This window comes from Tachypleus tridentatus, chromosome 9, assembly GCF_004210375.1.
Source record: "Tachypleus tridentatus isolate NWPU-2018 chromosome 9, ASM421037v1, whole genome shotgun sequence".
Lineage (NCBI taxonomy): Eukaryota > Metazoa > Arthropoda > Merostomata > Xiphosura > Limulidae > Tachypleus > Tachypleus tridentatus.
This window is the reverse complement of record NC_134833.1, coordinates 40,658,740-40,787,626: the sequence shown is the minus strand read 5'-3', so window position 1 is coordinate 40,787,626 and position 128,887 is coordinate 40,658,740. Positions and strand designations below refer to the sequence as shown.

Genomic DNA, 128,887 nt, shown 5'->3' with positions numbered 1-128,887 from the left:
CTCTCAAAGTCTACGCACAATCTCACTTATTCGTTTGACTCTGGCGTATTGCGATGCTATTTTTTCTTAATATATGTGGTTATTCTAATCACATTGAAGCAGGCTATTATTTTAGCGCAAGGCTACACTACACAATGGAGTGTCTGTGCTATGTCTGCCACAGGAAATCGAACCCTGGACTTTAGTGTTGTAATCCCGTAAAGTTACCGCTAACATACGTAGGAACCTGCTGGGATAAAAAGAGGAGCCTGTATATTGAAAGAAATTTTCCCATAATTATTGCATAATGTGCTAGAAGGGTATTGTAAATGTGAGTGTGAAGGGATCTCAATAGACCTGTATGACCAAAATTTTAGATTTAGGTAAAAGCCCCGTAATTCTCAGAACATAGCCATTCGGTATTCCAATATTTTTTTCTGGTTACCTTCTCCCAATTTTTAGAATGAAGTCACCAAAACAAGAGCTATACGATGGCCATATTGAAAAATGGTGCTTTAAGGTGGCAGCTTTGGTTTGAACTGAACGGCCCGGCATGGCCAAGCGCGTAAGGCGTGCGACTCGTAATCCGAGGGTCGCGGGGTCGCGCTAAACATGCTCGCCCTCCCAGCCGCGGGGGCGTTATAATGTGACGGTCAATCCCACTATTCGTTGGTAAAAGAGTAGCCCAAGAGTTGGCGGTGGGTGGTGATGACTAGCTGCCTTCCCTCTAGTCTTACACTGCTAAATTAGGGACGGCTAGCACAGATAGCCCTCGAGTAGCTTTATGCGAAATTCCAAAACAAACAAACAAACTTGAACTGAACTTTTCCAACAGTTTTGAATGTCTGTATTTACGTGGAATGAATTAGAAAGAGCTTTTCTATAAACATCATCTTTAGAAGTTATTATAATTAAAATTAAGGTATATAATTAAAACCACTTAAACGGATCTTTTTTTTATTGGTTGACTGGAGCGTCTGAAATAAATTTATACCGGTTAGGGATGAAATTTTGGATTAGTTAAAAAATGATGGCATGATTACATTAGAAGTTGTTTGTATATATTATCGTACGAACAATTGTACGTTGTTATTGCAGCGAAGTTACCAGGTAAATAATTATCTAGTTGATTAAAAGATAACCCTTGAATCTGTATATATTAAAACTTATATTTCATAGTGGCCACAGCTGTGGCTAATGAAAACAATGTTGGCCACACTATTCAAAAAAAGAAAGATGCTAGTTTAATCAAAATAATTGCATTTCAACTAACCTGGGCCTTCAATGTGAAAACTGAGGGATTTTTTATCAACATGTTTTGTGAAATTTGGCTTAATATTTATGCTCAATGAGCATCTTAGCTCTCCCCTAATTTACGTCATTAAGCCGAGATCTGTATCTATACTTGAGAAAATCTGGTGTAGAAAATGTTGACTCACACACCCATGTGGATCCAAACATGAAAAAATAATTTTGAAATTGCTGTCTATAAATTTGGAATACTCTCATTTATAGAATAGTGAGCCACATCTCTCTGCTACAACACTTTTGTTTACCTTTTACGTGTTCTACACTTTGCAGGATAAGCATCTCGTCTTCAGATCCACACTTATCCAAAGACAAAAAAGATGTAATTTCCTTACTGAAATTTATTAAGTCAAATTGAAATGGATTATACAAAAATTCAAATATTAATCTCAAATTTTTAAATTCGGAGAAACGTGATTCAAATTTTCGAGATAGATTTTTGATCCAGTTTACCTAAAGATCATCTTTAGCATCAGAGAAATCATAGCTTAGTATTTTCTAGAAAACTATTCAACGTTGCAAAATATGTTAAATCATTCTTTTGTAATTGTTCCGCAAGGAGGTTTAGTTTTAATTGAAATTCGTGAATAGACTGTGATTGCTCGCTTATTATTTTAACTCTTCTTGAATCTTCGTATTCAAATTATTCAAGTGAGTCATCATGTCGCACAAAAATTGCAAATCACATTGCCATGACAAAGTTTCAATTTCAGGGAAATTTTCAATCTTACCTTTTTCAACAAGATACTATTTTATTTAAAGAAATAAGGAAGTAAATCGTTCCAAGTCTTTTTCCTCTACTTAACCATATTACATTTGCAAAATCAGTAAGATCATCAAAAGTGCAGTCACTGCTTTTCTTCAAATACTACACAAACTGTCGATGGATGAGAGTGTGCGTTTTCTTATAGCAAAGCCACATCGTGCTATCTGCTGAACTCACCGAGGGGAATCGAACCCCCGATTTTAACGTCGTAAATCCGTAGACTTACCGCTGTACTAGCTGGGGGCTAGATGGATGAGAGAGCTTCCACTTCTAATATATAATTCATAATGTTTACAACAATGTCTATTAAATTTTTCAATTCATCACTTTTAGACATCTGAGCACAAATTTTCCTGATGCAAAATGCAATGGAAAGATGGCAACGTGGACTTCACATTATTTTCAATTAAATGTTGCTTTAAAAAAAAAAAAAAAGAGACAATAATTTTGCCTCAGTCCTGGTGGGAGCACCGTCTGCTGTAACAGAAACCAGTTTTTTTAAAATCCAGATTGAATTTTTTGACATTTCAAGAACTTTTTCAGAGATTGTTTTCCACATGTTCGACCTCGTAATCCACAAAGACCAAACATTTCTTCCCTCACTTGAAGATCTGAAGTTACATATTGAATCCAAAATATCAACTGTGTAGTGTGACTAATATCTGTTGATTAATCTAGTGTTAAATAAAATATAAACAGTCTTTTAGTTGCTCAAGGAACTGATTTTCTATGTATTTCGCTAACTCTCCCATTCTGCGAACAATTGTTCCTCGACTTAATTGCAAAATATTTACTTTTTGAAGAATGTCATTTTTTAGTTTTGAATCATAATTATCCAATAGTTTAAATGACCACAATTAGTATTTCTTTTACTAGTTCAGCATCAGAAAATAGTTTATTTTTTGAGCTAAAATCCAAGCTACTTTATAGCTAGCTAACCTAACTAGTTCTATCGATGATAAAAATCTTTTTAGGCCTCCCTTTTGTTCATGAAGTTGTGCTTTCAGACAGCTAATTTCATTCATATGATTTTGCTATTAACTGGAAATTTTACATCAAATTCGTTGTGAAAATTGTTAAAGTATTGTTTAAGGTTGTATACTTTAATAATTCTAAAAACCTTTTTACACAAAAGACACACTGAGTTAATATTTGGTTCAATCACTACAAATTTCAACTCCCAACTTTCAATAAATTCTTGTTTCACGTTTTTACAGTTATGCGCCATTCTCTTTTCGGCAGTAATACCAGAATCATTTAAATTGTCTTTATTTTCTGAGTGTTCACCATTAGCTGAATTCTTTCATTTTCGAATTATCCATTTATCTATATTATGGGATTAAAAACAAAATATATTTAAACGCTTAAAAGTCGCACAATAAAACACGTTTGCAAGCGCATACAAAACAACGCACACTCCATAACAAACATTTAAACTAGATTGCAGACTGACGTTACAAAATGGGCGGAGTCTGTCTGTGGCAGTAATGAAGAGAGCAACACTAGCGATGACGTGAGGCAGTGCAGTTGCTAATTGCCAAATTTGCGATAAAAAGTAAATGTTGGAAAAAGTTGATTCCTAAACTCGAGCTAATCACAATTGTGCTAACCACTTGTCACATGTGGCCAGTGGCTATGGAGTTGCCCACCCATGTATTAGAAGATTAAACTAAATCCATCCATCCTTTATGTAGAGGTTTCTTTTTTTTTTTTTTTTCTCATCAGAGTCAGCCATTATTGCTACCCATAGAGGAAGATGTGATATTTAGGTTAACCAGATATAGTGTTACAGTGGTCAAGATTTAAAGAACAACTAATAATAGTAACTCACTGGAAGCAGTCTTTGAATACGTTTGTGCCCATTGGGAAATCAGCCGTAATTCAAAACAGGTGCTTTGAAGACAGGAATTACTCTCATTCATAACCTATTCAAAACCGACCTAGTCTTGTAGTTATGCTAGTGACTTGTGTAGTCTGTTTGGAAGCGCGAATTAAACTGAACCGCATTTATTTACCAGTTTTTGTTACTTTAATTCAGATCTTAATTACACCATTCACGCGTTTATTACATAATTTATGCAAAGATTAATAGCGTAACATTTTTCATTCAAGCCTTTTTTATATACTCTTATAGGTATGTGTGTTCAACCATCAATGTATCTTACACATTAACCTTTTACTGTCTTTTATTCTTTTCCATACTATTTCGCTTTCATGTTACTATTTGGAATTTTAAACTCCATTGAAAGTTCATAAATGGTTTATATCTACTTGTTGCAATGGTTTTTGTAAATTTTACATGATTGCAATAAGAAAATATGAGTAAAGTGTAATATATTTTCGTTAAGCTTAAAGCACAGTTCTGGATTCTGCGTGCAGTTTTCAAGTGTAGTATAATGTTTAGTTGTTTGGTATACAGCCTCAGTGTAGGAAGTTTGAGATGTTATTTTCTCACTGTAGTAACGATCCGGGAAAGGTGGTCTAGTTGGCTACAGGGAGACTATTGGGCTGATATAAATAAGATATGTGTATTAAGGTCTCACACTTGGAGTCAGAAGTTCTACAGACTGAGCAAAGATGATTTTATATCAAAAGGTTTATTTCTGCTGGCAATTATTTATAAGCCTTTTTCGTGTATGTTTGTTATTGCTTTGTTTATTAAAGCTCTACGATTCTTGTGTTAAAACTATGCTTGAACTCGTTTCGCTTACTCGGGTAATCTGCTAGGTCCACCGAGTGAAATCGATCCTCTGATTTTAGCGAAGTAAATCCGAAGACTTACCACTGTCCCATCAGGAGACAAAGCCAAATTTTGAATTTTAATAGCGGGATTTAAAGTTGCGACCCTTCCATGTTTACTTTATAGTTATTTTAGTATTGTAGTTGCGTCATTATCTATTCAACTGGTAATTTGTAGTACCTCATATCCATTCTGTTAGTAATATCCATCTTTAATGGAAACAGCTGGAAATTACGTTTTAATATATAACGTTAAATTCAAGGATCATAATTGTTTCACAGTCCGTAACCATTAATTTGTTTACTTGCTCAAGCTGGATCATCACGCTTAGTCATTGTAAAATCAAAATACAAAGTTTCCGAGAGTCGCAGGTTTTCTTGGGCTACTCTTTATCAACGAATAGTGGGTGGGTGGTGATTAATTGTATATGTTAATTTACTTTTCTAATTAATTGTATATGTTAATTACTCTTAACCAAAAGAGATCCACTTATTCATCTTCTTCCTGTTTTGGTTGAATTTCTGGCGTACAGATAAAGATCATATTTTAAACATACACTACGCAAAACAATTTTAAAATTCCTGAACAAAGGATGTTTTAACTTTTTGTAGGACGGCGCTCTATTCAAGTTCACATAGACAGAATCTGTTTCTTAGCGGTTGGTATTAGAAGGATAAATTATGAAAAACTAATGTTACAGTTCGGCGGGAAAATAGGCAAGTAATGTAAATTTTACAACGGTTAGTAAAAAACTAAGCTACAATAATGTACATTTTTATGTTATCAAATTATAAGTACGAATGGCAGGACTATAATAAGTCAAGTATGATGTATGTATTTTCAAGCAATATGTATCACACTGATTTGCATACAGTATTTATAATTTTATTCTGTGAAAATTATAACAAGACTAAAAAAAATGGACGTACAATTGACTGATGCATTTCCAGTACCGTACAGTTATTTCGAAAAATGATCCTTCGGTGTCTCAGCGGGAAGCTCGAGGGCCTATAGTGCTAAATTCAAAGTTCGATGTCTGTTATTAGCACAAAGCAGGTCACCCGCTGAGCAGCTCTACGATGAAATGAAACTGAAAAGATCTGTCATGACCAATACCACTACAGCCATACGACATTGATGTGGTAGAAGCAATTTAAGAACATACGTTTTACTGTTGTGGTTCACAATCATCAAATATATATATTTTTTGTTTAACACGAATTAATTCAAACACAAATGTTGCTGTTAAAACATCATTTTTAGTCGGTATAACTGAAAAAATAATTATGATTATGGTTTAAGATATCTAAACTCTTTTTAAAACGTTTTGTGATCTAACAGTAACATCTCTTCTAGTAAAGTTCAGTTAGAAAACGATTAATAACTGGCTATTAGTAACAAAGCGAAGCACCAACATACAGCCGAGTTACTTGAAATAAGGGCGGATTTATCCACGTAGATAACATCTAACAAAAAAGTTAAATTCAGGTTTTTTCATAAAATGAAAAAGGTAAAAAAAGCCGACAAGACTTTTGATGTACGTGATTAAACGTAAATTCCAGAAGCCTCCCAACAATAACACATCTCCAAATCAGACCGTTGCATCACGAAACTTTACGAACCATAACACTCTATACGCAAATCTAGGTGGATTGAGCAATTTCCTGCAATTCGTATCAAAATGAACCATTTAAAAGCAGCGCCTCGCTTTGATCGTGAAATTCATTATTTTTATGAACGTAAAAAATGATAAATACAAACTAACACGTTTAAAATTAGTAAAAGGCTTAAGTAATTGTTTGTAACTATTTAATAACCGCAGAAAGATATTTTCGTAATAGGCTTTCAAAACTATTGTTTCTTCCATCTGTGATTCCATGGCGAAGAAACTTCAGGAAACCAGTAAAAACGTTTAAACTCGTGTAAATAATTTTATTGTTACACGTATTATGAACACACAAATAAAAACCTGTAATGAAACGTTTTGTGAATACTGTTGTTTGATAATAATTTAATGTATGCTGACAATTTGATGTAATAATTGAGGGCCTTCTGTGTCCATATAAAGTTACATAGGTGTAAATACAACCATTTTTGGGAGAAAAATCTGTAATAAATGTTTGCACCTGGTGTTTCAGATTTTTGTGCATGTAAGTATGCAAACTATTTGTACACGTGAAATCTATCTTATGTTATATTTAGGTGGTAGTAGATTATTCTTTTCGGAATTATATTGGAGAACGTTTATACTTTTATGATGCTATATGTCCCTTGCATTAACGAAAAGGCATAATTTAAGTTAAAGAATATTCTTGAATGTGTATTGCGCAGACCTGTCTGTTCTCGAAATTTGTAGAGAATTCTTGAAAGTGAGAATCAACAACATTCATTTACGAAAACGCGCAAGAACATTGTTGAAATTTCTACAAAGTCGCGTGATTCTCATAAAAAGCGGCTAGCCAAGAGACGGAATAGGAAGAGAATATTATTCGTCAGCTACAGTCAATGTGCTATAGATATAGAAAGCTATAGAATTGTGATTAACGCCTATGACTCGGAAAACTATTGAATTAGACCAGGATCGTTTATAAATTTCGAACATTACAAACCGTTCAAGTTCAGTGAATTAACTTCGGACTTCAGGAATTTTACGAGGTCATTAGAAATTGTCACCAGTTAAAACTTACGGGCGTTTCAAGCTTAGCCAGCCGTTAAAAGAAGTTTACAGGTGTGTCAACAAAGAATTAATTTGCTCTCCGTGAACGTCGATAAAAGATTCAGTTCCAGATCAGATACAAGACTTAGACAGTGATATTTTAAACAATGTTTTGTTTTGAATCGTTTCTTTACCACATTCATTACCAAAACTTGAAAAAGTTGTTAATATAAGCTATCAACATGGGGATGACCAAAATTTTTGCCCCCCCCCCCCTTTAGTATGATGAATAGCAATATGAAATCAATCATAATAACTTAAAATTAAACAGCACAAAAAGCACATCAAGATCGAACTCCAGGTGACGTTGGTGTATAATAGATGTTCGACACACACGAGTTAAAGCAAAAAACAAAACAATACAATGAACAATACACACAAGAACTGCAGAAAAGTACTTGTCGATATGCCTACGGTGATGTCACAGATCGTGACTTAGAGACAGAGGAAAGATGAATCATCAGCCAAAAGTGTTTTCCAAGCTATCGTAAGTGTTAACAGCAAGATTAACAATTACCTATTTTTAATCATTTTTTAATGGAAAATGTTGGTAAGAAAAGGTAAATACCAGTGTGAGAAAAATGCTTTGAGAGTAAAATGATAATTCTGCTAGGTTTTTATCGTCTCCAATTCTTCTGCTTCTTCCGTTGTTATTAGCAAAGTTATTAAGTACATATTAAAAACTTTGAATTAAGTTCCTTTAAATTGAAAATATGTACACTTATCAGCCATTAATAAAAATAACTCGTATTCTTCTGAAAGTCACTGACAAATCACTGGACAGTACTACATCAATTCATTCTTGAATAGCCCATCATCTCTTGCTGATTAAACACTAACATATGGAACCTATTGGTTAATATTCAATTCAACCAAGATATATATATATATACATATACAATGGCTGTTAAAAATGTAAAAGGAACATTAACATTTGCCCTAACACAAATAACAGAATGCCAGTAAGTTATTCCATTGCATCAAAATACATCTGTATTTTGAACTACAACTGTATTTCAAGCCATTTCATCTGTTGTGTGGTGTAACTTCTTTGGCCACAGTTAAACAAAATTCCTACAATGCATCTCTATTATAAATCATGACAAATCTCTAATTCCTCATTTCAACAAATCTAATCATTACAAAGATTTTAAAATAGCTTATCCTACAGACATAAATAATATGAAACATTATTTCAAAATAAGGTAGTCCTTAAATTGGGACACTTAAATCCTAATAAATACTTTAAACATAACTGATTCAATACATGAAAAAAAACATATATACAATAGTATGTTCAAGAAACTAAGTTTATTTTAAACATTTTTAAATTAATATCTTGTTACAATTTATCGGTTTTACAGTAAGGTTAGTTCCATTATTGATATTATCATGTTGTGTTTTTGCAGTAAAGTACCGTAAATACTAAAACATTCTTTACGTAAAAACTTGAGTACCTAATAGTGATTGCACCAGTGATAAAATGTTGACCTGTTCTGAAAACTAATCTTACTTAAGTGTAAAAACTGTAACTTGTAATAAAATACACCTCAACAGTAAGTAAAGTAAAAACAAAAACTATTTTTGTGTTTTACCATTTGTAAAAATAATTTATTTATTAATCAACTGAAGAATATTTCTCTTATTATGTTTGATAGTTGAATTGTCATGTCTGTACATTATTGTTACTAAATGTGTTGGTTCTAAAGTTTACCCATTTACTGTAACAGTATTACATTTAAATTGGTCTTTTATCTTGTATGTGTACGAACAGCATGTTTTCTACAATTACTATTTTCTTATCTGTTACTATAAACAATATCGATAACACTGTACTGTCTATGTATGTTTTTCTCCTGATAGTCTTCCATTATTCTGCATAGATGTTTCTAAATTTATTCTGGGCATTATATCTTATTCAAAACACTTTAATATATATTTGATATTTATAATTAATAAGCTTAATGTTTCTTCATCAAAAGTGTTTGTCAAAATGTTGTTGTCACATACTTAGAAGTATTAGCACTTTTACTAAGCATTAGTATATCACATTTTCTTACCTTAGATTACAAGGAATCAACTGCATTATTCATTTCCCAAGATTAACTCCTGTTAATCAGTTTTCATCCTGATACTATTTTCCAACTGTTACTTTAATAAGAATTTAAAGTACTGACATCAGACTAGTTCAATTATCTCTGCATATTAAAGTAGGTCACATGATTTGCAGTATAGCCAATACTGAATGTTTACAGATTTAAAATTTACAGTAGAATAAAACAGTAAATTAAAGAAAAGTCATATTAGAATTAAAAACCATGATGAAATGTTTGAAAGTTATAACTAACACCTTTTTTATTTTAAAAAAGATAAGCAAAGTTAAGCTAAAGTTATTCCTCTAAAACCTTTAGCCAAAAAATATAATTCGGATGAATCTGTACGACTTGATGCTGGTTTAACATGCTTAACTAATTTAAAAAACTTTCTTAAGTCTGAAGCTAATCTTTCAGTATTTCTTCCTTCCCAAATCTTACATAAAAATATTCCTGACTCAGTTTTTAGTAAATTAAGTGAAAATGTTAGAGCACTGTAGGCCAGTGAAGTGATTTGTTCATGATCCATTTCCTTTATTCCAGTGGCATTTGGTGCCATGTCACTAAGCACAATATCAACTTTCTGGCTTCCTAACATTTTCAGAACATTATCTTGGGCAGAATGTTCAGTACAATCTACACCAGAGATGGTTTCAGCTCCTATAACAGGCTCCATGGACTTAATGTCCAGAGCTATAACTCTTCCTTTTAAATGTTTATCTGTAAGAAAAAAAATAAAAACTTATGGAAGTCTACACATGCCTCTGCAACTGAGATAATATGGAAATTTATACTGCATAAGCCATAACACAACAAGAAATACATACACTGTAGAGCTGGGAGTGAAATTTGGTAACTGAGTAATCACAGGGCTCATTAATCATTTACATTCAATTAACTGATTATTCTCATGAAACCTGGATGGTTGGAATAATGAAAAATAATAATAGCAATAGTAAGTTTTAATTAGTTGATTACTTTCATGACAGTAATTATTGAACCATAATTTTGATTTGATGTTACATAAAATAACCAATTATAAATGTATTAATGCTTATAGGTTCACTAATAAAATATGTTGTTTTTGTTGTTGTTTTCCTTTTACAATGTTCAATATTGTGCTTATCTAATTTTGGATTAGTTTTGTTCACTTAACTCTGTTTAGTTTTAATTATTTTGTATTAATAGGACTTTACAGCCATTTTTAACACCACACTGTATCTAATAGTACAAGTACTCTTTCTTTATACCTAGTACTCAAATGTTGGAATATTTTATTAAATAAACTGAGGAATTGTTTCTATTTTTTAACTCACTGAATAATAATTAAACTTTACAATGGGAGTTATCACAGCAGAATAGTTAAGATCAGCTTCCAACAGAAAACAATTTGCACTTTACTCAACTATACATATAAACTTCTTTACTATCTTCACTTAATTTTCCCATTCCAAACACCAACCAAGTTATCACTTTTTAGAACATTCCCACATAAAGTAAAATTGTCTTCAAACTTCCTACTTCTTAAAATTATCATGAAGAAAAGCAATGTTTCACAAATACTTCAAGAGCTCAAAAATCAACATTCTGTATAATTTCTTTAGTTTAAGAGAACTGGCAGAAATAGTAGCATGAAATATGGGAAGATAGAACTTAAACATGATTACATATTTTTAGATTAGCCTAAATACAGGTAAACAAGATGTAAAGTTCTTGGTTGGAAACATAGTTCACAGTAACAAAAGTAGGGTAGTGGTAAAAACAAAACACACAACTAATAAGTAGTGAAAGAATTAAATACATTAAAGAGTAAATAATCTAAAAGGAAGGAAGCAATGGTGAAACAATGGTAAGAAATAGGAACGTTTCTGATGATAGTAGCTTTTAACTCCACATGTAGTTGTATAAAATAGGCATACTATTCTGACTGATAAAAATAAATGTATGAGATACTCAATGTTAAATTTATAAAGTACGAGATTTGCTAGTTTGCTACAAAGAAATTTTTTTGAATTCTAGAACAAATGTGCTTTTTGTTGTATTCCTGAATGTGATGAATAAAATTTACAGTTAAGAGCACTGAACTTGGAAACTTGTGACTTTCAAATGAGCAAGTCTGAGAATCTAGTAAAATAAACATTTGTTAAAGTACAAGTGGAAGCAGAAGTAAAGGTATATAGAAATGTATCTGGAATGTCTACTAAAAAGCAAGATAATTAATTTAAGCTTTAGTACAAGAATAAATAGGAATTATTTGCACAAGATGGGTTGCATTAGAACAAAAGGATGAATGAACTTTAAATGTGGCTGTAAACATCCTAATTACGCAATTTCAAAAGTAAACACATTTTTAAATTTTTAAATGACCTTATAGAAGTTATCAAGAGTAAGATTAGTAGTGTAGGAATAATACATATAAAGAGCAACTTATTTAATTAGAAGTTTCAGAATAAACTTTTGGAGTTACAAGCTTTCATAAATGTTACTAGATTTTTTGTCAAAATAATCAGTGAAAGACAGTTTAAAATGCAGAGTAATATTTAGTCTTGTTCACAGAGTTAATTGAAGGCCCAGCAGTAAAATTAGATGTCTTGAAAGTACAAATTTTCAGTAAAGTGAACAACTTATATTTAACAAAAAAAAAATATATAGAGAAGATGAAAGAAATTTTTATGCAGCTAGAAAAATAATATTTGAAATTATAAAATTTACTATAACATGTTGTTTTATCCTAAAGAGGTTAAAACATTTAACAGAGGTAATGAAGCTTTATTAAAAATATGAAACACCTACTAGTAAATAAATTATCTTCACTAGTCTATGCTCCACCAGTCACAGTGATACAGTTTGACTTTTGCTTTCTCTCATCCAACCACCCTAAAATACAGTTAATCAGTTTTTTTTGTTGTTTTTTTCTATCCCTAACAATGTGATTTTCTTAGGCAATATGTTGTGGTGCCTGATGAAAAGCTTTCTGAAAACCTGAGTAAACCACATCCTCACACCCTTTCCCTCATCTAGATAATATGTAACATCTTTAATATTCATCAGTATACCTTGGAAAGTGATGTTATCGAACAATTGGGATCCAATTGGACCCTAGCACAAAATTATCATTATAGTAAGCTCTGAATTGAAATTCTCAAAACCAATTACATTATAACTTTTATTAAGGTTAGCATGCAATGTGAACAACATAAAAATATACATATTCTAGAAGAAATATGTTCATAATTCAAAAATTACACTGTTCCTAGTACACAAATAAGTAATATTAAACCATTCCTTATACAAATAGTATATAAAAAAATACCAGTTTTATTACACTCCTACTTTCAAGTCATTATCCACCAATATATGATATTACCAAGATACTGAAAAATTCAACTTAAAGAAAACTGAAAGTGTACATTGTAGGACACCTTGGGTCCAACTAGACCTAAACACAAATGCATTTTTATAGTCAGCTATGGATTAAAAATCCAATAAGCAGATTAATTACAAGAATTATCAAGCAAGTTCTCTGTAAAATAGAGTATTATAAGCAGTCATCACAAAGAACACTCGCTGAGAAATGATATGCATGTACATCCTTATCACAATGACGTTATAAACAAACCGACCAGATGATACTGTACAACTTTGATGAATTAACCTCTACAAAAGTCTGTATAGTGAAATAAATGTTTATAAATTTATTTAATATGCTATAGGGTGAACTGTATTTAAAGGGAAGGTTTGGGGTCCACATTAGATATAGCTACATACTCCACCCATTTTGAAAACAACAGTATCATGTTGCAATAATTATGTAAAATAGTATAAAACCAACAAAGTCATTGGAGTCCACATAGATCCAGACCTCAGGTGTACATATGAGGGTTAAATAAACAGAATAATAAGACAAGATTTACCTCTGGTAAATCCATGTTAATTAATTTTCATTTATATTTTATTAGTTGATTTTGTAAAGCTTCTTTTATCAGGCTTTCTTAGAATTTTCCCACTAAAGAAGTAAATTAAATTGGCCTTTAATTTACAGAACAATTCTTATCACCATCCTTTAAAGATACAAGTAACACAAGAAACTCTTCCATCCTTAAGTACCTGTCCATTCTATTGACCTATGAATATTAAAAGAGAGAAGCTCATATATCTGATCTTTCAACTCTTAAAACCATGGAGGGGGGGACTTGTTTTGCCCAAGTAATTTAATAACTTTTAATCTTTAAAATTAACATTTTTCTTACCTGATAATATAATGCACCACAAAAATAAACCACTCTCTGTGGGAAGAATTCAAGAATAAGCAAGATAGTCAGTCAATCTGTCCCCATGCCCAGACCTTTCAAGCCATGATAGATCAACAACTGAGTCTGATGGTGGTTGATTCAAAAGAGAAAGTCCAGACCCAGAAAAGCAGAGGTTTTTTTGTTGTTTTTTTTTTTGGGGGGGGGTGAGTGCCTCCAAGTTGGAAGAAGAAAGAGATAGAGGAGGTGTCTGAATGGATCATGATGAAAACATCATTCAGATCAAACAGAAGATGATGGCAATCCTATGGAGTAACCACCAGCTCAAGGACCTGGGTAAAGAGAAATAAAAATGGTTCAAATACCCAGAAATGTATCCCATTAGAACAGTGGAAACATGTGATTATCAGATTAAAGAACTAACAGACAAACTCTTAAGCCCTTAAGTGCTCCAAACAGATAAAAGTGTGGGTAAGGGAGGAGGAGAGAGACATTCAAGGTTGTGTAGGATTGAGTGAGCCATCATGACTGAGAAGAAGGCAGTGTATATTTGGCCCCAAAACACTGAATGAAGCACATTGTAGGAGGCTACTTTAGAAGGGGCATGTAGAGGCTAAATGTCACAAAGGAGTGCAACAACAGGCCTAAATAATTAACCTGCTAGTAAAAACCTACTGAATGGATTGAAAAAATGTGAGGCTGCAGCAAAATTGAAAGGAAGAACTGACAACTACTTGTTCAACCATTGTGGATAAACCAGAAAGAACTGAAAAGTCGGTACACAAATTGAGATGTGAAGAAAGGGTTTGAGACTCAATCATTTACTCCCCAACATAGGAAAATATCTACCAGAGAGTGAGAAAACTGCCTATCAGAAACCAAGGAAAGACCAAAGTTGAATGAAGTGTAACAGAAATAAATTTGTCAAACAACCTCCCAGAAATACTAGATAAACCATGAGAAAGCACCTGTTGAACTCAATAGATTGTAGCAAAGGAAGTCTGCCAGTGAACACAGTGGAACAACAGAGTTCCCATAGGTCTTGAACCTAGGGGTGACTGCAAAAACAAATTGTTTTCAAAATCCATGATGGCCAACCCTGAAAGAAAGGGAACTAAAATAAAGGAACACCTTTATACCTACACTAATTAATAACCTAATATTCAACTGCAATGCCCCATACAATTCCATACCTGTTTATACTCTCATCCCTAAGACAAGTGTACAGCAACAGTCACCTACAAACTCTCTTTGTTAACCTGAAGATAACCTAGGACAGTTGAAACATTGTTCTCTGCTTATCAATAAAAGTGTTAATACCCATACCAGCCGTTCTGAGATACAAACTGAATGAGAGATGAAAATGAGTAGGTTAAAAGAGAGGAGGTCCTTAAATTGAAATAAAAATATTTTGATCAAAGTGGTTCATAAAACAAGATGTCTGAGATTCCCCAATAATTGCTGAAAAAAGAAAAAAAACAATACATATCTGTGAACTCCAAGTATTGAAGGGTGAAACTGGGACTATCTGATCTATGTCAGGAAAAGGGAATTAGAAGCTAAGGCAGGTGTGGAAACAACAGTGGTGAAACACAAGATGGTGCAGGCTCAGCTGAAGTAACAAAAGCAGTAGGTTGGAAATCCTGGATCTAAGATCAAAATGTAACCAACCATACAGTGCACAATGGCAGAAATATCATTGACCATTAGTGTCTCCAGTTGCCATTACAGTATTAGATGACTACTGTGAAGGAGTATTAAAACCTAAGATGATGTTACAAATATGGGAACATCAATGCACAATCTAATTAACCCACAAAACTGATGTTTTAGTGGGCCATTTTTATTAAATATACAAAAATAGAGTTTATTTTTATTATTTTTTAAGAAAGATTAGCCAAGTATGACAATGGTGTATAGACCTTAAGCTGTGCTGAACATAGTTAGTGAAATGTTTTTTTATAATTTTTTTGGATTTCCTAATTTATTTTTTAACCAAACCCTCAATTTTCCTATAGTTCTGTATGTCTTACATTCTATCATTGAATTAAAATTAATATAATTTCAAACAGCTTATATATCTGCCCTACACCATCTTTGAACTAATTGTCCTCACTCAATAATAATAAATTGTTTCATTGCCTCAGAAGTGTTTTTCTTAAAACAAGAATCTAAAATTTAATTGCTTTTTATTTTAACATAAAGAAAAACATCAAGTATAATTATAAATTTATCACTCATTCCAAATACTCCCTTACTTCATAACTCTTATCATTTGTAATTAACAACAAATCTAAAAATGGTTTGATCTCTAACCATTTGTCGCATAAAGCCATCTTCTTGCTATGCTATTTGACTCCATGCAATCTTAGTGGCCTATAAGAGTTGCCAAATAAAGATTTATATCTTTGAAACCCCTGACTGTAATCCATATATAACAATGTTTTTTGTCTTCAATACTGAAGGGCTACAACTCATCCCTTACATGCATACAGGGTAACAACTGAATGTGTGTGTATCTATGTATATACACACATATATAGATACACTTTTAAAAACTATACAAGTATTTAAACTAAAACAAATATGTTCCTAACACATTAAATGAAGTATATCAATTTTAGAATTTGTCAACCAAAAAAATTCCTGTTATTCAGAAGTTTAGAAAAACCAATACACTTTAAATCCTAATAACAATTACCTTGAGATGTTAGTTTAAGTTTTTCAACCAAAACCTGTGTCCATGCTCCTGGTGCTGCTCCACACTCGACCACCATCATGCCTGGTTTCAATAACTGGAATCTTTCATTTATTTCTAGCAGCTTGAAAGCACTTCTAGCTCTGTAGTTGTGATACCGAGCTTTCTTTACATATGGGTCATTTAGCTGCCTTGTCAACCATTCCTGGGAACTTTTACTTTTGTTTTTCAAGTTTTGTGGTTGAATTTTATTGAGAAAGGATGTGACATGATAGCTCCTAGTTTTTACCACTAAACACATTGGTAGCTTTGAAACATTTTCCATAGGAATCATTTGCAAATGCTTCCTAACAAAATCAAATGCAGACCACACCTCCTACTGTTATTAACAATAAAAAGAAAGAAATTTCTTTACAGTGATCTGTTATATATAATCATTCCTTAATTTCATACAAATATTTGTTCATCAAAAGTAGGCACTATTTTCCTGAAAAATTTAATAATTAAGTATAGTAAATTAACAAGTATGAAAATAATATAATAATAGTTATTAGCTTCATAACTAAAAGTTAAGATTAAAATAGGTACCACATAATGTACAAGGAGTCAATACTTGAGCACACTGTCAAAGCTCTTCTACTCAGCACGTCATTATAAAATGATGTGACACATCTTAATTTATTCTTAGTTTTGTTCCCAAATTCCCAAACTAAAAGCAAGGAAACTTGAACTACTAATAGATATTTACATATTTAAACATATCCAGATATGATGTGAAAAGAGATTAATGTTTCCCCAGTGATAACTATAAGTATTGTATTTGGATCTTAAAAATATAAATTTAAAAAAAAACAACAACACTAGATGCATATTGGTAAGGAAAAGTTAAAAGAATAACAGTATGGAACAATATGACACAAGGCATTACTAAGCTAAACAAAAATAAAGACAAATAGAAGACCCTATCAATGTTATTTAATTAGTTAATACACCAGTGGAATGGTGAACAAGATATTTTGTTGGAAGTTTCAATTTGTACAAGCCATTAAAATGTCTGTCTGGAGACACACCATGCAAGATATCAGTCTACCCCTGTCAAATAACAATTCCAGTTGAATCCAGTCACATGGTTTAAGAATCTTATTGGGTCAGGGCAGTCCTCAACAACTACCTAAATACACAAAATTACTGCTAAGAATACTGTTATTTATAATAAAAAACAATTGTCACACAACCAAGAATGAAATATACAGTGATCACTGTTTCCTGTTAATAGTGAACTTCAAAATCTAGTAACTGATGTTCTGTAAATTAGCTTTCAGATAAGCATGGGTCTAAATCAAACATAATTATATTAAGTCCATCATGTTGTTAGAATTTGATAATGCAAGTGCATCTGACCAACTCTCAGGAATACAAGTGTTGGATTAGTTAAAACTCAACACATGATGCACACCTTGGGATGGTAAAACTTCCTAATACATAGCCAATCTCTGCAAAATATTAACTGTGGAATTTGAACATTGACATAAGACATTTTGTACTATAATGGAACAATAAAAATATTTTCAAGAGTTTTGTATGTTTTTATGCATAAATAATCAAACTCTTATGATTGCTTATAAACTGCAATTTTGGCTACATTTTCTGGAAAAGTACATCCTTTCTCAAGCTGTTTATTTATTTTCTTGTTCTTCTTTCTTTCAAGAAAATAAATGATAATAAATGCACATAAATGACAATTCTTTCACAATTTCATTGTTTTTTGTCATAAATACTTAGGTTGACCTTCAAACAAGTTCAGAATTCATAATAAAACATATCCTTAGGTTTTTCCTTCAGTTGCTTGCCTTTTATTTTTCTGTCTGATTTGGCTGATCTTGGTTTCATTTTCCTCTCATCAGGGAACTCTTGGGTGGGTTTTGCCTTCTTTATCATCTCATATTTTTTTTTATAAAATATTAATAGAACATAATAGAATTTCAGTAGGATCAGGAAGTCCCCAGATTTAGCCCCATTACATTATGAGAGAATCAATCCAAAAAATGTAGCCAATTATTTTTTTCCCAGCTTAAACAGCCCATGGGATTGATAACAAATTACTGTGGAGGTATACATTACATGTTAACACTGAAATTGTCATGTAATAGATACAAACATCTTCTCTACAACTTACAAGGTTTACATGAACGAAAAGCAAATACTTTTGAATTTGTCTGGAAGTTTGTAAGATAATTTGAAAGAAAATGTTCTTGTGTTTTTACTTTTAATGATTTCTTTCAACTAAACTAAAATCATATTTTGAGTTCCTGTTAATAACTAGCCTGATGCAGTAGAGATTTAGGAATACCTTCTTTCAGTATCTGATAAAATAGTACTTTATCATTTTATGTTTGGTCATCAGTATCTTATTTTCAAAATACTAAGGTGTTCAGGTGCTATTTGTCCTTTAAACACCTTGATCAGTATGGCAGATTTAAGAGTTCCAGTTATGATTTAAGTAAATAGAAAGTGAGGGTAGAACTGTCACTATTTGGCATGAAAACCTGGGATGATATGAGATGACTTCTTTCAAGAAGTTGAAGTCAAAGCTTTATAAGAAATAACAAAAACACTGAAATTGAAAAACAAAATCTCTGATTACTGACATTTAAATTTTTTTTCTTATTCCATGATCAGCTTGAAAAACTTAAACATTATTAATTTCTCAAGTGTAATAAAAATATCAAGTTTTTAAGCAAGAAGTTTATATAGACATGGGTTTAAAAATACACATTAAAATGATTAATGCATATGCATTTTACAGTACAGGGTGGAAAAAACTGTAAAAACACATGTACTGCAAAATCTATAAATCAAACAGCTTACTATATTATGCCATGCTAGGCAAAACCTGACAACAGCCAAATGTTTGTTTTCACCTTTACCAAGCTTGTCACAATTAAACAAAGATCCTGTTTCTGCAAACAGGTTAAATATTTAATGTTATTAGACTGTTATTATTTCATATCTAGTAAATTCTGATAAATTTGATTAAATCAGTTAGCTACTAAGCAATGAACATTTCATTTGAGCAAATAAAGAATAATGAATAACTTGCTATAACTTTGTTTTCATTAAAGCAATCTTACCATAAGTCATGTGTACAAGCAAGTTTTTTTTTTAAAAATGCTCAATTTCAATATATAAGAAAAAATGTCTACAATTAGTTCACAAAAAATATATCTATAAAACAACTACTTACAGTTTTAGAAATTATTACATAATACAATATGAGATCACTATTATTTTTGCTTTATTTGTAAATAATTTATCAATTTACTTTAAATTATTATATAAACAAACTGTATAATACACTGATGCATAGCATGTGTCATGTGGAAGATATTAAGCATAATAATGTAATATACACATATAAGAGTCTAGTGTTCTAAACTAATACCAAGGTTTGTTGAATTTTATGAAAAACTACTCAAGGGTTATCTTTACTGCCTGTCCTTAATTTTGAGCTGGCAGACTAGAAAGAAGGCAACTAGTTAACACTATCCAACACCAGCTCTTGGACTACTCTTTACCATCAAATAGAGATTGATTATAACATCCCCCACAGCTCAGAGGGTAGGCAAGTTTGTTGATGGGACTATAAATCTGCAATCCTCAGACTGCAAGTTGAGCACACTGTCCACTAGGTCATGCCAGGCTTCAATAATAAAGATACCAAAATATCTTTATAATAATTACTCCTAAAGAGTGATACAAAGTCTAATGATAAAGATTTTCATGAAAATGGTTGATATAACAAAACAGTTTTATATCCAAGTGATTTCAATATTTTGGGATACACTTATTACATCTTCAGCAAAATCTGGAAGTAAGATTATATTTATTAGCTAATGGTATACTAATATCCCTAACTAATTTACTTACAACACTTAGTTGAGTGCTAAAAGGAAGTATAAATTACAGAATACATTAGCAAAATTGCAGGGTGCATGAGACATCATGTTATAACTATTCTTAACAAATGGCCAAGTATCAAGTGTAGCTATTTATAAGAGTATTTGGTCTAAAGATGCTTGTACATTCTTAATGGGTACATTCTTAAATCTGAATTTTGATATGGAAAGATTTCTTTTTTTAATCAAGGAAAAAAGTTATTTTTTAATTTGTAAAATGTGTAGTCCCATAAAAAGGAAGGCAGATAATGAGTGGAATTTGTTATTTAGATATTTGCAAGTAAAGTTCATTAGGAAATCAACGAGCACCTACTATTCAACAAGTATTTGTGCAGAATTGTAAATTCTCTGTGTAAAATACAGTAATTTGAGCAGAGGCTAAAAATTCTGTTTCAAAGGGACATGAAAAGGTAATTTAAAGAGGATGAAAATAAAGCTATTAAAAAGAAATTAAAATTAGTGTAAAGGCCTGTAAAATTATTTTACAAAAGTTTATTTTTAATATTTCAAATGTCAAAAAAGTTAAGGATCCAATGTTTTTCAAACTGGATTGGGGAAAATAATTTTAAAATGTGACTAGATGTTTAAAACAGCAAGAAAATGTCATCAATATAACACTTGTACAAGAAAGGTATGACTTCACATCTAACTTCAATAAGTATCAGCCCTACAAATACTGTGACTGGACAGTGGTAATAGTATTACTAAGCTCTTAGCATGTTGATAAATTAACTACACGTAGCTCTTTGTTGTTATGTTTATATCCTTGGCCTGCTGGAAAGGGTTCAAACAAGTTATTGTACTAACAGTAATATATTTCTATTTCATAGTTTGCCCCTGAAGAAGAAAGGTTCACCTTTTAAAAGTGCTCGGGTTATGGAGGTTTTATTTCATTGTTATATTACTATTAATTTTACCTGTAGCCCTCCTCTGAACCTTTACTAAAGCATAATGGAAACATAATAACGAAGAGATAAAACAAGTGCAGTTAAATTTTCATCATACATGTTTACATCACTGTAACTTAGCGACGTTATAAGAAAACGTGCCATACATTTTATAAGAAACTTACAAAGTCAAGAAAATGGCTAAAAGAAAATTTTACTGGTTCGTCAGGCTGCTAGCAATACAGACTAATTTAAGTTTAACATTAACTTCAATAACTCTTAGTTCTTACCTAAGTTTACTAAGACATTGTACCTCAATGACCAACTTAGAACTCCGAATATACATTAGTTAGACATGAGACGATAGTATCATACTCTGCAGACGTAAATGTGAAACTATATTGTAAAATGAGTGTTTTTATTTTATTTAAAATATTTTAACGCTGAAAACCGGGTTTCGATACCAATGGTGGGCTGAGCAAAGCTAGTCAATTGTATAGCTTTGAGATTAATTATAAACAAATTAAGCTTTTATACATTAGTTGCAAATTATTTTTTCTACATCAAATTATTTAAATATTGTGATTTGTTATTGGTATTATTACATTTTAAGTGTTTTTAAACAATATATAGAATCAAACTATTTGTTGCACTAAAAGAACATTTCAAAGCTGGTCTAATTAACAAACCATTAATTTTATGGTTGGAGAATAAAAATTTTAAAACACCATGTAGTTCTTCAATTTAGTTAATTTTTAACTTATAAATAAAGTCAATGTTTCTGAAATAAATCGAACGTTATAATTACTCTTATATAGCATACATGTTTACAATAAATTCCACCATATCCATGTGGTACCTTCAAGTAGAAACTGATAAATATGAGATAGTTAGACATGTTAATAATAACAGTTTCACTCAAAACGTGGGCCCGGCATGGCCAGTGGTTAAGGCGCTTGACTTGTAACCCGCGGGTTCGAATCCCCGTCACACCAAACATGCTCGTCCCCCTTTCAGTCGTGGGAGCGTTATGATGTCACGGTCAATCCCACTCTTTATTGGTAAAAAATAGTACAAGTATTGGCGGTGAACGGTGATGACTAGCTGCCTTCCCTCTAGTCTTACACTGCTAAATTAGGGACGGCTAGCACAGATAGCCCTCGAGTAGCTTTGTGCGAAATTCCAAAACAAACAAACAAACAAAGCCTTCTCCCTAGTCTTGCACTGCTAAATTAGGGACAGCTAGCGCAGATTGTCTTTGTGTAGCTTTGCGCGAAAGTAAAAACAAAACAAGCATTTAAAACGTAACAAGAGTAATCTAAATGGGATAACGTGACCGAATTTTTCTAGTGGATGGGTAAAAACATGAGATTAGACAACTTTGACAAAATGGGTACAATTTTTATCATTTGAGCAGAAAAAAAGAAAATGCAACTTTCTACCTGAAGATACCACATGGATATGGTGGAATTTATTGTGTACATGAAAAGACGGTAACTTTTATTGGCTTGTAATTAACTTCACAGCTTTTTTTCTTTTAGAGCAGACCTTAACTGAACTGAGAAAGACTATCATAGTGTCGGTCTTAAGTGAGATAAATACAGGTAAAATAATTTTTAAATAACATGTGGTCAAGGTCAACAAGTTACTATATCTCGAGCTACGTCATTTCTGGAGGACAGTAGATGGTCTGGCCGTGAAACAAATGTCTGTAAACCACCCCTTTTGTATGAATGAAAGCAGCAGTTTCATCCACATGATGTCCCGAGGTTACAGCGTACTTTTTCCTTGAATAGAAATTACTAGTCCCTCTGGAGAAATTTGATGCTACCATTTAACTAAGTAATGCAAGGTTTAGTCGATCTGAAATAGAATCTAAATGAACACAGTTCTGATCCGGTAAAAGTAATAAATTTTATATATTTTACATATGATATATATGCATTTCCAGATGAACTGACTGCCCTACAAATATCAGATAGATCCACTTCCAACAGCATATTCGACCAGGAAATTTGTGAAAGTTTGTATTTGAAAAGTTTAATGAAATGAACACAACTTCTTTATTATCAATAAACAAAAGAAAACAGTATATTTACTTGAACAAATGAAAAGACAGTCACTTTTATTGGACTATGATTAGGTCGGCAGTTCTCTCTCTCATGATAGGTACCCACAAACAAAAAACGATTATTTTAAAGAATAGCTTTTTACTTGAAGAACTAGTAAAACTAAACTGAGATAGCACACCCAAGTTCAACTCTGTTCTCTCACAGCAGTCAAATAATGTCAACTTGGCCAACATTTACTATCCTTTCAGTCTAGATGCTACTGCAAATTATTGCAATATCTTTTTGGGCAGAGTAGACATAATCTGCCACAAAGAAACAATAAAACAACAAAAGATACAAAGGAACTAATCATTCCACTGTTGTGCATGTGAGTGAGTAGTGATGTATTACATGTAAACTATATATACACAACCTTGTTAACAAAACAAATACATTTCATATGCCTACATATATAAAAAAAACTTTAAACCTTGCTCTTTTACACATACTGACATGCATGAGAGAGTGATTGTGCTTTTATTACAAGACTAAAATATGATTACATCCGTACACACTCCTGATTTTGGAAGACATGGGTTCTATAAATTAAAATATAAAAAGAAAACCTATACTACAAACTAATTTTAAACAATCGCAAAAAGTATCTAAAATGTTAATCCCCTATCAGCCACATAATTCCATGAATGTGGAAGACAGAGGGCATTCTCAAACAAGATTAACAGACAAAATAAATTAGGATAATTCATATTTACAAAACATACATTCACTAAAGGAAGTGATTGAGGCTTCACTGAACCATTGAAGCTTCCAGTGTTGTTGTTGTCGTCTTTAAATGGTGGCCATGGATGCAATGATGTTTACAAAGGCTCTCACTAGGTTTTAAAGTTTATTAAGCATTTCAGCAAAGTTTGTTTCGAATTTCGCGCAAAGCTACACGAGGGCTATCTGTGCTAGCCGTCCCTAATTTAGCAATGTAAGACTAGAGGGAAGGCAGCTAGTCATTACCACCCACCGCCAACTCTTTTATTAACGAATAGTGGTATTTACCTTCACATTATAAAGCCCCCACGGCTGAAAGGGCCAGCATGTTTGGCGACCCTCGGATTACAAGTCGAGTGCCTTAACCACCTAGCCATACTGGGCCTTTCAGCAAAGTATGGTCTACTTAGATGTTGTAGTTATTACCCTACTAGTATTGGCAGTCTTTTTTTTATTAACTAAGACCACCACTGCCAGCGCCTATTTCTTCACATGGTAATATAACATATGCAGATTATTAAACGTTCTACTCCATCATGTAACTGTGTAAACACTGTTCCAACTACACTGCCACTGAAACAGTTTTGGTACGAATAAATCCGCATTGAAGCATTTCACCAAAGAAAAGTTTAGGAACCTGAATCCCAAATCACATTACTTACTCCATTCAAAGAGGGCTTCCAATATCGTAAGAGCTGACGATGTTGATGCTGTTTTTGAGAAGCTAGCCACAAATACACAGCGGTAGGATGAAAACCAAGGAAAGTGTGAATTAATCAATTTGTTATGGGACGATGCCAATATTTTATCACAGCTCTATAAGCCAGATTTGTCAAGACTATCGTTTCTCACAAAATTTACTAAGAAACTCCTTTTGCATTTTCATGATCAAACTCTTTCCCAGTTTTAGTTTCAAGTCCACCTTTCATATGCATATATTATAGAGGTCTTAGATTCAGACTTGAAAGCATATTCAAACAATGAAACATTATCAATGTTGATCAGGCACATCTCCCATTGTAATCCTATAAGAATAAGCTCTATAAGCCAATCGAAGTAGCTGATGCAAAACACAGCCCGAATAACAGATGTGGAATTCATAAAAGCCAACTCTTATACTGAAAAAAGTCTTAACTCTGCTTTTATTTCCATCTCAACTTGTCAGTATCTGGATGTCAAATTAAGGAGCATTGAACTAATAGGAACCTTTAACATGTTCAAATATTCATTTGTTAGTGGTAAAGGAAAGGCAACATTAGGAATCACAATGTATACCTGTTTAAAATCAACAGAACTTCAAAATTACTACCGCATACGACCAAGCACCAAGTGAATATTATTCGAGTATTCTGCAACATATACTATATTTCAGTACTTGCAGTTTCCCTAACGCTGCAAGAAAGGCAGTAGATTCGTTGCTTTATCAGATGTGTACTACCAAAGTCTATACAGTACTATCTCATCACTCTTTTAACGAATATTAAATCTGCTTCCATAAAAACATTGGCAATATTTTCGTCTAATAAGGAAACAAGTTGCTTTTGCTACATTGGGTCTAGGTTTCTACCACAATTATAAATAATCATCTTAAGAGTATTGGTAGCATCCTATTTGCTTTTGGTTATGACAGAACATACAAAACCATAACATTACTTACTTCCACTTAGCTTACTATACTTACAATCATTTTAGCATACAGCCAGATTACCAATCACCCATAGTAATAATTAATTTCTAAATGCCAGTCCTCTTCTGAACTTTGAACTCAATCTGATAAATTGTCCGATTCCTCAATGTATAGGACTAAATATCTAAGGTCAGGTTCAGATGTTACACTTCCTGTTCCCGAGTCACTACTAGAGATAACGCAGTTAGCTCTCTGGACAGAAAGCAGACTATTTCATATGTAGCTTCCACCATCATGTTATATTGCACCAATGCATTAGTCTTACTTTGAATTAAGTCATTGAACACCACTTGTATACGTAGAGTAATATTGTTCTCTTTGCTACACATACCGTACAACCCACTGTTCCTGGGTTTTATCAGGATGTAATTGAATAACTTTGCCATCTCCCAAATCACTGCACTAGCAAAACTGATGGGAAAACAGCACAAGTCTATCCCAAAGATGCCAGTCCCAGATCAGAGATTGCACACAATTATTTTTATTTTGTGGAAGCTAACTAGATTGAACTAAAAATTCACTCCTTTAATAACTAATCTATTGTTATTTACCAGAGTAAAGTCTGTATTTACTGACCATAGTGGTGGCCTCACATGGAAGGCTTTAAATATCACAAGATCCATGAAATTCCTTAATGCTCTTGTGTCTACCAGGAACAACTCACACCTTATCCTTCTACCCTTTTTGGCATATATTAAGATCCACTTAGCTGAACACTCAACACTTTGGTGCAAGCTGTCCACCATGATCTCCCCTCAAGCTAGTGGCCAAGTCTGAATTAGCTCCATCAGTTTTCACAGCATTAACTGCTTTTTACAAGTTATTTATGAGCTGATGGTCTGACAGCCAGTATCAACATTCTTGCCTACTGTACTACTCAACAAAGTATGAACACTTCCTTGTAAATGGTCTAATCCATATATGAAGGAGATGTTTCTCCCTTTCTACCTTAATCAATGTGTAGGTGAAGGCAACAGCTGTGGTTGCATTATACATCCCATAAGCAAATCTTGCAATGACACATTTCTCTTGGATGGACCAGAAGAACCATGTCTACTCAATGTAAACTAGTACTGTTACATCACTTTTATATCCCATGAAGGTAGTTGGTATTAATCCATTGATGGGTCACATAATCAGTGTAGGCTTATTTCTTCCCAATGAATGATTTGAAATGACTACTTCAAAGTGTGTCATGAGAGTGAGGATATTTCTTACCTCAAATTGCTATTACAGAAACTCATTGACGAGTTTCTCAATGAACGTATTAACCATACCTTCCTGAGCTGGCAGTTAGTTCTTCACTGTCAATCCTATTCTGAACATTAAACTCAGTCTGATAAATTTTCCAATTGGCAATATAGCTTATGCATGACTGTTAACAAGTCGTCTTGTTGCTCCTCTTCAAAATGTTTCACCAGTGTCCAGGGCTGGATCCCTAAGCTAAGGTCTAGATGTTACACTTCCTGTTTCCGAGTCCATCTACTTCAGGCAGTAACCTACTTGTAACATTTTCAAGGTGGAAGTTTCCTGCTTTTCTCACAAGAACCAGAGTGCCAAGCCAAAACCCATCTTTATCTCAATAGTTGCCAGGAGGTACCACCAATGCCCTCAGTTTTGAATAGAAATCACTGATAGGGACTCCAGGACAGTAAGCAACTTGATATAGCTCATCATACAGCTTTATAAGACTATGTATAGTGAACTGCCATCTGTACTGCATGGAAGCTTTTGGTCCTGAATACTACATTATCCCACGGGTAACAATCCTCAGCTGTGGATGCCTGTTGTCTCACTTACCAGGAAGATTACCCTGACTGGCAGAAACCTTCCACCATGGTGCATGGTTTGGACTAGAGCTAAAGCTACTGTACTCTCACTGATAACAGCGTTGGAATTCTATAGAGACTTTCATACAGTCTTGAACTTGCAAGAAGCACTTCCACTTCAATGAACCTCAGTCATTCACACTTTCTTTTCATCAAGATTGATCCTTAGAAGTGTCATTTGCTTGAGGGATCTGAATGCTCCAGGTGTGAGCAAATTCCCCAAAGGCATTGGTTGCAGGCTCAGCAATTTCATAGACCTTTACAACTGAGGTAAAAACCCCACATCCAGTCTAGGACTTCTCCAAGACTCAACTGTCACTCACTGCTAGTAAAGTCCCATCCAGTTATGAGTACTAGAAGATGTCATTCTTACCATAAGAGGTATTCCTTTACATTTTTCCAACCCAATACATCAAGCAAGGGGTAGTAATACTGCTATTAATGTAGAAACTCGGGAATAAATCCTAATGCCACATAGCACCAAAATTTCTCCTGCCTGTATACTTGTGGAATTTTCACATATATACTGGTTTCCTGATAAATTAAACCAGCTAATAACAGATTTATTCAGTACATAATGAGAGTAACCTCAACCTAATAATTTGGCTGTTTCCCTATTCTGTGTGAAGTAATGAGACTGGGCACATATGACTAAAATGAATATAATCTTTATTACAGGACAGACATAAAAAAAGAAAATGAAGCAAACCCACTTGCACACACAAAAGTTGTTTCTATTGGATAGCATTTATTTAGACAGCTTTCTTTCTCAGAACATATTTCTGTCTTCATTCTTACTTTAAATATTTACTTGAAAAACGTCAAGTACAAACAATCAAAAAATCGTGTCAGAATTCAATGGCAACTCAGTTTATTCATCCATTTAACAGTATCATCTGATGATCTTTGTTCTCTTAAATCACTGATCAGTTTTAACGTTCATACAACTCCAACTTGGCCAGCAAAGGATATTAGTCACTAATCCTTTCAACATGTCTTATGTTACTGAAATATTTTCTTGGACAGAACACATTAGTTACAATATAGAACAATGAAAGCAAGTAGAACAAAACAATTTTAACTTCTTTCTAGACCACACATTTATGCTAACACTGTATACAAACTTTTTTTAAAGAAATGTCTATATAACTAAAGGATGTAATGCTTGCCTTTCATAGTTATTCTGCCTGACACAAAATTTATTTTGGCTGAGGTACATTGAGAAGTCCCCAATTATCCAGGAATACACCACTAAATTACTGTGCAAATTTAGTTTATAAACAATTTTTGTTGAAGCCTTTAATGTAGTTAAAAATCTCTTTCAGGTTCTTTATTATTATATCAAGTATTTATATTTCTTGAGTTAAAAATATATGCATTGCACATTGTATACATTTTACTTAGTAATTTAAAACCAAGATCAATAGCACCACTTTGTGTACATGTCGATACTTAGCTATTTGAACAGCATTATTGTCAAACTTATTATTAATCTAGTGTTGCTTATTAGTTTCAAAAATTTAGAAGTGTTCTTTGTCAGAACTGCATGAAATACGGTGAAAAGAAATTAAATTTGAAATTTGTTTCATCAACTAAAACCACTGTTATTAGATTATCATTGTATGTACAACATACAATATAAAATAAAATCTCTCTAGTCCAATGCAGTAATTTGTATTTACAAGTTTATCTTTGTATCACACCTTCATATCTGATGTGAAGACCATTTCAGTAAACAATGGGAAACAGATATGTTATCTGCTTTTAAAACCAAAATATAACCTGTACTAACAAACCTGTGAGCCTATGGCCTGCATTTACAGGGCCAGTATAAGGCAAATTTAATTTCTTTAACAAAGTTATGAAAGAATTAGCAGGCCTTCTTATTTGTATGCTCTAATGTAAATAAATACCAACTTTGGGGGCTGCTTCTGGGGAATCCCCACAAAATTGTTGTTGTGGAATACCCTGGATCCCTAAGAGGTTGGGTAAAAAGTTTTACCTTCTTACAAACCTTGGGGATGACATAATTCATTTGGAATCACTTAGAAGTTGCTGATTTTATTCATTTACGACTCTTTTAAACAAAATTCGTGTTCTGATCATGCTGTAAGTATGGCACTTATTAAAATTAGTACTAACTTTAATGCAGACCTGAAATATGACTTTCAATAAGTGTTAATAAAATAGCCAACAATTAGTAGTTTTACAGTAATAGTAAGACTCCCTTTAAAACTATAATTTCAAAATCTCGGTCTAATGTAAAGATTATCTATTGCTGTGTGTTGACAAACACTTCTCATAAAGATTCAATCATCAGAATGGCACACAAATGGGAAGCTTGATATTAAGTTTATTCCTTTTTATAAGTACAACACTTATATCTAAATACAAAGAATAACATGCTATTTAAGTTCTAAAGAAACTGTTAGAATTAGTTTACAGTTAATAATAATACTTTATAAAGGAAAAGACAAAATCCTACATACCTATTACTGCAAGCTTTTGTTTAAAAAAGTTGCCAAACCCCCATATGAAACAACACACTTATTCAGTACTATTAATTCAAGAGTTCAGAAATAATTTTTTTAAATATAACAATATAAGTATTTGTGTAAACATACACTTAAAACTTCTAGTAACAATGTTTATAGTTTATTAAAAACACCAAACTCTACAGTGGGTTATTTTTTAACATTCTGTATATAAAAAAAATACCCACTCTGGAATGAGTTTTAAGATTGTAATGTTTTGAAGTAATATTTGTCATAAAAGATAACATATTTTGTTGCACTGCAAAAGTATATCATGCACATTACTTTATGCCTAATTTAAAAAATATTTATAAATAACCACTTTAAAATGAGTTCTAAAATTGTGGTAGTTTAAAAATGAAAGTGTCATCAAAAATATTTTTTTATTTATGTAATATAACATATAAACACACAAGTCAATTTTGAGCTTATGTTTTGTCTGATTTTAAAATATTTATAGACATTCACTCTTAAATAATTTTTAAAATTGCAATATTTTAAAAATTAATATTTGTTATGAAAAATAATCTTTTAATTTACTTTAGGGTAATAGCAATACACACAAGTCTATTCTGAAACTTATCTTTTGTGTAGTTTATCAATACATCTATGTGAACAAACACACTGAGCTTGGAAGATGTTACTGAGAAAGTAATAATTAATTAGAAAGCAAAAAATGTACTTGTATATGATTTACACTTTGCACATCAACCATTATTTACTACTTTCATAATAAGTACAAAAAATCAATTTCACCATTATAAACATGTAGATGTTGAAAATGTACATCCTCTATGCTTAAACTACATATTCAGAGATGCCAACTATTTCAAATGACTGAGCGTAATGATTGTAGTCAGAGCCCTTTATCATTTGCGGCTAGTAGGCCTGACCAATGTCTCTAAGCTGTTTATTACTATATTATTATTATAACTATTATTATTTATTACTGCTATAGATTGCTCATTTATGACTGTGTTTTGTGTATTTAATAAATAAATTTAAAAAAATTCTTTTGAAATTATGTCTTTTATGATAAATGTTGTTATCTGCATCATTTTTGTCTTCACCTCAGCCTTTTGTTGGTGAGATGCTGATTTTGTATGTCTGGAACAATCGTTTATCCCACCATGCGCCACAGAAAAATCGATGTGACAAACTGTACAAAATGCATGACTTTCACTGACTTTTGAGGCAATGACCAGATATTTTGCACTATACTCTTTCCTAAGTTTTTGATTCACAGTTTTAGTCCTTTAGATTTGCCAAAAACAAGACAATCTGATGAACTAGGCCTCTTTTTTTTTCCATCTTGTGAACGATTGCATTGGTGTTTCTATGCCGCTTAGAAAACAAGAAATACCCATCTACGTGAGCGCTGATTGGCTGACAAGCACTGATGACGTTACTATGGATTCCCTCACGTACCCAGTATGGAGAAGCACCGCACTCAAACTATTGATAGATGTCAGAGATACAAATATTTTTTATTATTTCAAGCACAAACATGATTATTGCAAGTAGCCATTTAGACTATGTCTTTTATTTATTATCAAAATTTATTTGTATCTCACAAGAAATTTTCTTTTCACCCCTTTCAAGCCCTGGGGGAACAATTTATCACTTTATTGTATAGGCCTATACAATATATAATAATTTGGGAGTTGCAACAAGTCGTAATATTTGTCTGTATGAGCGTATAGTCATAATGCATACACCAAAATCGTAATAGTTGGCATCTCTGCATATTCAACAAAACCAATTACATGAGTATGTATACACTTAATATTGGCACAAGTAGAAAACCTAGAAACATATCTTGGAATGTTTTGATTCTCAGTTGTGATGTACATCACAATGGATTATAAAATTCTAGAATCATATATATTTTTGTACACACAAAATTTCTTTCCAAAATTTAACAGTTTCATTGCATTACATATATTTAAAATGGAGGAAAAACCTTGTGTGTTAAGTTGTAATGTAGAACAGTTTAATTTGTACCCATCAACATTTCTGTCAGAATACAAAATAAACAGAGTTAATGAATATGTCATATATTGTTTCACCAGCATTTTCTAATTGAATGGTTTTTGAGGTTGGCAGTTAATCAGTATAGGATACACTGACCAAAAAATTGTTTGTTTTCCAAATTTCACACATTATTTTAAAATTGCATTTTCAAACAACCACTGTACATTCTTCACTAAGATATGAAATATTTTTGTGAATGAAAAAACATAAATTTAGTTATTTTGATATTAAATATTACTAAGTAAGGTTTATCTAGTTGTAGTTTACCTGTTTATCAAGTTTATTTTTGGAATATTTTGAATGGTCAAAACATACAACTTTTTAGGAAAAAATGTAATGCTCTTACTAAATTTACTTCTCCAAATTAAATTCTTAAAAAAGAAAAAAAAGTAAATCAGAATTAGCTAAATATGTGACTCCAAAATGTCATTAATCTTACATGCATGGGTGGAGGTCAAACTGCATCTGATATTGCTGATATCACAACAGTTTGTGTTAGATTACAGAAATTACAAAATATATTACATAATAATATTAAAACAAAAATATGCATTTCAGGTGTTGAAGAACTTCGTCTAGATATAATATATAAACTATATGACATAAAAAAATATTTATATTCTTCACATGAGCCTTACCTTAATTCACAGACATATCATTAGTGAAAATAATTTATTACATATCTGAATGTTTGCATACAATAAACTTTTAATTTTTGCTAACAGCTTGCTATATTTTGTAAAGTTAACAAAATCATTTACATGATTAAAGATAGAACAATGTAAATAAACAAGTTTAACTTACTAGATGTATGACATTACAGAGAATTTGTACATTTGTAATATTCTCTGAAACATAGTAACTGCATTTTCTGTCACTAGGTAAAAATACACTCAATTTTTAAAGGAAATAAAAACTTGGGTGTGACTGCAGAATCTATTTAATGAATTTTTCAAACAAATATCCTGACCTTGGAATTTGACTCCCTAAAGTTCATAATTTGAGTACTGAAAGTCCATGGTAATCTATATACAATACAAAATTATGTAACCAAAAAAATTTCTTTTACACACATTTTCATACAGAAAACAAACATTTTTACAGGTGAATTTAATATCATCACCTAATTGCAAAAAAGTTAAAAGCAATGGCACATGGCAAAATATGTACATTTATACTGTATTTGGGTCATTCTTTAATAACAACTAATCAAAACTTACACAGGCACTGGGTGAACATAAAATTAATGTTATTGATTTATTCTTCTGAATTCTACACTGTACAAATTATACATTTTTTTTTATCTTGATAAAAAGTTTCTTATATGAAGTCAAATTCCTGGAACGTGGTCTAACTAAACCTCAATTTAAGAGACCAGCAAATTCTTGTTAAAGTTATTAATTATTAAGGTTTTTGAAGTGTTGAGTACATAGATTTTTTTTTTCCTCTCAATGCCAGAATTGTGACAGGATTTTTAGATATTTCCATCCCATAAGCTATAGTAAAAAAGGCGATATCCCAATACCTTATTGTTTATATATTACACTCAAATCTCAATGTTTCTGCAATAAATATTCCTTGAAGTGTTTCTGAGTAAGTTTCAATACGGAAGAAACATTTTAAGTAATATAAGTTCCAAACTTTTTCAGTAATTATTGTATATTTGGCAAGTTTTAGTACCTGTTTTTCTATGATATAACCTGATATGATACAAAAAATATTTAACTTTTCCAACACAAAATATTTACCCTTTCATCTTCAGATCTTAATCAGTACCTGTAAATATTATAATTTGTAAACCAAAGCACAACACTGATGAAAATATACTCAGGTTATTGCTGCTCACTCATGAATCAGTTCTGACACCAAGTGCCTTGTAACTTTAACAAAAACACTCTTCATTTAATCTTTTTCTCAATTAAAACTGTTCTAGTCAAGTCAAGGTACACCTAACATCCACGTTATATATATATACACATACACACATATAAACCTAGAGAATGTTAATTTGCTGCAACAAATAAAAAATAATTTACTGCCACAATATAAATGTAAATTTCATTCAAAAGTCATCAAATACTTGTGAAAAAACTGCATTCTATAGTACACAAAGCAATACTAAAATATATAATCAATAGAAACAATCTAACCATAACAAAAAACAAAACAAAAACAATAACTCTTGTTATGCATGGCAATTCTATCTTCAATAATTAAAAAAAAGGTTGCTTTAACCTAATTTTTCTTAAGTGCAGTGCAAATATCAATAATTTGTCCTGGAAGAAGTTACTGTGTCTCAGAAAAATACAAAGTTCTCATTGTTTGTACAGATATTCAAGCATAAAATAAAACACTTTTGTCCAATGTGCAGTTAGGCCTAAAGATACATTTTCCTGCTTTAGTCTGTAGATCTGGACTAGATGTTGAACTGTCACAGACTGTAAAGAGATGTTACAGGGCTTATACCTTGAAAGCACTTAATTGTGAAGTAAGCGTAGCTCTTTTCCGAACTATGAGGGCTGCCACTAGAAAAATCAATACCATTTTAATTCCAATATACATAATCTAGCTTCTTTAAAGTGTAAAATATTGGTTTAAAATACATAATAAAATGGCCACATTCTTTCCAAACTATTTTCACTGACATGTGCATGTACAACATACTAATATTTTCTTAATTGTTCTCCTTAATTAACATTATAATATATTATAATATGTATTGCAACTTAATGTACCTGAAAATATATTAAAAACAAAAAAACAAACATTTTATTGTCACATAGAAATATAAGCTCTTTACTGTAATAAAAAACAGAACTACATATAGAGATGATTGCCTAACCAATGTGTATTATTGGAAAACAAGACACACAGTAGTGTGTTGTGTGGTTAAAACAACAGGGCACACTGTGTGTCATTAACAAGAATGATATTTTAGAAATTTTCCACCTCTTGTTTCTCAAACTAGAGTAATCCAAACTATCACATTTTGTGTGTAGGTGCTATGCTGGATTCTTACTTCATATACCAAATTTCATGATAAACCATTAAGAATTACCTGAGATACTTCCAATTTTGATTTTCTTCCTTTTTTTTTTCTTCTTTGCATCAAAAGTATGGAAACTATTTCATAAAAAAAACAACTTAACTTTTACAGATTTTTTTTCAAAGTTGTTTTTCTGATGTATCTTTTCAACCTATAATTAGTAATATCATTTGGCATTAATATAAACCAAATGTGCAAAGTTATTCAACAAAACCCACTCAAATTTAACAAACTATTTTGTGCACATCTATGCAGAAATCATGAGTTATCGGTCTAATATTTTTACTACAGCTTTGTCTACAAGTAAAGTTGTCCTTAGTTTGGTTTTGTCACTTGGATAAGCAAGCTGTTAATTTAGAGCAGCAAAACTATATAAGGTGAAAGGACATGCCAATACACAAGTATTGGTTAGGTTAAGCAAACTAGATTAGTAGTTTCTAGCTCAAGTTTTCATAAAAATGATATGGGTGGACAGTTATTATTCATTATTCATTGCCAACTTTTATTACATTACTCTAATTAAAGAGCATTCAGCATCACACAATACTGGCTTAAGCAATTAGCATCATTGATGATGATGATACAGCTGTACTGATCACATGAGAGTGATGACAAGAAACTGTTATTTTAATTCCATGGCATTACTATAAAGGAAGCCATTAACACTGTTTTAGAGAGAAAATCTATCATCAGATATTTTAAATAATTTGGTTGGTTTTATAAAGAATAGGTCTGTTCATAAAACATTATAACTTGAAAAGTAGGTTTAACACCATCTTGATTTTTTTGTAAATCATATTCAGAGATGTAAGATGTATGGTAAAAATCTGAAAAGGCTGAATAACTGGTGACATGGTCAAACTGTGGCCTGAAGTATGGCTAGTTTTAGCTAATTCATAAAAAGTTGCATGCAACTACATTTTTTTACAGGAATTCTAATAGACTTTAATTACAAGAATTGCTGATTTATCAACTGATATGTTATAGGAAATTTGAAAACAAAATTCAGCTTTGTATCATATTAAGTCTTAGAGCTATGGCTTATTAAATAAACCAATGTTTTTTTATGATTTTGGGTTTTCAGGTAAATTTACTACCTCACCATGAAAATCCTAAGAGAGATAAACTTGGTTTGAGAACATTTTTTTTTTTAATTTTGTGGGATTAATTCAGTCAGTGTAGCAAATTTCAGCCTTCTATCACCATTACTCTTGCAGCTTTAAGCAGCCAAAGTTGCCTGAAAATGAATTTGCCAAAAATAAAACAAAATTAATTAAATTTTACAGTAAATTTTTTGTAAATCAAAAACTATTAGAGATATGGATTTAATCTTTGGCAGTTTGTCATTATATGGGTAGATAAGCAGATGTGAATTTTTTCAAGGCATTCTGGGGGTTACCTGCAGCCCCCTGGATGATTTGACATGGAATGACCCCCTTACAACTAGGCTACTTATCAGATATGCAATAGCTGATGTTGAAATCAACTAATTCCTAAAGTAGGTGTATAAAACACTCTTATAAGTAACTGTTTAATATTGTTTTCAACTAAAAGTCCCTCACTTTAAAATAGCAGATTAGATAGATAACAGTTAGTTATCAGCACCAACCACCAACTCTGTGGCTATTCTAATTGAAAAGTGGGATTTGACATTATACAGTGTGAAAATCAGTCTTAAGTGTGCCTGTTGCAGTGTGTAAAATCATATGATTTAGGTTTTATTTACTAATACTGGTTTTTATTGTTAATATCTTTATAGGTTGCACTTAACCTGAGCACATAGAGGCTTATATAACATAGAAACAAAAATATAAAGAGGCTGATGTAATGCAAAATCTTATATAGTTTTCTGAATAATCTCAAAATATTTCAGGTGAAACAAAAACAACAGAAAAATAATTCTGATGAAATTTTACAAAATCATCCATAGCAAGTTTATTCTTTTTAATAAAATAACAGCATCAGCCATATACTTTCTATAATATGTGAACGAGGTAATCATGTTACATGCAAATACTACATACATTACTGTCCTAAAGATCAAGGTATTTACTTATCTACTGTTTGGTGGGATAGTTGCTTTGTGTCCCTTTTCACCTTGAGACTGTCACAAAAAGAGCTCTCTAATCTGTAATATGAATGCATTATTGGCACTTCTAAAAAATATTAAGTACTGACATATTTTTAATTATGTTTTAGCAAGTAATGTTTCATAATTATTTTATTCTGACTCCAACTTGGTGTGTTATCTCTTTCATCCTAACAGTCATAAATAACTGCACACTACTTTGACAAACTTCTCAATTTTTGCAGATGTCAGTGAACTGTGCTCAGGTACAAGTTTGAATTACCACAATCTGCTGACAGCTTTTGAGTGAAATTTTCCTGTACAGTAACAAAATATATAGAAGAAAAACAATGCTTATGAATAATTTTTTAATGTTAAGAAAGGAAAGAGTTATCCTAGTAGTTCAAGCCTATTTTATTTGTATAGGTGTTAAGTAATAGCTGAGTAAGTGAGAGATATATTAGTATTGTTGTTATCATCAGGCCCTTATGTAACATTACTTGAATGTTCTAAAAGCAACAATGACATTTGTGTTTGATTTTTAGTGCAAAGTATCTTGTCAGAATTGAAAAATCAGAAATGAGTTATGATGTATATTAAGTTCCAACCATCAGATGTTTGTAACAGAAATAATTAAAAAACTAATAAAAATATCACTGTTGGAATATTCTAACAGTTCTCACGTGGTAGGTAAGGATTGGAAGATGAGGATAAAAGTTTTCTATCTGGTTACCTTTCAATTAAAGTGACATCAATAAATGTGTGAAACAGAATTTAAACTGCAGATGAAACTAATTTTGAAAATTTCATCAAAAGTATAATATTTTTTTAAAGTTAAACAGTGGTAAGATACATTTAGCTCTTACCTTAGATGTTCAGAATAACAATGTGGAAAACTGTATGCTTCAGTTGTAATCACTTTGTATAATAATGTATGTGTTTCTCATTTGAGTTAATATTGTTTATAATGAACTTATTCAATACTGAATGTTCTAAATTAATAGATGACTTATCAGTGACAAAGAAATCAGAGAAACTGACAATAAAAAATCACCTCTAGACATCTGAGACTATGCTTATAGCTGCAGTTATGCTTATAATTCACAATACCAAAACTATGTTTATGGCCAGAACCAAAAAAAAGTGTTAATGTGGACACAGATGTACGAGGTCTGTTCAAAAAATACATGGACTGTTTGAATTGTGCGGCTCCAGTTGGTTCCAGGGGAATCCGCTTGGTGTCGCTAGGTTCACACAGATCAGCTGATTACGACGCCATTTCCCATTGCAGATATCTTCATTTGTGTATTAGCTACACGGTTTTAAGTGAAGTGCGATTTTTTCGTTTGGCGGATTTCAGAGTGAATGACCTGAAGGAGCAACGACTTGCTGTGAAATTTTGTGTTAAACTTGGAAAATCTGTGACTGAAACTTTTGCTATGCTTAACACGGCTTACGGTGATGTTGCTATGAAGCGTATAGCATGTTTCAAGTGGCATGAACGTTTTAAGGATGGTCGACAGTCCATTGAAGATGATGAGCGTCCTTGACGTCCTTCCACGTCAACTGACGACCCACACGTCGACAAAATCAACACCCTGGTGTGGGCAAACCGACGTCTTACTGTCAGGGAGCTTGCTGAAGAGTGTGAGATATAAGTTGGATCTTGTTACGAGATTTTGACCGAAAAATTGAAGATGCACTTAAAATAGAAAAGTATGCTGTCAATGGTTGTTTTCTTCAGAAGGAAAACATTCTGTATTTTGTTTTTGCTACAAATTATTCAGCAGTATCTCATGTTCACACTACAATGGAAAAAGAACTTAGAAAAGTAGTTAATTTGTTTCATAATTACATAAAACTTCAAAGTAGAACACTTTTCTTTTTAATCACAAATGGATGGAGAAAAATATCTTTTACATTGTCCCTCTTCAAAAAGACATACATGGAAGTCATCTTATTGAATTATTTTAAATAAGTAAGGGAAATGATAATATTGATGCATCAGGATTATTATTCTTGAATAAAAAAGGGCAATAGGACATAAGGTCAAACATATTTCCAACTGAGGAAGGTTTTTTTTTTTCTCAAAAGGGTGGAAAATCTGTAAAACAAACTGACATCTAAAATCATAGAGGTTCTTTATATGAATCTAACAAAAGGAGTGATGAACACTTGGGGACCAGGATTGAATCTGGCAATTAGTTTTCTATTTGTTGAGAAATCTCAGTTACAAGGGCATCTTTGATAAGCATAATGGTCCATTATATCCTGTGATTTACAATATAATTTGTAATAGCACTATACAACAAAACTCAAAACTAACAGCTAAATATCTGAGAAATCACTTAATATTGTACTTTCATAAAGTACCAGATTTCAACATTTTGCAATAGATGAGAGAATAATTCATTTCTATGCAATTAAAATGAAAATTTGTGTCAATGTAAAAACAGAAACTTACTGTGACTTGTTAAAGTCTATGAAACTTCATGAAGATACACTTAATAAATTCAGAATTATAGTGCACAACAACATTTACATAAGGTTGATGAGATATAAAAAGAATGACAAACTAATCTGGCATTATTATGCTGCCTTGAGAAAAACAGACATTTTTCACTTCCACCATTGTTTTAATAATACAAGTGCTTTGATGAAAGAAAATGAAAACAAACGAAAATTAATTCAGTGTACAACCTCTTGATAATGACAGCAGTTAACAGTTCACCAACAGATGAAATAAAGCAACTTGCCAACTTCAGGCTTTCCTAACTCCTTTTGTTGTGCTTCTCAGTAAAGTTTCTGAAAGATGGATAAGTTATTTATTTGTCAGTAAGTTACAATTGTTGTGAATACTGCCACCTTTCAAACAACCTTGCCATTTTGCCATGCAGTAGTTACAGTTAATTTTATGGAATGGACAAAAGATTCACCCTCAATTGCAATGAAGTTTACAGGTTGAGACAGTGATTGACCAAAACATCAATCAATCAGATACTATAGAGTATATCTGTACAGAGAGTTAGGTATTCATACAACAAGATATGCATCAGGTAAAAGTTGGAAAAAATCCTGTGGAGAGTACCATCCCTGTTTTAAACATGGAACTTCACAATATTTCTCTTAAATGGCAAGAAAAAGATTAAAAACTAAAAAAAGGAAAAAATCCTGTGGAGAGTATCATCCCTGTTTTAAACATGGAACTTCACAATATTTCTCTTAAATGGCAAGAAAAAGATTAAAAACTAAAAAAAGGATTCAATTCAGACAAATCCTGGGTGCTTGATGAGGATATACTGATCTCCTAAAACTTCATATCCATGAACTTTATTGCAAATTGGATCTAAACAAACTTCAAAAGAAGCTTTATTTTATGATTTCCAGATCTAGAAGTTTTGCAATTAAGACTTTTCCCTGTTTCTTATGTTAAAAAAACATCTTATGGAATTACTGACTTGGCTGCTTGTATCTGTGCTTGATGAAACCAGAGATAATTTCCTAGCCCAAAAAATCTGATGACAAGAAATAGATAATCTTTGAAAAGAATGGCAACACAATTTTTCTCAATGGTATTCTGTCCAGAAAACATTGTTTAATAACATATAAAATGTTTACAAGAATACAATTGCTAAAGGTAATTAAATCTTGAAAGTTTCAAACATTTAACACTATTTTAATTTCATGATGAAATCATAATTTTATGTGATAAAAAGTGTAATAAATCTGATTCTGAGGGCAGATTTATTATATAACACCTTGAACTAGGATCAATGTCTATACTTTTCCAATAAAATAAAAGTCTTATTTTTATTTTATTATATAAACTGATGTCTGTGCTAACTTCATGCTTTCAGTTTCTTTTACATTTCACCACTCACTGTATAGAACAAAATTAGATTAACTTCTACTCAGTGAATAGTAGTTATCATCATCCATTACTTTCATACATAATTTCAAGAATTCTCAAAATATTGAGAGCACAAAAACATCTAAATATACTCAATAAAACTAACAATGGGACTGCAAGAAATTAATATGGTTTTGAGGTTGCTTCATTGTGTTTTACTTAAGTTTATTTATCTTTTAGATTTAAGAATGAAGCATTTTTACCCGAGATTTGTTAAACTTATGTCTTCCATATAACATGTAGTTTGAAAATATTTTGTGCATCTAAGGCACAGCTGTAATTACACCAAAAATTAATCTGTGTTCTTGATAAGTGCACTGGTTGTTATTTGGTATTTTATGGCACAAAGCAACCAGACTATCTGCACCAAAAAAATCAGTTAAAAAATAAAATAACAGTAAAAGTATTTTACAGTGTAAGGAAAATTAATATGAAACAAGAACAGTGGCCCAATGTCAAATAAAAAGTTAAATGGAATTACAAAGGCCAATAGCCCTTAAAAAATTAAAAAAAATTGTAAGGTAGACAATGTCACCACTGCCAATGATACTGTCCAGCATCAAGGGTAAGCTCATAGTAAAAACATGTCTAAAATGGTACTATCACTCTCAGTCGTAATGACAGAATGACAGTAAAATTTGCATCAATCCCAGATGAATGTAAATGATAAGTTAAAACTGTGACCAATGAATAGTCTAGTTGGGACAACCTCCTCTTTCCAATCCTTATGGAAGCAAGACAGCCAAAATCCAATAGAGGGTTTTATTTGGAAAAGCTTGTTTTCACGTTACTGATTCCAAGTCGACTGCCAACTGGCACAGAGCCGAACCTTAAATACAAGACCATAGTCCATGTATGGAACAGATACAGCAGTGATAGCACCAGAATAGAAAGATTTAGCTGCAGTGTTGGCAAGCTCATTCCTGCAAATACCAACATGGCCTGGTATCTAGAAAAACTGGATAGAAGTAGATAATAAAAAGAGAGCCAGCTGGTTCTGAATATCAACAAGAAAAGGGTGAGAACTAGCGTGAAGTGATTCCAGAGCCATTAGAGAGCTAAGTGAGTTGGTATAAATAGTGCAATTTGAGTACTGCTAAGCTTCTATGCCATCCAGGGCATGAGAAATGGCATACAATTCAGCAGTGAACACAAACTGTAAAGGGGATTCTGTGCACAACCACTGAACTACAACAAACCATGGCAGAGCCCAGAGTTGCCTGATTTTGAACATAAATAAGAATAGAAGGATGGTTCAAGAGATATTCAGTAAATAACAGGCAGTACTTCCAACTGAGAGTATCTGCTTTTCTCAGATGACTTAAAGAATGGTCGCATTTGGGAATTGTAATAAGCCATGGTGGGATGGGCTGACCAGTGGATACAGCAATGTTATCCAAGGACAGACCCAATTCATCAAACTGCACCTGGATACGAAGGCTGAAAGGAACAATGGCAGATCGTCTGTTCTGAAAAAGCATGGCCCACCAAATAAGGAAGAGACAACCCCTGGTAGGATGCTGTGGTAAGGTCAAAACTTTTGAAGCTTACAGTAAAGACAACTGCAAACAGTGGAGGCATAGAGAAGGTTCATGAAACTGTGTATAAATTCTGGACTGTGGAAGTGCTGAAAGATCCGGTGCAGAGCTGAAGTCCTTGATGATAAATAGGGTCCAACATCTTCAAGGTTGAGCTCCTGGCAGAGCCATAGATCAGTGGCCCATAGTCTAGTTTTGATCGAATAAGAGCACGATATATCTTTAGTACAGAACATCGATCTGCTCACCAAATAGTGGAACAGAGGACACAGACGATGTTTAGAGCTCTTGTTCATTTGACTCATAGCTGCTTGATGTGTGGTGTAAAGATCAGCTTACAGTCAAAGATAAGCCCCAAGAGCTTTGTCTCAGGGACCACAGGTAGCTGAACTTCCTTTACCAATACGAAGTTCAGGATCAGGGCAAAAGTGCATGCAAACGGTTTTAGAGAGAGGAAAGTTAACACCGTTTGCTATGGTCCACTTCAGTGAACAATTGAGGGCAGTCTGTAGCTGCTGCTCAATATACCTCATGTTCAGTAACTGACATGAGATGTGAAATTTGTTGACATGGAGCACGTTTGCAACAGTAAGAGGTAGTTGTTCAGTGATGGCATTAATCTTTATACTGAAAAGTGCGACACTCAAAACACAGCCCTGAGGGACTCCGGATTCCTGTAGAAAAGAACAGGAAAGTATCAAACCCACACGAACTTGGAATCACCTGTCCATTAAAATATTTTTTAATATAAATGGGCAAATGACCCCATAACCCACATAAATGGAGGTACTGCAAAATGCCATACCTCCATGTAGTATCATAAGCTTTCTCAATGTCAAAGAATATTGATACAAGATTGACATTTCAAGTTGAATCAGGTGGTCTATGGTGGAGGGCTGTCGTCAGAACCCACACTGGGTGGACAAGAGGAGTTTGTTTGATTCAAGGAACCAAAGAAAACAAGCATTAACCATCCTGTCTAAGGTCTTAAAAATACAGTTCTTCAAAGAAACTGGACGGTAGTTTGAAGGAATATCTGGATCCTTCCCAGTCTTAAGAGAAAGGTAGGACAATAAACTGGTGCCAGGCATCAGGAAAAACATTCTCCTGCCAGATCCAGTTAAAAACAATCAGAAGAATAGTAAGAGAAGCAGGAGATAAATTGTGCAGCATCTCATAGTGTATATCATCAGGTCCAACAGATGTACTGCCAGAACAATGAAGGACCAGTTTGAGTTCCACCAATGTAAAAGGGTGATTATAGTCATAGAAACAATCAGCTGAAAAAGGAAAGAGGTGATTGCTCTGCCCGAGTCTTGATGGCTAAGAAGCTGGAAGAAGAGGCTAAAGTACTAGATACCCAGCAAAAGCTTTCACCTAGAGTACTGGCAATGCTCTGGGTATCAGTTACTTCCTGGCCATCAGAGAGCAAGATCGGGAGAGGAACAGAATGATATTGCCCACTGACCTTTCAAATCTTGTCCCATATGACTTTGGAACTAGTGGTATAAGATATGCTGGTTGAGAACTTAATCCAAGATTCTTTCTGGCTTTGACGTCATACCCACCAAGCATTTACACTGGCCTGCTGGAAAGCAATTAGGTTTGAGAGTGTGGGATACACATGAAAAGTATCCCAGGCCCATGTTTAAGCCTTCGATGCCATGTAGCAGGCAGGATTCCACTGCAGAAGAGGATAGCGTGGAAGACGTTTCGAGGATTTAGAAAAACATTGAGCAGCTTCCTGAATAATACAGTCGTCTATTGATGGCTTACAGATGATGGCAGGATGAAGTTCTGCAAGAGCAGTGAAAGAAGGCTAGTTGGCTTGATCCAGCTTCTACCAGGGCACATGGGGCAGGTGGTATTGACCACAGCCAGTCTCTCTCAAAATTATAGGAAAATAATCACTGCCTCATGGGTTATTGTCAATCCTCCATGAAAAGTAGGAGAATAGTGAAGGGGAGCAAACTGAGAAATTAATAGCAGTAAATGACTGACTAAGTACATGAAAATAAGTAGAAGAACCAGTACTGAAAAGAGAAAGGCTGTGATCTGAGAGTATGTGCTATACAGAGCAACTCTTCTCATCAATATGAGCACTTCCCCAGAGTGGATGATGTCCATTAACATCTCCAAGGATTAAAAAGGGAGATGGCAACTGTTCAATAAGAGCATTAAGGTCTAATTGATCATAGGTATCTTCTGGAGACAGGTAGAGAGAACAAACAGTAATGGTACAACCTCCAAGAATGTGTCAAGTGGCAAAGATAGGGTGAGTACATGCTGATCAACCAACAGTGCCACCCCTTCATGCACTCTTCCACCACACAGCCTATCATTTCTGTATAAAGAAAACTGCCAAAAGGTGATATCACCAGGTTTCAGAAATGTTTCCTCTCGGGAAAGACATTCAGGATGGTAGGAAGCAATCAGTGCTTTGATGCCATCCAGATTAAAATGTAAACCTCAACAGTTCCATTGTATCAAGTTGGCCACTTTTATCTATGTGTAGGCAATTTGGATGGAGAGCCCTTATGTTTTCAACCACATCTTTCTTCTTTATTTGAGGGAGGTCAGTTGATCTCTATGGATTCTGCTTTGGGTTGACTAGGCAGATCTTTGTTGTTGGAAGAGGATTCCAGCAACTGAGGACGTGAACAAATGATCATTTTGCATCTTGGGGTGGGAGAAGATGTACCCGAGGAAATGCCCATACCCGAAACCAAAAAAAGTGGATCTTGGGGTTTGCTGGAATGAATGTTAGGAACAGAGATGGATGTTGATGTTGATTCATCAACTTTTTTAACCATGGAAGTCAAAAGATTTTTCATATGGTTTGAGAATGATTCTTTTGGAGGCAAAAGGAAATCTGTCTGCACTCTCATTGTAGTAGTAAAAGGAAGTGCAGCAGCACACGTCTGACATGAAGTGGTGGACAGCAACTTTCGAGCCTCAGGGAAAGTAATGTTTTGGACTGTCTTTAGACGTTGCACTTCAAGAAGGTGAATCAACATATGAAGCCAAAACTCCTTGTCAAAAACCAGAATAATGTCAGGCACAAAGGTGCAGGATTGGGAGATTGGGATGAAGAGTGATGCAGAAGGGAGGAAAATAATGGGAGAGGGACAGATGGTGAGAGGAGACAGTGGAGCCTCAGAAACCAGAGTTGTGTTGTCTAATAAGGTGTGGTCAAGAGGATGTGACAAGTAAAGTGTACCAGAGAAGCCACCCAATGAATCAGATGGACAGAAGGGTACACATAAAGGTATTTGTAAGATCAATCTTGGATGAAGGAAAGGTGACAAAAGAGGAGTAGTTTTGTATTGATACCTGTAGCAAATGCATCCAACTGAAGAGAATACAAAGCAGCAAAATGTCTCTGAAAATGAAAGGACCAAATAACAACTTTAGGGGATACATTTGGTTCAGATAGTGAAAGACAATCTATTACTAGATTGAAAGTACTTGGCACATGGCATGCAAAAAAAATGAATGTGATGTGCCTGGGCACAACATAGAAGACTCAAAAACAAAGATCACTGTACCAGGTGCCTCCCTGGTGATTGATATAAGTCACAGCCATGGAGCTGTCGGAATGAACTATCACCAGTTGGTAATGAGAAAGTGAGATAATTCCCAATGAAATGCCAGAAGTTCGAGAATACTGATGTACAAGATGAGTTCATCTGCAAGCCAATGGCCTATAACTTTGTAGTGATTGACCAAAGTTCTCCCCCCAAATCCAAATATGGGAGGGGAAGTGGTAAACCTCACCGACATATGAGTTTATTTAGCCCCCATAGAAAAAGGAGCCCATACAAGGTTTCATTGTTCGTGAAATGTCCACTGTTGTGACCAAGCTTAGAAAGTACAATGAAATAAAAGTTCCATAGAATGAATATGTAAATGACAAGGGAGAGCTGAACTGATGTTGGTGTTGAAATATACCCCTCCCAAGTATTAGGTGGGTCAAAAGACAGCCTTCTCCACTTTTATTAACCAGTCAGCTTGAGCTGCCCAAGAAAGGATTTGATGAGTATGATTGGTTGACTCCTGCTCAGAAGTAGCTAGAGGTAGCCAGTTACTCTTGTAATGATGAAACTCCAACATCAGTGTATGAATACAATGAGTAGAGGCTCAAATGCCAAAACAAAACACGTATGGTACAGAAGAAAGTCTCAGAGGGAGAGCCCAAAATTGGTAAACTATACCAAGATGAATAAACTAAAGACAAAGTTGGGATTAAAGGATCATAGGAATAAGCAGAGGATACATCCATTACTGTCATCTACAATCCTGGGAAAATGCTTATTGCAGGGTAAGAAAGATCTCCACAGTTAACTTGGGAAGGTTGATGAAGCAACTGAAGCATGATAAATTGATAACAGGTCATCAAGCTCCAGTTTTTATGAAGACCACAAAAGATAGGAGTAAAACTCCCTTTAAGGAATAGTAAGTCACTTAAATAGCCCTCTGTAAAAGCAAATCCTCAACTCCCTCCGACTAACGTTTGTGAGTAATGGGATCTTGAGGAGGAAGAAAATAAATGTGATGAGAAATGGAAGAATAAGTCCCTCTGAAAGAGCCTTTGTCACCCATTTATCCTTGACAAAGGAGAGCTAGCAAGGAAGAAAATCCAACAATCGAGCTCACACCAGCCCTTAACCCACCAACTAGTCACTGGTACCATTGATGACAGAAGATATATCAGTGATGATCTTGATAAAAAAATGTACTCAGATTCAAAGGAATAGGAAAAGGATAAGAGGACAAAGAATGGGAAATGGGAATCAGTGCCATGGAAGGCTCTGGTTAAGACAAATGGGCCACAAAAGTTAAAAGGGCAACTGTTTTGGTCAGATATTGCCTGTGACTCAATATTGTTACAGAGTCAAAGACATAATGTTGAAGAAAAGGAACAAAATGCAAGTCCCTGAGATGAAGGCAGGGTAAATAAACACAAGCTAGAATGGAACTCCTATTGATAAGGTCCTAATAACAAAGAACCATATGTGTGATGACAGAGCCAAGGATGAAATAAGGCCAAAAGTGGAAGAGAGAAGATGAAGAGTATAAGAAGAAAATTCCTTGGGAATTTTGTAGAAAGCCTCCAAGAAGTGATATACAGAAGCCAGACACCAGAGAATGGTAGTAAGGATAAGATAAAGGAGAGAATATTGGACATGTGTGAGACTAACATTAGATTAAGAACAAGATACTACCTAGAAAAATGCTATTGCAATATTTTCAAAATTCAGCACTATATTTACTGGATTATTTAGCCTTATTCCTCTGTCAAAGACTAAAGTGAACAAATCTTAAAAATCACAACTAAGAAATAAAAGTTTATTAGATTCACAATAAAATGCATGTCGTCCAATCAATTTAAGCCTATCTTGTCCCAGTGGAGAAGTTAAAGCTCTTACTTCTGTCCTAGTGTTCCCAGCAGCTAATGTTACAGATTCAGATATGTGTGCCACACAGATAAACTGTACAATAATCAACTGTGTTGAATGTCCTAAACCAACAGTGATTTTTGTACAGCAGAAAAGGAAAAAAGATAAAAAAAAAAGGTTTTGTTGCTGGTTGAAACAAATGAAGGTGGTTATGCATGTAATGCTCCTTATCTTCCCTCAGATAATAATATTCTGGACAACAAATCACTGTATATAGCTACATACTACAGTGCAAAAATAGAAAAACACAACGTGTGTGTACACTGTGGTGCTGATGCAGTTGAAAAGGATATGGACTAGATAAAATATTAGACTGTTCTTCTAATTTGTGCCAACTGCAGAAATGAGGACAAAACGTCTACTGTTATGCATCCTTTTGAGCAGAGTTGGGTACACTAAAAATATGAACAACCAAGACAGTAGAAGGGGGAAAATATTAACAATAAAAAATCAAAAAACAAATGTTGTTTAGCAAAGTAGCTGAGAATCTAAACATTGTTGAAACTTTTATGCTTGAAAAATAGTAATAAATGTTATCTATTTCAACATGTTAACTTGTTTATTTTTTGAAGGATGAACATTTTATTTTGGAGGGTATGCTTTTGCCACCATTATTATTTGTTATTACCATGCTATTTTGGCTTGCACAAATCATTTTTACAAACTGCTTATGTTAAAAGTAGGGTAAGTCAATTTTCTTTCACTCCTCCTGAATACTAAAATTAAGGCACAAATTATTATTCTAATTAAGGTAAGGAGTAAATATATCTAACAACCTAAAGTGTTCCTCTGTATATCTTGTAATTCTGTTTTATAACTACAATGAAGAACCATGTTGAAGTCTTCAACCTAAGTCTAATATCTGATTTGTTTCCACTGTTCATAAACATATTAAGAACATAATTGTGAATATAGATCTTTATAATTTTTTAATTAACTATACTTACTAAATTCTAGTTCCATGGAGATGGTACTTGATTTAAGTACACCATATATATATATATCGATTATAATTCCATAAATATACCCAGTCTCCTACACACTTACTATTGCTATCTTGAGGTGTCAATGGTCGTTCTAATATTTTTTCAATTGCATCCATCCATTCTCTTCTCTCTTCTTCTGTATCTGCACCCACAACAAATGATCGCTCTGGAGTCTCCAAAATAAATCCAAATCCAGATTCCTTTATACCAGCTGGAAGAATTTTATGCAGACAGAAGCCATTCCCCATATAACCTAGAAATATTTCACCCTTAGGATAAGGGTCCTGAAAGAGAAAGTATAACAACTTATGTGATGAACATCTAGCCTAAACATATATATTTAAAGAAAATTGTGCATTACATTAAAACCAGTACTTAGTATTAACTCTGAGTGTACAGATGAGGGTCAAAGTGACCATGCCACAACTTTTTACAGCACCATTTATCATGATATTACATATTTGATGTAATAGTTAAACTATTTATTTTGCCTTACCTTGCTGAGTCAGCAACAGTTCAAGGTAGAGGAGAGTTTGTACCAGATACAATAAACAGGAAAAGAACCTGTAGGTATGCATTTTAAGATGTACTAGAGGTTATGAAAATGCAAATGTAAACTGTACAATGGCCAAGAGTATTTTTATTCTTATATGCAAGTTACCTTGCACTCAATTTGTTGCAATCTAAATCACAGTTACATTGTCAATTTACAGCCATATCTTTAGTACATATACTTCAGTAACACATCTAATTTTCTGCATACAACAGATTTGTAATTTTACTCAAAGCTTGACACAGGTTAATGTAGACACACAAAGCAAATTTGAAATTACGGTCAACACTCCTTCTCGAATGCATGGTTGATTCATGGATCAATCTCATACACATTTGGTTAAATGGACTGGTAACAAAATAAAATAAAAATATCACAAATCCAATTACCTTAGGGTTTTGTATTCATTACAAACAGAAGGAAAGATTAATCTATTGTATGAGACCAAACCTAAACACTGAAAACACTCAAAATAGTAGCAAGTTTGACTTGAACTGATAAACCATGGCAAACAGTAAATACAGAAGTGTTATTAAAGGAAAATATGCAGCCACATACATTGTGTGTTGATAAGATTATATCATCTTAACTATGCATTATGCTAACAAACAGGTTTTAAAATCATTTTTAAAATTAAAAAAATATAATAAATGCACAAATCTATACTGCAGTTATGAAAACATACGAAATAGTAAAGAGAAAAACAAAATTATGGAAGGACAATTGTTTTTATAGATGACCATTACAAGTACAATTATTTGTTTACCCCAAAATCCATAGTATGACCATTTTATTTAATTAATTCTTTTAATTTTGTAAAAACCCAAACCAAAACCCTGATACCCAACAAGTAATTATAAGTTTAAATTACCAACATCCCAAGAAATCAAGACATTATTTACCCACATAGTCCAAATGATTTATGGAGAAGCATTCTAAGTTTAGAAAATTGGTTTCAAGAGAGTTAAAACTGTGTGACAAAAAATATTCAAAATTGTCAATTATTTTTTCTTATGAAATAAAATTATTCTACTAGGTTTCTGAATGAGTGGTAACCTTATTTTTTGGCCTTACATTCATGCATATTTTACCTGGCTTGTATTTTGCTAAATGTACTTTACCAAATTCTAAAAATATGTTATTCTAACTCTATCCAAATATACTGAACAGTTAAGTTCCTAGATGTCTCAACTAAAATTATGTATTAAACATTGTTTTACTTGACACATTATATTCAGTGGTGGTCATTAATCTTTTTAATTAACTTCATAAGATACTGTTTAATGATAACAACCAAATAAATTTACTTTATAATGATCAAATAAACATAACTAGATGAACTTAAACAGGGTCCCCAGAAGTGTTCTGCTTCAAGAGTAACAAATATTTTTATTTCTTGCTTTTGATGTTCATATGGTATAATGTGTTGTAACCTACAGAGTGAATAATTCTTCTTGTGATTCATGGCATTCACATATTTTGTCAACATTATGGCAGTAAAAATTGCAATGTTAAGTATCCTTTATGTGACATCTAATGACTGACTGCAGACAACACACTAATCTATTGTGATGCTAGTAGTTAAGACAGATTACCTCTCCAGGCAACCTTCACTCCTCTTTTGTGGAAATAATGAATTAACAGGAATAAACTAATTTCATGGTTTTAGTATTAGAAAAACAAAGAATCAAAGTCTTTATGGACTTCCAAAGACCAATTTATAGTACCTAGCATGCTTCTACTTTACCACATTTTTTACTTATTGAATATTATCAAAGCAAAAGTTTAATGCAAGTAAACTTTCAAGTCATAAAGGTAAAAAAATAAATTCTGAAATTTTAAAATCATATAATTGTTTCTATTCCTTTATATTATCTAAATACGTTTATATCCAATTCCATCTAGATATAAGGACTCTTTACATTCAGTATACTATCACGTCTTTACTCACCATTAAACTTTACAAGTTAACTATCATTGGAAATGCTACTGAACACTGAAGGTGCAGATTAATGGGGACCCAAAGGAATCCAGGTAAAACCCACCATTAAGGAAAACTACTGCAAACAACCACTGGATCAAAATATTGGCATTTAAATATACTATTTAAGTAAATGTTCACAAAAAAAGGTTTTACATTGTCCAGATTAGAGGGGTGTCACTGATACACCCTGATATTTGTCTTCTTAAAGCAGTGATACTCAACCAAATTGCATGTAACTTTGGACAAACATACTAAATTGCATTTAGTTTTGGCTTAAAAACAGTTACAAGATTTAATATTTCTGTTAATGTTTCCAAAATTCTGTTGTAAGACAATGTTTTTTACCTTCTTTCATATTACAAGTTTCATTTTATTTACTGGGGAAAGAGGCAATGTTCTTCATGCTCAGGACCCCAAGAATTCTTAATTCACCATTGATTATTAATAATATGAAAACTTTTCCTTTCATACGTTAATGTTCAAGTACTTGAGCTCCATTACAATATCATGAATGTTACACTAAACTGCTCTCCTTCAGATGTTTTAGATCATAACAATATATATCAAAAGGTTATAATGTATAAAACTACTGATAAAATATATATACTGCTATCATATTAAGTAAAACAGGTTTCTACAACTCTTTCATTTTAAATTTATTTTAATACTTATAAAGACTCCAGCACAACTCTCAAAAGTGGTCAGGAATGATTAAATGATTGCCATGAGCAGAAAGCTCTTCTAAGGAAGATAGCTTGACAAAGAATTTTCACCATTTAGTTTGAAATGTCTTTCTTGTTTTTCACAACTTAACAACATATTCCTTATGGCAATCATTCCATAAGTTTTATGGAGTAAGTAGCATGAGCTTATATGTTTTTGTGAAGAAAATATAGTTAGGAGTGTTAAGGCTATGAAGAACAAATGAACTTAATACCAAACAAGTAAACTCACGGTACTGTTGACTTGATTGTACTGTGGTGTCAGCCTAATCATAAACTAAATTAATTAAACTTGTTCACAAATCTTATAAACACTCACAGGAAGAATTTATTTTTAGATCTGCATTTTGTTTGTAGCAGTTTTTAAAGATACAAAGATGGATCACTAGACATGAAAACATCAACTGTTTTTCTTGGTTTTTTTTTTCAGTTTTGTTACTTGCAATCTATAAGTGCTGTACCACAAAATGGATTTCAACTCTTGTTAACAATAATGCAGAAGCCAGAATACCAACCAATGAAGTATACTGGAACACACTTTGAGTGAGTAACAGTTATCCATATAAATTAAGATCTCAAATAATATCAGTGACAAATGGCAGTTCTTTTTACATAGGATCTGCTTATCAGTAGATTGAGAACAGTCAAATCCACCAAATTACTAAGATGCAATAATCAATTACAGCCTTTGTAAGCAAAATGAAAGAGAAAACAATGAACACACCTCAAGGAACCACAACATGATGTCTTTGAGTGACCAAACCGTTGACACTGAAAACATCAGAGAGGGTTTGGAATGTATGGCCATACTCTGCAATTAAGATAACCTGCCTCTATGGTGGCAGGTGATGTAAATGTGAGAATGAGAACATTGGTTGGCACCATAATTCCATCTCTGCAAGTGGAGATATGCCTCACTGCAGAAACTCCTTGCATGGAGAAACCAGCAATAATCTCTGACTCTGAAATGTTCTTCAAATCCCTCTCAACAATAACTCCTTGTGATGAATCCAAAGTAGCATGAGGTGTAATCTCAATTGGTATATCCTCAATTGCCTTTGAATGCAAGAGGAGTTCACTGTATTGAGATGTGGATGTTTCCACCAATATGTCACCAGATCAAAGCTTTTTTACTGACTTTGGAGAACCAGCAAGTCCCTTTAGTTCCTTCTGAATGAAAAAGGGAGACATTTACCCCAAAGGTTTGTCTGAAAGTGAATGCAATATAAGAAAATGAGGTACAACAGGTGGTACAGATGGTAAGGATTGCTGTTCAGAATCTTCAAGATGTGGTCGTTTACCTATGGACTGTTTTTTCACTATTTTATTAATATTTTTAATTGGAATGTCCATAATAAAGAGAGAGAAATTTCAGTGCCCATTGACCCCACCCACCATGGAGCCCAATGAGGTGTTGCACTACAATGTCAAACAAGGACACTGCAGCAATGCCAGGGTTTTGTGAGCACTATACCCAAACACCAGCATCAGATATAATGTCCACAACACCTGTTGAAAACATCCAACACTGGTATTTGGTTAGCTCTAGCCCCAGTGGACCAGCCAACTGACCCAAGGGGGGGCACCCCAAAGCCGCCTGTCTACAGGGATTCAAGGCCAAAGTGGTGTGTTAGGGTTGGACCCCTCAACTACCAGGATCCTCTCCTCCCCTTCATGGGTTGCCACGCACGGCAAACACATGGGTGGATATTTAGATCTCAGAAGATGTAAACTGAAAGAACAGAACCTTCTGTTGGAGGTCCCATCACCAAATACAGGAATCCAAACCGAGGGGAAATTGTTATAGAGATTTACAGATGTTACTTAACTCTTTCCATATGGGTCAGTCAGTTGAAGTAACCACAAAGTAACTATAAGTTTCCACACTATAACATTTGAAATGCTTTGTGTGTCTTCACAGAATCCAGCAGGCTTTCGTCAAACATTATTAAGTGTTTTGTACATAAATACCCTGATTTTCTGATTCAGTGTTTTTTACTAAAGATATGTTTGTAAATATACGAAATCAAAGTGTTGATTGTTTCAAGTATAAAGCAATTTTTCACATTAGTATTAAAACTACTTGTCTTTATTTGATTATTCACCTCATTTTTTGCTGTTGGTTGTCAATGAAATTTAATTCGACTTTTTATACGACACTAGTACACTAAACAATTTATGTACTTAAGTAATGCACCTAAGAACACAGAATAATAACAAGCACAGAGCAAACAATGTGCTAGAACTATCATAATTTAACTGGCTTTCTATGTATGGCATAACAGTTAAAATAATTCTACAAGCTTCTCAAACTGAATATTACAAGAGAAACTTTCAAACTGAAGATAAAACAGATAATCCTCTGCACTCAAAATAAAACTATGTTATTTGATAAATTAAAACTTGGTCTTTCTGTAGATTATAAATGATATACATTTGCAAAAGAGAGAAAGTGGGTCTGACTTTCTGGTTTATATCTCGTTAAATAAAGAAATCTGAAAGTTATAAAAATCGACTTTGCCTTATTAATAGCTATATTTTAATGATTAATGTATTTTAAACTCCATACTTCAGAGATTGGTAATAAATAAATTAGAAAATGAGCAAGACCCAGAAAATAAATGTCATGATTCTCATAGAAGCAAAGACTGAGGATTTATTAAATATTTCCTTTTAAAATTAAAAAACTTGTATAATACTTTAATTTGATTCAATAACTATGATTGGATGCCAAGTTTAAATACATACACTGATAATAAGCTAGTTTAATTATATTTTGATGTAACTCTGTAAATGGTTGAGATATGCACACTTTAACTTAGTCATAGTAAGAGCATTAAAAGACAGGAGTTATGGGAGTGGTGTGTCATGCAGGTTGCACAAATATAATGAAACATTATTAAAGCAAGAAGAATTTAAAATTTTATATTCTGGTTTGTGAGAACCTACAGTATATGCTTATAACCCTTTTGCAACATGTCATAGGTCAAAGGTCATGTCACTGCATTTGTTGATTTATATTCAAAATTTTATTGGACTACTATTTAATGAATTTATGTCTAAGTTTGGAATTAAACTGTAGATTATAATTCAAACTTTAATATTATATATAAGTTAATTTTTTATATTAAAAGAACACATTTAAATATGGGTTTTAGTGAGTCACATGGTGGGTTGAATGCAGTGCTGTTTAAAATTAGATGTTTGTGATGCCAAAATACTAAGTCTATAATTTTGTACAAATTAGAAACTCAAATTCAGTATTAACAAGCCAAAATATAAAATAAAAACCTCATATCTTTTTATTTTGTTTAGATATGGCTTATGTACTGAATCAAACACAGTGACCCTGTTCACCTCTTTACATTTTTGAAAACAGTCCCTCGTATACATTTACTTTAATGTATGATATATGAAAAAAAAAAAAAATCAACAGCTTAGAATGTCCCTCTAGAAGTTTTATCAGCCATTTTAGTCTGTGAAAAGGCTACCATATTCTTTTAAACCAGGAGTTTAAGAAGGTAGGTTGTATCTTTAGTCTGCTTGAAGTTTCATATATATGTTTTAAAAATCTAAATACACCTTAGTTACTAAGCTTAATATATTAGTGAAACTCTATGGTATCAGTATAATTATGATTTTTTGGTTATTTAATTGTATATATAAAACCTAAAATACAAATTATGTTTGATATTCTCCATATGCAAAATTTTAAAATGCCTAGAAACTTATGTCCAGCAGCAACTGAGTACATAGGTCATAACTAGACCTGATAATTGTTTGCTTTACTTCTTGACTTACTGTTCTATATTTTATGAAAAATAAGTTTAATAATTTATTTATAAATACATATATAATAAAAAAACTGAAATATGACTGTATATTACAAAATACCAGTCAATTACAAGAAAGCGAAGACTAAAGATCAGTTTTATATTATTGAATGTGTAACATGAGTGCATATGTATCATGCCAATACAAGTTATGTAATGTTAACTAAGCATAACTGGAAAGTCAATACAATAAATAAATATATATAGCATTGTGAGACTTTAGTTACTTAGACTAAACATTTCTATTTTCATGTTATAGTATGAAGTAATGCTAGCATGAAAAAAGCATAATTTATATTTATTATCTAAATTTTTTATGAGGGTTACAAGATTGGTCAAGTGATAAACCCCACATAGTTAGAATGTAGAATATAACAAAATATAAAGTCTTACTGAAAACAAATGTTTGAAATGTATTTTTGAGGTTTGAGAGATTTAAAAATTATATTGAAAATCCTTTGCACTCAGACTAGTAACTAAACAGACTTGATATTTTCACAAACAAATCTTTGGTAAAAATATTTCATTAAAAATCAGATTTTTTTGTGCACAAAATACTTGCAATCTTTAATAAAAGTATATCAAATTTTGTGAAGATACACATAGTGTATCACAAGTTATAATGCAAGTAATTAAAGTGTGCAAATGTGTAGATGAATTTGTGTATATTATGCTGAGCCTGTCATAAAAGGGTTAACTAGTCGAACAATACATAGCCCTTATAAGATAAAATAAAGATGTAATTAAAAAGTTACTGCACCATTACATCATATGACTTGCAGGTGCAGATTGAGAATTGAATTAACTATTTCATTTTGAAATCAGGAAATTAAAATATCTTTATTCTGATGTCAAGTTTATTAACATATTGATAAAAAAGTGGTTCAAATGTTTAATGTAAATGCATAAAACATGCTGTGACATGAGCACTTTGACTCTCCTGTTTCTTTAGAGTTAAATACAAATATTAACAATGTGACATGCAGATGGATAACTACCCATGCATTTCAATACACACAGTGTATCTAAAAATTGATAACTTAATAGAGATTGAAGTTCAAAACTCTTTCAAATAACTCAAATGTATACACATTTAAAACCATTGCTTTAATAAGTGTAAATCTACAAAAACGTACCAAAGGATTTGTAAGATACATTAATCTGCGGTTATCCAGCGTAAACCACCTACGTCTGTAGGCATCACTAGCTCTAGGACCTTTCTTTTTCAACCAGCCTTCTTTGATAAACTCCCGTGTGAGTTGCTGAGCTAACTCTTTGATATCAGCTTTTGGAAAAGCAATTTGTAATCGGTTGAGTTTAGCAGATCTAATGGCCATATACCAATTCACAATATCCTAGAGAAAAATATTGTAAATTGATATTTTAAGCTATTTTCTTTTACTTAAAATAAAAGGATAATGAAAATAGAAAGTAATCTACAGAATTTCTTAACAATGTAAGAAAAATCCTATGATATTTCCTATATGTATTTTGCAAACAGAATAATACATGCAAAAACCACTTTAAAAAATGAAATCAAAGAAATTTATGAGACTAACCCTACCAGACAAAGCATATGTAGCTAGTATATTCCTTACCCAAAAATATATTACAGATAGATACCTCTTAGCAGATCAAAGACCTATTTCTTCATACATGAGCTGAGAAGTTTCTTGTGCATACATAAACCTTGAACAAAATGCCCACCCTTATGGTATTAACATGGATTGTACCAATTTATGATTTAATCATCATTACACTATAGCTCTCCACCAACAGGAGGGAAAGCATCCTCTATGGACAGTGGACCCATGAGCTGTTAGTATTAAAACAAAGGCTCATTCTTGAAGAAGCAAAAAAAGCTACCTCCCTGAAACAGAGGTAGAATCTCACATTCATAATACAGATATAAAATAAAACCACTGAGCTTATGTTTGACATTACAGTTCCAAAAGGGAAAACACAATGGACTGTTAGCCTAGCTAGTTATTACTAAATGAGAGACCACATCCTTCTCATACACTAAACACTCCACCAAATAAAAGGTGGCAGAGCAAAAGGTATTATGGAGAAAACCTTCTGCTTGGCACTAGAGAAGATTGATCAACTTACCATTATATCTAGGGCAGTCAGTACAGCATGTATGTATGTAGTGTGACTGAAGTAATAAGTCATGTTGTACCAGAATATGCAGATGAAGGGAGGAATCATCCCAAACCTGTATTCAGGAGAGAATACAAAACACATTTGACAAGACTAATCATCAGAAATGGTCTAGTTCTTATTGTACTTATCCCAATCCTATTTTCCACTGAGTGATGCATTCTCTTAAATATCATACTAGTGAGGTTACACTGAACTAATGGGAAACTCCATATCCACCACCCCAGTAGTGTGAGACTAGGAAAACAAGGATTTTCCTGTTATTCCACTCAATGAAAAAAGGGGTAAATTTGCAAAAGAAAGTGGAGTGAAGGGGTGTGTGGATGAAGAGGAATTTCCTGTGCAATGGGCTACAGCTTATAAGTACAGTCTTGTGTAATACCACATCTCAAAAGTGGTTACTAAGCAGAGACAGACTGGATTAGCACTTTCTGTCACTCCCTCCCCCAAACGCAATTCAGATTTTGAGAGAAAGATTCTCTGTGGGACAACATTGGCCACATGGCAGGTTCCATTGTCTCCATAATAGATGAAATATGATGGCTGAGGACCCATAGAAAAATAAAACAGAGAGAAAATTAAACAGCTCTCTTTCTAAGTGCCTCTGTGAAGAGTTGAAAATAGCTAATGAAAGCAGACTAAAACACTATATTGTGGTTTCATCTACCAAGGTAAGTAATCTAACACGACTGTTTCAGGAATCACCTACATTCCAACCTGCAAGATACTGTAGAGAGAACACCAGCAGCTTTAGGCAAGAAAACTGAAAAATTATTAGCATAAAAGATATACAAAATTAAGAAAAATGTTGCATATAAAGACAAAAACTAGGTTGGCTAGGTATATAACCCAACTGGTCAAAGCAGGAGGAAGTAAGTTACTAGAAGAGTAATCTTAAGACACAAAAATTACCAATTTCCTTGAAAAGGAGGAGAACATGAGATACTAATTAATAGTTCATACAGAAAATTCTGAGCCAGAATAAATGTACAAGAAAAAAGGGAAGAAAGGAGGACTGAAGAAACCATTCAATCATCCTTTTAAACAATCCAAATCTTGAAGAAGGAGTGGTCAGGGAAGAATATTAACCTGTCAAATTTATTATCTATGTATGTATATATAACAGTTGTACAGGCCCCATCATAGATAGATCTATATCAGTATTCTTTTATGCCTTGAAACGTGATTAGGAAACCCACCTTAATAACATATTTCATGTCAGATTTGCTTGTATTTGGTTGGGACTTATAAATTATGCATGTGTATGATAAAGGTAGGTAAGAACAGTAGCCCTGCAAGAAACATAATACAGATCTATAAGCTGAGAACTCACTTGCACAGGCTTTGATTTGCTCATCACTGACAAAAATTAGAGCTACTGCTTTCCACCAACCATACAAGTAAATGCATGTCAATTTATCAAGTTTAGATTATCAGAGTTCATCATAATGATAACGAATTACTTCCTTAGACCTAGATCTAATAAACTATGGCTATACCTTAACTTCAATCAGTCATTGGACAATAAGAAGCTCTTCAATGGAAAAGACCCCCCCCCCAATATAAAATATTTTCAACAGATTGGCACTGATCTCAAGAATGACTAATCTTGATTTTTCTAAAACTTTAACTTACATAGTCATGATTTTCTAATTTTTTTAAATAACGTCCCAAAAACCTACCAGTATATATGTTTGTAGACAAGTTCTAGATATATTTTAACTGCTAAGTACAGAAGCTTTAGTGACGCTTCTCTCAACACAACTGTACAGATGAATGCTTTTTTGATTTAATGTGACCTTTCAACACAGTTTCACCCCAAGCAGCAATGGCAAAATTCTTTCCACACAATTTGTATCCTGTCTTGTGTTTGTTCCTCATAATCACGAAGCAACCAGTTTTTGTATAGATCACTTAGGAGCCACCCAGCATTGATTTTACATTTGCCAGAGATTACAAATTAATTACAATTACAAGTATTACAAATGAATTAGCCTACAATGTACAATAATTCATCTGCTCATATCAAGCTAATAATATAAAAGCAGTGAGAAAAAGAATGATCCTTCGTTTATTGCCAGTGCTCATGGCAGATGTATCATCCTCCTACTGGTGGATAACAATAGCCTAATGACAAATACATCACAGAATGGCTTAGCCCACAGTAATATGTATAGGGGTGGAATGTCATACCAAAATCTTCTCAGTAGACATGTATGTTAATAGATCTTTGTTGTATCATGTCTGAATTATATTGTTACAAGTTTCTATTGAACCAGTTCACTTTAGGAAGTCCAGAGTATTGTCTTTATCATTACTTGTTAGGTATTAATAAAGTTAACATAAAAAAAATTATATTACTTTTCCTTAGATGGTCATAAATGGTTTTAACAGGACATTTATACAAACCTTTAATTTTACAAATTTCAAATAAATGAATAAACCTATTCTATATTTTCATTGTTGTACACTTACATGTTTACTTTTCAACATTAACAATATTCAGTAGAATTTAAAACAATTTGAAAGAACTGTAAAATATCACGATTTCTATCAAAACAAAAATTGTCTTTGTGGTAACACATCTACTAAAACTTTCCATTTACAATTTGAAGATAAGTCAAAAATATATATTGAATAATACAAAAATAATATCAAGCAAATACCTTCATTAAAAAATTGGAAATAATGTATTTTTCAAATGAAAATTCTATAGACAAACTAAAGTAAAATACAGAAATCAAAATAATCTCATACTTACAAACATGTTTAAAGTATTTACATACCTATAATCTAGAAATAAAAATTAAGATACAAACTATATGAAATGGTGATTAAACTTCAACAAATTCCACTTTTCTATCCATGAAATATTGTAGATTTTTATGTTTTGTAAGTATTTTCCTTTATTCCTTTATATACACAATTTGTGAAATTCAGTATTGTGCCAAAGTGTTAGGACAAGAGAATATTTTATCATTCTTTCTAGTTTATGCAGATAATTCTTTTATGCCATTACAGAATGTAAATTTCAACACTATGGTAATATTACACTGATCCCTATTGACAATCAAATGAGCCAAGGTGAGAATACTTAACATTCTTTAGAATTCCCATATACTTGTACCAAGGACATGTCATAAGAGTTCTGCTTGAATGAACATACTGATCAAATTTAGGGTATGAAATAACTGTCATGCAGTGTCTTACCTATATATAAAGATATCACAAAGCTAATATATGATATCAGTAAATGCTAGAAGAAATCAATTTAATAGCAGTCCACAGATAAACCTTGCTAAGAACAGTATTTAATACTACATATTAAACTTTTTTGTCACATCACAGCCCAAAAAGTTTAAAGAATTGCTAGTAGAAGAGATTGCATAAAATATTTATGTGATTCAGGTTGAACTCTCCAAAAAAATTGCTGCAAACTTGCCATGCTCCCCAAACATTGTCAAGTACACCCTAGATTGTGAGACCAAGACATGTAAATTTGAAAATATGAAAGGAAGAGGCAGAATATCTAAACTCAATGGTACTGATGTTAAGGATCTTCATTTCTGAAGCCTTCAAGGTAGAAGGAAGAGTGCCACTGATCTCAATCACGAGATAATGACTATGTACCAAATGATAGGAAAGTATCCATATCTATAGTATCAAGAAGACTCAACAAGAATGGAATATTTGGTCATGTAGAGAAACAAATATAAACAAAGGCAAAATCAAAGGAACCCTACTGATACAACAACTAAAATCAAAATTAAACCATTATAAAGGAACACCTTTATACCTATACTAATTAATAACTTAACATCTAACTGCAACGCCCCCTACAATTCTGTACCCGTTTATACTCTCGTCCCTAAGATGTGCCCAGCAACAGTCAGTTACAAACTCTCTCTTTGTTAACTTGCTGATGATCTAGGAAGGTTGAAACATTGTTCTTTGCTTTATTAGTAAAAATGTTAATACCCATACTAGCCACTCGAGACACAAAATATTAACTGTTTGTTGAACTCAAGCACTACCACTGTTGTGCTAAATATGAAGGTTAATAAAATTTGATGTTTCACCTGTGATTTACTTTCTACTGTTCTTTGAAAATATCTTGAAATATAATTTTTGAGTTTGTCCTAACACTTTTGTACAGTACTGTATAAACAGCATTTAAACACATCAGACAAGTAAAAGCAAATGCTAATCTATGCAGCTATTAAAGCAAAATGAATAATATTTGCTACTTACTAATCTACTTATTATATTTATCTACATACTTTTTTCTTACAAAATTATGTAATCTTAATTTGCATTTAGTAAATTACATTTATTCTTTTATTTGATGATTCAGTTGAAAATACAATAAACCAACAACTTTATTTCTACTTTACAGATACATTATAGATTTTCACATAAACTCTATAAAACAAGTTATACACTATGGATATCTATATTTAAAAGAAATTATTACATAATACCTTGCCATCGTCAGAATACACAAATACATTCCTTGTTGTTCCATCCTTTATATATGTTATTTGCATTGCATTGGCACTGTTGACTTTCATTGGGCAAAATGTAGCATTAAGTTCTGATATTCGTATCACAGCTTTAGGTTCTTTGTGCTAAATAGAAATAAAAATGTGTACATATATATATGTGTGTGTGTGTATACACATTATACATGTGTATTGGATATTACACAATACACTAATGATATTAACCAAAACTATAACTATTCTACATAATACTTACTTCTGATCAGAGTATACTATGTACCTACAGCAAAATTAAAAATCAACCTGGAAATCATTATTGCTAATCTGACATGTCTTTCTTACAGTTAAATATTAGAATATATGTTTCATTAGTTATAGTATTTTTGGCTGTAATCCTAAAAAATGAAATTTGTACCAACAGCATGCTATTCTTGTTGCATCAACAAAAGAATAATACATCAGTAAATGACCAATGATTTTAATATACTCCAAAATAACAAACAATGTAACTTCCAATCAAAACCATTTTCTTTCACACAGCATTCAAGATATTTCACACATTCTAATCTTAAAGTTTTAATGTGTTATAATGTTCCAATTTTTCCTCACTTTCAAAATTTCAATACTCTTGACACAATCCTCAAATACAAAGCACAATAGTTGCTAGTAATGAATAGCTATTACTTAAGCTGTGTAAAATTGTTTCCATCATAAGAAAACCATCCAGTGAGTGATGGGACAAAATGTTATGCAGAACAGGTTGTAATTATATCTTTACTAATAGTTTTACACCCAAAATTCTATGGAAGTTTGAAATTACTGAACTTATGATTGGTTTCAATCAATAACCTGAAGAGCATTTTGTTTTAAAGTTACAGAACTTCTAAAGCATTAAAACCACATGTATATACTAGATTTATAATATCATGGGTGATAATATGACAAATTGAATATTGGAATAGAATTTAAAATTAATTCATAGCTAATGGATGGGCTGTTTCATTTAAATTTAATACAAAACTTATGATTTAGATGGATATAAAGCATGAGTGTTAAATTTAGTTTTATAAGCAATAATTTATCCCAGGTGTGTTTACATAACTGTGTTCAAATCATATTTTGTGTAGTTGACTGGTAAGTGATTGTTATATTGTTGCATCTTATTACTAAGTTTTTTCATTGTTTCATTGAGTATTGTTACATCATAACAATTCATAATTTTTAGAAAGTTTTAGGCCTCAATACATAAAAGTGACCAAATATGTTAGTGAAGTGAAAAGGTTGAAGTTAGACTGCATGATTATGAGTACAACCATAAAGAGCACATAGTGACAATTTCTAAAGTGAAATTATCACAACTTATACTGTAATAGCAGACATAAAAGAGAATAATTTGTCTTGCCAAAGGCTGTTTTAAGGAGACTGAATGCCATCTATATGGACTTTAATGGGAAAAAAAAGAGAATTATCTAAAGCTCTGGTTACAAATGTGATAACCAGTAGTGTAAAGAGTTATTGTACATACATTATATTAAAACAAATGGATTGTGTACTGTCTGCTTATTGTTGAAATTTATCATAAACAAGTCACAGACACCAACTGTAATGAATTGCAGTCCTATAAAATATGACAGGATGAAATAGGTGTGAATGTGGTGCCATCTCCACAAAGTGTTGATGTAGAAAATGACTATTTGGATACAGGAGAATAAAGATACAATGTCAAACAAAGGATATGGGAAATGTTGAGGGCAAAGATGCCTGAAGGGCAATAACTACAAGTATGTAGGAGCTAAAAATAGGTATTCAAGGAATGGTGGTATAAGGAACAGGTAGTCAAGAATCCTAAAGAGGTTGAGTAAGGGCATGGAGAACAACACTGTAGTCCACAATCAAGAATAGATATGGAATGAAGTGGACAAATGATACAAAACGAGTGAAACAAGAGTGTTGGGACAGTAAAGAGTAAAACACTACAAGAACAGGAAAACAGAAAGCAATGAATAAGGTTGTTTTATAACCAGCAATGGGAGACATGAATGAACCATTGTTGAACAGCCAGGTAAACAAATTATAAGACATGAGGAACAGTAGGATGTTACAGCAATTTTGTAGAGACCAACAGCAGTAAATATACCATTTTTTCTGATAAACCATTAAGGATGAAGGATGGGCCAAATGGGAAAGATGGAATGCAAAGTGTGGAGGGTTTGGACTACCTTACAAGTAACTAGACAAATGCCATATGTTAAGCCAGAGAATGGAGTGGGAAATTGGAAACTAACTAAGGGGATGACTGAAGGAGAATAAAGACTGGAAACTGCAATTGAATAGACCAGAAAGGAGAAATAATAAGGACTCAATATTGAGTGGATTGGAAAAGTGAAAAAAAAACTCTATGAAGGAAGCAGATAAAATGACAGATAAAAGAGTAAGGGTTGGATCAATTCTGACTGAAGACATCTATCACCAGAGCAGAGGATGTGGAACTAGGGACCAGTAAAGGAGTTTTGAAATCTGGGTGGGAGACAAATGCATCCAGAACCAGAATAACCTGCTGGGCACACAATCAGTGAAAAACTTTGGGACCTAGGGACCATTCCATGGGGAGAATCTTGTCAGGATGAGACGAGCAAACTGCAACAATGGTTGCACAAACCAGAAAGAGATAATAGGAACTCAACACAGAGAGGTTTGGAAAAGGAATAAAACTTTGTGATGAAGGTGAATATGCAGAAACATGAGAGTTGGACCAATTCTGACTGAAAGCATCTACTTCCAAACCAAAGAATGTGGAACCAAAGACCAGCAAAGAAGTTTTGGAATTGAGGTGGGAGGCAACTGAATCCATAAGCAGAATACCCCATTGTACACGGTCACTGAAAAACATGGGGATCTATGGACTACTCTGTAGAAAGAATCTTTTCAGGAAAAAATAAGCAAACTGCAACAAGATTCATAGCATCTGATATGTTACTAGATTTGTGTGATAAAAATGAGCCCATAATACAGGCTCCAGGTAATTCTGACCAAAATTCCATTGATCATACAGCACCCACTGAATGATCAATACCAAATGAACAACATGTCCAACCCATGGAAGCCCAATTTCCCAAGAAGAGATAGAACTTCATTTGTAGTGAGAGGTTGAGAAAAATTGAGCATCTAAACTAAGAGCTTCATTGAATTCAACCAAAGAGAAAGAAGGCTGGGCTGTACTGGGATAAGAGGTGGAATATATTACCAAAAGAATAAGGTGAGCAAAATGTGCACATATAGAAAGGAGCATTGAATGAGAAAAGCTATGTACGTGAGAAAAGATATTGTATTGGAAAGCAAAGGACTAACTAACAGGTTGTGGTTAGTGAATGATGGACTGTCTAATTTGATTGACAGATAGCAATAAATAACAGCTTTTCTGAAAATCTTAAATGAATTCAGAAATTTACAATTCTATAAATTAAACCATGACAGACTTTATTTGGTTTGTTTGATAACCTATTTTACATTTGAAAAATAAACAAATGATGAATATTTATACAATTAATAAGAAATTTAAAACTTACACAGGATAAAAATAAAATAAAAATCATTCCATGCACCAACAATGTGAACAGGCCTCTTTCATAATTATCAAGTGTCACTGTTCATTAATATAGAATACGAAGTGGAAACTGATATAGTGTAATCTTAGGCATGAAAGGCCAGTAAACATTTTATATATATATCCTCATACTATACCACGTGGAAAAAAAAAAAAAAAAAATAGTGTAAGGAAAGCTACATATGGACAACTTCTCACAAAATATATAACAAAGAAACCTCTACGCCATATAATGCTGTACAAACAGTTGGATAGAATGTTGTTTAACAACAAAGAGAAAATTGAAAAACATAGCCACAGTAGTGTTTACTAGTTAACATACAAAGACTGTACTAATATACAAGTAGGTCAAACAGGCTGTTCCACAGAAACAAGAGTTAAAGAACATTCTATAAGCTGCAAACTGGGAAAAATACACTCAACTTTTGCATCACACATTATGAATGCTAAATACTAGTTTCATCTATAAAAAACTGCAAATTTGAACGTCTGTGAGAAACTAAGTAATATGAAAATTTTATAAATAAATACAAGTATAGAATTAAATCCAGATACGTTTTATATGATCATATCAACTTAAGATCATCTTCACTTCTTTCCCAACCCACCTCAGGGTGAATGTTAAGGGTACTTCTAGTTCTTTGGCTAAATATGTACATATCTGTTTAGAAGCTAGTTCAGTTTGTACCTGGATGATGCTTTTACTGGCAAAACCATGCTTGTAATAAATATTAGTGTAATGTACAATTGTCTTTATTTTCCTCAATTCAGTAATAATGTTACTTACCTACTGACCATGTTTCAAAACTTGGTATCTAAAACACATAATCTAAATTTGTTTCATTTTTGTGTTGGATCAAAAATGTTAATTTATAAAAATATTAAAATTTATAAAATATAGGTTTCTAAAACTACTTGCATGAAACTAGGTTACTAACAAAGATGTTAAAAATAATGTATAAATATGTTGACTGTAGTGAGTAAAAGAAAACCTAAAACATCCCTTTAATGACAGTTTACACTAACACTATAAGAAACCTCATCTTGTTCTTTTGACTTTCCCTTGTACACTTACTGATGAGGCCTCAGTGTCGACCATTTTTCATGTTTACCATTAACACATGCACAAAAAATTTTGTTTCAGGCCAAAATAAAGAAGTTTATTTTAGAAAGATTTAAAGGATTTTTTACAAATATATATGTAACAACTTATATATTTAACTTATTAAATTCATTGTTTTGTTTAACATCAACAGGGAAGAAATACATAAAAAACATTTTAAAAATATAACTGATAAAGAATCAGTAACAGAGATTAAATTTACTTAGATTTAAAAACATAAAATATTAAACACAGGTAATTTGAAAATATTTACACCCACTAATGTTAATTAATGAATTCATAAATATTTAACTATTTTTATTAGAAATATAAACAAGTTCTTACTTCTTTTACATAATACTTAAATGTATCTTCAGCTTCATTGAGGACAAATTTTCGTAAATGAAACTTTCCATCTTCTTTTCCACGCTTCCACAAATGCCCTTCCATAAAACCTTTTACATAAATCTGTTCCTCTGTGTGCAAAAATTCCTGTCTATCATACTTGGCTTGTATCCACTGTTCCTTTAAAACTCTAGTTATGAAAAATAAAACATAATTTCTTGTATGTCACATATACATATTAAGAAAGCATAGTACTGAAAATTATTCCATAATTTAAAGAACAATAATATATAAAAGTTTCAGTCACAAAAATACTTTGTTCAAGTTACACATACTTAAATTTAAGTTTTGAAAATTAAATAGAGAGAGCAACCTATTGATACAACTTTATCAATACTGGACCTTGGGACACACAATATTGAGAATAATGCAGTTTTATCCTTGCATAAAAAGATGATTACACATTAAAACTTATTGAAAATACAGGTCACAATATGTTTAAATAAACATGTTCAATTAAAGCTTTACTTGGAAATTTTTAGGTATGAGACATAATGAAGATATTTTAGATGGAAATTTGTGAATAGCCTATAACTAAAGATATCTTGAAAACATACATGAACTTAAACTCAGACCTAGAAACAATTATTTTAATTCACTCACTTATCAACAAATTCTGCTGTTTAGAAAATGAACAGTTTGAATTTCATGTACAATATATGGTAGGGTTTAAAAAATAGTTTTGCTCTGGGTACATAAGATTAATAAGTATGAAACTTTTTAAATTAAGGTATTTTAATTTTTGTAATTCTTTGGTAAAAAAGTTTTAGTTGTTGTATCTAATAATTCTAAAATTACATAAATTTAGTTACCATGGTAATGCATTTTCAGGGAAAGAAAATTTTCAATATACTCTATGATAATTCTTTTGCATAGATTGCATAAAATAAGTAAAAACATTCAACTTTTAAAATGAAGGATAATTTATTGTATAAAGTTAAAAGTAAAATATAAAATTAAAATCTCTACATGTTTTGGAGAAAAATACTTCATCTTTAAGAGACCAAAATTTTCCACCAAAAAATGTAGAGAGTTTAAATGTATATTTTGGATTTAACTTTATACAATAAACTACTGTGTATTTTTAAACACTGAATGTTCTTAGGTATTTTATGAAAGAAAATGTTAACTTTAGAAACATTTATTCACCTCTTTACATACAAAGTTTATTGTAGATTAAGAAAACTAACCAACTTGAATGAGGAATGCTCAGAAAGAGAATCAAAGACAATCAATAATAGGTTAACCGTCACATGTTTTGGAATAAAAACCCAGTGTGATGGAAAAACTATTGTCACATCTTCCATAGCCAGGAGTGAGGATGCAACTTCCTTGTGATGTTGAAAATGTATGTGATTAGAAGGAGATTGAAACATAGCTAGACAAGAAGAAAATTAAGGGGGAGGTACAAAAACATGGGAACAGATCACAAGAAAGATCTGGCAAAGGGAGTTCACAAGTGCACAATAGGGAGAATTGAGCTACCACAAAATTGGAGCTGAAAGAAGCATATATGACAAGTCATCTCTGTTAACCATGATGAAGAGGGAGCAATCCCACATGACTTCCAAAGACAGGGAACCTGTTGAGACACCCACAATGGAGTAAAGCAGAAAATCAAAGCTTAATCACTAAATTCCAATGAATCAGGAAAACCCAAAGATTTCATCATGAAGTAAATGAGCAAGGTGGAGGCCTCAGAGATAAGCACACATATTAAAGGAAGGAATACCAAACAAGGAAATCCCCAAAACAAAAATTTTACTTTATCACTTAATTATAATCTACCTGTCTACCAAAACTATTAAGGTTAATGGAGAGCTTCCAAGACAAATATCAAAGGAGCTGCAAGGTGGTAAGATGACAACAAGTAGATTATAACTAAGCAATAAAGTAAACTTGGGTGGTACCCAAAGCAAGAAGAGGTTTGATGGACTGAGGTTCCAGAAAAATAAAAGGACCATGGCTATTTAATATAAAAAAAGTCACAATGTTGAGGATGTTGAAGATGGCATGGATCAGAAACATATTATCATGAACATGAATGTCTAGAGAGGGGGTCAGATAACAAAGGCTCATGAACTATGTAACCCAAGACTCATCAAAAGCTACTGGGAAAAGAATACCACAGACAATCAAATTAGATTATCAATACAAAGAAAGAAAAACTTAGGGTAAAAGATTAAATTACCAGAATGTCATGAAAGATAAGTTTCAAAAGTTGAACAGAATTTAGATTACTACTTACTGAACATCTGTGGGACATGGTTTCTTGTAGCACAGTGGCACATCAACCTCATACTTTTCCTGAGCTTTGTCATTTCCCATATTTTCCATTATTTCTACTTGTGTTGAATCCCAGTTGTCCAAGAAAACAGATTTTACTTTGCTGATGTGAGAACCAAGATTGCGATGAAAACCTGCACACTGAGTGCATACAAATATTCCAATGTTGTAAGATGCCCATTCCGGACCTTAAATAAGATACACAAGATATGTGGCATTTAAGAAGCAAAATCAGTATTTATGATACCACTTGTTATTTCTCTAAACTGCAAGTAAGTTACAAATGTGGCTCACAAATACAGAAGCATTTTGTTAAATGTAATTCATACTGGCATACTGCTAAGTTAGTTCAAGATAACAGTCCCTTTACTAATTTCCATTAAAATAGTTTTCCATGCTAAGTAAATTGTATTTTTATACATAATTTCTGAAAAATTGATATCTTTGATGATATGACCACACTGCAAGTAAGCATTGACATCTTCAGTTGTTATTGCAGTGGAAACTTGACTTAGCTCTATGAAATGTTGCCCTGGTTTTTTAAAACCTTTGGACCTGACCCTGTGATATGACTTATGACTTTTTTTTGAAGAAGACTAGATTACATTATAATTTATAGCAATGCTTGTGCTCAATGTACTAACTTATGCATGAATATTGTGCTCAGCTTCATTACTACTACAATTAGTGGCACAAAATTTAGACCATATTTGTTAATACAGTAAAATATACACACAGAAATTATAGTGAAAAAACAGATTGTTCACACTAATGTTTCAATATAATCAAATTTCTAGAATTTTTAAACTGTTAATTTAGTTATGTTGTGAATAATATAAAATTCAGAATTCCACTCAATTTTATTTTTAATAAATCAGTTTTAAAAGTATAGTAAAGTAATCAAAGTTATCTGCAGTTTTACAAATACTGTGTCTACTAAATTGTCTTCACTAATAAATATTTAACTTTAATTAAATTCTTAGCTTACAATACCACAGAAACTGCTAGCAACCAAAAAATATGACTTAAGAGTAGTTTAGCTGACTCTGGTTTTACAAATATAAACAAGTTTCACTTTATACATAGTCTGTATGAAATAGCATTAATGCTTATTGAGCCAAACAAAGACTGGTTTATTTTACAAAATACGAAACAACTATTGTTCTTATATCCAAACAAAAACTTATTATTTTTTGCAATGTTTTGAGCAGAAGCTCTTTGTCAGGTAATTTAAACTGTGTTCTGTAGAAAAAACATGATTTAACCTGACTATTATAGACTTGTGTTTTACCATTGTGAGCACTTAATTGTTTTTCCAGGTCTTGCAGTCTTTTCTTCTGTATATTTCATATATCTAAATATCAAACTCTTTGACTTTAAATACTGAATAAGGATACTCAGAATACAAGTGAAAAATGCCAATGAGAAAGTGAACATTGCAAAGTAGAATGCCTTAAATAGATTAATAATACATAGGTAGCCAACTTTCCCATAAACACATGCAAGTTTTTCTCTCCAACAACATTCTATTTTTAAAATAGTGCTTCAAACTTAAAGTCTTTCAAATGTAGAAGATATTGTACCTAAAATATATGTATAGACACACACACACAATTATATTCAAATATGTGCACGGACGTGTATATTACATACTACAATATATGTATACATATTTGAATACAATTGTATTTGTGTGAATATGTGTATGTGTATAAAGAACAGAATTCATTGAAAATACCTATTGTGCACAAATGTTTTCAGTAGTGAAAAGAAACTGCCAATTTCAGAGCAGATGTTCACTAGTTGGAATTTTCATGCTAATAGTTAGTATTGTAAATAAGTTTTTGTTGTTGTTGTTTTTTCTGTTTCCACCATAATAATGAATTGGTTTGCCTCTATACATAGCAAGGTAAATATAAATACAAGTAGTGAGTTGAGCTTTTTTGTCATGACATGTTTCACCAGTATCATTACTGCCATGATGGCTAAAAGATGTTTCAAACTAACAGTCTTGGAAATGCTTGTTTCTCTCACTATAAACTTTTAATGGATGGAGAAATAATGGTGAATGGTGAAAAATCATCTATTTCACTTCTACTATTACTACCCTCAACCACATTTGAAAGTAAAAGTAAGTGTCAATGCCTTTTGCATCAATCTGTTTCAACACTTGGCTCCATTTCTTTTTGAAAAATGCAATTTCAATGTAAGGACTTTATCAAGTAGCTAAGGTGAAGTTTGCAGTGCTTTATCTTCCAGCATACCTAAGTGTCAGGCTCTTCTCTCAAAGATGCTAGGACTATCTTTCAACAAATTGTAACAATAACAACAAAAAAGTAACCATCTTTGGATAAATCTTTTGAAATTACCAAGTCTGTACAATTGATGTTTTTAGTATTTTCTTCAAACACTTCTCCAATAGGGACCAATAATTATAGCTGAGATAGGTGGTATTGTCAGCAGCATCACCATATAGGCTATCTTTCTCTTTTGTCCCAAAAACCTTTCAAGGAGGATAATAAGTGAAATACAATTTTATATTTGCAGTTCACCTTCTACAAGTATTTCTAGGGCATATTTAAATCATTTTGTATAGTTGTTAATTATGAACATGCTACAAAACAGTGGTTAAATTGTGTAAAAATCTTTCTACTGACTGTTTTGAGATCAACTATAATTCATTGGAATTCCAGAGCATTCATTATCACTAGTTGTAATGTAAAAAAGAACATGATTCACTTCCAAACCATTGTCATTACAACATTCCACAGCATTTGCTACAATATCAATTAGTTTGAAGAAGACATATTTTTTGTTCACCTTATCTTTATTAAGTCTTCCAACATTTTTCTCATTACACAATGAGTATGATTTCCAGAATACAACTTGATATTAAGAGTTGCATGTTGTAAATCTATAGGCTCTGTGGCCCAATGTCTTGTAATCTAATGAAAGTTATAATTTTCCTATACTAAAAATGCAATTCCAATAAATACTTACCTTCTGTCGCATAATTAGCTTCACACGCAAAAAAGGTTTAACAAACGCCACAAGTCTACTGCTACCCCTTCATTGGAAATGCCTCATTCCAATGTCTCTTACAAATCATGCTACAACCTTCCACCAATAAGAGAATCATACTCTTGTTATGCATGTGTCTCCTCTATTCAATTCTTCCAGATTACCACTTCAACTTTTAGCAGAAAACAGTCACTTGTTTTTAGTGGGGAAGAAGAGTGGGAATGTGAGGGGTAGCAAGCATCTATCAAAAATACATTTTCAGTATAGAAAAATTATAAATTCTACTACAACACATTACCTCTTCTCACATAATTAGCTAGAATCCTACATTGAACAGATGGAGAGAACAGCATGAAGAAAAAAGAAGTATCCTTCCAAAGTATCCAAAGGACACACTTTGAGACTAGAGTGTTAGATTCAAAGATTTGATGTGGAAGACTGCACTACATCTAAACCAGGTATACTCTTTGCTCATCTGAAAAAAAAGTGTCATATGTATCAGCAGAAAAATAAAACAGAGGAGCACATCCAATTTGTATGTGTGTGTGTGTGTGTGTGTGGAGAAAACAGGGAAGAGTCCCCAGGTATAGAGTGGGTATGGCATGACAAACCATACTTTGCCAGCCAAGTGATTATTCACAACATTTTTCCAAGATATCAATAAACCCAGAAAAAAATACCACCTAAGGGTAAGGAAACAACTCCAATGTAAAACTGGGCTGACTGAAATAAAAATGAGGTTGGCCAAACCTAGCACAAGTTGCCAGGCTCTGGTTTGGTGCTCTGACAACAAACAGTCTGGAAATGAAAATTAACAAAAGAAATGGCTTGTAGAGATAGAATTTCCAGTACTCCCACTAAGATAACTGCAGGATGGTGGTAGAATCCCAAGATAAAATGTAACAGGGGCAAAGAAGATGGAAAAGAGGTAGTAGGACAAGTTCCTTTGTTAAACCACTTAAGAACCTATGGAACTGTAGTGAAAATTTGCCAACAAGTCACAATATAAAATAGTTAATTGCCCACTGAACTGGGACACCATGGTTAATGTCTGGTACTATAGGCTACATGCCCAACAATGTTGAATAAAATAACAAGATGCTAAGTCTCTGGAATGGGTAGATAAGGATCTGGACAGGAAAAGAATAGAAATTTGTTGTGACTATAATTGCTACAAAAATGCAATCAATGAGGAAGAGGTTGAGTGTTGATGCACAAATTATGATTAAAAACATGTCATCAAATTAATAAAATATATTAATCCTGAAAAGGAAGGGACAGCAAATATAGCTGGGACAAAGTCATATTGTGACCAAGAAAATTCAAACTATAGTGAGACAATGTGTAAAGTGAGAATTGAAGAGAGCAAATGAGACAACATGAAAGTAATAAGGAATCAAAGAAAAACAGGAAATTGGATAAATCTGACAAATCATGTCTAATAATGGTATATTAGACCTAGTTGATTCTGCAGAAGGGGTAGGGAAAAATGTATCAAAATCTATTGGTATACAAGGGCTAAAAATCTTTGTCAGCCTGAAGAAGTTTGGATTGTTTAAGAGGATTAGTGGGGCAAGTTAAGGAGAATAAAGCTGATCCATACAATGAAAAATCTGATGAAAGATACCAGCAGAGAAATCAAACAATAGGTCTCTCCCTCCTGCAGGCAGCCAAAATAGAGCTATAAATATAATACCTGAAGTGAAAACATGAATCTTAGAGTTCATTGTAGAAATACATAAATCAAACAAAAGTGTTAAGTAAAATATGAAGGATTGAAATTTTTTTACCAAGAAAGCAAGTGAAAGAAATTAAAAAATTTCTTCAATGTATTGAAAAAAAATAATAATGAAGAAATCACTCTTCAAAAATTAAACTACTAAAATCATGATACACACATAAAGCACCAAAATTAAACATCTAAACATGAGTTTAGAAGAAGTTACAGTATGGTAGAATCGAATAGAAGGAATCACACACATCATTAGAGTATCTTGTACTCATACTGGTGGAACGTTGATGCATGGTAATTTACATTCAGTTATACAATTCCAATGGAGGAGAAACAGAGGGCTTGTGGTACATGTGATAAAAGTTTTGTATATAAAGGAATAGAACAACACTTAATGAGAATAGCTATTTATGTGAGAAGAAGTAACATACTGTATTGAAAATAAATTTAAAAATAACAAAGAACAATAAAGCAAGTTATTATATAAGATTGTAGCAGCAGAAACAGCACTTTTCATAAAGCCATTAACCACAGCCATGTTTACTATCAATATATTAACCGTTTAAATGAACTTGTTTGCAAAATAATTGTTAAAAGCAGTGATATACTAGTAAAAATATCAGTACATCACATGATGGCTGAAAGCATAATTTCAAGTGTACTTTCATTGTGTAGCATTGATAAAACTGTGAGATAAACTAATTCAGCAAAATTGCTTGCTTTCTAACAGTTACCTCAAATAACAGAACAATGAGAAAAGTTTCATCTGTACATATAATACTTTAGTCCTAGTAATATCATTAAAATAAAGCTGCTGAATTTCTATAAGATCCCAATACCACCTTGTAAACTACGTATGGTAAAATTAAACAAGAACTAAAAGCACTGTGAATAAAACTGGAAAATACATAACTTTTGACAGTGACAATACTAATGAATACAAGTTTAATAGATGCTAACTATCCTGCACATATTAAGTACCATAAATGCTTTAAGATTCTGATTTAGAATCATTTGCGCTTAAAATTTATCATAATTTTTCTTGCTCTACTGAGTATGTGATATTACTGAAAGAGTCCTTAAATTTCCTCATTTGTGAATATAAACCAATACTGTCATAGTTAAACTTGTAGGATACGATAGACAAAATATTACAAAACTTAATGGATCTATTATCATTAATTAAAATCAACTGCATTCATCACACCTTAAAATAACCCACTCCCAAACCCAACCACCATATTAGAAATATAACTCTCTCTAAATTGAATTTGACATATACTCTTTTAAAATCTGTATTTGTGATCATTTGTCCTATCATTCTTACAATTAAACAAGGAAAAAGATGGTGCATCAATACTAACTAATTAATTCAGATGACTTCTAACTTTTTTTATTTTAATTTACAGGAGTTCACAGTCATATTGTGGACTTTCTATAGAATAACAAAAAAAACAAAAAACACACACACACATAATAATCACAACTGAACAAAACATTTCCATTACTTTGATTTCAACTTAATCACTAGTAAACAAATAGATTATCTGGTAAAATGGGATACATGATGTCCAGATTTATGGAGTTCATTAAACATTTGATGACGCTAAAAAGTAAGCAACTATGAATAAATGGGTTTACTTTTTTTTTAATTTTCCAAATAAAGTACATTCATAATTTAAGATTTATTATGTCCATTGAACTTTTCGTTACTTGTGACCCATGCTAGTGTTGAAATAATGGGCTCTTCTGTGGATCACAAATAGAATGTTCTAGTTTTAAATAACACAGCTTCACTGGACAAAATAACACAGCTTAAAATTAAAAAAGAATTGTCATGACTAGATATTTGTTTCTATATCATATTCAGTTTTTGTGAAATGATTACGAACAACAACTTGTTACTACTATTAAAAAGAATAAAAGTAAAAATACTGTTAATTTCACATCAGTAAAACGATGCAACACTAACAATTAGGAATAAAATCGACCCTCTTCCATATATTGTTAATCATTAATGTCACTATACAGATTAGGCCTACGATATAAAAACAAAATTATGATTACCTATCAAATATATTAACATATATAAAAGTATCACTGCAATAAACTTAAAATATCTTACCTTCTATCCCACAATCAGCACAATGAGAGTTTTGTGGAAGTTTTAATAACTGAATTAATTTCCTTCTATTCTCTTCCGCCATTCTTATTTTTAAACGATTAAACATAGCGCCATCACTCCACCCAAACAGCTCAGTTCTAACATTAACCACAATAATGTGTCATAATACAGATCACAAGGAATTGCACAAAACCTTAATACAGTGGTTCACAACTTTTTTTAGTCTAAGGCTCCCTTGGTATGAAGTCCTGCATGGCCAGGTGGGCTAAGGCGTTCGACTAGTAATCTGAGGGTCGCAGGTTCGAATCCCCGTCGCACCAAACATGCTCGCCATTTCAACCGTGGGGGGCGTTATAATGTTACGGTCAATCCCACTATTCGTTGGTAAAGAACTAACCCAATAGTTGGCGGTAGGTGGTGATGACTAGCTGCCTTCCCTCTAGTCTTACACTGCTAAATTAGGGACGGCTAGCACAGATAGCCCTCGAGTAGCTTCGTGCAAAATTCAAAAACAAACACATAAGCCCTTGGTATGAATTTGTTTGTTTGTTTTGGAATTTCGCACAAAGCTACTCGAGGGCTATCTGTGCTAGCCGTCCCTATTAAAAATAATAACATCTCCTTTCGACATACTCTATAGTTTACTTAATTCAACATAACTTTATCGGTTTATTGTTTATTTAGAATTAAAATTATTTCAGTATTTTTACTTTCGGTTCATTTTGAGCGCCCCTAGGAAAAGCTTCACAGTCTCCAGGAAGGTCGTGGCTTCAGCTTTGCTAAACACTGACCTGATAGAACGTTTGGCAAAAAGAACCTTAAACATGCTTCAGTTCAATCAATATTTTAAGACCTTTAATATTGATTGGTTAAGGCGATAAACGTACAAATATACACGCATGTTAATACACACAAAAAAAAAGAAAAGAAAGAAAATTCGCTGAAATGACTCACTTGTAATTCATCTACAACAAAATGGCTTGTTTGTTTTGAATTAAGCACAAAGCTTCTCAATGGACTATCTGTGCTCTGCCCACTATGGGTATCGAAACCTGAACTTTAGCATTGTAGACAAAATGGCTTAGTATATTGCACCAAAATTCTTTGTAGAATATGGAATAAAGTACTTTAAAGGTCGCAGGGGTATCGTAAAAATGATTCGTTTCTTCTATAGTTTAATTAACCTAAAACATCATAATTCTAATCTAAACGATTTTATCACTACCCTTTGAAGTTAGCTTTTCTAAAAAGCTTATATTTAAGTTGAAAAAATAACAAGGCAATAATATATGAACATTAGATGAATGCAACACCAAATACAAATTGCTTCGTACACTATGCAATCATTGTCTTTAAAGAGCAAAGCTCTATATTGAGTAAAGAAAACATCAATACACATAATATTACGTTTTATTACACATATTTATAGAATAATTATTTTTAAAGACACGAAGGTTTATTTAAATTGATGTTTTAGTGCATATGTTTCATTTTAAAAGGCTGCTTTTTCACTGGTAAAATTTTGTATGTATTATATATAGAGATAATTTAGTTAAACAGAACTAACTATAAATGCTTTTTATATTCTCAACAAATTTCCGTGACAATCTCCAGTTGCAGCTTGGCATTTTACTTCTCGAATTAATTCGATCATGTAGTCAATAGCTGCAAATATCAGCTAACTACTAGCAGTGTTTACTATCATTACAATGTGTAAAGCCAGCTACCATACCAAGTAATCTTTTGCCTATAGTTGAGCATAAGAAAGCCAACAAACAAGATCAATTAAAAACTGTTATTTTAAAAAATTGTAAATAATGATCATAAAAATTAATGAAAGAAGTTTGGAGATACTGTAAACATTAGTTACTTAAATTACAAATCCATATTTGATTCTACCAAATGTAATTCTACATATCAGCATAAAGCCAAAATAGGGGTTAGCTTGTTTTCTCCAGTCCTTTATACCACACTTAATTATCTTTGCCTCGTAACGCCTTCCATCTGCATCAATGCGCTCTCTATTCTGGTAATCTATATAATCATCTCATTCAGATAATATTAATGCTTTTTCTTGATAAAGCTTCCATAAACGAGTCTTTTCTGTGTTATAATCGTTAAGAAATACTTTAAGTGTTCTTATTTTTTTTGCAGTTGATTTTGGTAAAAAGAAATTCATCAGTTAATCCATTAAGTGTGTGATGTTTTGAGTCTTTCCCCAGTTGCTTTGAAGCATGTACCTCATTTAATTACTAAAAGGCCTGGGAGAAAATACTCAAATTTTTTCCCATCCACTGACATTGTTTATTGCTCAATTACGTGTAAGGACAACGATGGCTTATCCTTAGTTCTGTACCGCCACCATTTCATGGACAAATGGTTACTGTTCGCATCATTTCGTCAATTATCAGAACATCACACCCAGATTCTACTATCAGAAACAACCAAGGCAGGCTTCATTTTTACAGGCGAGACATCTATTTTTGCTTCAATTCAATATGTCATTATTCAGAGTATTTTTTTCTCATATATTTCAGCCAGGCTCAGCTGACTCCCATTCAGCTAACATTTACGGAACAGGAAGTGCAACTCTACTCACCTCTCCTTTTCCTATTGCATAAATCTTTTTTCTCGTTTAGAAATATGTGCATCACTCGACTCCTTCATGCTTTTTGTATGTGCACACAAGAGACCCATCCAATGATCCTTGTGTGATAAGGGTATCATAAACACTGATTCACTGGATTTCCCAGTTTTCTTATTCAGGATCATTCTTTGGGATAATATTTAAGATATGGGTTCTTCTATTGCCATCTCATCCAGTGATCCATCTCTCCAAAAATGTCTTGCTTCAGGGACAGGGTGCATATCTCAACAGTCAGGAATTCCAGGACGTGCACACGGCTGATGAGGCTTTCTTACACAATGTTTTAAACCTTCTTGCTCTTCAAAAGGCGATGTCTCAGGATTATTAAGAGAAAATTGTCAGACTTCACTCTGACAATTCCATGGTGAGGTTTTGAATTTCTCGTCAAGACCTCCTTGTTTTCGAACTTTCAATATACTTTTTAGGACCACTACTATCATGTCACCCTGCTTGCTTGCCGTGTTCTACAGATGATGAATGCGGTAACAGATCAACTCTTTCGACCAAACAAATTCTCCCAACAGAATATATGCTGCATCACGAGGTTTTATGCAAGATTGGCTCTAACTTTGAAACACCGATAATTGGCACGCTGATCTCTCTTTGGAACACCCTACAACTTGCAATTTTGTCATCATCATCAGGCTTTAGCAATGGTTTCATTCAATCAGAACAGAATTACAACTCTGGGCCTTCCTTCCAATTAATATGTTACTTGAGGTGCTAAGCATGATTTGTTCCAACCCATTTTCGGGTCCTGTTGGTAGCATCATATTAGCAATTACGTCCTGGTTTCTTCTTCTGAGGTGCCTTCAGGAAAGTCCACCTCTTCCACTCCCTATTTAGAGGAGACAGCCATGATCTGACATGATACATCGAACTATCTATAAACTTAAGCTTCAGACATAGAGGGATATTTAGTCCTCCATATGGCATTGAAGTTTAATTTATAAAGTTGCCATGTATCTGTCTCAAACTTTGCTTAGTCCCATAATGTACATTTGTCAAAGAAAATGACACAGGTATCAGCAATGGTGTATAAAGAAAAGACTGAACCAATTGATTGAGAAGTGCCGACAATAACTTGTTTCTTGACCTGGCCCTTTGGTTAGGGTTTTGCTTCTTCCACAATCACACAGTATAAAGTGGCCTTTTCAACTAACTTTTGTCTCAAGTTACAATTCCAGTCAACTAACTAGTATATTAAGGTCACCTTATATGCCCTCTCTCAACACGTGTTATGACCTAATCCTCATGTGGCATGTACCACATTTCCCTGAAGATTTATTTTTCGTTGCTGCCAACCATCAGACATTGCTGGTCAGAGTAGTTTGCACTGGTGTTTTTCATTATACATACGTTCTCGGACCAGTTTTAATTCCCTAAGACACTGTCAGACAGGGAAGGAGATAATTCCTTTTCATTGATTCAACTGACTCTAATTCTCACTTTCATGGCCAATTAACTTTTGATCATTTGTTATGTTCAGTGATGATCTTAAGGGTTTTATTGCCCATACTTTAGTCATGTTAAACAATGATGTCTTATTCATTGGAATAATTCAGGATTTATCCCTATGTTGATGAGGTGGATGCGAAATTGATCCATATCACTTATTCTGAGCTATCTTTGAAGGCGAGAAGTCTTCTGAAAATCACGTCTTATCAGATTCGTCACATTTTTATGTCCTTAGTTGAATTATCCACTAGAAGACATTGTGGAGGCTGGCAGTATCTTCGTCTGAGGGTTTTCGATTTCCCATTGCAGCTACCTTAACCACTTCTGCTAGCTTATACAGACAAGTGAATATTTTCATTTCTATGCTTGTTTATACTTTATCTTTTCGGGTTTCGTACCTCATTCTTACAGGATCCATCTCTGTGGCAACTGTTGTCCAGACAAGTGTGCTTTTTATCAAACTAATTCTGCATTTACACCAATAATTCAATATACTTTATCTAGGCTGCAATAAGCTCTGCAAAAATGACCAGGTGGCATTATTGACTGTCACTCATATACTATCATGAATAAAGCATAAGGAGAGCTTACCTGTCCTTGCTGATCATTGGACTGATTTGCTATGAAAACTTCAGGGAACTTGTTTCGCTTATTACGCTACTTCCAAAGTACTGTTACTCAGAATTTACAAATGTCTCCATACCCTACTAGTGCAGCTAGAAAGTCCTTACTGCATCCAGTTTAGTCACCGGGCTTTTCCTCCAGTGTGTTAGAGCGAATTTCACCCACTCTTGAAAAAAAGAGGGCGAAATTGGTCGCCCTCCTACCAAGGTCCCTGGATATTTTCACCAGATGTTGGTAGGAAAGTCACCAGCCAACACAGAAGCCTACTCTTAGTACTGGTTCAGATTTTATCCTCAACTGTCTGGTTGGGTTGAGCACGATTCTTATTTTTTGTTCAGTATTGATTCAATACATTGTTCATGGAAGAGGACCCACGATCTCCTCGTAACTTCGAACGTAGAGTGATTCCATCCTTGGCCTTTGGTTAAGCACAGTTTGTTCCACGTCCTCCCATGAATCCAGTTAAGAAAGAGAGCTTAACCTGAAGATGACTGAAGAAGATCAAAACGTTGTTCTGTACTTAATTTTAATTACAGTTTTAATACCCGTACCAGCCGTCTTGAGAATACATTTTTACTTCAAGTTAATTTCTCGTCATCACGAATTTTTTGAGATAAATAACCTTTTACAGATTTAATAGCCACTATAATATAGTTATTTAATTGTTTCACAAAAGTTCAAAAGTTTCCTTTTTATTTCCAGCTCAGTGTTAAGTTTATTCTAATTTGAGAAGCGGTGTTGTTAGCCGTTTGTTTAAATTCTGAATAAAGAGGGCTTCTTTTTTTCCACTTGCGTTTGTTTATCTTTCACTGAGTCTATTATTTTAAAATGATCAGTGTTTTACTTTTTGCTACACACTTTGTTTAGGTGGCTGTAAATTCCAGTTACAAGAAGGGCTGTTTCTTGCATACTCCTTAATTCTAGTAGTCAAAATTTTTGTAGATGATCCAATGTAGCTGTGTCTATTGCATCGACAACTGTGTTACTAAAACACAAGCGACCTTTCTAAAGGAGATATTTGGTCTTCGAAAAGGGAAAATTACATATTCGTTTCTTCAATTTGAAAATCACTCTTAGATTGATTTTGGGACAAGTTGATTTTAAAATGTTCTTGACCTTTTTTTTAGTTTGATACCGTAAAAAGCTGTGAAAGATAATACCAGGGTAATAGAGGGCACTTAAGGACGTTGAAGCTTGGAATCTTGGGAGTGTAAACGTTATTACAATACTCGTTGAAATACTCGTCTGTTGGACTGGCGAAAAAAATCTAGTTTTTAACAGAGAATAGGAAAGTGTACTTCTATTTTTCTTAACATACTAACCATTAAAAGTGCAATAAAAATACATAAAAGTATCACTAGCGAAAAAAAAAAAAAGACTGTTTTCAATAATTCTGTCAACATGAAATTAGATGTAGGGTCCAACACCCTTCCCTTCACAACTTTTCTTTTGTCATTCTGCATAACTATGTCAAATAGGGCTGATTTGATGGTTTGTCCAAAAATAAATGTGAAATTAAATGGGGGTTCACCCATCTCAGCCCTTCATGACCTTCCTCATGTCATCCTGTATCACTGCGTCAAGTTTGGTGTTCGATTGATCAAGAAATTTGGAAATTTATAAGGAAGAGATACACAGATATACGCACATATTGGCGTTTGTTTATGTAGATTAATGCAGATAAATACATATGTTGATTAATGTTAGAGAATGTATTTTTTATCAAATCGTTTTTTCTTGCTTGCTATTGATAACTTCGTCATGAACATTACAGTAACAGCTAATAGGTTCATAAGCTCTATGAATTATAATGGGAATTCTAATAATTTAAACAAAGACCATAACGAAAAACCATAAACCGAAAATTTAAAATAATAGATTCAAAGAAAGATAAACGGATGACAAGGAAAAATGAAACCCTTTTATTTCAGAAAAATGAAACCAAAGTGAAACAGCCAGCAAGCAGCTCCGCTACATCTCAAAACTATGATAAACTCTTGTATGAAATAAGCAATGAATTTAAATTTTGAAGGCTCTGTGAAACAATTAGATAACAATGTCAACAGCAGTATAACATAATATACATCTCCCAAAGTGTCAGCTATACTTTTACGATCTTATTAAATTAAAATCTCGGATTTCATTTCCCATGGTGAACAGAGTGAAAGAGCTCATTGAGTAGCTTTGTGTTAAGAACCTAAAGCAAATAAAGAAACAGCACATTACAAGAAATCACCAAATATTGTTGTTTTAATGTTGCTCTTGAAAATTGTAATATTTCAATATGTTTGTGTTGACATAATTATGTATAACTTTATCTGTATCTTCAAACAATGTTTTCTGTTCCTTTTATATCACTAAACTTTTTAAAATGATTTGAGTTAATTTATTTAGTTCCTTCCTATTTGTTGTTTATACACTGGTTTTAGAGTGAGCAAAAGCCACCTTCATTATTGAACTGCTGAATTCTCTTCTTAGAGAGCCAAAATTATTCTACTTATTTTTATATTCTACTCCATTATCCAAACATTTCTGCAGTAGCCAATAATAGTATTTACTGTTCTTTAATTTTTTGTTACAATCCTTAAATGGAAAAACTTTGTCAGTTTCATTCTTTTACAATCATTTAGGTTAGGTACTCAAGATATAAACCATTCTTTTTTAGTTTACGATAAGTTTCCTCACCTTTCAAATGTTTGTAAAACATAATTATTATATTTTATTTTTAACACGTCCGCTGTAAAAAGAGAAAATAGTATTTCGATTATAAATAATATAAGTAAAGAAATACAGTGAAAGATCATTTTGTTAAATAGCATACATTAGTCAAGCTCTACACTTCAAGTATATTTGTTAAATGTTTTTTTCCGAAGTGTATGTAATAGTTGTTTCCAACTCAAAAAAATGTTTTCAACAAGATCATACAAATGTGTTCAGATCGAGTGTTTAGAATTTCCAAAACAATATCTTTTCTGCTCAACGGAATTAGAAAGGAAATAAACAATAACATAAATTAACTTGAATGGAATTTTCTAAAAGGTGAAAATACACAAGCAATAAGTTCAGTGGCAAAAGCCGTCCACGTGCTTTTAACAACAGTGCGTAACATAATGAAGAAGTACCCGTATTTAGAAGCGAGACCAACAGTGTATTCGTGTTTTTTAACAAAGACCAGAATTCCGGTTATATACCTCGTTCAAGCAGCTTGAAAATCAAACGTATATTCCATACTAAAACATACCGGTCAAGTTGCTGGATGCAGCATCTATTGGTTTTCGTGTAATCAGGCTGTTGAAACCGGCGTTGGAAACATCCAACTTCGTACATTAGATACATCGTTACAAAACATACAGGTAAGGATGGTGTGCTTCGGAAATGATAGCCTTGCGATGAGTCCTTTTGGTATGGAAACAATGCTGCAGGGCTATTGTCAAGATATACTATCGTCAGGTAGAGCCATTTCGAGATGGCTACATAAAACTAACGACGTGGTGAGTTTCCAAGTACGTTTTAATATTATATATTCAACTTTTGTGTAGTTAACATGTGTTTCATATGTTTCAGCAATATATTATTGTAATATTTTTGTTGTTTTTTAATATGTAAGTCAAGAAGCTGAATCCGTTTTTTTACTGCTTAACGTTCCGATTCTGTTACAGAAAGTAAAACGGAGCTTCGTTAGCTCCATGCTGTTGACACCTCAATCTTTAGTCAATTTGATTGCTGAAATGCATTATAAGTTGAATATATCAAACAAAGAGAATAAGTATTAATGAACTACACTTGCTTACAAATGATTTACCACACATAACTGTAAAACCCCTTTATATATATATGTATGAAGCCAAGGTTTCGACTTTGGTCAATTGATGTACAAACAAAATAACAATAATAAATAACACAGTTTAAATTTTTACATATAAAATTTGTTAAAAGAAAGCTGAAAGATTTTCTCTTTATATAATATCAGTTCAATGTTCTTTTCAACTGAAGAAAATGTGTATTCCGTGTTTTCATCACATGAACACAGTGTCATTATAGAAACCTTAATAATATATCACAAAATAAAAATAATTCATTTCTAGGTTCGAATTGTATCATGTTTTACTGCCGGAACCTACCAATAGTTATTATTAGTAAATTGCATGGAAGACTTTATAACAACATAAAAATGTAAAGGTAACTAAAAATGAAGGCAGCCAAAAATTAAAACCTAGAGATACGACAGAAACGAAAATTTAAATACTTGGTTTGTCTGTTTGTTTTGGAAGTTCGCGCAAAGCCACTCGAGACTATCTGCGCTAGCCGTCCCTAATTTAGCAGTGTAAGACTAGAGGGAAGGCAGCTAGTCATCACCACCCATCGCCAACTCTTGGACTACTCTTTCACCAACGAATAGTGGGATTGATGATTACATTATAACGCCCCACGACTGAAAGGACAAGCATGGTTGGTGCGACAGGGATTCGAACCCGCAATCCTCGGGCCTCTAAATACTTGGATTTCTATTCGTGAAATAAACTAAGTGACTTTAATACCAATTATACATATTTTCCAGTAAAATAGAGTGGAAACATAGCTTCAATGCATTTTTGAGTTGTAACTGTGAACTTGAAGTGATTGGAGAGATCAGTTGATATAGCTACGAGGTATCTAATAAAGTGGCGCTGCATTTGAACAGTTCAAACTATACAAGACTCATTAATTTGAAACAACTTGGAAACTAATTGTTATTAGATGTAACCACATAACACTGGTATCTGGTGTGACTGTTGATGTTTACTAATCTTTCTGATATATCATAAGTACGGTAGTACTTATAGTAGAAATGGACCAGATGTGCAATATGTTTAATATAAATTAAAATTTCAAATATGCTCCAAACAGTATTTAAACAAAACTCTATAACCATTTTACATCCTAGCTAAATGGCAGAAAGACTGTAGCAAAAGTATTAGAAATATTGAGAGATAGCTCTAAGAAAAGCTACAAGATAGGCCTAGAACCCAATCATTTTCGAGACTTAGTATCAAGTAAATCTCCAAGAAAAAATAGTGCCACAATAAAGTATCTCTCAAGACTTGTTATAAAATAAAGTTATGAGACAAGTATAGAAAAGGTTTATGTAAGAAAAGTGAAAGTTGGAGTGGAAACATCATAAAGTAAGGAAGCAAGACAGGAATGGACTGGATAACATTGCAACACTTGGTGGTTTTTGACATGGTGCAACCTCAAACTGAATTAGCTATCGTTCATACTTCGTGTTTTACTTTCAACTTTGATCCAATTATAAACTTGAATTGTGTTTTATCAGTAATTCACCCTCTCTAAATGTTTAACAAACTTAAAACGTTTACAAAATGAGCAAATGTGATGCCATTCTTATGGCTCACCCCATACCAGTTAGATAGCTATAGTGTCTCCCATAAACAACATATGACTATTGAAGCTTTATATCTCATTTCTGACATCACGTACCCTATTATACTGTCAGGCATTTTGTTATTGTTATGTAATTTGATTATGTACTTGTATCTATACTTAGTTGCTGAAACCAAATTTACACAGAGAAATTTAGCTATTATACATTATAAACCTTTCATTTAGTTTCAGCAATTATCAAATTAAAAACACACAAAGCAAGAATTGGTGGAATGATGGCAACACCTACTTTGAGGATGCACCATGTTTAAAACCACCAAGGGTTATAATGTTATATCACTACTTCCGAACTTTGTTCCTTAAATTTTGGTGCTCCCATTCCTGTTTTTATTTGAAGATTTTTTACGCTTGTTAAAAAGTTGAAAGGAATTTGCAATCTTTCTTTTCTGGACACTCAGGTTGAATCGTGGCAAACATTGGCAAGTATTTATCTGATAACTTTCTGAAAAGTCTTAGGCGATTGTTGGAAGAGTTTGTTCTTACACAGACATGTGAAATCATATCTTTAGATCTCATGTATAAGAAACTGTGTCCTAACATAGTGTGAGAAATTATCTAGCTTGCCACAAGTCTTGAGAAATCTTTATTGGAATAAGTTTCATTCAAGTTGATTTTCAAGTAATTGTGATGTAGTGGAGTTTTTAACCCATATATTGATGGCAAAACTTTAATGGTGAGCATGGTATCCAAAAAACGTTGCCAGCTTTTACCGAAAAAAATTGAACTTTTGTTGTAGCCCCTGGTATTACTCTACCTCGCTTCCGTGTGGTACAGAATGAAATTAGTTTTATAGCTCAAACTGGATTCAGTAAATTATATTAAAATAATTAATTATGATTATGCAAATCAGCAAGTCACATGATAAATTCAACGAATATACATTCATGTTGTAACAGAATAATCAAAACTATATATTTACATTGCTTGGTGTTTTGTAAGTACGGTGATGCTATCAAAATTATCACTTTTTGGAAGGATAGGCCCAAAATTGATAAATTACATCATAAAAATGTGTTCGGATCTGTGAATTAGAAGTTCAAAGATAAGGATATTAGAAAATAAAATAATATAAATGTATTTGGAGTACCAGGAATATTCAGAAATGCACCTGTAAAAAACATATCCCAGCTGTCAATGTACAGCGTTTTGTAACAGGTGAAAATTCACGAACACATAGAATAGTGAGAAAAGCCATATACATACTCTAAGCAGCAGTATACAACATAATTAAGAAAGGTATCCGTCTGGAAATGGGAACAATACGAAATGGATTCACCAACATAAGGCTTTCAGTCATATCACCTGTTTGACTATTGTATCCTTCAAGTAAATGAAAATGAAACAGGTATTTTTGCTATTTCATATGAAGACATAGTTGTGAAGTTATCAGAAGCAGTGCCCATGAATTTCTGTGCGACTACTTTTGAAACAGATCTTCTTGTATACTAGATGGAAAGAAAGTATACAAACAGGAGTAGTGCGGTTTAGGAGTGTCAATATATACAACACGAACTGTTTGTAAAACTGAATATAATTACTAAGAGTTCAAAAACTCAGAAATTTGGACCCTTGATTGGTTTTGAAAGTCAAAAGATCACCTAATGTTTCATGAACATTACTCATTCTACTTAGTTGAATAATGGAATTTACCAGTAACACTGGTTAGACTGTCTTCAGTACACTTAATTGTGTATATTTTCTCCATATGCAGTTATTATTTCTCAGAACAGAATATAAGTTGGCTGATTTGAATTTAACTGAAATATGTTCTATTTCATTGGATTTGCCTGTATTTACTTTCCTGTTGTACCAACTGGAGCGAGTGAATTGATTTGTATATGGTAATACTTTTGTTGTTGATGTTTGCAGCTGCCTGCAAGAGTAAAAGCTGTGAGCTATTTTATTCAGTTGAGATTTATTTCATTTTTATTATTAATATGCGATGTAATGACACCACGAGTTTTTATTCAGCTTCTAAAGGTCATTGATCTGTTGGGATTTTACTGATGGTCATTTATTTCACGACGTTGTTAAGTGACTGATAGATGCCAGTACGTAATGGTACCACAACTATCACGATAAATTAGTAAATGCACCACGAGTTAGTTACAATGGTAATGGCAGATGAGCCAAAGGAAGTATGTCACCAGACAATGTGCTTATATTGAAATATATGAAAATTTACACCAGTTCGAGCAGGAGTGCCGTATAATAGCAATTAATCAATTATTGAAAGCACAGAATTTGATAAACAATTAAATGGCAATAAAAGGCATCCTCTAACAAGAGGTATTGGTACTTGACCTAGAAAAACATTATCAATAGCAATGCTATCACAATGCTTGTGAGTTTCCTTGAGGAACTGAAAAAAATTACACATTATATATATTTCAAAGGATATTTAGCTGTTCCTTTCTGAAAGGCTTTAGCGTGTGGCAGAATAATTGACGGACTGATATTGACTTTTCTATCTTAAATAAAAGGTACTGAGGTACCTTCATTTTTTATACTGGTACCATCAGGTTTGACAATCTTTGCCTTTCATGAAGAAACGATTGGGTTAGATCTAAATATTTATCTCCTTATCCTAGTATGGAAAATTCGATAAGTTCTCTGTCAGTCATTTAAGACAGAGGATAATAATCACTCCAATGGCCTTCATCAATCACTATTGGTGTGGTTGGGAAAGGAAAAAAGACGAGTTCAGATTTTGTATACTGACAGGATTTTTCATGTAGTAGAAGAGTATTAAAGTCTGGAGGTGATACTCTTCATCTGTTAGCTCTAGATAATCTGAACATGTGACCTTTATGTTTCCTCTCTTTATTACGTAGAACTTCTCAAGCCAGAGTCTTAGCTCCTTGTATCGCTCGTCGTTTCCCACCATTGATAAAAGGTTTTACTTGTATGACATCAGATGCTAATTTATACCTGATTTAACTTTGTTTTCCTAAGGCTAATGCTCTTTTTTTCAGAAACGGTGGAGTAGAACAAAATAGGTTTTTAAAACGTCTCCTAATCTGTGTTTCCGTTGCCCTTGACTACCATTATAATAAGACGAACCGTTTCTCATTTGATAATTGTAATATGCTTCAGACACGTTAGATTCTTGATTGTAAGGAACTCTCACGATTGCAAAGGTGGAGCGTGATGATCATTATTTCTTGTTCAAATGAGATTGATCGATCAATGTCATGCTTTATACCGATTATTAAAGTCTGAAAATTTTGTTTATACATGGGTGTGTATTGAGAATTTGTAAAGGTTTCAGTGACCGTGTCTCCATTCTGCTTTAATTTTAACAATTAAAGCATCAATGGTACGTATGCATCATCAAAATTAGTAGGTTCAACCGTATCTAAGTAAACAGAGTGGATAAAATCCATTATGCATATTAACAGTATATAGTGCTATTATGAGATCCATCATGTGTGATTAACTCCAAATATATCCGATAGTATAAAATCAAGTGTTATAGAGGCTTCATTATTTAAAAGTTCATGCTTACTTTTCTGATGAATAAATCATAAACAAATATATGTTCCATGTCGAGTTTAGGAAGTGTATCTTCTATTTTGTTTGGGATTCGGAAGATAGGTGATATAGTTTGTCTGAGTATTATTAGCAAAATAATTCATAGAACTGTTAATCATTATTGAATAACGAGAAATACTTATACAAAACATTTTGTGAAGGGAGTCGATTCAGATCTGTTTTAAGAATCCAGCTGTTAGATTTATCAGAATATGCTTTTTATTTTACAAAATAATGTTTGTTTTTGCCCCTTCCTCGTTCATGTAATATTTCTTTAACAGCATAGACTTTATAATTCTTCGTAGTCCAGATTCACAAAATGTTTCGTATAATGTTTCTTCTAGATAGTCTTGCAGTTTCTTAACTAGTGGATTTTACTTGTTCTTTGCTAAATCATAAATATTTCGTCTGTCCATCCAGCCATATAACCTTTCTTAGATTAATGCTTCTTTTTACTAATAGGTCGGCCTGGCATGACCAGATGGTTAAGACATTCGATTTGTAATTCGAGAGTCGCGGGTTCGAATCCCTGTCGCACCAAGCATGCTCGCCCTTTCAGCCGTGAGGGCGTTATAATGTGACGGTCAACCCCATTATTTGTTGGTAAAAGAGTAGTCCAAGAGTTGGCGATGGGTGGTGATGACTAGCTGCTTTTCCTCTAGTCTTACATTACTAAATTAGGGACGGCCAGCACAGATAGCGCTCGAGTGGCTTTGCGCGAAATTAAAAAAAACAACAACAAACTAATACGTACTTGGTTGCCTACTTTGAACTGAAAGTTTACTTTAGTTGGTGGTTTGTGAAGCGTTTTCCACACCGCACACTGATTTGAGTGAACATTTATTGGTCTCATTTTAATGCTTCGTATCTTCGAAGCGCCACATTTTAGTTTAAAGACTGTGATTAAATATTTCTACTATAGATGCTTTAGATTTGTTACGCGTAGTAAAAAAGTGAATGGCTAGTTCCTTGAGGTATCGTTGAAAGAGACGATTAGTAAACTCTGTTCCAGCATTAGTTTGGAGTTTATAAGGTTTTTCGACTTTGTTTTAAAAATTTCACGTGTTGCACCTTTCCTATCCTCGAGTGGAACAGCTAATGCATATTGAGAACATAACTTGATACACGTGAGTAAACACTTAAACTAATTGTTATATTGACTCATGCTAGAGAGAACCCCAAATTAGTCTGCCATTGCTCATTTATTCCTGAAACGATTTCACAATTTCTCGAAAATTTATATTTTAATGGTTTGTATAAAGTATATATATCTTGTACAATTAACTAGCCTTTAACTTGATTTATACTTACAGGCTTACCTAGAGCTTTCACAGATCTAGATAAAGGCTTTACTCCACCAAAACTAGCAGGATTATAAAATATTAATTGCAGAATTTTATTAGACATTATTTGCTACGCCATCTAGTTTAATTTAAATATTTGCCATCAAATTTGTCTCGAACAGCAGTAATAATCTGACCTTTACAACAGACGATGTCAATTCTTAAACGACTCGAAATATTACTAAGCTTAAAAGGTTAACAACAGCACATAATGACAGTCAAGACACAAATGAATGAATAATACCATAATACTCACGATGTTCTAAAACACGAAAGTCCAAGAAGTCTTGATAGAAATGAAATAAAAAAATCCTATAACCCGAGCGCTTTCGAAAGGTGGAAGTTTGCCCCTGAAGAAGAAAGGTCCACCTTTCGAAAGCGCTCGGGTTATAGGGCTTCTATTTCATTAATGTCATAATACTTTACTAAAAATAATTCCATTTAGATACAGTAGGTTTAGGCCTTCTAAAACGTGTATTATGATTCATATAGTTTCATCTGCCTAAACTTCCAACAAGTTTTTAAGAAATATCCATATCTGATAAACGTTCTACAAATTATTTCCAGCCTGTTGGGTTAAAATTCTTTCTTTTGTTAGTTTTTTTAATATCGCGCAAAGCTACTCGAGGGCTATCTGCGCTAGCCGTCCCTAATTTAGCAGTGTAAGACTAGAGGGAAGGCAGCTACTCATCACCACGTACGGCCAGCTCTTGGGCTACTCTTTTACCAACGAATAGTGGGATTGACCGTCACATTATAACGCCCCCACGGCTGAAAGGGCGAGCATGTTTGGTGCGACGGGGATGCGAACCAGCGACCCTCAGATTACGAGTCGCACGCCTTAACACGCTTGGCCATGCCGGAACCGTAGGGGCAGATTTTCATGTTATGAATGCGCCACGTCACCCAGTTATACTGACAACGTTAACGTCTGAAAAATATTTACTTGAAAACGGTTATTTAAACAACACCACGATTATATATCCAGTGACTAAACATTTGAATGCAAGTTTTAAAATTAAGTACGCCTTATCCTTCACATAAAACCCTTCTACTTTACTACGGTTGCTGTGATGTTAATAAATAAGTATATATATACCGTTAAACAGTATTTTTACCTTGTTTTGGTATGTACACTATAACATTATATTTAAAAAAGTCCAGTCCTTAGTTGGATCTGTTCAGGCGTTTGAGGTTTCAAATCAAAGAGTAAGATGTTCGTTTCGTTAAATCTTGATAAGCTTCTTCAAAATATTTCATACGTAATGGGAACATTTATCTTCATCAAACATTTAAATGAGATTTGTCTGTGCCACTTTTTAACAATATAATATATTGAGAATTTAGACTAATATTACATATTTCTTTACTCCGATAAAGTGATTCTGTAAAATATAAAATATCGATAAATTCAAATGGTAACTTACACCTGTAAAAAGTTGAAATACTCGTTATTTTCTCCACTTTATCGTCATTGATTAAAATATTTAGTTTATCAGACTGTAAATAATCAGGAAATTTTCAGGTAAGTCTTCAACAGATTGAATGCTGGGAATGTTTGCATTATTATTGTGTACAAAGGTTGAAATTTGCCTTATAACCACACAATGTTTTCAAAAACAGGACAAATTAATTCAAAATGATAGGTTAAAACATTACTTACAAACTATTATTTACCACTTCCTGTCGGACCTGATACTAAACATGTTAAAGGTTATCTATCTTGAACCCTAATGATAAAAATTTATACTATGACTCTCCTCATACAGATCACGTTTGAAGGCACTTGAGAGCCACCCCCAAGGTACTGCACATACCCTTTTCATAGTCCATGATAGGAGTTAGTTCCATGGGATGTAAAGAAATCAATATCCATACGAAAAGGTGTTAAAGTCTGGAAGAATGTGTCGTATGGTGTCAACTGCACAATAATTCTTCTTTGTTGTAGTCCGGCATGATCAGGTAGATAGCGTGCGCTGCTGGCAAGAGAGCCCAAACTAATACTCTACATGAGGCCTTAGAAGTGATCTAGGCCCCGGCATGGCTTGGTGGTTAAGGCACTCAACTTGTAACCCGAGGGTCACACCAAACATGCTCGCCCTTTCAGCCGTGGGTGGTGATGATCTGTCCTTCTATCTAGTTTTACACTACTCATTAGGGATGGTTAGCGCAGACAGCTATCACGAAGCTTTACATAAAATGCAAAACAAATTTCTTTGTTGTAAATGGTCTGCTTAAAGAAGAATAGCAGTCAATTACTTAGGAATATCTGCAGAAACTCTTTGAAAGCATGCCACGTCGATACGAAGTACAGTGGAAAACAATCCAAGGAAATGCCAAATATGAAACTAGTTTGTGTTATTTTGAGTTTCATTGGTACATTCTATTATTGCAGAGAAACTTGTTTGATCATTTTGTAAGCTAAGTGGAATAAGTAAATCTAAGAGACTACAGCAGAATAACATTTTTTATGATAAAATGTAACATGAAGAGTTCAGGTATTTACGAAAACCAGTCTTAAAATTAGGATTTAAGATCATATTTTAACAGATCTCGTCGAGTGCGTTCTAAAAACATATCTTACATAATTTTCTGTTATATAATAAAAGATAAAACAAATTAACCTTTTCAAGGGGAATCACTTTTCTTTTGTCAAGTGTAAAAATTTCCACCTTTGTTCAATTTTAGTCATAACATCTTATGCAGAAGATAGAGACAACAAATGGTTTATTTTTGGTCTGTAATAAAATAACTCCTAGTTACAACTGCAACATAACAATTACAAATGTAAACAAATTAAATAAAAACAGGAAGTGGGAATGGGGTCATCTAAAAGTAAGAAGAGAAGGTGGTAATGGGTGGGTAAACATTACAGCAATTGGTTGTTTATGCAACCCCAAAGTGGGTGTGACCACCATTTCAACCATTTTTATTTCGTGTGCTTTTTGTAACTTAGTAACTATCCAAACTAACTATCCACCTATCGATGAAAGGTGTAAATAACTAAAATTATCTGTCGTAAACTTTGTTTCAGCATCTAAGTACATGTATGTAATCAAATTATATGATTCTAACGAAATGCGCGTAAGGGGATCTTTTTTCTCGAAAGCGAGACATTATATCTAGGTCTGGCATGGCCAGGTAGATAAGGCACTTAACTCATAATCTAAGGATCGTAGGTTTGAATCCCCGTCACACCAAACACACCCGCCCTTTTAGTCGTGTGAGCATTATAATGTGACGGTCAATCCTACTATTCGTTCGTAAAAGAGTAGCCCAAGAGTTGGAGGTGGGTGATGATGATTAGCTGCCTTCCCTCTAGTCTTACACTGCAAAATTAGGGACGGCTAGCCCAGATAGCCCTCGTGTAGCTTTGTGCGAAATTCAAAACAAACCAAACCATTATACCTAACTGAATGGTAAGGGGTGGACCAAAAGAAAAAACATCAAAACCACTGATTTTTGAAATTAATTTTTTTTTAAGTTTAGAAAGGATGAATTATTAATAAATTTCGAGTCTATAAATGGATCAAAGTTAACACGAAGTAGGTATGAGCATAACGATGGTAACGCCCCTTTAAAGGTTGCACCATAAAAATACACCAAGTGTTGTAATGTTATCCAACTCATTGTTACCTTGTTTCCTTATTTTTTGGTACTCCTATTCCTAATTTTTTTTTATTTTAAAGTTTTGGCTTTTTTAGTACTAAATCTCGAAAGAGACTTGGCTCTAGATCTATCCTTCTTGTAGTTTTTCTTAGTTGTCTCTCGACATTTCCTGGCTTTGCTATAGTCTTTTCTTTGGCTGGATTAGTGATTAAGGCTTGTCTCGCATGTTTAGCATAACTGTTTCTAAACTACTTTCTATTCTTGCAGTAATGCTCTTTCACTGGAACAAAAACTTTCAAAGTTATCAACATTATATTTTATTTTTCTCTTGTTTTGTTTTATTTTAAATCATTTTAAAAATCGAACTGTTTCAAATACAACCTTAAATGTCAATAGGTCACACTTACTTTGAAAATAATGCAAAGGTAAATTATACAATTTATGGTTCTTGTTTGCAGTTCAAAGCAACGCCAAATCAGACTTTGGCAGTGGTAGTGTTCGTTTTTACCTAGGAAACTGATGTCTTGGGTACAGATGCTAGTTGAGAACTCAGGTAAGATGTATAGAACTGAAAACTTCGTTTTCATAGGTTTGATCATAGTTAGAAACTAGATCAAGGGAATCGCTAGTCTACTTTGTTTTGTTTTTTTTATCTAGCTCAGCATTTCCAAATCTGTCATCCACAGAACCCTTCGTTTTCTTCTTCTTCTTAGTATCAGTAAACAAACTTCCCTTTAATTGATTTCTTTCAAAGTTAGTACATAGCTGAAATGTACGTTTCCATAGCTTAACGACAAATTTATTTATTGTAGCTCAAGTACTAAAATATCATGAAATTTTGCACTCATCTTGACAAAATATGGCCAACTCGATCAAGCTGAAATTTGTACCTACATTTAGAGTTTTCTTAAAAGTGGTTTGTTTTTATTTGTATTAAAAGGAGACACAAAATTCGGAAGTTATGAGTCACAAACCACCACTGTATACAATATTTCACACTATTCTTGCATACTACTTTGCATCAGACTTCAAATTAATGAAAATATGATATATGAGTGCCTTCCTTTCTGGCATATAACTAATATATTTTATAATATTAATTTATCTACTCTATATAAAACTGCACAAGGAACATATCTATAGAAAAAAGAACTTGACTGAAAAAGGTGTGGAAAAAATACAGTAACTAAATGACAATGATCCAAAATTACTGAAGTATTGAAGAAACCCACATGTAATTATAATATCTCTACATTTTATAGATGCTTGATGCTAATTAGTCATACTCAAGTATGACATTTATGTCCCTTATGGTTATTTGTACCTAATGCACAACAAAAAGAGTGGTATCTAATCAAAAACAGCATAACTGTAAAAAAAGTGCGATTGAAAGATATGAAACCGAAGTTTGCGGCAAAAATGAAAAAAATATTGATAATTAAAATTTTGTGTCTAAGCATTCGAAACTATACAGAATTGTTAAAGTATTCTACAAGAAATCACACAAGCCAGTGTTCTTTTTTATCGGTTCATTGCTAAACATTACAAAACTCGATTTCTTTCCCGTACTAGTACGATTGGATTAAATTATGTATTACTCTAACTGAAAAGATTCAAAATAACAATGATTTTGTGCGCCAGTCTGTAAAAAAAAAAAAAAAAGATAACTAGTGGTCCAAACAGCAGCTTTTAAATTTGACAAGTTATTTGGGACGGGGGAAGGACCCTATGGAATTTAGGGTTAAAAGGTTAAATGAAAAGTTTGGCATTCAATGAAAAAAAAACGCGAAAGAAATATGAAAAATATAAACAAATACACCATAATTTAAACACGCCAAAACCAAAGATAATAATCGTCAGAAGGATCAGGAATTTCACTGGTGGTTATTTTTTCAATTTGCACATAGCATATTTACCAGCTCTGATAAATAATTGCACTAGTTTTATTCAGGTATTGTTCTCTTTTACTGCTCTTAACTTTTAAGTTCAGGAAACACCAGATGCTTCCGTAAGTTTTGGTAAATTAATAAATATTTTTTTCTCTACGCAGTGATTGGCTTGGATTTTTTAGTCGAAAGTAATATTTTTTCATGAAGTGATTTGTAGATTTTTTAATGAGAACCAATTCCATAGAAAAATATTATTTTATTAGCCTGCTTCCACAAACCAATGACTGTTTTAGCCTGTTTTATTTTTCTCTTTTCAGCATGTTTACTGTCATCATCTCTTGGGAATTATGTCGAGTTCAGTTCTATTTTTTAACTTTTATTTCTTACGACCAAAGTCAACCTTTCAAGCATTCACTTTATCTTCACTTAAAATCTCCATTGTATCAATAAATACTTCAACCTTATCTTGAACGAACTTCAACTGTGTCAATAACTACTTCAACCTTATCATAAAACAACCTCAATTCTTCAACCTTTTCTTGAAACAAACTCTACTGTGTCAGTAAGAACTGAAATCTTACATCGACTCTAGGGCATGCACTACTCTCTTCTGTAATCGTGTCTACACCAGCATTAGCCATATTTACTTACATCTTATTTACTTACACTATTACCTAAACTTACTTACTTCTACTCTTTTTTTTTTTTTTTTACTTTAACTAATCTGTCATTAATTACTCAAACAAAATCCTCCAAAACTAGAGGTATGCAGTTGTGAGTGGAGCACACAAGTCACGAACTCAAGGTAATTTACGATTAGACTAAAAAAATGACTGAGATTCAATAAAAACACATCAGTTTTGCACTTTAAAATACAACTTCTCACATGACATATGCGGTTATTTCCCTTAATAATTATTCTACAATGTTTATTAAGTCATATATTTACTTTTAGTGATTTCTTGATCCACAGACGACTTAAATAATACTCACACATACTACTGTTACTAGTTTCCTTTGTATAATTCACCACATTAGTCCATTGAGAGAAACCGTAATTTAACTTACATCAAACTTAAGGATGCGTTTTGACCTAGTTGCAAGTTAGATATCTTCAACGTCTTCAAGTGAAGTTGTTTGCAGCTCAGAGAGATCGTTTTCTTCCAGCCCGGAAAACTTTCCATTTTCCTGGAGAAAATGACTTTTAACTTACAATCATAAGTTTTAAAAGGATATTTTCTCAGTATTCTTAGAAGTTACCAAATAGTATACAAAATTACCAGTAAGTAGTTATGACACTTCATTAGTATACAAAATTACCAGCAAGTAGTTATGACACTTCATTAGTTTATTTCTGCAACTCATCATACTTTCACAGAGCAAAAATGTCTTGTTAATTGGTTGTTTTCATAATGAAAGAACTGGCCATCAGATCACTTACTGAACAACACACTACTCTCGTAACCCATGTCGCATCAAAGTGACGATTATTGCCCGTAACAAACTTTTCTATGTCTTTTCTGTATTAACAGAGTAGTGTTATCCCTTTTTCATTGTCAAACTCATGGTTATTCTTTGATGAGTTTTTCAAATCGTTTCGAGAATAACTAGGCATTTGCTTTCCTAGTATTCTTGATTCTTAATTTCAGCTAAATGTATTTTGACTTGTATTTGTTCTAATTTCACAATGCGAGTGTTCTTTCCTCCACCATTTTCCTTGTATATGCTCGACACCCCCAGCAACTTTTATTATGTTAATTATTCTTTGTTTCTTCTTAATTATCGAAACAATTCCATAAAATGCTTGAAACGACCAATTGTTTCTTTATGTCAATAAATGCTATCACTTTACTTTTGTTCAACCTCAATTGTGCAAATGAATACTCCAATCTTATCTTAAACCAACCTCAGTTGTTCCAACAAATAATCCAGTCTTACCTTGCTATAACCTTAACTGTGCGAATAAATACTTATCTTGAAACTACTAAAATACATAATATAAGATTAGCATTGGCCTATTGTGATGTGAAAATAATTTTAATCCTTTTCAAGTCGTCAAATGAAAACTAATTACTTGAATTTACAAACAATTCTATTGACTTAATTCCTTTTGCTGTTTCACATTAACTTTTTACCTGTAACAAAATCCATTACGCATGATTGGAATTGTATATCGTTATTTTCGTAATTAAGAAAATTCTTAAAGACCTGATCTAGGTTGTAAAAGAACATATTTTCTCCTTAAATTCAATTCTTATATTGTAATTATAAAATTATTACATCAATTTGATTGTAATACTAGAGGGAAGGCAGTTAGTCATCACCACTCACCGCCTACTCTTTTACCAATGAATCACTAGTGGAATTGACCGTCCCATTATAACACCCCCACGGTTAAACAGGTGAGCAACTGTAAACTCTCTTTGTTAACCTGAAGATGACCTAAGAAAGTCGAAACGTTGTTCTCTATCTTAATAAACGTTTTAATACCCATACTAGCCATGTTTTGGTAATTGAATATATAATTAATCACTAAGCTCTTTATAACCAAAACTCAAGACAGTGTGTAGTCAGTAATTAAAACATACCGTTTATAACTAATGCTCAAGATATCGTGACAGAATCTTCACGAATTTATTCAACATTACTATGTTTTATTTCTTAGCAATTTCTCTCCAACAGGATTCTTGTCTTTGGTCAAATGTGTTTTAACTAAGAAAATAGAAATAATACTTTAACAGTGACCATTGCTGAACGATTAGCAGTCATTTTTTTTGTAAATTCTAGATGAAACATTTTAAACAAAATAACATTCTGAAAACATCTTACAATTTTATTAGGTGTTAAGATATAATAAAAATCGTTTACGTAAACCAGTAACGACAAACTTATGTGATACAAGAATGTCTTTTTTGCTACAGATTGTCACTGCTGTTTTTTTTTCTTTGCAGCTATGTGATTAGTGTTTGTGCTATTAAGTTCTACCTCATGAAGGTTTTCGTCTTCTGCACGATAGGCCTGGTAGTTAAGGCACTTGACCCCCAATATGGTGTTGCGGGTTCGAAACTTGTCGCTGAGCATGCTCAACCTATCATCTGTGATGGATTTATAGGTGGCGTTGACTAGCTGCCTTCCCTCTGGTACAGTGGTTGTCAACCTTTTATCGTTTACCACGACAGCTCACTCAGCCCAGTTCAAAAAAAGATTTAAAAAAACATTAAATTAAAGCGCAAAATTATTTATTACGACTTAAATATACATCAAACTACAACTAGAGCGAATACAAAATAAAATAAATGTATTTATCAGATTACAACTAGAAATAAATTAATAGTCTCCAGTGGTATATCTGCGGACTTACCACGCTAGAAACCGAGTTTCGATAACCCTGATGGGCAGAGCACAGATAGCCCATTGCTTAGCCTGTGTTTAATTAGAAAGAAAATAGATAATAATGACTAACGACTTTTTTCTCTCTTGAACTTGTTGTTTACTTGATAGTGCATTTTAACCCTGATCCTTAACCCTCGGGTGAGCCATTCCACCATTTGAGAAGCACTTATCTAGTATATCACTAAAGTTTATCAAAATTAGGTACAGATAGAATAGCGAGTCCTAAGTAGCTTTGCGCGAAATTCAACAAACGTACTCCTGAATTACAAGTTTCAATGATGATAGGCAGTTTAATAGTTTTATACCAGCTTGCAGACGGTAAAGTCCGTAAAATCCAATGGAATAAAGGTTTTCAAAACTGCATACTTTTCATTGCGGTAGAAGCGTTAGTCTAAATCCCTAAGTTCGAGAGTCTACACACTTAGCACTCAGTCTGTTTTGTCTGTATCTTTCAGATAAGTAATAATAAGACATGAAAAAAAAAAGAACTCAGCACTATACAGTTCAGTACTTTCCTTATAGTTTTGCACCAGATCGGCTATGGCCTCGAATAACTGTCACGTTTAAACTAAGTTGTTTCTTTTCAAATCTAGTTCTCTTCTTTATAAATTTTACAATAGATTGCCACAGACGCGATCACAATCTTTAGGCATGTGAACGGTGAGTGAAGAGAAGCTGCCATAGATGTACTATAGATGGCGCCCACGTCGAAGTAAGCCAGTTTACGAATTGAAATTTCTTAAGACTAATCAGATATATTGCTCCATAAAACAAAATTTGTTTGTCCCTCTTGATGACGAGAAACCCACTTGAAATAAAAGTATATCTCAGAAGATGACCTAGGAAGGTAGAAACGTTGTTCTCTCCTTATCAGTAAAAGTGTTAATACCCATACCAGCCGTTCTGAGATGTATTAAAATTTGTTTGTGAACGTTGAATCTATTTCTTGCTTAGCAAATTTAACCACTTTCTTGGTCAAGCAGGTCATTTGTTAATTCAGATTTCCCGATATTTTACTGGGTCGATAATACTAGTTCCTCAAGAAAAAAAAAAAAAAAAAGAAGCATTATCTGGAATTTGAGTAAGGTTTTAACACTGTGCGTAGTTCTAAACAGTATTAATAAATATAACTACAAATGTACACTGGGAAAAATCATTTACTGTCAGTCACACTGTCACTCAACGAAAGTATTCACATACTAGTGAGCACTGATAGTAGCTATTGTTAATTAAGATAAAATTACACAAAAGATGCTGGAAAATGCATGGTTAGATAACGAGATATTTCACAGGAATAATAAATAATATCAAACAGTAAGTTGGAAATATGTCTACTCAAAGTAAGTTTCAATAATCACTTCCTGAAACTATTAACATTGGATCATATGAAATATGGTAACTACACGGCTGAAAAACATCTGTCGTACCATGTTAAATGTTGTCTTTTTTTCTGAAGTAACTCGCTGAAAATCCCAATTTTGAATCAGGTAATGAAACTGAATTAGTTAATTTCTCGTGTATAAGTTGGACATTTATTTGTTTTCAAAATTCTAATTAATTTAATTTATATGTTATATATGTTTGAGACTTGGGCCCTGAAGAAGTAAAAAGAAGGTTTGTTGATAAGAACAGAAATGAGAATTCTGAGATAACTGTTGATATTACAGCTGATAGAGAAGAGAAAGAAGCGGTTCGGTGACACGAATAGACGGAAGAACAAGCAGTGACGAGAGAAATAGCCGGTAAGAGAAGCCAAAGCAGACCATTAAAGCGTTAGGAGGATGGGATTATACAAGACATTACAGAGTAAATTTATGTTAATTAATACAGATTAAACGATTTTCAGATTTTTATCGATAAACTAGTTGTTTTAGCTTTCATATTATTAAATTTAATGAAAATAATAATTTCATATTTTAAACAAATTTAAACTTAAACAGAGTCCCAAGAAGATGCAAACGCTAGGTACAAAGGTGTAAATGTGGGTCCATTTTTATTTTACCGTAAACTGAGAAGAAAAGTAATAAACAATTCAGTTTCTAATTCAAAATCCAGAAATATTGTACTGTCAAAAATAAGTTACCATACTATTTGTTATCACTGCCATCACGAGATGGCAGCACAAACCTGTTATTATATTGTATTGCTATTTATTCTATTTGTTTCTCGTTTTAAATTAGCTCAGTGACGTTGTTCAAGAAACAACACAACAAGTGACTTATCTTATTTTACAGTTGCATCCTATCAGTGTATTGGTTGAATTAAACCGTTGTTAAGAATTTAACACAAACTCAAAAGTACACTGCACTCACAAATCGTCCTTAAGTTGGCAGATAGACAACATTACCTACCCCCAACTCTTAAGATATTCCTTTACCAATTAATAGTGAGGTTGACTCTCACCTTAAAACGCCCTAAATGATGAACTTGTTTCATAACAGACATTCGAGCCCACGAGCTGCAGATTACGTACGAGTCGAGCGCCCTGACCACCAAGATACAAAAGAGAGAACACGCCACACAAATAGTTTATTAGTGAACCATTGTATCTGCCCACTACAAATTCTATTAGACTTCCCAAGATTACAAACATTTGGTTCATTCACTAATAAAACATAAAACCCACAGACAAAATCTTTAAAAGATTTGGTTTAATGTTTTTCTCTCTAAATACTCGTTCCTATCAATAAAACACTTTATTCCCTTAAACACAATTTCCAGTTTTAAACATACACTTACGATAATTAATTGAGTGGAAATTATTTTAGTTCTTTCGGATATTCGTGCAAAGCTACACAATATCTAGATCTACAAGTGGAGTAAACTTTTCCTAGTGGTAAGCGTGGCGAATTGAAAATTTGAATGTCCACTGCTTGCAACCCGTTGCCGCAAAATTACGCTTTGTTTAGTTTTTTAGTTTCGCGCAAAGCTATATGAAGGCCACTTGTGCTAGCCATCCATAACTTAAAAGTGAAAGACTAGAGAAAAGGACGACAGTCATCACTACCCACCGCCAACTTTGGAACTACTTTTTACCAACGTCAAATGTGAGTGAGGCGCCCTCACCATCTTGAAGCCGTTGGTGCATTATAGGAGTATAACGTTCAATCCTCACTATTCAGTTACAGCAACCAACCAGTTGGTGACAAACTTTATTAACAGGGTTCCTTATTTCAGCCCCCCAGCGGCACGGCAGCATGTCTGTGGACTTACAACCCTAGAATCCAGGTTTAAATACCCGTGGTGGGCAGAGCAAATAACCTATTGTGTAGTTCTCTGCTTAATTACAAATAAAGAAGCCCTTACTTCAAGTCTATCAGTTCAAAATTAGAAACAGCTAGCGTGAATAGCCCTTGAGTAACTTTGAGAAATTTAACAAACGATTATTACTATCATTACAATGGATATGGGAACAACAACAAGCGCTGTTTGCATTAGTCAGTTTATTTTTTGTGCAGTGCTGATATATAACAGGACATGGTTTTGTCTGGTATTTTAATCGCCAGACGCACCGCTTCCAAGAATCGGGATAGAACAGCTAATTGTATTATTTTCATTGGTAGATATATTCACCTCGCGGTTTTATTGGCTCTGCCTGCAAAAGATTTTTCCCTCAAAAGCAGGTACTCGCTTTTACCCTAGTTGGCAGTTGCAGTTTTTTTACCAGTAGGAGGTCTAACATTAACAACACGGCTTTTACCATAGAGGTGTTCTGTATTCGGAAAATGCGTTAATACTTCACCCCTGGAATGTCTCTATATCAAGGGTCCTTCCTATCTAAGGAGCGCGTGAGCTTTGTTCGTATCTGTGGTAGCATCTAATGACTTGTATAAACCTTACATAGCAGCAGTTTAGTGGCATCCCACCAGAATCAGGATAGGCCCATTTGTTAGCTAAATGTGTGGGTATTTCACAAGTTTGATAACACAAGAGTCCATAAAATTTGATACAAAACTCCAGGCGTTTACCATGAAATTACACATTAACGAGCGTTAATACTTTTAAAATTTATTTATTATTTAATTCTTAGAACTTCGCTTCACCAAGCAAATAGCGATCAAAGTACTACGTTGATTAATTTAATTACAAAGATAAAAAAAAAAAAACTGATAGGAGAAACAAGATACCAATAAGATACATTTTAAATGTACAGATCTAAACTATACTTTGGTCCAAAACTACACAATCACTGATGGCATGCAGGTCAATCTTGAGATCTGTTACAGTGACCCAGATAAAAATGGCTTTATGATAGCCGTGATCTTCGAAGTATTTGGAAATCCAGTTGACAAGAGTTTGCTAGGGAAACATGTTATATCGAGTTTATATAGTGAGGCTGATGTCTGCAGCTGAAAGTGGAGGGGAAACACTACAGTGTGTCATTATCTCCGATTTGAAAATATAAACGAATAGAGACTTTTGTTAAACTGTTTAATATCATGGAGAGGTTATATGAACTAACTTGGAGCCTCACCACTACGTTAAAATCCATGTCGCCATGCCTGATCATGCTTTACCTGAAAACTACAGATCCAGGTAACAAGTCATGCAGCGTAGTTTCCACTGCAGAAGGCTACATTATAAGCCTTCATATTCAAAGCATACCATTTCCTCCGCTGACTTTCCTCAATCCATCTAATGAAGGAGGATAACGGTTTTCCAGCATCCGTTTCAACAGTTCGATCACACAGAAATACATACGGCGTTGCATGCCGCAACTAATAAATATTTGTTTCATTCTCCAGCTGCTGAACGGAATATATGACTGGAAGCCTTATCTTGATGAATCTAACCTTGTTGGCCTCGCTTCCAGACAGGGATCTGTCTTAAGCAACAGTACAATGTCAAAATGTAGAAGTATCCAATTTGTTACACTTGTTTTAAAATTCAACTAGATAACTGATTTTGCCAATGCTGCATTAACTAAATATAAATTTAAACAAGATGTTACAAGTTAAATATTTCGTTAACGCACGAGGTATTTTATCTATGTTGATTAATAAATTTTCTTGTAAACAGAGGAAATAATAAAAACAGTACCTGCTGTTTGACAAGTCGTTCTATGGATTTTTACTTTGTAGTAGCTATAAACAACAGCAGAGAAGTGTGAAGTGAATAATAATTATTCTGAAATATGGAAATAAAAAAATTAAAAACTGAAAAATTAAATTATTTAGTCATTTAAGTAGTACTGTTCTCTCTTTAAATGGTATTTACTTTTGACACAAAAATTGTTCATGATAGAGATAAGAAATTTTAAAATAATTTATTTTGTTTATTCTATGGTTAAAAAATTATTTCAATTGATCAAAAATGATTAAATGAATTATTTGTAGATTAATTTAGAACTTGTCCAAACAGAAGAAATCTAGTTGATCAATCAATACCATTCAGAATAAAAGGGGCCTGACACGGATTTTAGGACGCTCAACCCGTCATCTGACAGTCGCGAATTTGAATATCGTCCCTTTCAACCATGGGGCATTATAATGTGACGGTTAATCCCAATCTTTTCTAAAGAGTAGATCAGGAGTTGGTGATTGGTTGCATTGACTAGCTGTCTTTCTAGACTATCACGAGAGAAACGGATAGCTATGCGCAAAGTTAAAAATAAAACAATAAATACAAGACAAATAATTTATTATACATCTAGTTCAAACATAATTTGGAGTTATGTATAGGGGCCTGGCATGGCCTAGCGCGTTAAGGCGTGCGCTTCGTAATCTGAGGGTCGCGGGTTCGCGCCCGAGCAGCGACAAACATGCTCGCCCTCCCAGCCGTGGGGGCGTTATAATGTGCGGTCAATCCCACTATTCGTTGGTAAAAGAGTAGCCCAAGAGTTGGCGGTGGGTGGTGATGACTAGCTGCCTTCCCTCTAGTCTTACACTGCTAAATTAGGGACGGCTAGCACAGATAGACCTCGAGTAGCTTTGTGCGAAATTCCAAAAAACAAACAAACAAAACAAGTTATGTATAATTCATGTATTTAAGAATGATTATTACTATCTAGTTAGTAACCAATAGTTATGTTTGAATAACCTTAAAGAATTGCTATACATTTTGTTTTAGAGCAAAGCCACATTGAGCAATCTACTGTGTCCACCACGGAGTAACGAACCTTAGATTTTAGTATTGCAAGTACGTAAACCTGCCGATGTCCCATCGAAGAGACCTTACAATAAAGAAAAAACTCCTATCAAATATTTAGACCATCTAACATTCAAATAAAACATTGTTACAAATGGCCTCTATTGCATAATTTTTTTAAACTCGAATTAACATTTAAAACTGCTGTAAACACATTTTAAAACGTTTTAAATTGTTTCATTCCGAGTTTGATAATGTTTAGTACACGTGACTTAACCGATAAATTACCGACTTATTTGCATTTTGTTATCTAGATGCGAAGTCTACATTATGCAGTATGCTGAGTGATTTAATGCCAATCTGTTAAGACATTTGTGTATAAAGAATGGATAAAACAAATTGGTTACAATCACTCTGCATTATGCAAAATATGTAGAAGGCTCCAAAAGTACGTAATGTGAATGCTTGCGACAAGGACTGTTTTTATGGAATTATACAAAAGTCATAGTTACAAAAGCAGTTCGGTGCATAAATAGTCTACACTAACCAGCGTTTTCAAAACCTTTTTTTCTAGTAGCAATATGAAAATATGTTCAGCATTTGAGAGAAGATGCGAAACAATTTCATTATTTTAAGGGCCCGGCATGGCCGGGGGGGTTAAGGCGTGCGACTCGTAATCTGAGGGTCGCGGGTTCGCATCCGCGTCGCGCCAAACATGCTCGCCCTCCCAGCCGTGGGGACGTTATAATGTGACAGTCAATCCCACTATTCGTTGGTAAAAGAGTAGCCCAAGAGTTGGCGGTGGGTGGTGATGACTAGCTGCCTTCCCTCTAGTCTTACACTGCTAAATTAGGGACGGCTAGCACAGATAGCCCTCGAGTAGCTTTGTGCGAAATTCCAAAACAAACAAACAATTCATTATTTTAAAATACGTACTATAACACTTTCCAAAAAAAATTAATTAAATAGTTATTCGAAAACTGGGTGAAAGTTCATGCGGAAATCAACAATATTGATGAAATATGCATTTTTTGCAGAAGGTATGTTTTTATCTGAAAATATTTATGCTAAAACTACTAAACAATGAATAAAATGACGTATATTCGAATCTATTTACAAGAGCATGTCGTCATATGAAGAACAAAGAACCTTAACAAATGTTAAGGTACTTAAAGACAAGTTTGTTTGCTTTTTATAAAAATATGTTATGAATTTGTTTTTGAAATTTCATTCATTCTTTACGTTATGAAAAATACCTTCTTCAATATTCAAGAGACGTTCCCGCGTGTTGCTCTACGATAATAAATTTGATTTAAATGTTTTGGTTTTTCCCGTTTGTTGAATTTCACGCAAAACTACTCGAAGTCTAGTTATCCCCAGTTTTCCTGTGACAGACTAGAGGGAAGGTAGCTAATAAACGCCACCCACAACTAACTTGTAGCATATTTTAATGTAATGGTGGGATTTAACTGTTACTCTTACAACACCCTCATAGTCCTATAGTGCGGATTGCGTTCTATTTTTTGAGGTACTTTAGTGCGTACTAATATACACGGATTCACAGTTTGGTACGCTAAGTGGTTCGTACACAGCATTAGAGCGTCAATGTCTTAGTTCCTTTGAATATTACTTTATATTTTAAAATGTATATTACGAGTTTTACCTGTTCCCTGGTGACTGAGAGGTAAGCTTAAAAGCTTACAAGTTAAAATTCGGTGTTCAATACTCACGACTGGTACAACGCAGGTAATCCATCGTGTATAGGTTTGCACTTAACATAAACAAAAAAAAAACATTTTTTTCGGTATTTGAAGTTAATCCTTTTATTTTAACATCATATATCGTGCATATCCACAGAAAGCTGAATAGAAACTAAAAGAGACAAAACAAACAAGCCGATATTAACGACCTGGTCGATGGATTAAAAGGTCAAATTTTTGGAGCTTTTGCAAAACGTAAATTGTTGGTCAGTAACAGTTTCCGCTTCGTACTAGTTAATCTCATTGAAAAGGAAATGGGTGCGTCCGTTCGTGAATTGTGCACAGCCGACTGGGATCAGAACGAAACTGTTGGTGTGTGTTTGTGTTGGGACAAAGACGAGTCGCAGCACAACAATATCTGTACAGCTGCGATAATAGCACAATGTATGAAAGGCCAAGAAAATGAAGGCTGCTCCCTTTCTTTGGCAGATTTTTGCCCTAGCGAAATCCTCTCTAGAATCAAGGTCAACGCTGAGGAGAGACTGGTTGTTATGTTCACCAGAAGCCCCTAGTGAAAGAAAGAACCTTTCTTCACGTTTCAATGTTTCACTCCATGCACAACCGCGTAGGACAAAAGTATAACCTTGTCTCTCTGGTACGCTTCCACCCTATCAACCGCGAGAATTTTAAAGAAAGGATTATTTTGGGGAAGGTATGATTAGAAGTTTCTGGTTCAAAGAAAGTCTCTAATTCTCACTTTCTGGCATGTCCAGGTGGGTTAAGGCGTTCGACTCGTAATCTGAGGGTCGCGGGTTCGAATCCCGGTCACACCAAATATGCTCGCCCTTTCAGTCGTGGGGGCGATACAATGTGACGGTCAATCCCACTATTCGTTGGCAACAGAGTGGCCCAAGAGCTGGCGGTGGGTGATGATGACTAGCTGCCTTCCTTCTAGTCTTACACTGCTTAATTAGGTACGGTTAGTGCAGATAGTAAGTGGAATAAGTACTTTATAAAATACACGAGTTAAGATAGTAAAGTGCAATATATACATATGTAGTAAATACACAAACAAACACTTTCTAAAGCTACCACAGGCAACACTATCAAGTTTTAACATAAGACCAGATGTACTAAATAAAGCGACTCCATACCCATTATTTACGCCTTGAGTTGTAAAGGTATAAAATATCAACTATAGTGAACCTTTATAACGAAAAAAAAACCACTGAAATAAGGAAAAACATATTATTAAAACTACGTATCAATGAAGTACAAATAACTAAAGCCCATCCCCCTATAAATGACTGGGTCGTCGAGTATATACGTTAAATACAGTATATACACTAAAATCAAATACACTTTTTCTACAGTATTGAATAATTTCTTTTTAATTAAATTTGACTACAAACAGAAGTTGGTTACTTTCTGGTACAATTCTCCCACCTTTCATATATAAATAAAAGAAGAAATATTCGAAACAGAAATGCCAAATTTAAAATTATTCAGATTATTTTTATAATTATATTTCATAGAAATAAACAGAATATCCGTTTAAATTTTTTGTTTGTTTTAAATTTCCCGCAAAGCTACACGAGGGATATTTCAGCTAGCCACCATAATTTAGTAGTGTAAGACTAGAGAGAAGGAAGCTAGTCATCACCAGCCACCGCCAACTCTCGGACTGTTCTTCTACCAATAAATAGTGGGATTGGTCGTTATAACGACTCCAAGACTAAAAGAGCGAGCATGTTTGGTATGACGGGGATTCGAAACCGCAACCCTCAGATTCTGAACACTATTTAAATTAAACCACCTGCACTGAAAAATTATATATGTATTAAATAAAGAAAACTAATAAAGGCCAGAGATTATGTACAGTTATATAAAAATAACGTAAAACCTCGTTCCGTATTTTCGGGTCTTTGCTCATTTTTTCATAGAGTCGGTAGACTACATGTATGGATGGCAAAGATACTCAATATACATAACAAATATGCACGCTAAAAATCAACAATGACAGTGTTTTACTTTAAAAGATGATTTCCACTTGCTTTCATTTGCTTCTCTACCCAACAAGCTCATAAACAAAGTAAGAAACCATCGTTAAGACAACAAACCAAGAAGTGACCAACCAACCAAACTGTTTATCTTTCTTCTTGTTCCAGTTAAGATATCTTTATAACTAATCTATCACTAGCATCGGTTTAAACCTAAATCCACTCTACATACGTGTTTCTGAGCAGTGCACGATGTTACCACTTAATCGTAATAATCAGTAGTAATTCTTGTGTAAAAAATGTTATCATTACCCCTTGAATTTAGTTTGTTTTACAGTAATCTGGTATTCCTTTATAAATGGTGAAACAGGAAATGCCAGCCAATAATAGATGAACATTAGATGGAGGTAACGCATAGGATATTCAATGGTTTGTACACTGCGCTCTTTAGGGAACCAGGCCTCATATTGTACAAAAAGTGAAGAAGTAAAAGAAATCACTACAAATATTATATCACACACCTTCATAGAACACACCAACTTTCAATTAGGGGAAGAAAATGTTACAAAACAAGCAATGAATATTTTGTAAATGTCCAATGAGATAGAGTAGCAGTGCCGAAAAGAATGCGGAAAAATACAGGAATGATAGCTATACATATACCACCTCTACATCGCTTTCAATATTATAATTTAATGTTACACTGTAAACTTCCTACAATAACTTTAATAATACTGTAGTTGAAAGTCATATATTCCCAACTGTTAGTATACAGTTTATTACTGTAACATGGAAATGTCAGGGTAAGCGTCAATGTTGTATAACTAACGCCTCAGAACTTAGGTATAAGGGAAACCAAGTCAAGTCAAAATATCAGTATTATTACAAGCTATTCGTAACATAAAACTTTAACATTGAAAGTCATGTATGGATGATCTATTAGGTTGAGGAATAATTCGTGATCGTTTTTAAATAATTTCATTCAAGCATTACATGCAAGACAAAACAATACTTCAATGCATGAACACATTACACCCAAAACATTTATTATGATACTTTATTTCATGTAATACCTAGGTATATAGTATGCATTGTTTTAAACGAAATTGCAAGAAATGCGAAAAGCAGATGGTGTCGAAAATGCTCGATTTTGTCCACTTGACATTCCATTTAATGAGCTGAAAATGAAAGCAAAAATTAAAGACATATGAAAATCAAACACACCATCTATTAGAGCAAAAAATTATCTACCAAATGACATGAAATATTTTGCGAAAGCGTTTCATTTATGAATATATTTTTTTAACTTGAAAAAACACTCACGAATTATTCCTCAACCCAATATGTATAGCTGTATCATCTCTATATTATTTTGTTGTTGTTTTTGGCAGTGCTATCGCTACATTATTTTACATTTACAAAATGTTTTTATTGCTTGTAAAAGTGGCTCCTGCATCCCACTTTTCAGTCAAACAAGAGTTGCCAACGTGTTCGCAAAGTGTACTATCAAATAGCTGCCTCTTTTTTTGTGTATAACAATTCAAAATTATGGAAGGCTTCGTGTAAATTTGAGGTCATAAAACAAAGGAAATGTTATTCTTGGTATACATAGTGTACTATTGACAGAAAGCTGCTATTTCTCCTGTTAATAGTAATTAACTATTCACAATAACCTTGTGTTCTTCCTTTTTGTGATAATTTGTTATTATTATAAATATGGAATTCCTCTTGCTAATCTTAATTTGGTATTGGCATGGAGGTAATATTTTTTCCGTTAAAGGTAATGCGTGATTAAAAGAGGTGACGTTCCATTTGGTAATAGTAATGTGTAATTAAAAGAAAAGTGATGTTCCATCTGCAAAAAGTAATGTGTTACCAGCAGATCTGATATTGTTTCTGTTAAAAGTTATTATTGAAATACACACCTTATAGAAAAACTAGATTGCTTCATGGATTACATACTATTAATAGAGTTAAAACGTAGTAGCTTTTTCATGTAAACAGGTAAATAAAGCTAAAATGCAATTCTTGTGTCAGGGATATCTGCACAAATAGAATAGTGGGGTTACATTGTCTGTCAGATTCAATCTGCATTTATAACTTTAACGTTGAAATTAAATTAGGAACAAAAGACGATGCTCAACCCACAACTTGAAAAATCCCCAGTCTGCAATCAGTTGTGGGAATGCAATTGTTCCTAACCAAACATATATGCAATGAAGTAAAGATAGGATTGTTGGAGTCATAAGTAAAATAGATTTCCTGATGTAGGAATTTCAATCCTATAAAAACCACAGAATTATAAGAACAACAGGACGAAACATTATATGACTAAGTCGAAACGTACTATTAACTAAGAAATAAAAGTGGTTTTCACTCCTGATTATAATGATGTAATGCATCACTTTATTGCGTAGGTTACGTATTTTGGTAGTGTATCATTCAACTTAATCACTGCATGGGTCAGGAGTTTTGGTAGTGCATTATCACCCAACATCCTAACTGTGGAGGTCAAGTTTTGGTAATGTATCACCATCCAACCTCTTCAACCTATAAGTCCTAAGTTTTAATATCAGACTAAAAGTAAGATCAAATCGGATTTGTTGTAATATTTCTGGCTAAGCTACAAATATCCAAATTTATTTAGTATTGACTCGCTGTTCTGTTAGATTATCTTAATATTTAACATTAAATTATATGAACTTTACGAACTTAAAAATTTGTACAGATATTTATACCAATATTTTAACCTCATTATTCATAAGTATAATATTTAACCAGACCCCACAAAACGAAAACTACTTCCAAAATTACATCTCAATATCAATTGCTACAGGTCTTTGAAGCTTCACAGATATCACCTGACCATGACTTCGGTTATGGTTACAATCCCTCGTAAGTTAGCCGAGGCCATCAAGATAAAACAAAGCAGAAAATAATTTATTACAGGTGAAAAGTGTCAGATGATCCTACGAGTCACTCTACCATATCGCATTAAAAACAATAGTCGATGGTTAAAGTGTGATGATTTACTAACTGCATATATCGCAGAAGAATCAACTCAAAAGTTCCTAGTTTTCTTTGTAGCCAATGTCACGAAGACAGGAAGGAACGTATTTGTTGAATCAGCAGTTCCCAAGATAGGCCGGGACGAGTGCAATATTATTTTATTAACTCAACACTGTCACTCATTCTGACCTACCTTAAGTTCAGTTTTGTTTTGCTTCAAATTAATTAGGAGTTTTTTCTTGTTTACCTTAGAATAGAAAAAGAAAAGGAACAATATAATTTTCATTCTAATATTTCCAAAAAAGTGTTATATTTATATATACTCACTAATAAATAACATTCCTAGTATTATTCGATATATACTTCTTTAAAATTACAGGAAACAGGTTCACTTACCTTTCTGATAAAAGATACTTGTGCAACTAGATACTGCAAGTTATAAAATCCACCCATTCCTACTAAAATAGCTAATGGATACGGGAACACTAAACTACAGGGTAAAACTCACCTAACTCTTTAAACACTAAAGCAGAGGAATTTCAGTCTGTTCACAGCTCTTGTTTAGTATATAGAAAAAACAATCTGTCCAGTCACGTCCATCTAACAGCACCCTGGTAGAATAAACCGCTTCCTTCTACATGCTTGACAACCCTCATTTCCTGCAAACCCGCTATCATGCAAGCAACACGAGAGACTCCCTCTAGCGGTACCAGCCACCTAACAAAGGCTCCAAAAAGTAGCCCATTTATGTGACGGTTATTATGAAATATGTGTTCCAGTCGAGAAAACTCGAATATATCTTTAATGTCTAATACAACTGCGACTTTAGTAAACATATTAATAAATTAAACCCACAGATAACCCTTGCCATTATCAATACGCTAGTTTACCTATACAATTTATGCATTTTTTAAAATTAGAAATAGAATATTTTTACCAAAAACAACTTCAGTGATAAAAAACAAATACGCTAAAATGAAAACAGTTATGAAGTGAAATTAATTGAAGGAAGGTACTTGTTGTCGAATTCCTTCAAACAAAAGCCTTAAATTTAAACTGACACAAAAAAACAGAAGAGGGAGGGAGGAGGTAATGAAAGACTATAAACAAAGATCATATACGTACATATGTATCCGATAACATTTTATATAGTGTTTAAAAAAAAAGTTTTACATTCGTACAAATTCCAAACTTCCTATAGTTGGAGAGAACATTAAAAACTAGTACTACTTAAAACTTAAATGTTGATTGCCAGAAAATCCTAAATAAAACAAAGAGCTTAACTAACGTTGTTTGGTATCTGATCATGTTCATCGTACATTACTATGTCAGTCTCATGATTAATGGGTCATTTGAAATAAAGTTAACAGCTAAACTTTTATTGTTTAATACACTACTATACTCACAGTACAACATGGTGCTGACTGGTTCAAAGTAAAAAAATATATAAATAAAGTATTATCGTTTAACGTGTAATTATATTCACAAAACCCAACAACGTCAACATCACAATGAAAGACTGGTTATAAGTAAATAGTATGAGCCAAGCTATTGTTGTTTAAGATTTAAATATATTCACAGAACCTAATAAATTACCATCATAAGGGATGGTCGGTTTGAAGTAAAATACTCGAGTTAAGCTAGTAAAGTGCAATATATACTTATGTAGTAAATGCACAAACACACCAACTGGCTGGTTCGAAGTTTTCACGCCATTTTGTCATTTCAACGAAAGGTTTGACATATCGCCACAAAGTATAATACAAATCCAATTTCGCGTAACATCTGGTCACTCCTGTGAAAATAAAAATAGGGAATCCTCATTAGTCGCAACATTTGAAAATGCTTAAAGCAGAATTAGAGTAACCTACGAGATCTTTTATTTCTTTTAATTAGCTATATTTTTGTGCGCCAGCAATACCAAGTGTGGTGAGTATGTACACCCGATTCGATTTTGTTACTCATCAGGTCTTCTACCAGCTTACCCTAAAATTGAAATTATTTTATGCAGGATTAGAGAAAATTAATCTATGAGACCTTTAGGTGCGTTCAGATATATCAATCGAAAGAGTTTAACCTCCCGAGTCTACAACTGTAATTAGATCTGGGGATAGACACACACACACAAACAACTCAGAGCCGTTCCACGAGTCGCGATTTAAAAAGATTTATTTTACTATTACATGAACCAAGGAAAGACATTAAATATTATGTTTAACGCGCTCATTAGTAACGAGTCATTGGTTCTTCGTGCCAGTGATTATAAAAATTAAAATTAAAACATTTTCTACCCAAATGTAGATAATTATCCAAAATAACTCTTTCCAATTGACATTAAACTGTTTCTGTACGTACTATTCAAAGCCGGAAAGCAACGTTGAATTGGGTGGAGAATATGTTGTGTAATTTCCTGAGACAGATGGGTGTAAGGGGTACCTACCGTGAAAATACTTTTACGATTGTATCATCATCACGTGATCTTATATTTCGTTCCGGTAGAACACAAAAACGCTTGCTAAAACTTTTAAAATATAGTCTACAAACTACCAAAATACTACGTATGACTCAGCAATTAATTTTATCAACTTACTATATTGGGACAACAATTCATTAGATTTCCATCCATCATATATTTGAAAAGAAGTAATTTAAAATTTACCCATTCTTTGCAGCAAATACATTAGACTCTCCTACACAGCTACAGTGGCTGGTTGACTGCAGTGCTTCTTCCTACACATACTAAATTAATGGTAAACGACACTGCCCTTTCTAACTATTATGGCTTCTTTACGTCACTCTGTAGTCGATGCCACTTCAGTTGCATGCATAATCCTTCTAAAGTGCCAATTACATTTCCAGTGCAATAACAAATTTAGAGTTAGCAATATACTAAACACCTACACATGTTTGTAAAACACAGTAAGTAAACGGCAGAAAGCACGAGCTACCTAAAAACAGGTTGCTAACATATATACATAGATAAAGCGCGCAAATAACTGCACGCGCACATAAAAAAGTGTACTTTTATAATTATTCCCAATCGTTTCATTATAAAACGTTGAAGAATAAATCAATCTCGAATCTACCCCGTTTCTACTGTATCACGAACATTTTTAATGCTAAAGTTAAGACTTCATTTTCAAATGAAAATAGGTTGAAGTTTATCAAATCGAATTTCTTGCATCAAGATAACTATAAAATGTTATCTCTGAGATCTCTATTTTCTCAAATAATTCTTATTATTAGTGAAGTATTTATATAATTATATGTTAACTCTCTAATCCCCCTCCCACAATAACAAGTATCCTTCTTCAATACACACAAAGATTGGTTACGTTATGTTAAAACTGTTTTGAGTATGCAAATCAGCAAGTCAAATGGCAAACACAGTATATATAAATCCGCGATGGAATATATGTAATCAAAAATATTTGGCGTTTCGTAAATAATGTAATACTATCGAAATGTAACAACTTTTGAAAAAAAATTCATATACGCAGTTCGTAAAGATGTGTTCATATTGGGGTTTTCAAATCTCCTCACATTTTACAGCATTTGAAAACAAAGAACATATACCACATTGGTGCCCCAATGTGGTAATATTTTTTCTTTCCATGATTTCAAAATACGAGACCACTCTCATACCTGAAGTGTATTCGACTGTTATATATTATAATTTCAAATAGCCTGAAACTGAACTGTAATTTGGACTTAAGTAAACTGAATGTAGAAATGTATCAAATTTATGATGTTTGCCAATAACGTTGATACGCGCAATTTTCTCTCATAAAACAAATATATTTTAATATACAAACAGGAATACAATTTGTAATAATGGTTATTACATATAATGACGCTTATACAAAAATTTAACAAATTTACAGACAATATTGAGTCTTCAATATGGTCTGAAACTACATATTTTATTGATGGTTCATAATGAACGAATTAATTCTGAGTTGATATAGGTACACTTAACAAGGAGCTAGCTAACTCCTCTGATCACACACGAGATTTTTACAGTTCAAGTTGTACGACTTCGTAAAAATAAACGTCCAAAGTTAATCCCCTGAATGGTTAACTAAATGTTTAACCTCTTAATAACTGCTAGTAAGTCACTTTTTTAACAGTTGATTCAAACTCCCATATTAGGGCTATCCAGAAAGAGACTTGTAACAAGTTGTGCAAAGTAACAGATGAGCATTCATAAACACAAATGTCAGTGACAAAACAGAATCAGGTGCCCTAGGAAACACAAGAAGGGTATACGTCTGGAAATAAGACTTACTGGTAGAGTTTCATCAAGATAAGGCTCTCAGTCATACCTCCAATCAAATACCATACTAAACTCTCTGTATATACAATCTCAGACAAAAGTAATGGCACTTTATATTTATTATGCAGTGGTCCAAATTTACCTTTTTAATTTTAATAATAAATTAACAAAGAAATTATGGTCATACAGCTCTCAGCATCCTATCAGAGTTGCGCTATAACTTTTTATCACTTAATTATATAGTGTTACCCCGTAAACTGGCAACTGTACAAGATAAGGCTTAATGTGTCGTTTGCCTTGCATAGACCAAATCAATGTCTGTAATGCAGAGTGCTTACAGAGGCCAATATAGAAAAGAAGTGTTGGGGAATGTTTACGATATCGTGTATCCTAATCCACCCATATCGCACACCCATAGCAACTATCACAGAGCTAAAGATCAGGATACTGGTTGCTATTGCCACTGTAACTATTGAAATGTTGCAATGAACGTAGGCTCAAATTGCATATCGGTTAGAAGTGCTGAGAGCCACTAATGGTGCACACCTTAAGCCTCATCTTGCACTGTTGCCATTTTACGAGGTAACACTAATTAAGTGAAAAAAAAAGTGAATAAAAACTGCTTGGGTTATACTACAACATAAGGAAAACTGCATGGTTGTATTTCTTTAGTTATTTAATTATTAAAATTTAAAATATGAAGGATGATTTTGAACCACCCTGTATCAGAGTTGAAGGTAACAAAATAAGGATTACCTTTTAATAAAATATAAGAATTTTTAATAAAACAAAAATGAAAAATGCACAATTTTTAGACATTTAACAACCAATCTCTATATTAAAAAATAAACATTCCATTTAAAGTACTGACACCCCTGCTTTACTATTTCGTGTGCCACCCTTCTGCTTTTATTACAATTTTCAGACATTTATAATAAAGCTAAATCAATGCACTGTATCTTGTTGAAGAAATCTTGGCCCATTCTGTATTACACATTTCTTTCAACAGAGACAGATCAAAAACTGTCAATGCTTTGATACAGCATTTTTTCAAATCATTTGTAATGGATCGAAATCTGATAAAATTGCAAAGCTTATCTCAAAACTTTATTTTTAATTCATTAAAAAATTCCAGGGATAATTTAGCCAGATACTTTAGGTCATTGTCGTGTTGGAAAATAAACCTTCTGCCAATCAGACTACAAACAGGTAGTGTCATTGCACTCAGGTAACGGACTTGGACTAAAAATCGGTTCTGGCATTTTAATGCACACGATCCCTCTTCGAGACTTCGACGTCTATACTGATAACCACACAAGAATTCTGAATTTGTGGAAATAAAGAACGCCCATAACACTGATTGAATTCGTCTTGAACATTTTTATGCAAATACTAATTACCATTTTCAAAGTAGTAAATTTGTGAATAAAAACGTTGCATTTAACATATATATAGATGAGATTGAAGACGGTGTGATTTTAACGGTTACTTTTAATCACAAAAGAACAGTTTATATACCATGGAAGGCAGAGCTCATTGCTAAAAATCACTAAATTTAAACAACGCGTGCTTCATTATTCACATCAGTAAACTCAGTTTTCCATGTGCATCTCTATATTGACTGACTCAAAGGTCACGTACATCCCTATAATCAACAAGCCACATAAATACGAAAATGCGGATGAATTGCTTCATGGCATGAGTAAAATTACTACTTTTCGAAAACATGTCGATTACTCCGTATTAATCACAGGTCATAAGATCTGTTGTCATTTGCACGAGTGGCCCCAAGTGCTCCCTAGATATCCTGCTCCAGTCGGTTTTTGATAAACTATAAGATAGAGAAGCTTCTCTCATAGGCATCTTGTGTGAAAATCAAATTAATAAACATTTTTAGGCCAAACTAATCATGTTATAGACATCAGTAAAAAAACTGAATTGCCACACAACTTAATAGGAACAAACATCATAGTTCTTACTAATCACAGACTCCATTCTGTGTTCTCATCGCACTCCTTGCCAAAATGTTTCTTTTGACACCCTTCCCATCAATGTTTCTGATACTGATCTCTTCTGTTTGACCCAATGCAAAGCTTCTCTGATTATTTCACATTGTCAGTATTCCAGCAGTTTTCTCCCTAAACTTATATAAGTATTTGATTAATTCTTCAAGTGCCAGTGTCAGAAGCCCATGATTTCGTATCTCGAAGAAACTCCCAGGGTCCAGACAAGGATCGGTATCAGACAAGGATCGGTATGGCACCGAGAACATACCAAGAAACTCCTAGGGTCCAGACAAGGTTCGGTATGACACTGAGAACATACCAGCTTTCTTCACCTCATTTGTAACAGTCTCCCGGACAAGATGTTGAAATTTTTCGATGACATTTATTCTATAATTATGAGTGGTTCTTTTTTTTTACTTTTCTGCTGAGAAATGTAACTTCTTACTTTTTGTGCGTAATCACTTAGGTATTTTCTTTTCAGATGAAGGTTATAGTTACTAAAAGGTAGAACAAACTTCCAATACGATAATTTAAAATGTGTGTAGCCTCTGCTTCGTTTCCCCTATAGCCAAATCCACACATAATTTTTACGATATCTTTCATCCACTCTAATACCATCCGTCTCTTCTTGGACTTGTTCTCGGTGTATAGACGTTTGATTATGAAATTGTACGCTATTGGTATCTGTACTGGTGAACTTAAAACGTAAGCTTCTGCATATCCTCCACATAATATTTGTTTTCCGTGTTCATCGATCCTCCTATTAATTTTCTCTGTCTTTTATTCCTTAAATAAACGTATCTGGCACAGCATTCTCAGCAAATGACAGGCAGACTCGATAAAATACATAATTTCGGTCCGTGCAAGTACAGATCAGTGTCTTGCGGTTAACTCCACCCTTGCAAGGAAATATATTTTTTTGTTAAAGAATCACGTTTTGTTTTAGAATATAATTAAAAGCCAAGATTAGTTAACGTGTGTTGGGACGAGAAAAGCAATTGAATGTAGTTTTATTTGAAGAATTTCACGTAAAACTACTCGAGCGTCATCAATGTTAGCCGTCCCTAATTTTGAAGTGTTGACTAGAAGGAAGATTACTAGTCAACACCGCCCGTTTGTGGCTTACTCTAATCATACAGTCGATTTAACCATCACTCTTGTAATGTACCCACAGCTCTAAGGATTCAATTTTTCGTTTTATTTTATTGTTTTTCGGTAATGGAACGTGCTTCACTGTAATTAGCCCAGAATTATGTAGTACTAACACGGTCATGTACTACACTCTTTTTTATAATTAAGATTTACAGAGAGAAGGCTACTTAGTTCGTTTTGTACTTAATTGTTTCATTAACACAATAAACAAACCACACGAAAATATCCCAAATACATCTTATTTTTGTTTCTACGAGGACATCTGCTACTCTTAATATTTCCCAGCTTTCAAATAGCCAATCCGTGTTTGATACATGGCTGCACTAATTCGTTCTTCAATCACATGGATGTCTCCAGTTCCTGCACTTCCATACCTCACCACCGCCATGTTTAATAATGTAGATGCAAGATGTTCTTCTGCAAACATGTTTTGCTACATGTTTCAATCACATCTTTTGGAGTCGTCATTATGATGATGCTTCCTCCAAAAAATAGTCAAAATGTATAACAAAATATCTTTTTACATTAATAAATGTGTCTTAAAATATGTACCACATTTATTAAACCAGAATTTTGATGAGTAATGCTTTAGATTTCTGTTCATATTTATTGGCAAATTTTAGTCGGTTTGTTTTATGAATTTTCTGTAGAAGTAGTTTGCAGTGAGATCAATATGTACTCAACTCCTGTGTTCAGGTACCTCTGTACACTTCCTTCGCACACTATTATGTTTGACATTTCTAACCAGTTTTTTTAAGTCCTTGACTGTGGATCCTAATTGTTGTTGTTGTTTTAGCACCTTGGGCGATTTACCTACCTGTTGTACTTGTAATTTTCTTTAGACACTCGCTTCTTTTAAGCATTTTACTTGAATTTGTTCCGTGGTACTTTTTGATTGTTGCTCTAAGTGTGGATTTTGGTACTACATATTTCTTTGATACAACTCTGATGCAACTTGCTGCAACTGCTTTTCCCCAGCGCGAATCAAACTTCTACGTTTTGACCATGATCAGTTTTATTAACAAATAATTCCCTTTCAACAGATGTTAGAAATAATTACCTTTTTCTGGATACTGCCTTGATACTTCAATTTAATTATTATTTATTGGTCCTCAATTAATGTTTAACTTACTTCTATTGAGGTTTACAGACTTTACTGAAACGTTTCAATATTTTTATCGTAAATAAGATTCAAATTATTTAACTTATCTTGTTTTTATAAAAAAAAATACATTACCAAGTATTGTGTATAGTGGTCTTTGTCAGTAATTAATTATTGGCAATTGTTCAATAATTACTTGCATGTAACATATATTTTTTAAATTACCTTACACAGGATGAAGACTGCCAATAGGATTTGTTTGTAACTGTACATTAATACAAGTATGAGCAAAAAATTCTAATGATTGCTAGAAGAAATTTTCAGCTAAAACACAAACACTTACTTAACTATCAGCAAACAATACAACAAAATCAAGAAAACAACGAGATCTAAAAAATCAAGAAAACCTAAAGACAATGAGATCTAAAACAATAGGAAAATGAGATTAAAAGTCTATCATATGTATGAAAACAAGAAACTAACGTTTCTAATTACGTCATATTAACTCCAAACGATCAATATCACGGAGATAAATATTTTCGGGTAAATGGGTTTTATTCGAACACTTTTAAATGATAATAAAAATCCGATAGGGAAACTAGCTTCATGGTATAAAATTTAAAATTTCAACTGTTTCATTTTGTTTGCAAATCAACACTGTTATAGCAGTAATAAAGAAAATGAGGTATTTATATACATTGCCAAACTTACACTTTACTGATTATTAAAAGTAGATCAAACAATTTTAGTTAATGTAACAGTTTCCGCATTAATTTTTTTTTCTTTCTGTTGTTGTTGTCGCAGTTGGATTTCGTGCAAAGTTACACAAGTACTAGGTATGCTAGATGGCCCAGCATAGCCAGATGAATCTGGCACGTGACTCGCAATCTGAGGGCTGTGGGTTAGAATACCCATCTCACCAAACATGCTCGCACTTTCAGTCGTGAGGGCGTTATAATGTCACGATCAACCCAATTATTCGTTGGTAAAAAGAGTAACTCAATAGTTGGTGGTGGGTCTTGTCTTTCACTATTATATTAGGGACAGCTAGTGCAGATAGCCCTCGTGTAGCTTTACACGAAATTCAAAACAAACCAAACTGTGTTTGTCATTTCTAAATTAGAAATGACAGACAAAAAGGAAAGCACAGCCAATGCCACATACCAACTCTAGAAATAGTCTTGTCAGATTCAATAGTGGGATTTTCCTGTTACTCTTATAATTTATCCATGGTCTAAAATTTCAAAGCACACAATTTTTGTTTTGTTTTTTATAAAACTTCCCCAAATATTGGAGACAAAAAGGAGCTTATTAGCCCACCAAGGATGTCCCTTCCGGCTCCCAACTATAACTACCTTTTACTACTCATGTATTCACAGAATCATTTCTTGAACTCGATTAAATTGTCTGCCTCTACCATCCCAAAAGGCAGCTTATTCCAAAAGCCAACCACCTTACTTGAAAAGTAATACTGTATAAACTGCAGATGATTCCTACACTGCCAAAATTTGAACTTATGAACCCTTATTCTATTATTTTCACTGTTAAACACAAACATGTTTGATGGATCCATGTTATCAATGCCCTTAATAAAGTTAACTTCAATCAAATTCCTTCTGACCCTTCTCCTCTCCAGAGAAAACATATTTATCTATGTCAGCCTCTCCTCATACAACAATCCTCCCATCCCAGGTATCACCCTAGTAGATCTTCTGTGAACCTTCTCCAACAATTCAATGCCCTGGTTAAGAGAATCCAAACCTGTACACAATATTCTAAATGAGGCCTTACAAGTGATCTAGGCCCAGCATGGCTAGGTGGTTAAGGCACTCAACTCTTAATCCGAGTGTCGAGAGTTCGAATCTCCGTCACACCAAACATGCTCGCCCTTTCAGCCGTGGGGGCGTTATAATGTTACGGTCAATCCCACTATTCGTTGGTAAAAGAGTAGCCCACGAGTTGGCGGTGGTAGGCGATAACTAGCTGCCTTCCCTCTACTCTTACACTATTAAATTAGGGACGGCTAGCGCAGATAGCCTTCGTGTAGCTTTGCGCGAAATTCAAAACAACCAAACAAACAAGTGATCTGTACAGTAAAACATAATAGTCCTTGTATTGTAATCAATATTTCTGTAGATGCTAGCCAAAATCCTATTAGTTCTATTGCTAGTTACAACACGCTGCTTAGGTAATTTAAGTTACTTTTCGATAACCAAGATCTTTCTCTTCAACCACAGTATTTAATGTATTCTAATTGTTATAATAATTAAATTATTGAAAACCTGAAAGCATCACCTTAGATTTTACATAGTTATACATCGTCTGCCACGTATTGGCCTAAAGCATCAAATGATCTAAATCTCCTGTAAGTCTGCATAATCGTCGATACAATTAGCCATCCAAAAAAGGTTATCATCTTAGGGTATCAAACATTGCTTCCCTTATGTGTAACTATAAAAAACGCCCATAAAAACAGCAAAATACAAAATGTACAACCTCAAATTTGCTTGTATCTTCGCATAGACCAACAAACCTTTATGCTAAATTTGGTTGGTGAAGATCCATCAACAGGAATCGAAACACTGATGAAAACACTCACATAAACCGCACCATGCAAAACTGAAAATTTATATATACCACCACATGGACCTAATTAACCTCCATAGAAATTTGGGTGAATGTTCACACAGTAGTTACATGGACATGCAACAGATTGTATTACTATATTTATAGATGAAAATAAAGTGTATGTCATACAGTCATAGATAAAGAAACCCCTTAAATACGAATATTAACAAACATTATATTATTGAACGTGTAATAAATACTTCTAATGATTGAAACAAGTATTTTAATTAGTTTTGGATTAAGTTGGAGACCAAAAAAGGAGAAATGGTTCCTTCTAGATGGTACAAGAACTCCAGAGTGATGGACGGAGATTAAGGGGACATTTTGAGGATCCACTCTTTCCAGCTTCACCCCGGTTTACTGTGTGTGCATACAATAAATGACCACATGTCAGGATCAGAGTATTTAACAGGGAGGGTATCATACAGATCATAGGTTTAAGTTATGATACTACACATACAGATCCGAGGTTTGAGTTATGATACTACACATACAGATCCGAGGTTTGAGTTGTGATACTACACATTCAGCTCCAGTCTTGAAAGTAAAGAGATGTGAATCACGAAAACCTCAACTCTACAGTATGGTACGTTATCCACTGGGCCACACTATGCCCAAAAAGTAATGTTAAGGATGCTTCTGATTAGCACCTAAGCTAATACTTAAGTCATTTTTTCAAAAAGTTTAATTTTGGTCTGTTACCGATTTAAACATAAGCTTTATTCCAATGTTAAACAAGCCTATACTTCATACGCAGGTTTTCAGCTCTCTGTAATTAATGGTATTGTTAAATGTTTTTTTCGACAAATTTGTACAACTCTAATAAAATGAAATATGATGTTTTCAAACTAATTTTATGTCAGCTTATAACAGATGTGGGTAAAGACAGTTATTTGATGATTGCTTTTTAGGTCAAAACTACTGAAAGCGTTATTTACACACTGCTCACAGCAAGCACAGTTACGAGCTCCAGATTTTAGCACTGCAAGTCCACAAGCTTACCACAGACTAACCAGGGGACAACTGTTTGTTAAAAAGATTACGGTTACTGTATAGGTAAACTGAACACAGCTTACAGTTTTGTTCTATTTTAGTATTTAGACCTGTCTTAATAACTTAATTTTGTTTTTGAATAAAAGATGAAATAGATAGGTTAAAAGCGTTGTCATAGAAATTAAGATTTCTTGTAATGAATATTCAAATACGTATTGAAGAAACTGAACACAGAAAACGTTAATACTTTTATTAAATGCCAACTATCCACTGCCTCAAATTCTTTTCAAAAATATAACCAACTTCCAAATCGAAGACCAGATAAAATTTCGAAATTTGTGTTCTAAAAGCTATTTAATCTCACTAGTTGTTAAATGCTGCATCGTCTGTACGTTCGTATTTCACTTATGTCGTATCTATGGTTAAACGTGAGTAACTCTTATTATGTTCGGATTTCACTTATCTCATGTTGCATCTATGGCTAATCAAAGCACGAGTAGCTCTTATTCAACAATACTTTCAACCACAAGTATGAAGTCAATTTGTGAAAACAGAAGATATTAAATAAATGAGCCAGCCATCTTAAAGTTTGTTTTTTTAATTGGTGTAAAGGGAAAAAGACGATTAAACAATATTCTTCAGCAAACGTTTCGCCCACATCAGGACATACATAATTAATAACTTTAAAGCAACCCCTACTTTATTTAATTATGTTCAAATCCCATCATTGAACGTGCTTGTCCTTTTAGCCGCAGAGCGTTGAATGTGATGGTCAATCCCACTATTCGATTACAGTAGCCCACATGTTGACGGTGGGCGGTTTTGATGAGATGTCTGTCCTTTTGTCTGTTACTTCTAAATTAAGCCTTAGAGTAATTTTGCGCGAAATTCAAACAAAGAAACGAATACTAACTATTCCACTGTCATGAGAACATACATTTTCCACTTTAAAAGCATAATCTTGAATGAGGGCTTAAATTTTGTGACACCATCAGCAAAAGGCCACAAGCGGTAGAACCAGTGGAAATGAGGTAGATGCCCCCCCCCCCATTTTGAGCCGGTAGCAAAGTGTTCCTTTGAATTGGGAATAGAGGCTGGTGCATATTATTTCACTAAATCTTTGTTTCAGTTTTAAATTTTATCAATCAGATGTTAATGTTAGCTGTACCAATTGCTACCAAAACGGAAGTTTTAAGGTATTAGCTGTATAAGTTGCTATTAACCAAAGGTTAACGTGTACTGTACCGGTTGATGTTAAATGGTAGTTACTATTAGCTGCACCACATATCGTATAGCTCGTCAAAAATGACGGGGTAAGTATCCTCTCTCCCCACCTCATGCTGTACCCTAACCTCACAATTCATAACTGAAATAAATAAATTTCGAACGTTACGCTTGGCCAACGAAGAGGCGGAAAATGCAGTCAAGGTAGGTAAATGTCTGTTAATTCCTTTGCGAACCAATCAAAATTAATACCATTCATGAAATGAATTCGTGGCGTGTTCATAGAATAATTACTGGTTTAAAGAAATGAGTTAGATGAACAACTTCTAATATATAGAAAAGCTAGTGTATTTTAAGAGTATAATGTTCCAACACTAGCTTTCTTGTTATGTCGCTTAGCGACAATAGTATAACAATATTGTTGTTAATCTACCTACTTAAACGTATAAAATGAAACGTATACACAACAAAACTGTAAAAATAATTGTTGAGTAGCTAGTGTATCCTGGACCGAAGTTATGTAAATTCACGATTAATAAAAGGTTATCATCTTAAGACATCAAAAATTGCTTCCCTTATATGTAACTATAAAAACGCCCATAAAATCCGCAAAATAAAAATGTACAACCTCAAATTTGCTTGTATCTTAGCATGGACCAACAAACCTTTATGCTAAATTTGGTTGGTGAAGATCCATCAACAGGAATCGAAACACTGATGAAAACACTCACATAAACCGCACCATGCAAAACTGAAAATTTATATATACTACCACAGGAACCTAATAAACCTGCATACCAATTTTGGTGAATATTCATACAGTAGTTACAGGTGCATGCAACAGATTGCTACTATATTTATACAGATTTCTTACTTTAGAGTCTCCATTCATTAAATTATTTTTTATTACAAAACATTGGTGATACAACAGAAAATAACGTAATTCAGAAACGATTTAAGTTTACAATTGAATCGAATTTTTACTTTCATGATACAATTTATGCACTTGGCTCTAAGCTACATCTTTATTTTAGGCTTCTTGTATCAACAATTCACTTCACCCAAAAGGTTCCACGGCACCCCACCCTCACAATCCCCGTATATGCCCGCCAATAAACTCGTGATGGGCAGATAATAATTGAACTCTTCTCTCTGGATAAAGGCATTTTGGCTTTTATAACTCCTCCTATTTGGAGAAATCAGACATGACGTGGCACACGATGACTTTTATATAAGATAGATTTCTAGGTATTGCAGTGTTAACATTGTGACAACGTTTTCAACCACAAAAGAGGAAACAATGAAATATTACTGTTACATCTACTATATTATTAAAAATAAAGTTACAGAGAAGCTTAGAATATAAACAAGAGCCATAAATGATGATCATTGAATTGCTGACAACTGAAATATATAATACAGAA

The 128,887-nt window shown here is 33.1% G+C and overlaps 2 protein-coding genes across 18 annotated transcripts; both read right to left on the bottom strand.

The window, feature by feature from the left end:
* Positions 1-8,595: 8,595 nt before the first annotated feature.
* On the bottom strand, positions 8,596-21,841 carry Mrm2 (Mitochondrial rRNA methyltransferase 2). 10 transcript variants are annotated; one of them, XM_076453939.1, is made up of 6 exons: positions 21,684-21,839; positions 20,126-20,250; positions 19,419-19,510; positions 17,641-17,721; positions 16,554-16,929; positions 8,596-10,322 (listed from the first exon to the last, which is right to left on the bottom strand). In XM_076453939.1, the coding sequence occupies exons 5-6, from the start codon at positions 16,882-16,884 to the stop codon at positions 9,889-9,891; spliced, it is 765 nt and encodes a 254-aa protein (XP_076310054.1). In that variant the 5' UTR covers positions 16,885-16,929; positions 17,641-17,721; positions 19,419-19,510; positions 20,126-20,250; positions 21,684-21,839; the 3' UTR covers positions 8,596-9,888. The 10 variants fall into 10 exon arrangements, with proteins under 10 accessions (XP_076310054.1, XP_076310056.1, XP_076310060.1 ...); XM_076453941.1 differs by lacking the exon at positions 17,641-17,721; XM_076453945.1 differs by lacking the exon at positions 20,126-20,250 and having other exon boundaries at positions 21,684-21,785.
* An 8,234-nt stretch (positions 21,842-30,075) lies between these two features.
* On the bottom strand, positions 30,076-77,622 carry LOC143225116 (arf-GAP with dual PH domain-containing protein 1-like). Of its 8 annotated transcripts, none has more exons than XM_076453925.1 (8): positions 77,348-77,617; positions 70,432-70,657; positions 68,124-68,313; positions 63,052-63,198; positions 57,544-57,762; positions 49,377-49,599; positions 35,367-35,431; positions 30,076-34,833 (listed from the first exon to the last, which is right to left on the bottom strand). In XM_076453925.1, exons 1-8 carry the CDS (start codon positions 77,451-77,453, stop codon positions 34,819-34,821), a joined length of 1,191 nt encoding a protein of 396 aa, XP_076310040.1. In that variant the 5' UTR covers positions 77,454-77,617; the 3' UTR covers positions 30,076-34,818. The 8 variants fall into 8 exon arrangements, 7 of the variants coding, with proteins under 7 accessions (XP_076310040.1, XP_076310041.1, XP_076310046.1 ...); XR_013013622.1 differs by lacking the exon at positions 30,076-34,833 and adding an exon at positions 37,408-37,482; XM_076453926.1 differs by lacking the exon at positions 35,367-35,431 and having other exon boundaries at positions 77,348-77,622.
* Between the last annotated feature and the right edge of the window lie 51,265 nt (positions 77,623-128,887).

Excerpts from the sequence above, each read along its gene's own strand:
- Mrm2 (XM_076453935.1), bottom strand. The coding sequence starts at position 16,884 with ATGATTCCTATGGAAAATGTTTCAAAGCTACCAATGTGTTTAGTGGTA. Across the intron at positions 10,323-16,553 it reads ACTTAAACTAACATCTCAAG|ATAAACATTTAAAAGGAAGA; the intron begins GTAATTGTTATT and ends TTTTTCTTACAG.
- LOC143225116 (XM_076453924.1), bottom strand. The coding sequence starts at position 77,453 with ATGTTTAATCGTTTAAAAATAAGAATGGCGGAAGAGAATAGAAGGAAA. Across the intron at positions 70,658-77,347 it reads TGCTGATTGTGGGATAGAAG|GTCCGGAATGGGCATCTTAC; the intron begins GTAAGATATTTT and ends ATCTTATTTAAG. Across the intron at positions 57,763-63,051 it reads TGTATTCTGACGATGGCAAG|GATATTGTGAATTGGTATAT; the intron begins GTATTATGTAAT and ends ATTTTTCTCTAG.